At 41.5% G+C, this 108,273-nt stretch overlaps 6 protein-coding genes across 7 annotated transcripts; 4 read left to right on the top strand and 2 right to left on the bottom strand.

Moving 5' to 3' along the window:
• The first annotated feature begins 9,079 nt into the window (after positions 1-9,079).
• On the top strand, positions 9,080-9,746 carry LOC119659644. Its single transcript, XM_038067846.1, has 2 exons — positions 9,080-9,211; positions 9,270-9,746. Exons 1-2 carry the CDS (start codon positions 9,107-9,109, stop codon positions 9,549-9,551), a joined length of 387 nt encoding a protein of 128 aa, XP_037923774.1. The 5' UTR covers positions 9,080-9,106; the 3' UTR covers positions 9,552-9,746.
• Positions 9,747-17,016: 7,270 nt separating this feature from the next.
• On the top strand, positions 17,017-17,896 carry LOC119659870. Of its 2 annotated transcripts, none has more exons than XM_038068187.1 (2): positions 17,017-17,076; positions 17,141-17,891. In XM_038068187.1, the coding sequence occupies exons 1-2, from the start codon at positions 17,029-17,031 to the stop codon at positions 17,543-17,545; spliced, it is 453 nt and encodes a 150-aa protein (XP_037924115.1). In that variant the 5' UTR covers positions 17,017-17,028; the 3' UTR covers positions 17,546-17,891. The 2 variants fall into 2 exon arrangements, with proteins under 2 accessions (XP_037924115.1, XP_037924114.1); XM_038068186.1 differs by having other exon boundaries at positions 17,033-17,088; positions 17,141-17,896.
• Positions 17,897-23,062: 5,166 nt separating this feature from the next.
• On the bottom strand, positions 23,063-33,820 carry LOC119659122 (4'-phosphopantetheine phosphatase). Its single transcript, XM_038067047.1, has 5 exons — positions 33,261-33,820; positions 32,964-33,169; positions 24,448-24,590; positions 23,790-24,072; positions 23,063-23,557 (listed from the first exon to the last, which is right to left on the bottom strand). The coding sequence occupies exons 1-5, from the start codon at positions 33,641-33,643 to the stop codon at positions 23,364-23,366; spliced, it is 1,209 nt and encodes a 402-aa protein (XP_037922975.1). The 5' UTR covers positions 33,644-33,820; the 3' UTR covers positions 23,063-23,363.
• A 54-nt stretch (positions 33,821-33,874) lies between these two features.
• LOC119659123 (ubiquitin-like protein 4A) lies at positions 33,875-34,691 on the top strand. Its single transcript, XM_038067048.1, has 2 exons — positions 33,875-34,031; positions 34,095-34,691. The coding sequence occupies exons 1-2, from the start codon at positions 33,984-33,986 to the stop codon at positions 34,449-34,451; spliced, it is 405 nt and encodes a 134-aa protein (XP_037922976.1). The 5' UTR covers positions 33,875-33,983; the 3' UTR covers positions 34,452-34,691.
• A 6,366-nt stretch (positions 34,692-41,057) lies between these two features.
• Positions 41,058-56,842, bottom strand: LOC119659784 (importin-13). The gene is made up of 11 exons (XM_038068050.1): positions 56,687-56,842; positions 56,254-56,421; positions 56,043-56,192; positions 55,800-55,978; positions 49,484-50,162; positions 48,825-49,424; positions 48,552-48,764; positions 48,357-48,494; positions 48,205-48,297; positions 41,954-42,417; positions 41,058-41,892 (listed from the first exon to the last, which is right to left on the bottom strand). Exons 1-11 carry the CDS (start codon positions 56,840-56,842, stop codon positions 41,811-41,813), a joined length of 2,922 nt encoding a protein of 973 aa, XP_037923978.1. The 3' UTR covers positions 41,058-41,810.
• A 573-nt stretch (positions 56,843-57,415) lies between these two features.
• Positions 57,416-80,123, top strand: LOC119659036 (structure-specific endonuclease subunit SLX4). The gene is made up of 9 exons (XM_038066931.1): positions 57,416-57,584; positions 70,705-70,832; positions 70,888-71,534; positions 71,632-72,264; positions 72,327-72,563; positions 72,624-72,668; positions 77,465-79,029; positions 79,095-79,247; positions 79,328-80,123. Exons 2-9 carry the CDS (start codon positions 70,783-70,785, stop codon positions 79,430-79,432), a joined length of 3,435 nt encoding a protein of 1,144 aa, XP_037922859.1. The 5' UTR covers positions 57,416-57,584; positions 70,705-70,782; the 3' UTR covers positions 79,433-80,123.
• Positions 80,124-108,273: the final 28,150 nt, after the last annotated feature.

Below are 108,273 nucleotides of genomic sequence, written 5' to 3'. Positions count from 1 at the left end.
TAAGTATTTCCCTGCCCAAGTTCATTTGTTAATTCCTGTGTATATTTTTCCACCCTCAACCTGTCTCAACTGTGCCAGGAATTCTTCAATAGATTATCAAATATCCTAACTGTAGTTTTCCCATATCCTTTTTTCATTGCTTTTAATAATTTTATTCTCCCTATGCTTACTTGGCCTAAGGTTCCCAGCCTTCCGCGGTCATTCGATAACTCCTTCCAGCCTTCCCTTCCTTATGCATTCTTATGATCACTTCTGTTGCTCTTCAATTCAACTTTCTGCTTTTCCTTATGTCACACTTATGCCCATCATCCTGCTCTTGAATTCAATGTGAAAATCGTATTTCCTACGTGGTGTGTAAAACTCTTAAGTTGAACTTTCGGAAGCCTAAGCCTATTTCTAAGGTGTAATTCATTCCTGGTGACTATCAACTCTTAATCCCTTTTATACCATTCTATCTAACCTGCTTCCTAGTTACATTACTTCTTCCCCCAGACCCTGTGTCTCATTTCCGCATCCACAACATCCATAATTCCACCCTATCTTCGCTCACTTTCATTAAATTTGCAGGGTTCTCTGCCGGCTCGCCTTAATTATCGTGTGACTTATTTTGTAAGTACTTTACATCGGTGTATAGCCCCTCTCGTGCTTCTTTCTCTCTCCTACTGAATACAGCTTGCCTCGCATCTTTTGTAGTGTTTCTTAGTCCGTGGAAAGACGCGTTCATTATATCTATACAAAAAAGTTTTAATTATACCCTCACCGAGAATTATCGTTCTATGCCCCTCCTCTCCTCCTTTTCCAAATTCCTTAAGAAATATGACAACGCCGGGTTGACTACTCACTTAGACTACTACTACCAAGAGCAACATGACTTTATGAAACATCGGTCCTCTGCTACTAACCTACTGGACCAACTTCGTGGGAAAATATCTAAATTCACGGTAGGAAACGCACGTCATCTACACCAAGTTTTCTAAGGCTCTTAACTCTGTTAATCAATCATTTAGTTTTGTCTAAATCCGCTTCTCTTAACATTCCCCTGTCGTCCAATACATGACTCGTCTCCAACCTACCTAACCGCTAATGCAGTTTTTCTTTTGACGGCTACATACCCTGTTTCTCCCGCTACTACCTCTGACGTACCGCGAGGTTCTATTCTAGGTAAACTACTATTCTATTTCTTCATCATGAGACGTTAAGCTCTTTTTATTTGTAGCTTCTTCTATAGATTTTTGGTTCTTTTAGTCGAACTTAGATCGCTGGTGCTCCATAAGTAAGTTGACACTAGACGTTGACAAATGCCATTCGAGATGCTACTCTCTCTATGTCATTCTACTCTACTAATCTCTTAGCGGCCACTCTGTCATATAAGAACTAAATCCAAGACCTCAGTGTAACTTCGATGATAAACTCCGTTTCGATAGACACTGGCTGAATGGCAGCAATAGCCCTTCCCGAATGTCTTGCCTGTCTGGTCATATTGCGCACCTCCTTTGACTTCCTACTCAACTTTCCTTAACACTTTTCAACTCCCTTTTTTGAAGTGTTTTTGAGTAATCTGTCCTCTTCCCGCAACTCTGATTATTTTGCCCTAGAAAAATTTTTGATTTGTCTTCCAACGTGTGGACTATTCTACCCGGAACAATCTATTAACCTGCCCTACTTAATATTACGTAAAACCTTCCTTAATATGCGGACTGTTCCACTTCTGTTGACAACACTACCTGCACGGCTTCCTGTAGCGCGCGTAAGGTCTTCATGGAGCTTGAATGCCATAACCCCTATCACAACCTAGTCCGCTAGTTTCTTATTCACACTTCAGTTTTAAGTTAGGGTTTAAACAGGCTAACGTTTTTTCATTCTTCTTTTCCTGGAGATAAAATTTAACTGCATCATCTCTATTTATTATCCTTAAATAAAAAGATGATCTATCTACTACCCCTGCGGCTTGCGTGTGATTTTTAGATAAGTTTTATAGGAAATGTGTCCGGATAGCTGAGTGGTTAGAGCGCAAGGCCGTCGGCGTCGTACGGAAGGTCGCGGTTCAAGTCTCACTGGTGGGAGTGGAATTTTTATCGTGATTTGACGTCGGATACCAGTCGACTCAGCTGTGAATGAGCACCTGAGTCAAATCAGGGTAATAATCTCGGGCACGCGTAATGCTGACCACATTGCCTCCTAGTGTACCGTTACGGTCTTGAATTAAGTGCTCTAACACACTTCAAGGCCCTGATCCAACATGGATTGTTGCGCCAACGATTATTATTATTATTTATAGGAAATAAGTGTTTGATATAATGCCTTAATTATTCTTGATGTTCACTTTCTTCCATTTTCTACCGAGTTTTTCTCGCTGAAATCGGAGTCCGCTATCAAGCACTTGAAAGTATGTAGCATGAAATTGGAGAGTCTGTGTAAAATTGACCTTATAGGAGAGGTTGGATCTTTATATATACATAGTTGACATAAACCTCTATATGGAGCACGTCAACTACACTTCGGTCCACCGCTGTGGATTCATGGCAATGTGTTTTAATTCTCCCTATGACTTTTGGGGGAGCCTGCATTCTTCCTCCATTCTGGGGTAGTTTCATTGCATGACATATCCCGCAATGGAATTGTCGTCCTTTTTCAATGTGTGATTTTTCCATTATCAATTCCGCATTCTGATCAATATATAATAATTCAACCATGCATAACCACCCAACAGGCACTGTATTTACCTAATTCGGCTTCATGTTATTGGAAGAATGTGGGTACCTGTGGAATTGTGTAGGATTGGGTTATGTTGCTCCATTCCGCGGCTTGTGTGCTTGTTGCCTTATCAAAGTTTATTTATGCGAAAAGTTTCATTCTAATCACATGGCTAGGAGGATAACTCACCAGAAACACCTATTTGAGCTCTTTAGGACGAAGCTATCCAATATGACATCAGAGGTCGTTTCGTCCTCTTCACTAAGCCCTCTCAATTCTACCAACACCTTTATGTTCCGCTACCCATTTCAACGTTATCCTGTTTTTAGCAGCCAGGATTTTGATATTTTATTGACATTCCCATACCAGATTTGGGTGGGATTGCTTTTAATGCCGCCTGTCTAACAGCAAAAATACGTATGCTCGCACTTCTCCCATGGCATATTCCTAATAAACAAGTTCATCGCATACACCTCTGCCTGAAAAGAGCGTTATATTGACCTAGGAATTGGAATATGGATCCCAGTCCCGTCTTCTGACTTAAATCCATTTGTGCAGCATAGCATATAATTACTCACACAGTGGTTCCAGTCCTCCCAAATTATCGTGGCCTCGACCTTGCAATCAAAGCAGCATTTGGGTGACTCAGTACCTATCTCCAGCGTTATTACGTTATTCTGCTACGCCCGTATACAACAGACGTCCACATGTCATTCAATTGAAGCCTGACCCTGCAAGCTCACTCTCCTTTTAGCACGAGGTTCAAATGCATCAGCATCTTCATGGTACCGATAATGCAGAGGCTGGCCGGTTTTTGGAGCAAGTGCATTTTTTTGAAAAATTCCCTCTGCTCCACTATCATACTAGTGTGCCATAGGTAATCATAGGCTCCACCACTTCTTCTTTTTCTTTAGCCTTTGTCCCGTTCACAAGCCGGGTCGGCTCGAATCATAGACTTCATCACGACTTACTATATCCAATATACCACGTGTAGTCTCAATTCGCATGTCTTATCTATACTATTTTTCGTGCCGAAAAGTGCCCGTTTGCCTTTATTAATTATATATTTGAGATGTTTGTACCCATTTACCTTCGAATCCTAAATATTTTGTCTCGTTTGATAGTTAAAGCCGTTCACCAAAGACTAACCGCTGTGGAGGTGGTAAAACTTCCCCTCTGGGAACAATCTCTACATATGATATCGCACAGAGTGTCGCCAACAGATGTGCTCGAGCTAACCTTCCTGGCAGTAACAATTGTAGAAGTCTATATATCGTGCCTTCTGGTGGTTAAAACCATTGGTCCAAAGGAGATGTTACCGAAGGCGTCTGCTATATTTATCACGACTACGTTAGCAGTCTCTTTCTTTTTTGTTGCGAACTCAGTTTTTAATACGAACTGATGTAGTGCTGTCTCAAAAGATCTTACCAATTAATGAGTATACTGATTTAGATGTAGACGGAGGATATCAGCCTTTCCCTCATGTTTTTCTCAAGTAGTTTTTCCAGTGTTTCAACAAGAAAGCCGCTTTCCTAGCAAGGCCACCCTTACCTGCCTCCAAGCTATAGTATGTGCGAGTATATGCAAAAGAATAGAGTAGACTCCATTTGAACCAAGTTATATACATAAATCAAATGAATTTATTGCCCATTTCACCTTTTTCAATGTCACGATTGGGTTTGCCGGTTTCCTGTCATCTTTACAACAGGATCTCGCCAATCCTTTTTATTTCAGAACCTGAAAAGTTGGTACCTAGAAGAATTTCTAGGGTTTCTTTTCTTTTTTTATTTCTGCTTGGTCCGGTCTCTTTATTAGCCCATTGGGGAGTCCTCTGGATCAGGATCTCTTCCGCGAATTTCTGGACCGCTTTGTTATACAGGGTAGATGGCAGGTTGTATTCCTCCTACCGCCATGTCCTTTTTACCTTATTGAGTAATATGACTTCCCTAAGTTGCTCGAGGATCATGAGGAAGTCGGCTGGGATGTCATCACTAAGGAAGAAATCGATGAATATGCTGGACACCTCTATCTGGCGCTAGGAAATGTGTGTCTGATGAAAAAAAATGTGTGTTGAGGTGTGTTTTGACATACCTTCTAGCCTTAGATGCTTGGCATTACTATGCAAATTTTTGATTATCTTGCAATGGCTTTGTGCTTGCCAAGCTACACGTACGTATTTCCGGTTGATCTATTTGCTCGTCAATCTCGCAGTAAAGTAGTGCTCCGATGTCGCAGGAAACTACTTTGTTCCAGCCGATGTTTATTGGGTTTAATCGCAGGATATGCCGTAATTCACTGTTAAGGTTGCTTGCATTGACCATAATGAGCCTATCGAGGGCAGTGATGTCGTCCGGCTGCCATTTATACGCCCTCGACAAAGACAATGTCGATATATACCTGCTGCCTGAGCGTTGTAATTGTTCTGTTGAACTTATCTAAAGCCACCTCGATGTCGTATGCAGTTTTGACCTTGCGTTTCCCATCTTAAACAGTGTTTTTCGTTTGTAGCGCTTCCATTTGTGTTATCTGGTTTGTAATACACCTTTTCTAAATTATCGGTTTTACTGAGCGAGGGCTCATCAAGTAGATCTCATCGTAGCGTATGGGAAGAGATATAGAGAGGGTATTTTATTTTCAGATTTGGTGAATGACCATTTGCTAATTTTACTGACACCTAGGAAAGGCTAGTGAGCATGCCTTGCTCTTGACCTTGGAGCCGATTTCTGACAGGATTCTGACGTCAAGGGTCCGGTTAAGATTAACGAACATCACAATTGTACAGTGTTATGTATCAACATAGACTTCCAATATAGTGGAGAAGGATCCTTTCTACGAGCATTTACACGTAGTTCATTGGAGACTTCCTAAAGGCTCTGACAACCCTTTGCTCGGACATGTGATGGGAAGCATGGTCTTGGCGACCGTAACGATAATGTTGGGAGGTTTCTGAATTTTTACAATTCCCACCGCCTCGTCATTAGTGGCACATTATTCGAACACAGAGCTTACCATAAGGTCAATTGAATTTCAACTTACCGACACTGTACAAGCAATCAGATCGACCATTTTGCCATCAGAAGTAGATTTAGAAGTTTTCTCCTTTATAGGTGTAACAAGAGAGGTGCTGACATCTCCCACGAATCTGATGGTCGCTTGCGTTCGCTTGCACTTTGCATCCGCCACTTCTTGCAGTGTTGGAAGGCTGCAACTTCCCAAATTCAATATCGACAACTTATATGATCCAGCTGTTGCTCGACAGTAGGTGAACTATTTTCCAGATCGGACAGCAAATACGCTGAGTAACCAACCTGAGAATAATGATGAGCCTTGGACCGCTATCAAAAATGCTTTTTTCTCGAGTGCTACGCAGATGGTCGATCGTGTTCCGAAGGGGTGTCAGGTCTGGCTAACTGCGGAATCGTGGAAGCAGATCAATGAACAGAAGGCTCTATTGGCCGTTGCGAGTGATAGTGGGCGTGATGCGTTCGAACTCCGATTCCAAGAGAAATCCTGAGAAGTTCAACTTAGTGTGTGCCGTAACAAGAGGGAATTTGTTTTTCCGCTGGTCAAGGGAAACGGAATGATTTCAGAAGTGTACATCGCACCACGAAAGAACTTGCATGTTGTCGTAAATCTGTCGATGGTCATGTGAAGGATGTTAATGGTTGATTTCTCTCTCACAATGAGGAGCAACTGAAGAGGTGGAAAGAACACTTCACCACGGTTTTTAGCCGTATCACATCCTTTGGGGTTCCCCCTCTTGTGGATGAAATGAATAGTCACCGTAACACCCGGATACGGACTATTGCTCCAAGCAACAGAGAAATCATTTCAGCCATCAATGGTTTTAAATGGAGTAGAAACACTTGCTCCCCGCGGAATTATTTATCGCTGCATCTGCACTTACTGCAGATCAGCTGCTTCCACTCGTACGGAATTCTTGGGAATCGAGACCTTTCCCAGAGAGTGAAAGAACGGGATGATCGTTAAGAACAGATCTTCGCTTCACTTACCCTCAATCGATTTTTAGAAAGTTTTCAATAGTGTGAAAGGAGAGTGCACCTGGCATGCTCTTTGCAGAAAAGGCATTTCGGAGAAACTAACAGCTGTTATCAGAGCGACATATGCTGACGCACAATGCTACGTGCTGCACCCAGGTAAAATCTCAGCGGATTTTGATATTCAAAGCGGAATCCGCCAGGCTTACATCTTGTCTTCGATTTAATTTCATTTTGTTATCGATGACGTTCTGCATGCTATTTTGCTGGGAGGAAGTGGAGGAGTTCAATAGAAGATGACGTCTTCCCTCAAACACCTCGATTACACTGATGATATATGTTTGTTCTCTCGCCGGGTCATGGACCTTGGTCAAGGCTCTGTATTTGGAAAGAGAAGCAAGTTGACTTGAACTGCAAATAAACACCACCAATACCAAGGTTCTCAGTCTGACGGGTCATCGCACTCTTCCTATCTGCATTAATGGGCAGAGTGTCGGAGGCATCGATCAATTTGTATATCTAGGAAGCGTGGTTTCTGCCCACGGTGACACCGAACTGTGTGCCGCCCAACGCATCCGCTTTTACTACCTTGTCTAAAATATGGGAATGCAGTTATCATCAGTTATCAGCAAGATTATGCTGATGCTAGTATCCTTTTTGTGTTGCTATATGCGCTATATTGCGAAGTTATGCAGTGGAATCCCCCTTCCCAAGATGATGGACGGATAGATCGCCCAAGGGAAGTTGACACAGAACAATAGAGAAGAAATGTTTTAAACATCCCAACAGCTACTGGTAAACTTGAGCCCAAGAAGAGATTCAACCCTCCACACCTTAGATATAATAGCATTTTGCACCAGCTTGTTTTGTTCAGCGCGCAATTTTTCTCATGGACACTTTTACAGCACTACGGCCTCCTAGAAGGACTTGCACTTCCCTGTAGGTTTCCCCTGGTGTGCTAATCGATTATGTGTGTTACCTCCAGGATGTTTTTACTCTTCGGTCGTTTGATGGCTGTTTCAGAATCGTCGATCAGTGGCGTCTTAGATTAAACCCTTTCCCTTTTTACTTGGTTCGGAATTTCTTTGCCAGTTTCAATGTTCGGCGAGGGATGGGGTCACTTACGGGTTGGGTGAATAGGAACGTATTTCTTTTCATCGGTCATCCGATTGAGCTTTTCCTCGTTTTGCGGCTGCTTTATTTCCTTCATTGCCCAAAGATTCACTTGGTTTGCCCTCCCATCCATTTCACCATGTTGCTGCTCTTTAGTGTGTCCACTCCTTAGTGGAGTACAGCGATGAGACTGTCCTTCAGTTTCATTATCATCACACTTGATGCTGTGCAAGTGATAAGCTCACAGCAACGAGACAAACGCAGGTATCCATGACGATTAGGATTCGCACTCATAGCGTAAAAATTGAGAGGCTGAAGCTCTACGCCCTCAACCTTCGTTAGTTGTTTTTGTTTCTTCTTCTGTAGGATGGCCCACTTGTGGTAAGTAATAAACGGGCCAGAATAGTTGTTGTAGAGGTTCGTCCCATTTATCCTTGGTGCCTGTTGCCTATCGACATCCTTGTTGATGTGTTGCATAACGCTGTTTGAATGAGTTTTTTTCAATGTCCCCCTGAATTTGGGGTACCTCGTTGTTTCTCAGGGGATAGTCCCTATTAAGCACCACACGATTTTTTTCATTCATTCAGAAGGTGGCTCGGGTGTTTCAAGGATTGGATCAAACATGGGGGATTATTTTGAAGAGGATAATATGTATTCTTATGAACAATCTTGTATTGATTGAGATCTCTTCAAAGTATTTTCGTGAGACTCATTTGGAGATCACGGAGATCCTTGACAGAAGGGACTCTGCGTTTCCTGAATGCAACTGATTCGCTTCGCCACATAATAATGTCTCTAGATATCCTGGAAAACATTTCCAATGCCCATTGACTTCCTTGTTATACCACAGCACTCCTGAATGTATTTAGAGAACCATCTGCTCGCTAAATTTGCTACATCTACCGTAAAACAAATGTTTTCTCCAAAATCAAATGCTGAAATCTTTTATCTTTACACCCCATGTACAAACATGGAAAAGGAGGTACAGTTACCTATGTTAAATTTAATTAATTTGGTATCTGATTATATTCTAATGATTCTCAATGACTCTAGCTCGTTGTTAAGATCGGAGGACATATGAAATTCCCATAATTTTTCATACAGAAGAACAGTATTAATCTGATTCAATCTTTTTATAACCACAATTAATTTTTATCGTTCACATCTATTCGAAAATTGCTCGTGAAGGGAATATTTAATAGCGATAATTATAATCTTTTTTGCGACAAGTAACTTGTGAAAGACAATAGATAAATCGATCTCGTCAAATGTGATTCTAGTATAAATAGCACTGGATAACTATGGAATATTCAGATAGTACTGACATTTTCAATTCAGAGAACATTTGTACAATGGAAGCTAGACGGCTCTGGATCTTTTTAGTATTCTGTGGAGTTATCTTTGCAGTATTTTAGCAGTTATATACTTTTATTGAGCCTTATAACAATTTGATTAATTTTCCAGGACCATGTTTTGGCTCAAACACACGAGCCTCCTAAAAGTGCAGGTGAAAATCAATCAGCATTCAAACAAATTATTGTGAAACGCGCTGCAATTAAAGAAAATGGAGCAGCACCAGTGGTTCCAGGAGACGATTATTTGCAATCCCAAATCTCAAATCAGAAGTTATCATTTTCTGGTTTATTGCATCGTGCCGCTAGATCACCCCAAGGTCCGCCTGATGGACCCCCAAAATCACCACCCGCTCAATTAAATGAACGGAATGGACCACCATTACAACCTTAAAAGCATCACAACTTTCACCACAATGCAGCCGTACTGACTATTGAGTCATATTTGGTCGGCGCTTTCTCTACTTGCTACTTCTGGCCTTTTATTGCTTGCTTCTATTCAATGTTATCTACTAGATGTTAGGTTTATAATATAAACTTGTTCTGGGTTGCACTTCATATTCTTTCAAATAAACGTTACCGAAATAAATTTAATAGTCTTCATCATCATCAACGGCGCAACAGTCGGTATCAGGTCTAGGCCTGCCTTAGTAAGGAACTGCAGACACCCCGGCCGCCGGGGTACACCAATTCGATATCCCTAAAAGCTGTCTGGCGTCCTCACCTACGCCATTGCTCAATTCCAGGCACGGTCTGCCTCTTCTTCTTTTTCTACTATAGATATTTTCCTTATAGACTTTCCGGGCTGGATCATCCTCATCCATACGGATTGAGTGACCCGCCCACCGTAATCTATTGAGCCGAATTTTATCCACAACCTGACGGTCATGGTATCGCTTATAGATTTCGTCGTTATTTAGGCTCCGGAATCGTCCATCCTTATGTAGGGAGCCAAAAATTCTTCGGAGGATTCTTCTCTCGAACGCCGTCAAGAGTTCGTACTTTTTTTGCTAAGAACCCAGGTTTCCGAGCAATACATAAGGACTGGCAAGATTATAGTCTTGTGCAGTAAAAGCTTTGACCCTATAGTAAGACGTTTCGTGCGAAACAGTTTTTGTAAGTTGAAATAGGTTCTGTCCGCAGCCAACAACTGTGCGCGGATTTCATCGTCATAGCTGTTATCGGTTGTCTCGACCCTAGATAGGAGAAATTTTCAACGGTCTCAAAGTTGTAGTCTCCTATCTTTATTGTTTTCCTTTGACCAGTGGGATCCAATGATGTTGGTTCTTTGGTTTTTGGCGCTGATGTTGCCACCTTGTACTTCGTCTTGCCTTCATTAACGTGCAGCCCGAGATCTCGCGCCGTTTACTCGATCTGGATGAAGGTAGACTGTACATCTCGGGTTGTTCTTCCCATAACGTCAATATCGTGGGTGGACTTAAAAAGGATGGTGCCTCCCATATTTACATCTGCATCGCGAATCACTTTCTTTAGGGTATCAGATGGAAAAGGACCCATGATATGGCATCCCCTTGTCTTAGACCGTTGTTGATATTTAATGGTCTCGACAGTGATCCTGCTGCTTCTATCTGGTCTCGCACATGGTCAGGGTCAGCCTAGTTATTCTTATCAATTTCGTTGGGATACCGAAATCTCCCATGGTTCTGCACAGTTTTACCCTGGCTATGCTCTCATTGGCCGCTTTAAATTCGATGAAAAGATGGTGCAACTGGTGGCCATATTCCAACAGTTTTTCCATCATCATGCGGCACAGAGAAAATCTGATCTGCTGCTGATTTGCCTGGAGTTGAAGCCTCTTTGATATGGGCCAATGATTTTCTGGGCGTATGGGGCTATCAGACCTAGCAAGATAGTGGAGAATATCTTATGGATGGTACTCAGCAACGTGATACCTCTATAATTGCTGCACTGCGTGATATCCTCCTTTTTATATATGGGATAGATAATGCCCCGTTGTCAGTCGTCAGACATTGATTCGCTATCCTACACCTTGAGCATAAGTTGATGAACCGCTTAGTGTAATTGGTCGCCAATATTTTTGGCGAGTAAAGAAATTCATCAAAATACTTAACCCATCGTTGCAATATACCCATTCTGTCGGAGAACAGATTTCTTTCTTTGTCTTGGCTGGATGAGCATCGTGGTATATAAGGTTTAATCCTGCTGACTCGTTGGTAAAACTTGTGCGCCTGGTGCAGTTGCTCTCTGTAATTTTAGAATTCACAGACCTGTTGGTTCTCCCAGGCTTCTTTTGTCCGTCTGTGAAGTTGCTTCTCCGCTCGAAGGAGTTCATGATAGGTCTCTACGCGTACCCCTGTTCTTTAAGAACGCAACATTATTCGGTATGAAGCATTCATCCGTTCTTTTGCTAGCTTAATGTCATCGTCGAACCAGCCGTTCCGACTTCTCTTGCGGCTAGGGCCAAGTATGTTTGTGGTCGTATCAATGATAACGTTTTTCAGGTGGTTGTGAAGATCATTTGTTGATGCTTTATCTCCAGGACATCTGTTAACTGTGGATATTGCGGCATCCATTTCCTCCTTATAGGTATTACGGAGAGGTGTGCTGTGAATGGCTTCAGTATTCACTCTCACCTGATTGTCAGAAGGGATTATAGGTGGTGTTGTAATTCGAGCCCGAAGCACTATGCCAACGAGATAGTGATCCGAGTCTATATTGGCCCCTCTATATGTTCTGACATTCATCAAGGCTGAGAGGTGGCGGCGTTCAATCAGCACGTGGTCAATTTGGTTGAAAGTGATCCCGTCATATATTTCTGGACCACTTTCCGCCCGAACCAGGTACTTCCAACAACCATTTCTTGTGATACTGTTAACTGAATAATGCGCAGCTCGTTATCATTGGTATCCCTATGTAAGCTATGGGAAGCGACCGACCGCCTGAATACGGACTCCATCCCTTCTTGACTGTTGAAATCTCCAAGTATGATATCATACTTGGGAGGGGCTCCGAGGATCCGTTCAATTGCCTCGTAGAAGGTATCCTTCTCCGACTCTGCAGTCACCTCTGCAGGGGCGTCAACTTTTATGAGGCTTATATTTCTAAATTTGCCTCGTAAACGCAGAGTACATAACCTTCTGCGTATATTTTGAAAGCCGATAACAGCAGGTTGCATTTTTTGGCTGACTAAGAAACCTACTCCGAGCACATGGATGGCCGCTATAATATATGGTGTAGTGGCTCTTCTCCAGGAAACCGGCCCCTTTATAGCACATCTCTTGCAACGCTATTACATCAACATTATATTGGACATAAGTATTGTAAATTATACTTTTCGTTTGCTTAAGATGATCGGTTAGTCCTAAATCCCAATGGTCCTTTTCCATAAGTTCATATTGACATTATGACGGTTTTATAGTCGGTGTTCCTTTGGAGATTAAAGGAGGCGCATCTGTCTATTGTGAATATTTCCGCCTGGAATATGTTAGTGTGCTTACCCATTGGCTCCAAGTACATTTTCCTTGGACTCCCCTGCAGCCACTCATTCCGCTGTGAGAGATTCGTCAGTGTACCAGGTAATCAGTTGCTGGTTTAAGCCGTATATCACAGCTACGCTCTCCTAGTTTGCCTTGTCAATGTGTTTCAAACTTCTTATCGAAGTGAAATTTCGTTGTCATGTTATCCCTTGGTATCAATAATTTGGGTTTCCACCTAGAGAGCATACGAAAGAGGTTTCACTCCAGGCAAATCAGCAACCGGTCATATTTTCTCTCTGCGATATGCCCTGAAAAAACTGTTGGAATATGAACATCAATTGCACCATCTTTTCATCGACTTTAAAGCCGCCTATGATAGCGTAGCCAGGATAAAATTGTACACAGCCATGAACGAATTCGGTATCCCGACCAAATTGATAAGAATGACTAGGCAGATCCTGACCAATTTTCGGGGCCAGATAAAAGCGGCAGGATCATTCTGGAGACTATCTAACATCAACAATGGTCTAAGACAAGGGGATGCCCTATCATGCGTCCTCTTTAACTTGGTCCCGGAAAAAGTGATCCGCGATGCAGGTGTTAATGCAACAGGCACCATCTTCTTCAAATCCATCCAACTACTGGCCTAGACTGACGATATTGACATTATGGGAAGAATAACCCGAGATGTACAGTCTATCTTCATCCGGATCGAGCAGGCACCGCAAGATCTTGGGCTGCACATTAATGGGTGGTGGCAACGTCAGCGCCAAAAACCAAAGAACCAACAACATCGAATCGCATTTGTCAAATGAAAGCAATAAAGATAGGAGACTACAACTTTGAAACCGTTGAAAATTTCTCCTATCTAGGATCGAAAACCACAAAAGATAATTCAGCTTACGAAAACTGTTTCCCCGAAACGTCTCACTATAGGGTCAAAGCTCTTACTATACAAAACTATGATTTTTCCAATCCTTAGGTAGTCCTCGGAGACGTGGGTCCTTACCAAGAAAAATTGTGAACTCTTGGCCACGTTCGAGAAAAGAATCTTCCGAAGAATTGTTGGCCCCCTACATGATGAAATTTATGAACGATACCACGATCGATTGGTTGTGAATAAAATCTGGGTGGGTCACCTAATCCGTACGCATGAAGATGATCCCACCCGGAAAGTCTATAAGGGCAATATCTATGGCAGAAAAAGAAGACTTAACAGACCTCGCCTCAGATGGAAAGATGCGGCAGGTGAGGACACCAGAATAGCTTTTAGAGATATCGAATTTGTGGACCTGGTGTATTGCGCCGTTGATAATGATGATGAATGTTATCAACTGCGAGTAGCAAAAATATTGGACAGATAATATTTTTTCCCAGTTATAATCATGAAATGATTATTCACAAAACACTCAAAAAAGAGGTATTCATCGTCTCGTTTGTAGGCTAATAACTTGTGAACTTCCATGTTTCTTTTCACTATTGATTCGTTACTTTTCTGCAACTACGTAAAAGGATTAGGATTGAGTAAAACTATTCAAAGGAAAAGTTTCCAGTTTAACTATAGATTTTATTTAAGGATTAAAGACACGTGTTTCGGACACAACATGTATCCCTCCCAAATGCTGGTTTTGTAGATTAGGGTTGGTTTTTGGCGTAGGTGTTCACTTTTCGATCGGTAATGATAACTCCAGATTATTTCCTCTGCCTAGTGCTAGTGCGATTCTGAAGAGCACTTCGGCCCTTTTTACTATACTATACTATCATACATACTATGTATAGTCTCCTAAAAGCTAACCTAACGACAATCACAAAAGCGCCCTCATAATACCGGAATCGGTTTCAGACAGGATATTGACAGCGGAGTGCCGACTTAGAATGAATTGCAGTGTAATGCTACTCACTAATGGAAATTTTCAAAATGGAGGAAAAGGAGACTCCTGGGGTCCTGGGGAAGCACCATAAAGGTAATATCATAATAGTGATTCGAGGGAGTATTACTGCCTTGTCATTGGTAGATTAGTACATAGTTCAAGGACACGGCCTGCGACAAGATCAGTTGGGCTTCAAGTGACCAGCGCAGTAGATTCAACTGATGCCTTCTGAGTATCCGTAATAAGAGAGGTTGCCTTAGCGTGGTTGTTCAATTCGGACTAGTGGGTGTTGGGATTGACATCCGTGATGTTTAGTTTTCTCAACACTCTAGATCTTGTCACATTTACTTTACCCCAGTTTGCATTATTATCAGCAAATTAAAAAAGTTATGTTCGACTGAGTTCCCTATGTGTCAAGATGTTTGTCGACAATAGATTCTCATTAGCAAACTTCTGAACTAGTCAAGGCTTCCGGCAGTAAACACTCATAGGTTCGAGTAGCGCATCCAGAGTGTCCGAGTAGTTTTCTACGAATAAAGCTGGTAAATTCGAGTAGCCGAGTTGCTGTATTGGGGAGGGAAGGTGATTTATGAATGGCATGAGCCCTTTGTCTTCTTTGATGAAGGAATGTATTGAGTGCAAGGGTAGCGACCTGTGTACCTTCCCTGTCGAAAAGACCGTTATCACATTAGATAGGAATTGCGGATTTATGGGATGAAGGTTCGACCCGAGGAGGTTTTCCTCGCTCATCTTAATCTCCTGACACTCGGAAGCTACCGGGTTAATGTGTGGTAGACCCCTCTCAAGGAAATTTACCGTTAATCCGGCAAGGAAGCTAACGGTGCGTAGTGCTCAGCAGATTTCGCAAAGGATCTGGTTGGATATGTACTTCGTGCCATTGTTGTTTTTGAATACGCTGATACAGTGTCGAGGGGCCTGCCTTTCTTTTAGTCGTAGCCTTTTCATTTGATAAAAAGACGTGCGATCCAGAAGATGAAACCGAAAGTGATTAGAATTCGAATTAACTTTTTATAACAGAAAATCTTGACTTTTGGTGTTCAATAAGTTTGCATTTATAATGACGCCAAGGGAACTGACTTAGTTGATTATTGAAATAAGAGACCTATGGATTCTTGTGAGTTGGGGGCTAGTTTCCACTTGGTAAAAAACCGGTAGGGTTCGTCTAAACATGAACGCCGCGTAGTATATTCTTTATGGTAGTATAAACGATGAAGTCATCTACATATTGAAGGATTGGGTTTGCTGAGGCAACTTGTGTTGGAATATCTGCGGTAAAAAGTGTTTGTCATTGTGTAGTTTCCTGTCCGCTTATCAAAGAAAATAGTTTGTTACTCACAACTGTTCCCTTTATTGTCTTGAAAAAAAAAACGATCACTGAAGGTAAAATAATGTTCTATTAGGCATATTGATGCTAGTTTCATTAATAGTCTGGCTTTTTCACTAGTTGTGTCCTGTGAGATTAGCTATTCTTCCAAATTCGAAATACCTTCCTTACTAGGGAATAATAGTATTAAATGATGTATTATTTCATCCAGGTCAAGTTTCTCAGTCAGTTCCATTGAAGCATCCACTTGATGATGAAACGGACCATTTGAGGAGAAAACTTTCTGTAATCTACGGATCTCTCTTTTTGGTCTAAACAGCCAAGTTTTTTACAAAATGGACAACTGACGGTTTCGCGATATGTTTCTTATACATACTAGCTAACTTCTTTATTTGCACGTTTACCCATTTTGCAATGTTATAAGTAAGTGAATTTTTGGTTAGCATCGAACACGCGAAAGTGACAGATTTTTACTTTGTAAGGTTCCCAGGGTTCGGAGTAATAGGGCGACAACTTTATTGCTGGCTATGCCATGCAATGGCAGTTACTATCCAAGAATGGCCGACCAATGGGTCGCCCCAGACGCATGTGGCTGAAGACAGTAGAGGAGGAGTAAAGATTTATCGGGAAAACCTGCAGGGAGCTGAATTCGATGGGCCGACAACTATACGGCGGAAGTGTGGGTATGCGTTATACCCTCTTTATTATAGAGGATAATGACATATGGTTGTCATTAACTTACAAAAGGGAGAATAAAATGTACAATGCTACAAGAAAGGAATAGAAGAAGGACCGCTATGTGCACTTTTCACGAAACATAGAAATATAAACATCACCTTACTGTTCATTTTCTTGAATTTCTCATCTCAATTTTCATTTTATGCCATCCTTGTTTTACTTCTTTTAACACTAACCATGTTTAAGCCATGACATCCGCATAATGATTCGAAAATAATGGTACTATTTCCTAGATTTTTTTACTCGTATTTACAATATTAATTAGATTTAACCGTACTGTAAATACAATTAATTTTTATCATTTGTATCTATTGGTGAATCGCGAGAAGCACGTGATGTTTTTATCAAATAATATTGTGCAAAAAACACTATTGCAGCTTTGCCATTTCGCTTAGGGTTCTAATATAAATTAAGTCAATAAAAATCCCATGAGCAGTATCTATCATTACAGCATTTACGATGGTAGCCATGCGGATCCTTTTAATATTATGTGGGGTTCTCTCTGCAGTATGTTGCAAAGTATATACATTAGGTAATTTCATTAAGTTTAATAACAGGCTTCGTTTTGCAGAGCTACGTTACGGCTCGTCACCAAAATGTACCACATCAGAAGCTTTCTCTTAGAGCATCAACCGGAGAACAATCAACATTGAGCCACCTAATTATGAAACGAGCTGCAATTCATGCAGTAGATAGGTCACCAGAGAAGTTTTCGGGAATTCGACGTTTCCAAGGCTCGACAAAATACTTTCAATCTTCTGCTCTCTTGCGTCGTGTTGCTAGATCACCTCAAGCTGCAGATGATGGCAATGAACCTCAAGACTCTTCAACTGGTGGACCATGTCAACCACCAGATGATATTGCTAAGTTGCGGTTCGATCGCGTGCGGCATAACCATTCTCATTCTCACTGGAGGCATAACGAACGTCAAAACCAACCACAGAATGCAACGGATGCACCAAGTGAAGCAAATTGATTATAAAATCAATACCTTCCCTTTATATACTTTTTAATTGTTGTTTAAATATTTTCATTAATTTTTTTGAAAGGCTACAGTTCTCTGTGTTTGTAGATGCACCTCACATCTCTTTAAATACACAATGGCAAAATGGATAGTACATTCTGCGAAGAACTACCTATGTAGAAATGACTTTTTTGGAAAACTGTTTACCCCGGTTTTCAAGCTTATTTTTCATGGCTATTGATCTTTTTTTACAAATTCAGTGTTCGTTCATTTTTCTTGAAAGTAATTTATTGGTGATGCCGTGATACTGAAATCTGGCAATTTTACAATAACCTTGATACCACGTAATGTTACGGGGAGTTTTTAAAAAAATAAATGGTAACGGTTTTTCTCAGGCGAACTGAACTCCGTCAAAGATGATTCCTAGCTCAATTGAGAAGAAAATAGGGAACAGGCCTGTTAGGCAGAGTTACGATCGCCGTGAGCACGAACAAGCGTGACGCGTGTCTCCGTTAACATGGTAAAGTACGAATTGTTCAACGTCGCGTTTGCCCTGGCAAAAGAAATTCCACCATTGCAGTGATCGGTAAAGCAGAAGATGCCGCTCATACGAGCAAGTCTGTTAGCAGATACCGCATCACGAAAGATCCTGTGATGGACCCTGACGGTAAGCTTCTTCCACGATGATGAGTAGATGAGAAGCGCTCCACTTCAATTCGGAACCATTTAACGTCCGGTGAAGTCCTTCTTTTTGTGAATATGGTAAGCCACCGTAGCATGCAGATGCGGACCGCTCCTGCAAACAGAAGCGAAATTATCTTTAAGATCAACGCACTCAAGCAAAGTAAAGGCCCTGCCCTTGACGGTTTCCCTATAGAGCTTTACTTCACTCATTCGTAAATGCTGCAAATCTAAGAACCTTCTCAATGAGTCGAAGGATATAATTGTTAAGATTCCGAAAAACGCCCTTCTGCTGGGTGTCACAAAAATAATAGTTCAAACCATCTTGGAACCCATTAAAGAACACTTCGAGAGCTCAGTCGGTATAGAGCAGAGTGGTTTCCAGTTTAGATCCTCAAATACCGACTGCAGATGCGATGCGAAACATTTTGGAACACGATACGAAATTTAGATCTCCCATCCATCTGAAACCCTCCGTAGAAACTAATATTGGCAGACGTAAGATAAAATCTCTGAGGAGTTTGAAGTCCTAAGCGAAATTTGCTAAAGTTATATGTTGCCATTGTTACTTTTTCTTCTCGTTATCCTTGGCTGAAGGACGTGGAGGGGCTTAATGGGCTCATCATCTTTCCTCAAACACCTGGGTTATGCTGATGAAATCTCTTACTGGATCATATATAGGAAGCGCTGTTTCTGGAGAAGATGACATTGAATTAAATCTAGTTTGGTGCATTAACTGCGCTGAATCTGCCTTCATTGTTTTGTCCGAACATCAAATTAGGAATTTCAAATATCTTTCTGCGCTGCTACTCGGAGGCTTCAAATTTTCAGCATTTCATATCTGCGTCATGTTATCATATTACTCTGACCAGAGTCAATGATAACTGAAGAGTTTCGTCAGGACATGGTTCAGATACCAGTGGAAGTGTATAGGTCACACATTGAGAAAGGGCGACAGCTTTATGGCAGGTTATGATCTGAGAATGACCGGCCAGATGGTCACCTGAAATAAGAGAGGGAGGTTGTTTGTCAGAATATCGCCATGCAGGGCTTCTGGTTAGTAGGCAGCACATGAAATAAGTTGTGTTCGACCTTCTTCTTTTTCTTTAGCCTTCGTCTACTTGCGCTCGACTCAATCCGCAAAATATTTTTTTATACTCGGTATACCAGTTCCAAACGAACATAACCATTATACCTTTATACTTTCCCAGTTCCCCCATTTTATAATGAAATTGATAGATTCAATGTCCTACTAACTAATGTGTGGTCACACCGTAAATTCCCTTAAAGGCCGGGTACTAAAGTATTGAATACTCTGGTGGGTTACCATCAGCGACACTCATTGGAGCGCAATTCTTGCTTCCTCCATTACAAAAATATTGTTGATAAACACCACCTTTCCGACCGAAATTGTGGACCATGTATAGAGAAAATCAAAATAATTATTGAAACTAACCCCTTCGAGAGTTTTCTTAGAAATCTTTCGGCAACCACTTTGGAGGGTCATACGATGGATATCAGTGATCTGGAGCTGGAGAGCGGAGTGGCTATCTTGGTGGGTGTATCGGGGTTCACGCCGCCGTTGTAGAACAACGCCCAAACATTTTAGCCTGTCGAGCCGAAGTGAATTGTTCGTAGTGTCTTTTAGCTATCGAGCAGAGCTGATTAAACCCTAACTGTGGCTATTGAGGATCTACATAGGAAAATCGGAGGACTATGGGAATAAGTTGGGATAAGGAGACCATGTCTCAAAGGAGATAAACCTTAACAGGTACTTAAACTTTAACTTAGACTGGCTAGGGATTTTGGGGATGTTTGCAGTCATTTAAAAGTATCAAAAATTTTTGGACCCATCATAAAATTCAGAACATATTTATTTTACAGACCGCATCATAAAAATTCAGAAGCCACCAGAGAGTTACTTTACAGTAAAATGATGCTGAAATAAACGTGAATACAGATTATTATATATATGGTTGCCATTCATCCCTTGGTGAGGTGTAGAGCGCCAACTACACCTAAACGCCAGCTTTCCCCCCAATGAATTACCGAGACGCACGTATTTGTGTATTTGTACTCCATTATTCTGCGCCAAGTGCTTTTGGGGGGACTCGCCCATCGGCCATCTTGAGAGGGTGGGTTGCATTGCAAGGCGTAGCCAACAATGCAAATGTCGCCCTTCTTAATGTGTGACCTATCCGCTGCTACTTCCGCCTTCCGATCACATCGCCTACGTGTCTCAGACCCGTGCGATGACAAAGTTCTTCGCTTGAAATGGTATCAGGTCAGCATACTCCGATGTTACGTCGCAAACAATCGTTCACAAGGGCTTTAAGTGACAGTGGGGGCCATGTGCTACTCCGATATAGCAACACAGAAAGAACAATAACGCAGAACAGTGATATTTGTGTTGAGATAATTGCATTTCCACATTTTAGATCAGGCCGCGAAAGCGGGTCTAACGCTGTTAATGTGTCGGACGCAACAACCAGTTCGGTACCTCCGTGGGAAACCACGCTTTCTAGATATAAAATTGATCAACGGTTTCGGTGCTCTGCCCATTAATGCAGATAGGGAGAGTGCAATGACCCGTCAGGCTGAGAACGTTGGTTTTGTTACTGTTTATTTTTAGTTCAACTCTACTTGCTGTTCTTTCCAAATCCAGTGCCATTTGGCCAAGTTCCATGATCATGTGGTAGAGCAAACAGATATCACCAATGTAGTCGAGATGTTTGAGGAAGTCCATTGAACTTTTCCACATCCTCCAGACAAGGCAGCATGAAGAACATTACCGATAACAAGAACAAATAATACCGGTGACAAGACGCAACCCTAGAGGACTCCGCCTTGGAGCTCATAATTTTCTGACATTTTACCTCAGCGTAGCCACTGATATCTTGCGCCATCATATGTCGCTCTGATAGTAGCTATTAGTTTCTCCGGAGTGTCCCTTCTGTATAGAGCACGCCAGATACACTCTCTATTCTCAAGACCGAAAGCTTTCTCGAAATCAATAAAGAACAGGTGAAGTGGAGATTTGAATCCCACGCACTGTTCCAAAATGATTCGTACGGTGCCGATATTGTCAATGGAGGAAGATTCGGAGCGGAAACCAGACTGTTCTCTGTTGATCAAACTTTCGATATGTTCTTCTTTGATGCATTCCAGGATTATTTTAGCTATTACCTTTGCAACGACAGGGAGCACGTATCCAATTGTCACACTCAAAACGAGTGCTCTTCTTTGGAATCTTAACAATTGTCTCCTTCTTCCAGTCTCTGGGAAAGGTCTCGGATTCTATACGAGTGGAAGCAGCAGATCAGCATAAACTGTAGGTGCGGCGATAAATGACTCTGCGGAGAAACGGTCCAGCTCTACCCCGTTTGAATGCATTGAAGGCTGAAATGATTTCTCTTCCACTAGGAGGAACAGTCCATTTCCGCATGTTAAGGTAACTAGCCATTTCATTTACAAAAGACATGGATGGATGGATTAGGAATCGACCGTTAACATAATTCACAGGACCATCGAAAGATTTGTGATCATATGCAAGTTCTTTCGTGATGTGTTACATTTCTGAAATAATTGCGCTATGCGGCATCTTCCGTTTCCCTGACAAGCCTAATGACAAATTCCCTTTTACCAGGACGCACACTAAGTCGAACTTCCCGGGATTCTCACCGATTCTTTCCGAGAAATGGCGGACGCAACACACAAGCAATGTTAAGCGACCATCAGATGGTGATTCTTTTCGTGGCCGATGTCAGCGCCTCGCCTGTTATGTACAGCCAGGAGACCACTCCTAAACTTACTGCTGATCGCGAATTGGTCGATCTGATTGCTCGTACGATGTCGGTCAGTCGAAACCCACCTGACCTTATGTACCATCAATGACGCGGCGGTGGAAGTCGCAGAACTCGACGAACCTCCTAACATTACCATACAGTCTCCAAGACCGTATTTCCCCCCATCACATATCCGAGCAAGCTGTTGTTAGATCCCACCTTGGCATTCAGGTCACCCATCACGATGGCAATGTTACTTTTAGCAAGTTTCCCATGAACTGCGTTTAATTGCTCGTAGAAACCATCCTTCTCCACTACACCGAAAGTTTCTGTCGATGCATAGCACTGTACAATTGCGATGTACCTTAATATGGACCAGAATCTCTCACGGCAAATGAGCGCGCCATCCAGTAGCCATCAGAAACTATCCAACACTGAATTCGCGTTTGCTACCACTTGGCTTTCTTTTTCTTTGTGTTTGTCCCGTTCACAAACGGCTCGTCGTAATCGGTTGCGCCACTTCATTTTATCGAAGGCCTGATCTGGATGTAGTCTCAAGGCCTCTAAATCACGATCCAACATATTAAGCCACCGTTATTTCGGTCAGCCTTGTGGTCGCTTACCATCCACTTCAATGTTCACACCAATCTTGACAAGTGATTTTTCATTAGCGCGCATTACATGACCATACCATCGAACATACTTCTCGCGCATTTTTTTCCCGATCGGTGCAACCCCATATCGATCGCGGATATCCTTATTTCAGATGTGATCAAGGCATGTCACGCTACTAGTCCAACGTAACATCTTCGTCTCCATTTCAGCAAGACCCCGTTCGTTTGGGTCGAAGAGAATTCAGAACTATAGAGGGCGGACGACATTGCTGGAAGAGGTGTGCGCCGAGAGGGACTTCTTCAGTTCGTCTCTGTCTATACATTAATGGGTTGCAAGCTGGGGCTAAAATCTCATTCTCTGTTTTTTGTTTCGCTTTTCAAATATCTTTTTTCTCTTCCATATCCACAATATAAACAAAGATCATTCAACACAAAGTGAGTAACCAATATATGGTTGATAAAATTCTAATAGTATATTCTCCAATCAAATTACATGGGTTCGGGTGGGGTAGTAGTAATCTAGGTACAAGTAAATCAATTCAAAAAAAAGTAAAAACATACTTGGATTCACAACACTTCACCTAAAATCATTTTCATGATCATTTGTCTGTTTTCAATTAAAATTACTATCATACATGTTAGACATTCGTCAACAGTGCCAACTCTTTGTTCCTCTTTGTCTCTTTATAGCAATAACAAAAGTGAGAATTTCAGTCAAATGAAATTATATTTATAATATAAACTCAACAATCATATACTTTCATATTTACAAATGACTGAAAACAACTCGCCACCTAAATGTTCAGCGAGCCATTTGTTTTTAACTACAGCTAACTTAAATGTTTCACAACTGAACTTTGCATACAAATTCGTATGCAGAGCGCGGCCCATTCCTTCAATCACGATCAAGTCAGTCTCATTGGTTTTCATTGCCATGCAGAGCTCTAAATGTTAGATAAAATGGAAAATAATATAAATTTCAAAAGAAGGGAGAGTAAGAAATAAATTAGCTATAATCAAGAGTCATTTGATTCGTAGTTCCCAAATTTATCTAGAACGTGAGCTACACTCCAAATACCTAAAGCCACGGCCAGTCGTGCTTTCAGCTGATGGAAATTAGAGCTATCAATTGACTCTTATTATATGTACAAACTATTACAAATAATCACAAATTACCTGGCGATAAAGTTCGCAAATCTAAACACGGCGTTGATTGGCCAGTGGCGTATACTAATAATTGATTATTATTGCGAGCATTTTGTAAAATATTACATTGACATCGGTCCAGAATCTGCTCCAGTTCTTTGGATGTAACATCATTCAATGATGGTTCCGTATTGGCACACAGTAAAACTTTGGTACGTCGAATCAACAGTTCACGGACAAATGGCAAGACTCCGAGTACTATGTCGATGCCGCTGTTGTCTACGAATATTACAGCACATTTATGTGGTGGACCCTGCATTTTTTGATACATTTGTTTAGAATCAAAATTTAGCGTATTTAAATTAAGTGTAATTATATTTTGATCCATATCTACTACAGCAACAGATTTACATTGCTGAGTCTTGTGTTTCCTGCTTTCTAACTCTCTTGGTTGGTAGCCATTCAAATTATAATTACACACCATTCAGCAGAACTATCTATTATTATCATCGATGCTGCTATAGACACTTAAAGCTTAATTGCAGAATAAAAGAGCAACAATACAATATAACTGGAATGTGACAATTGACAGCCTGTGTTTTAGGCTTATTAAATAGTATTCCTATCCTATTGATGTGGTTTCTGTGATTGTTTTTGAAATTAATAAGAAATATTTACCTCAACTTACCTTCAGCCGTTCTATCCATTCATCCAATTGGTCAACCAACCATGGTCGCGGTTGTATTTGTTTAAGAGCATCCTTTAATCCAAAGGACTTATCATTTTTTAGAATTTCAGTTATGGCTTGTGCGCCATAATCGAACATATTTCCTAAATAATAAACAATTATTTGAGTGATATGCTTCATAAACTGATAAATATTGTTACGTATGTCACTATCGATATACTTTGATAATAGGGAAAACCATTTGTCATGTTTTCATCGATATTGTAATGAAAACTAATCCGATATATCATATATGAAGGACTTGTATCGAAAATACTAATACTTAGTAATATTGCTAGTAGTGTGTCTATGAAAAGATAAGGCCGTCTGACGAATTGTTTTGGTGACGACTGATAAAAATTGAAGGTATGCATAGCAGAAAAATAATAATAATAATTTGTCATTAGGGCAGAGATAACCCTCCAGACGTTGCTTTTCGTCCGCACTAGGGAGCAGCGTGCCCGAAAAAGTGCCTACAGGTGTCATTAGTCCCAAATACCCGACAACGGTAAGAATCATATTGAGCGAAACACCGCTGTTTGATGCCTTGGCTAGCCTAGCCACTGCAGCAATTAAAAAGGTATTACATTGCTGAGTATTATCTCTTAGATATTCTCCATTATTTTGCTAGGCCGGATAGTGCCATACGCCTAAAACTTCATCAGCCCATATCAAAAAGGCTTCATTTCAGGCGAATCAGCAAGAGATCAGATTTTATTTATATTTAGATCTTTAATCTGACTTGGAAACAGTGATCAGTGATACTGATGTAAACGCAAGAGCACTATCCTCTTCACCTGGTACGACTGCCCTATGCTATCAATATTGACATCATGGGAAAAACAATCCGAAATGTAGTCTGTCTTCATCCAGATTGAATAGACGGCGTGAGATCTTGAGCTGCACATTAATTAAGGCAGGACGAAATATATGGTGGCAACGTCAGCACCAAAAACCAAAGAAGCAGCAGCATCAAATGGGACTAGGAGACTAGACCCCTAAGACTCTTGATAATTTCTGCCTTATAAGGTCAGTCATCACGATCCATAACACAACAACAAAGCCAACAAAGCCTATTTCAGTCTTCTCCATAGGATCAAAGTTCTTACTGTACAAGACAATGATCTTGCCAGTCCTCATGTATTCCTCGGAGACTTGGGTTTTTAGCAAGAAAAATTGCGAACTCTTGACCGCGTTCAAGAGAAGAATCCTTCGAAGAACTTTTGGCCCACTGCATGATAACGGCGAAATTTATGAGCGATACCACGACCGTGTGATTTTGGATAAAATCCGGCTCAATAAATTACGGTGGGCAGCTCACCTAATCCATATGGAAAGTCTATAAAGACAATATCTTTGGTAGAAAAAGCAGACATGGCAAACTCTGCCTCAGATTGAGCGATGGCATAGGCCAGGACACCAGACAGTTTTTGAGAGATATCAAATTGGTGGCGCAAAACCAGAATGTCTGACCGGATACCGATTGTTGCGCCGGTGATGATGTTTGTTGGGAAAGCTGGAACTGTGAATACAAGAGAGGTATAGCATTTTTTTCATCAAATATAGGTATGAAATGAAAGGTCTTGACACTACTTTCCGAAGCCGAACTTAGTTATGGTATTAGTTGTATAGCAGGGGAATGCGAGAGCTAGATATTGATCGCTTATCTACACATTCTGAAAAATAATGACGGAACTGCCCCTATATGGCATATGATATCTGTCAGTTTTTGAACTTGGTTATTCTCATTCTCAACCGCTGAATATTCTTAATTTTATGCTCTTTGATTATGTCACTATCAGTATTTGCAGGTCACTGTGCAGATTCTCATTTCGGATATACTAGGAATCGCAAGTGACAAGCGTAGTGTTAGCCTGATATGACCTGATCTCATGTTTCACAAACACCAGAACAAAGAGAGACGGTACGTCAAACGGAAGCTTCGTGCGACCATTGCTGTGCATTTGAATTCGCTGGAGAAGAGTCTGAATTGAATAATCTCAGGTGAAATTACTATTATTGCACTTCGTGGGAATACATGAGAATCACGACATTTGCTATCAAACGTTCGTAAAAATAACCGATGTTTTCAAATGGCTTCATTTCGAACAAACATTGCCGAAAGGTAATTTCTGCTCGAGAGAGTAAACGTTTGCCGTATGTCGCCTGTTCACCCTTTTGTGGAGTGTAGGGCATTCACAGATTCCCTGTGTTGACATTGTTTTTCCTTAAATTTTTAGTGAAGCTGTGCTTCAGTTTCCCTATCATCACTCTTAATGCCGCGCAACAACTGAGCCTTCCGAATACCCTTTTTTTAAGGTTTTGTGTCTGTCTGTCTATCACAAGGACTTTTCTCAGAAGCCGTCTTTTGAAGATCATAAATTTGTAATTCTGACTTCGCTTTCAACTTTACAGATCCAAGACCAAATCCGCCATCAAATAGCATCATTGCAACCTCTTGAAGATGAATGGCATAATTTCATCCAAATTTATTTCAGGGGCAATATGCAGGACCAGGTTGATCGACACCAAACAATGAACAGGGCAATGAGAAGAACAATTCTTCAATATGTGCAGCAACTACTTTATGAACATCATGTATTCGTTCATTTATTCATTGATTTTGAATCGGTACGGAGTTGCCGGGTCCTAGTTATGAATAATTAAGAACATTTTGAAATATTGCTGATATTATCAAATCGCGGTAATCCAAGTAACCTGAGGAAAACCGTACATATCCTTCACGCTCGAGAATGACGCATGTCGAATGCTAAGCAAACTCAGTAACAAATAGAAAAATAGAATTGCATAAACAAAATTTAGTAGCAATTATGGGAATATTGAATTTGAAGTGGGAACAGGCTCCGATTGTGAATCACTTGTTATCAGTGCCTTGCGCTAGACGCAGCAAAGTACACAGCAACCTACCCACACAGGCGAGATTCGCTTTTCCCCCCAATATTGTGGAAATATAATACCTATCTCGACTTGTCATACTTCTACATGATTATCCGTCCTCACACCTTGGCGATCCTACTTCACAACAGTATGCTACAAAGGTAGTTTGCTTAGAAAAAGAATGCACAATTCTCCTCTCTTTTTTTCGACAATCTAAACTGAAATTAAGCCGATGTTACTTGCGCGCCCAATTGAATGAGTGTTTCGAATCTCACAAAAAATTCTATTTGGGAAAAAGGTTCAAGCTGGACCAATGCTTTTAACTACTTGAGAGATGCTTCTACATTAAAATCTATTAGAAATGTATACAAGGTACAAGGCGAAGGACTTACCGACTGCCGAAGACTTTCCGAAAACGACTTATGGACTCTGCAATGTTGTGCAAATATATCAAAGATTCATCCACTCTGTGCTACCAAATCTCCATTTCTTTTTCGTTTATTTGAATGATATTTTGATAGCATCTTTCTCTGAGTTCGCGCATTTAGATCACCACGATTGCATTTTTCAACGTCTCCTTGGGCTGGTCTAGTACTCAACGTTAAGAAATGCAAATTCTTACAATCGCAGGTGAGAGTCCTCGGCCGCCTGATTGACCCTGAAGGCATCCTATCTGATCCAGTCAAGGTGCAAGCGATTTCGACCATACCCCTTCCGAAAACAGTTCAGGATTTGAGAATGTTCTTCGGAATGTTAAACTTCTATCGTCGTCTCTTCTCCAATGACACCCACCATCAACTGATATTTAAAGCCTGCTAGGCCAAAGACCAAAGTATTCCTCATGATTGCGTAGTTCCCAAAGACTGTCCAGGTGTATGCGATCACCAAGCAACATCTGGTAAAAGCATTCCTTCAGCAACATACACCCCTAACATCGCCGTAGGTGCTGCTCTTCACCAAAAGGTGACAAATCTGGCAGCCGTTAAACTTCTTTTCAAAGCAACGGAAGTATACACTTACTATTGTGAGCTATTAACCGCGTACTCGCAATTAAATACTTCCGATATTCCCTCGAAGGCAGACCATTCACAGTGTTCACGGACCATAAGCCACTCAGTTTTGCTTTGAAACAAAAGCCCGATGAAGCGTCCCTCGACAAATTCGGCACTTGAGCTTCATCAGCTAGTTCACTTCAAATAACATAGTTGCTTACGCTTTATCAAGAGATTAATATCTTCGGCTCAACGTCCAGTATATACTGCGAGAACTCAGACAAGGGTCCAAGACCATATACCACCGCCAAATTCCGTAAGAAAATATTTCGCGCCGGGCAATGAATCCTTTAGTCACCGCAAAGTATTTCTGGCCATCCATGAACAAGGGCGCTAGTTCTTGGGCCAGACAATGCATTACATTCCAGAAGTGCAAGACTATGAAACATGTGAGGAAAGAGATAGGCGTTTCCACACAATCTGTATCGATTTAATTGGCCTTTTGAGAGAGTCGCAATCATCGATAGGCTAACACGGTAGCCTGAGGCGACACCTCTGAAAGACTTTTCTGCACAATCTTATGCTGAGACCCTCTGTCGAGAATAGATTTCAGGCTTTGATGTACTGGTAATCACTGACCAGGGAATTCAGTTCGAATCCTCTCCCTTCTCGAAGTAAGGCATACTTCTGGGCTTCAAACGGCACCGGAGAACCATGTGACACTGGCAGTCTAATGAAATGTTAGTAAGATGGCACCGACGCTGAAAGCTGTTATAATGACATAGGGCACTGAAAGCCGTTATAATTTCCCAAGACGATCCTTCTTGATCACAAGTACTTCCACTTTTCCTACTTGGTGTCCAGACAATCAATCACGGAGAAAACCCCCTTTTGGTTTCAGCTGAGCATGGAGTGTTGCGGCAGAGAGGGCAACTAGCGCATTGAACGCAAGCTAGTGTGATCGAGTTTTTCATGACTTCAAAAAACACTTTTTGCTGCAAAAATCATTTTTCGGAGTCAAAAAAAATCAGTCGGAACGAACCATTGATGTTCGACTTTCGAATTAACACCACCTCTCTAACTCCGTTGAGGAATTGGGGCGGTCACACTCCTTAAAAAAGTCATGGCACTCCAAAAGGGTATTTTGATATCGAAACAGTAGGATTATATGTTGAACCACTCTTCCGATGGGAGCAAGAAAAACATGGACGGAGAAACGGGAGATGCTTTTTCTTCAAACCCATCTAAAAAATATAGTGAATAGTTCTCCTTAAAAAGGAGGATGGTACTTTAATGTTTACATGGTAAAGTTTGGTTCGCCAACCCCACCCCGAAGAAGGAAGAAAAGGAGGTTTCCGGCACAATTCTTCAAACGTGCTAAAGAGGGAGAATCTTCCTCTTCTGCATACCCTCTTCTTCCACTTTGTGGTCGGCAAATTAACATAACAGCAAAGGGAAAAGCGAGAATCGCACCTACAAATAATATAAAACTTATAAACCTGCTAAGATGCGGGCCTGGTTGGACCATTGTCGGAACAGCACCAGCGAATCTGTGAGGTTCAATAAAATTCTATCCAAGGAACATAGGAGCCCACCCTTTCTTAAGAAGTCGGCAGACTCCTGGACGGAATCTCCTGCTGAAGTCTTATAGCTGCTGGTTCAGACGCACCTTCCCCCAGCAAGGAGAACTGTGAGTTAGAGCCGTGTTTGGAGGGTTCTCAGCCGCACCAGCCGTGCGAGACTACCAAATTGGTAATTACCGAGAATAAGATCGTATTTTAATGGTTTCTCCGCATATAGATATCCGAGCCCAGATGCCATAATCCCCGTCATGCTAATGAAGCAGCAGAAAAAAGTTGTGCTATGGCTAGACGATATTTACCGCAGCTGTATCTCTTTGGGATACGAACCATAGTCTTAGAGACGCGCACGAGTGGTTTTCATACCGAAAGCGGGCAGGCGCGGCCATGATTCCGCGAAGAACTTTCAACAATTCCGCCTCACCTCTTTCGTATTGAAGACCCTAGAGCACATCCTGGACATCCACTTAAGGATGATTATGGAGAGAACGCCTTTCTCCAAGTCCCAGCATGTTTACCTCAAAGACAAATCCACAGAAACCGCTCTCCATGAAGTAATTGGCACGGTTGAGCGGTCACTGCAGTACAAGCAGTATACTCTAGCTGCCTTCCTGAATATAGAGGGAGCATTCAACAACGTTAGTACCAACGTCATCAAGGAAGCCCTGACCAGTATTGGATTGAGAGGGTCTCTTACGCATTAGATAATATCTATACTAAGAACCAGGATAATCTAGTCGGATCTGAGAGGTAGCCATTTGATCAGAGCTGTAAAAAAAGGCGCCACCTTTCCGATGCTCTGGTTAATAGTGATGACTTATATGGTGGGAGATTGAGATTGCCATCTGCAAATGACATATAATCATCTACTTCTTTTACTCAATCAAGATCAATTGAAAATTCCATTTTGCCCCTAGATATATTTAATAATTTTATGATTGATAAGCTAAATAATGATATAGACATCAAATTTGGAACAATATGATACCATGGAAGGGCGGTGGGAAAGGTGTGACTCTGGGCCGCAAGATGCGCACTCGACATAAACCTAACGAAAACGAAACTGATGCTATTCACCACCAAGGCAGGGGTATCCGAATTTCACCTCCCTCGGCTGAATGAACAAAGATTGGGTTTTTTCTCTAATGTAAAGTATCTGGGTGTAACTTGGATCCGAAAACCAAATTGGAGATTGAATACAGAACTGGGGGTTAAGAAAGCCTTATATACCTGCAGGAGAACCTTTGCAGAGAAATGGGGTCTTCGGCTGAAGATGATTCTCTGGATTTACACAGCTGTAATGCGTCCCATCCGTTAGTATGGCTGTGTTGTATGGTGGCTGCTTTAAGCCATGGACTATGCCACATACAAGCTGAACTGCAGGAGAAACTTTGCTGTGGACTTTCCAACCAAGGCAGACTGGAATACCCCCAGCGTGTTACAAGGCTATGAGATAGTTTTCTTCACTGACGGATCGAAGATGGTCTGTGAAGTCGGTGCGGGAGTTTCCTTGAATACATAAAGTGTATCTGGGTTGCCTTCCAAGTTTCGCCAGTGTGTTCCAAGTGGAAGTACTAGACACTGGAAGCCTGTCAATGGCTGGTGCATGATCGGAGCCCTAAGTGTAACATAGCCATTTTGACGGACACCTATAACAAAACCCGATTGCGAGAGCCGCTGCAGATACATACAAGATTACGGTGGTCTTCACGGGGCACTGACTTCCGCCAGGCCCGGCATACCCTACAATTCGCATTGCCGAAGTTGCGGAGAGCAGGGAGAAACCCTCAAGTACTTCTTTTGCGATTGCCCGGCTCTAGCTAGAGTCAACCTACGGGCACTAGGTAAACCATTCTTTGGGCATCTCAAAGAAATCTCTAGCTGCAGGCTGGGAGAGCTGCTTTCCTTCGTAAATGCAACGAGGTGGGTCTGAAGATGTGAGCCCGCTGGACTCTGCCGCCTTGCTCTCGTAACAGCAGTTGTTGTCTTATGAGTTTGCGACATCTAAACAGCGCACCACAGCACTAATGGAGCTCCTTGGAGCCTGTAAACCATCTTTATTTTTCATTCTGGAGCTATCGGTAGTTCTACCATTTACTTCTTGTAGTTGCATCAGTTTATAAGGGTTAAATGTTGGAAAAAAGGGAAAAATTTTTCACAACACAAAGATATTGGCTAAACTTTAGAAGTGATTCAGATCAACATAAAATATTCTCGGGAAGCCCCGTAAATGAAGGGAAATTCCGACCGGTTAAACCAATTGAATAAGAATAAATTGGAATCGATGAAATGTTTTTTTCTATCGAAATCTACGATTCTGAATAAACTTTCGTATTTAGATGTGTTGATGTATAAGATTTTGAATATGGTACACTAACATGGAAGAGAAAATAAAGAGGAATATCGGAAGGACCATATTTTTTCGGCAACTCTTCAATCCGTTGCTCTTCGTAAATCAGAAGCAATTCGACCTTCAAGGTGAATTACTCAACAAAGCCAGACATTTGCCCTAATTGAATTTATTTGTAATTCTCAACGTTGTTGATCAATATTTTCTCCATAACTCGCACAGCCAAAGGTAATTCCTAGAACAAATTAATGAACAAACATTTCAGTTCATTCTCACACAAGTTAAGCAAACAACTTTGTTAATATCACGATTTAAGCGAGATAAAAGTTTTCCATAAACGCTGACCTCGGATTTACCATCAAGCACTATTCATTTTACTTTCTCGGCCATTCCCCGTCTGATGACGCGGTCAATTTCATACGAAAAGACGTTTCCATTTCAAAACTTATTCAAACGCGTTGTTATCTATGAAATTTATCTGAACCATGTTAAATAACGACTCAGCAATTATCATATCACCGACGATCTACGGTGGCACTAAATCTTCACACAACTATGTAGAACGACGACAAACGGTAAACACTTTCTTATCATTTGTAAACATAAATATCACTCGCTCTCGAGTGTCCATGCAAATTGGCACTCTATCAAAATTACCTGCTAACAACCCCTTGACCAATTCCACCCACTTTGCTTCGTGTTCGAGTGCATCAAGCTCCTCGAGACGCGTCTGGAAAACCGCAATCGATGCGTGATTCTCTTGGACTTTCTGATCTAGCCAAGGGTCCGCGAAGCCATAATGCCTCAGCAGAAAGTCATTCAGTTCCAGCATTCTGCGTATCGTCATCTTCTCCCCATTAGGACTGCAATATATCAATTGATGACTTAGAAACCAACTCAAAGTTCACTCGTCGACGTGATTCAAAATGAATTTCAAACGATTTCATTTAATACCTGCCTGATGTCTCGCGCAACAAATTCAATTTATTTATGTAGGCTTGCTTGAACTCCTTCGCGCGGTCAGCGGCGGTCGGGTCATTTTCCTGACTTGCAATCGCCTGTTGAGCGAATTTGTCCACCAATCGCACAAAGCACTTGTGCCAATAATCCCTGGCCTCGGGATTCTTGGCCAGGTCTAGTGTGTCAGGATTGTAACCGTTCGGATTCTCAAGCAGCGGACAAATCGTTTTCTCGCACATAGTTCGCACTTTTCTCTGGACAGTGTCTATTTTAGATTCCTTTTCGCGTTCATTCAAACCAACTCCTTTCCCCAGACTTCTAAATGGTATTCGAATGTATTTTGAATATTTTGAAGTGCATTGGAGAGTCTTGAACATGCGAGGTGATGTGTTTCTAGTGGAACCGAGTGGCAGACACCTTGAACTTTCTTTGGAAGAGGACTGTCGCAACGATTTGCTAACAATTTAATTATGAATGCAGCAACAGTCGCAAGTACACCAACCACCCACAAAACACGTAAATTTTTGACTGAACCTGACAGCGAGCGGTATGGATCTGCAATAGTTGACGTTCCGGAATCAATCCAGGGCTGGCACAATTCGTCAATTGTGAATGGATTGTTGCCCGAGTCAGGAACGTCAACAAACGTCAACTGAAACTTCAAAACCAAAGACATATTGGACGTAAACAGGGTCTATTTTCTACAACATATTAAGCATGAATATCACGGTGAAAGTTCTGAAAGGAGAAGAATGCACTGTTCAGGTATACTCCACACATAATTCCTCAAAGTCCTGGTTCTACTTCACGTCTATCCCGCACGTGTAGGTTACTGAATCATCGACGATTTTAGATCTGAAAAAGCAAGTCGAAGAGCGCCTTCACATTCCTGTTGCTTATCAGAAAATTCTTATGCTGGGACGTGCTTTGCTCGATGAGAATACGATCGCTTCGTATACAAACATCAAGGACGGCACAAAGCTGACATTAGTTGTGAAAAAGCCGGACCCTCTGAAAGACGTGATCTTCCGGTGTTTCCGCAAATATCACAACGAACAGCAGTCACAGGCACTAACGGACGAATTTATCAAAGATTTCGAGAAAAAGATGAAACAACTCAGTCTGGACGATATAGAGAGAATAGCAGGTGGTTTTATGAATCAGCCGCTGCAAATGAGCGATTAGCGTTCGTAGTAGACTGTGGCGGGAGTGAGGAGCCTTTACTACGCGTATATTAATGTCCTTTACTTAATTTGCTTGTATGAATGACTATTTTGATATTAGCGAATGTATAACATGCAAAATGTAATTATTGGTGAACATATTGTAATATTATTTTAGAAAAGATTGCGATTACGACAAAAACTAAGCTTACAGTTGAAGTTTGAAAATAAAAGGGTGGTGCACTACGGGTAACCCAATTCATATTGTTTCTTATTCTTTGGCCGTACTTCCAATTGGTAGAGTGGTCAAGCGTCTGACTAGGTTGGAATCATAACACGAGGTTTCTTTCCTTTTCTACTTCGAGGATGTGCCATCTGTGTTGTCCATATACCTTTCCCACTTGTTTGGTCGGGTGTACAACTGTAGCTTGGTCATCTTTCATCTCTAAGCGGTGTGTGTGAACGCGCTTTTCTTGTCTCCTCTGCCTTTCGCAGTTTGCTCTGGACAATTGCGGTTACGGAAATGATCGCATTCCAGTCCTCCTGATATACTAGCATTCTCTGCATCGAATTTTCTGGTACAAGCGCGTCTCCTCTCAGTCCTTCCTTTCTTCCACAAATCTTGTACGGCGAAAGAATACGTGCCCTGGCTCCTCTGGCACTCCATCCCAGTTTGGACAATCGAGTGACGTATCCAGTTTAAACCTGTATATGTACTAGCGATACCCTCCGTGCCCCATGAGAAACAGGCCAATATGGTCGCTATCCACCGTTTGGTGTGGTATAGCGCGTCAACCACACCTACACGGCATCGTTCGCCGTTGCCCGAAATGCCCTTCAGCTCCCCCAACGACTTCTCGAGACGCTCTCACTCTTCCTCTACTGTTCTGCACCAAGTGCCCTTGGGACGACGCATTCGCCTGCCATATTGGGAGAGTGGATTCCACTGTATGGCGTAGCCAGCAATGGAATTGTCGCTGTCGCCCCTCCTTAAAAAGTGACCTACCCACTGCTTCTTCCTTCTTCCGGTCACAGTGCAGCGACCAAGTTCTTCGTTTGAGGTAGTGTCAGGCCAGCGCACGCCGATGGCACGAGGCAGACAATTATTGACGAAAGGTTGGTGCTTTTGAGTAACAGTGAAGTTCTCTTTCTATATGCTATTCCTATATAGCAACACAGAAAGAACACTAGCACGAAACAGTCTCAGCTTGAGCTTGGTGTTGAGATTAATGTATTTTCATATATTAAACAAAGCGCTATTAATGCGTCACAATGTTCAGTTCTGTGTCACCGTGGGAAGAAATCACACTTTCTAAATATATAAATTGATCGCGTCGATTCAATGCGGATAGGAAGAACAGACTCAGAACCTTGATTTTGTTGATGTTTATTTTCTATTCAACTCTACTTGCTTCTCTTCCCAAATACGGAACCATTTGGCAAAGGACCATCACAATGTGAGAGAGCAAATAGACGTCATTAGCGTAGTCGAGGTGTTTGAAAAAAAATGCCATCGTCCATTGAATTCCCCCGCGTCCTCTGGACAAGGCAGCATGAAATACGAAGAAATAATATCGGTGACAGGATGCAACCCTGGCGGACCTTGGTGCAGCACGTGCCATATTGCGCCATCATATGTCGCTCTGATAATAGTTATCAGTTTCTCCGGAATGCCCCTTATGCGTGGAGCAATCCAGATACACTTCCTGTTCACGCTTCGAAAGGTTTCAATCGATGAAGAGCAAGGGCAGATCTAAACTCCGGGCACTGTTCCCTAGGGTGTTGATGTGGTCAATGAAGGAGGATCCGGAGCGGAAACCAGATTGCTCTCTGTCAACCAAGCTTTCAAGATGTTCTTTGATGCGTTCCAGAATTATTTTAGCTATTATCTTTGCGACGGAAGGGAGCACTGAGATACCTCTCTAATGGTTACACTCAAAACGAGTCCCCTTCTTTGGATCTTGACCATCATCCTCTTATTCCACTCTGCGAAAAGTTTCGCATTCACAAGATTTCCGTATTAGTGAAAGTAACAAATCTGCAAATGTATCGATGAATAACTCTACGGGAGGACCATCAGCCTAGTAGCATTACTCCGTTTGATTGCATTGATGGTTGAAACGATTTCTCTTCTACTTGAGGAACAGACCGTATCCGTATATTACAATGACTAGTCATTTCATCCACAAGAGGAGCAACTTCATCGAATGTGATACGATTAAGAACCGTGGTGAAGTGTTCTTCCCCCCTCTTCAGTTGTTCATCATCGTGGATGAGAAGTCGACCATCGAAAGATTTGCGGTCACATGGAAGCTCTTTCGTGTTGCGGTATTCATTCCTGAAATAATTGCCACCTGCGCCATTTTCTGTTTCCCTGACTAGCGCAATAGCAAATTCTGTTTTGTCATGGCACACTACGCTGAACTTCTTGGTATCGGAGTTTAAGTGCGTCACGCCCGCCATCATTCGCCGCGGTCAATAAAGTTTTGAACCCATTTCGTTCTGATCCGGATCCACGATTCCGCGGTCAATCAGATCTTATGCCAGAACTCGGGACGCGTCGGACGACTTACGTAGCTCCCGAGAAAAGAATAGATGGGTACTCAGTGCATCCATGCATGCATGCATCCATGCATGCAAAATAGCTCACCCACTGTCAAGCGACAGCTGGATCATACAAGCGGTCGATATTGAACATACTTCGCATAGCCCCAGAATGTCCAACAACCGCTGGTATTCCCTTCAACTTAACCGTTGGGACCCTCAATATCGTCATCGAGAAGCGTGCGCACATTCCAGAAACTAATAATTGTCCGTTTTCGATAACCAAAAGTTTTCGGCTTGAGAGCAATCCCTACTCAAGGCATTGTTAACGTTTCGGTAGCAGCAAAGTTTAAAAATTTGTAAGTCGCTAGTCGACAAATTTCTATCGCTTTTAGTCGCCTTTCACGACAAGCGATAGATAGGCATCAAAATTCAAAATATCAATCAAATCAAGAGCACGTTGTTTGTTCCTACACACTGTTCAGAGGCCTCGATCAGCCGGTAGCACAGCCGTACCATTCGCAAAACTTAGGCGAGTATTATCAAAATTTTCAGTTCATATAGTAGGAAGTCGATCAACGTACTTCGCCTTCAGTTCGTAGTAATTTCTGCATTAGGATGGCGTAGATGCACTTAACTAAAGTGTTTTCGACACCATACTTTCTGGCGTTAAGAACCCCGTCAATGCAATACCCGCTAGTCTTTAATCAGCTCTATTATTTTTTAGGTAAATATTGTTAGGTCGATTACTTCATTTCTTCTCGGCCCGACGAATGCATACCTCAAATAACTTCTCTCCTCTTCGAATGCACTTGCAACTTCCCCAACAAATATGTTGAGCATCCGCATCACAACCTATAAATTGTTCAAAACCGGTCGACTCCGCATACGCTACCAGATCCTTTAGTTCATGCGTCAGTAGAGGATACAAAAATTCGTAGGGTAACTATGATTCCTTTCCTCTATTATTAGCTTGGTATTGTGAGATAGCCCCAGCTAGGTTCTGGGCATAGATTTGTTCCAACAAGGTCAGCCAACTGAAGACAAACGACAAATGCTGCCATCACCAGCATGGAGGAAACGGGAATCATCGGATTAAGAATCATAAGTCGTCTGGAACCGATGCATTTGCAGCCAAGCTCCTTAAATATGAAGGCAACAAATCATACTAAGACGTTTATTAACTTATGACCAAGATTTCGGACAGCGAGTCATTAGGCAATCCCTAATGAGTGGCAACGAGGCGATATTTCTCCCATACAAAAAAGGGGAATATCACGCAGGTCAACAATTATAGAGGTGATGTAATAACATATGCCAATGAGTACCATATATGAGATATTCTCCGCTACCCTGTTAGTCCGAATATGCCCAGGACATCATCCGCCCATTCCAAAAAGGTTTCACTCCAGGCAAATCAACAACATATTTTCTCTCTGCGGAATATGGGCATACGTTGCACCATCTTTTCAATTTTCGGCTTTAAGGCCAGCTACGATTGCATAGCCAGGGCCTTATGCCTTAAGAGATTTCGGCGTACCGACCAAATTAATAAGACTATCCCTAACCCATCTGCGCGATTTGAGGTGTTCGTTGATACGTCGATTATAAAAAACACCAGTTGTGTAACGTCACTTCATCCAGGTTGCGTTAATGCGTGAAACAATTTCATAACACAGTGCTCCATTGGCTATAGCGTTGACCCGAGATTTTTAAATCGCCCAGACTGTGTCTGTTTCATGGGGATCGGTCGTTGAAAATTCTAATTCATTCAGATTCAATCTGAGACCGTGTTGCATGAGGCGATCATTCCGTTTTCGGACAAATTGCTCGAGATTATTTATGCTATTAGACGCTAGGAAAACATAATCTTCATAAACTAGCGTATAGGGTGCTGGACGTTGGATGTCCCGTGTGACATTTTCCGTAACAAGAAGAAAGGGGAGTGGTGAGAGGGCGCTTCCTTGATGATCACCAACAGAGACACGAAGGGGTTTTGATACACCCGCCACACATCAAATTTTACTTTTCGGATCATGGTAGAGCAGTGGACCCAGTGGACGAGTTCGGTTGTTGGGAGTGAATGAAGCGTATTTCAGTTCACAAAAAACAGTTCCGCTTGACATGTCCCACCATAGGGCCAAAGGTTTTACTATACAAACCAATACAGTACAGTCGTGTTCAAAAGAAAAGCAACCAATACAGCGGTCACGTGATCCACGCCGGAAAGTTTGCAAGGGCAATATTTTTGGTAGGAAAAGAAGACATTGGTTGATTTCGGCGCAAAAACGGGTTATCTGGAGTTCCTTACTAAAGCTTCTGGATACCAGTTGTAGCAACATTGATGATGATTATGATGTGGTATTGGGCTTGAAGTGCAACTTCATGTTTTTTTAGATATTCATCAGTCTGCACTTTCGGATTCTGATGGCAATTAGAGTCGCCTGCGCTTGTGCTTCTGGTGATTATGTTGCTTGTATTGCCATCCTTGATTAAGATAATTTTATCTCACGTACTTACATAATTTCGCTAATTCGGAAATGTTCATTACAACACTGCGCTGGAAAGGGTTTCCCATCTTTTCTTCAACAAAACTACGGTTGCCGACTGACTAGCTCTGCTGGAAGATTGTCTGCCGAAAGCAGCGACTCCTTCTGGTGTTTCGACGTAAACGTGAGTGACCTTTCCATATATGGTCTTTTCATGTTTTATCGCACAGGTTACCTTCGGTTGTCCATATCTCGTTGATTGCCAAAGCATTCGTTAACGGTTACCACGAGGAGGTGAAAGCAGGATTAGGAGCTATCGATGGTGATACATTTTCTAAATTTTGAGCAAAAGCTTATAGGAGATAAATGGGGTGGGAACGATTAACAAACCATGCGCATGAATATATGCGACAAATCTGAAGTATAGAGACTGAATCTGAAGTGATAAGACTGACTAGGCTGACCCTGACCAACGTGCGAGGCCAGATAAAAGCAGCAGGATCACTCTCAAGGCCATTCGACATCAACAACGATCTACGACAAGGGGATGCCCTATCATGGGTTCTCTTTAACGTGGCCCTCGAGAAAGTGATCCGTGGTGGTGAGATAAATGTAAGAGGTACGATCCTCTTTAACTCCACCCAACTACTAGCCTACGCTGACGATATCGACATCATGGGAAGAACCACCCGAGACGTACAAACTGCCTTCATCCAGATCGAGCAGGCGGCGCGAGATCTTGGGCTTCACATCAATGAAGGCAAGACAAAATATATGATGGCAACGTCAGCACCGAACACCAACCAACCAACATCATCAAGCCGCACTGGTCAAACAGGAAGAATAAGGATAGGAGAATACAACTTTGAGACCGTTGATAATTTCTCCTATCTAGGGTCAAAAATCACAACCGATAATTTCAATAGAGACTATTTCAGCTTACAAAAACTGTTCCGCTCGAAGCGTCTCACCATAGGGTCAAAGCTCTGACTGTACAAGACAATGATCTTGCCAGTCCTGATGTATTCCTCGGGGACTGGGGTTCTTAGCAAGAAGAATTGCGAACTCTTGGCTGCGTTCGAGAGAAGAATCCTCTGAAGAATTTTTGGCCCCCTACATGAGGATGGACAATTCCGTAGCTTACATAACGTCGAAATCTATGAGCGATACCATGACCGTCCGGTTGTGGATAAAATCCGGCTCAATAGGTTATGATGGGCGGGTCACTTAATCCGTATGGATGAGGATGATCCCACCCTGAAAGTCTATAAGGGCAATATCTATGGTAGAAAAAGAAGACGAGGCAGACCCTGCCTAAGATGGAGCGATGGGGTAGGTCAGGACGCCAGACAGCTTTTAAGGATATCGAATTGGTGGACCTCGGCGCAAAACCGGGATGTCTGGAGTTCCTTCTTAAGGGAGGCCTAGACCGGATACCGGTTGTTGCGCCGTTGATGATGATGATGATAGAGAGTTATCCAGTTACGAGGAGACACAGTGAAATCTGAAATTAATTAGCGATTTTGCGGGGAAATGTGATTACCAAAAGTCGATGAATTCTGTTCCTCCTAGAATATGAATGCAGACTAAAAATATTCCAATTTTCCATGTCAATTATATTTGTACGAATTTAAAGCGTTAATACATTATTTTAGGTGTATATAACTTATGTCTCACTCGTTCACTTTCTTCCTCAAATTGATAAATTAAATTTTCGAAAAAATGTAAATTATGTCTCTTGGATCCTTTAGGTGAGCAATGAAATTCAAATTCACATCGCGAGAACATATGTCAAAAGACATACGCGGGTTTCCTTATTTACATATTTCTAAAGGCAAAATATTTATGGGTATATAATACTCTGCTGCATTCGTTGAGAGATTTATTGTTATTTTTCAAAGTCTGTCGGTATTAGAACCATTTTAAAAAAATGTCTTAGCTCTCTTGCGTCTACCATAAATTACCCTTAAAGTTTCGTTTAGGATGAAGGGAATTTCTACTCATAATCGTAAAGTCAATTTATTGAATGCATCATGCAGGAAGTATGATCAATGAGTTATCTCTCAACGCACAGATGTCCAGCAGAGTATCGCATGTTGTATTGGAGGAAATACAAAAGACGACCTTCGCATAAAAATGGATTACAATAAACCTACCTACTGTCTGGGAATCCTATGTTTAGAAAATAAGTTTCTTTTCTAATCTAATTCGTGTAAATCAACAAAATAAAATGCCTTTTATCACATTGTTGGGTTTGAACTAAAATTGCTATCAGAGATAATCGTAAAACAATCACTAAAAACACGCAAAAACATCGTAAACTTGTAGTTCGTTTTTTGGCAACTTGTTTAGAGCTTTTCGCTTAATCCTCGAGATTTCGTAGCAAATTCGCTAATATAATTCTGTATCAAACGCTTGTTCACTCTTTCTCTGCAAATAGAATTTGAATTTGTTATGAAAATGTAGCAAAAATAATGCAATTTCAATTCACCTCACTATCTGTGACATGAACTTCATTTTATCATCGTTTTCAATTACAGGCGTGGGGAAGTTGTACGTTCCAAGCATTTTCATCCACACAACAAGCTCGGCTGGATATTTCTTATTTGCCGCCAGGAATATATCCGCGAATTTATCAACATGAGGGCGCGGCGTATGACATCCTATGCATAAAATTGCTGTTCGAATTATATCTTCACCTTTGTCGAGAACGGTCTGCATCATGATGGGATATTGTCTTGATTGCGTAATAAAGTGCGAGATGAATTGAATTCCGTATCGGATAGCTCCCGTTTCAGGTAAGGTGATCGCCCGAAGTGCATATGAAATTAAACGATTCAAGTCCACTGTGCCATTTGAAATGGCTTCGGGGACTTTCTTTACTATATGGAAGTTGACATTATAAAACATTTCTACGACATCAGAGATATTCGAAAAATTCGTTTCCAAGGTTTGCTGAAATAAGAATTCGTTGATGATGAATTAAGTGTAGAAATAAAACATTTTAAGGGGGAAACCACACTAGAACTTGCAATGTCTTAAGAATCACGTAGAAAAATTTGTAACCTATTCGTATCGAATTGCGCGAACCCTTTCAATGCTTCATGCGAGTGCAATTTGCCGGAGTTAGTGTCCTGCGTTAGAGCATCTGTTCCGTCCCTGTCCCTCTTGGGGACTTCTTTAGCTGTTCTTCCATTTAGAAGTGCGGTCGACTCATCTCAATCCATTGTACCAATTTGCTCGGTCATAGGCCTAATCTAGATGGAGTCGAGATGCTCTCAAATCTCCATCAAGCCATAGTTTCGGTCGCCATTTTAGTTGTTTCCTATCAGCTTCGACGTTCAGACTAATCTTAGCAAATAAACCCTTATCAGCGCCAATTCCAAACCACATCATCGTTAGCGCCTCTTTCACCAACCTCATATCGATCATGTTTGCCTTATTTCCGGTGTGATTATGGCGTGTTACCCTACCGTTCCAACGTAGCATCATGGTCCCCATATCCGCGAAGCGTCATTCATTGCATTTAATAGCCAGTCACCACTCAGAACCACAGAGGGCGACAGAACGGACGACATTGCGCAAATTTTGTATTTTAGACGTTCGTTGTTCTGCGATCACAGAGAACCCCAGTTAACTTTTTTTTTCTTTGCGTTCCATTTATTTTTCCTTCCTTCCATTTCCTTTCTATTCATTACCTTTCTAATGTCTCACGGTATGAGAGTAGTTGTTCTCAATATTTTAGACGGCACTACTTGAAGAATGCCAATGTTGGATGTGCGAACTCTCGGTGGTTGACCGATGAACTTATCGGACAGTTCCTCCTGAACCCGAACTGGTGAGTACACGTAGTTTTATTTATTGGCAGCGGGGGGAGCAAGCTTATCGGTCTACAGATGGATCTTTATCTTCTTTCGAGACCATCGTTTGTTTTTTTGTAACCATTTCCAGCATTTAGGAAAGTATCCCAGGCGAAAGACGTCATTAAATATGTGTGTGAGTTGAATGATGACATATCTTGGCGAAAAATAGACAACTTGTGGTTTCGTCCGGATATGGGCAGTTCAACGGACGTGAAAAACGTCTAGACTGAGGATAGTGTGACTGAAGTGGTTATAAGGTTTTATTTGCCCTCTTATATACATTCATAAACATGAGTATGAATTATTTTCAGGACAAAAAGTACTAAGTCTAGTTAGGCCTAAGCCGGCTAAAGCAGAAATAATTTGTTTGTTTAGGGGTAAAAGTGTGGTAGCGTCTCATGAATTGAAAAATCGGGTCGGGTGATAAGCCAAAACAGAGGATTCCGTGGACCGGAAACCGTGGGAAAAGGTCTTTCCCCTAATTAGTCCGGTCCGCCATTAAGCATGCTTAAGACTCTCTCAATCCATGAACAAAAAGTTTAGTTTTGCTTCGGCTGGCTTAGGCTTGAATTTACTGAGCGCTTTTTGTCCTCAATATAATTCATACTCACTTGTGTTTATGAATGTATAGAATGGGGCATTTAAAACCTTGTAATCACTTCGGTCACGCGGTTGAAATAGCGATTTTTGAAAAATTAGGTGTTAGCCAAAACAGATCGATCTGTGGACCCCAACTAGTCCAGTTCGCCATCAATTGGATGGCAAACTTTTTGACTTGACTTCTTGAATTCCTAAACAAATATTTGGATCTTTGCAATTCTTGGGTTTTTTGTCCGCAATAAGGACGAAACCAGGATATTTTTTTGGATCGATGTGATTTTGCGAGAATTAACGCGTTCACAACTTTCAAGCGATTCGATAGGGCTGTGCCTTAGGGAAGGGAAAATGGTAATTCTTTCGCTAGCTGTGGGTTTGGGCAATAACTGAACCCTTTTCGTCATCACACTTCGCCCAGTTCCGTCCTACAATTGAATTTCTGACTCGCGCAGGTTTGGTCTATTGAATTTCTTCACCAATCTGATTCGTAGTTGGAAAAAGTGTCGAAATTTCAAGGATGCATATTAGACCTCTAGTGGAAAAACAAGACGTGGCAGGTTTCAGATGGAGCGATATCTTAGACCAGGCCGCCAAACAGTTTTTAGATATATCAAAATGGTAGATTTCGGCGGGATTTCTGGTGTTCCATACTAAGGCAGGTTGTTGCGAAGATGATGATTATATGGTTGCCATAGTCTCCTATGCCTGACGTAATGACCATCGTCTCCTGGCAATACACTTCAACTTTTTCCAGGATCTTTTGAGAAGTTAGCACTGCTCTTCCACTGTTCTATGCCACGTAGTTTTAAGGTGCCCTAGACTCAGTCATTCTGGGATAATCTCTCACAGTGGAGTTCTTTAATGTGTGACCATCCTGAGCTTTTCTTTAATATACATGTCCCTGGATGGTACGGCCAGGCAAAAAGTCACTTAAATCATCCGATGGATGGCGGGAGTACGCGATACTACTATGCCCAGCAGGCGACTGGTCCCCAGTATGCAACCCATCTACTGGTGGATGAAATCGCAAGTTTGCGAACCACATGTTTCCATGCAACGAGGCTTTACCAGAGGTTTTGACGGAGAGAAATCATTGTGTCCAACCGTCGACGGTAAAGTCTGGTGTCAGTTCCGTGTATGCAATGCAGTGCATTGGTGTGCCCCCACGTGGTTGTGAGCACATGGCTACACGCAGGTGGCCTGGCACAGCTGTTTATGGCTTGTCATATGAGATGAGGAAACACATACAAAAAAGAACCATCTGAGCGCCATCGACACACAAATACATTAACAACATGGGCCTCGCGCTAGTTCGCCACCTCATCCCTATCCCGAAGGTACACAATGACTTTCCTTGCTTCTTTGCCACTATATAAAATCTTCTTGGAAGTGCTTCAAACAATTGTGCGGCTATATTGATATAATCCCTTTTGGCAGGGCCTAAGGGGTGGTAATGAAAAGGGCGCGAAGATCGCCTCCGATAACCTGCTCGCGTCTGAAAGCGATTGTTGTCACTTTGTTTCGCCACCACGAAAACAACGAAAGGCAAACGATGGTCCAGCTAAACAAGTGCGTAATGCCTCTATTAACTGTGGAAGAGGTCCAGGAATTATGTAGTAGGATCGGCGACAACAAGGTACCAAGTTTGGATCACATCCCCAAAAGAGCATTGAAGCTGGCAGTAAAGACTAGGCATGACTTTTCGCTAACACCCTCTAGACATACCTAAAAGAAAGGGAATATTCCCTGCCCAGTAGAAAAAGCAAAACTTAGAGTTGTTTCCCAAATCCAATAAGCTGATCTGTCTGTTGGATACAATGGGGAAGATAATGGAGAGAGTCATCTACAACACTGCTAAAAGTAGAAATGGCGCGCCCACTCTACGATTGTCGGCTTTGCAGAAGACCTAGCTGTAGCTGTTATAGAAAAGGCCCCAGAGGATGTGGAAGTCTATGCGACGGAAACAATGAGAGTGAAAAAGTCCTGACTCGAAAAAGCCAGCTTGACCTTAGTGAATGGGAAAACAAAAGCAGAAGTCCTAATAACGAACCGGAAAATGAAGAATACAGTGAGAAAGAGAAAGTCGTTGGACATACTGTCGTATCGTGTCGGTTATGAAATATCTGGCGGTGATGATTGATACAAACTGAGCTTTAGGAAACACCTAGAGTATGCATGTCAAAGGACAGCCGGTGCCATCACTACACTTGCAAAAAGTTGGCGAATATTAGAGGGCCGTAACCCTGTCGGGGGTTGCTTCTAGCCGGTTCGATCCTTTCTGCGTCACCTGCATGGGCGGGGGCCCTTGCAAACTGTAAGAGATGGAAGCAGGTGAATTCTGTATATCGGCAGATGTCTTTGAGAGTTTGCAGCACTTTTAGAACTACATCAGATGAGGTAATGATGGCGGGCATAATCCCAGTCGACATTTGGGCGTAAGAAATGAGTGTGCTGTACTATGCAGAAAATATATAGGGGCACATAAAATGCAGGAATACGGCAAGGTCAGAGTCGAATGACCTCTGACAACGCAGATGGGATGAGTCGAGGTCGATGGATGCATCGACTGATTCCCAACATTAGGGTGTGGCTTGAGCAGAAACATAGAGAGACTAACTATTATATTACCCAGTTCTTAATGGGGCACGGTAGTTGCTACAGGCAGTATTGACATCGCGGGTTTGATAATTCATCGAATTGTCCTAGATGCGGAGTGATACTGGAGGATTCAGAGAATGCGATGTTTCACTAGACAAGGTTCACGATAGAGAGACGGAATTTGAACTAAGCGACGGGAAGAATCGTGAGTCCAGAGAATATAGTTGCGGAGATGCTAGCGCCGAAGTAGAACTGACTTATGGTTTCCTCCGCAATCGTAAAAATACAGCAGGAGTTGCTGAAGGAGTAGAAGTACGAGTTCCTCAAGGCAAGCTCATTCTGCGGAGCAATACTTAAATGATGGTGCCACGGGGTTGGGGTCGGAAAAATCGGAAATGGTTTTTAGTATAACCCAATTAAACACGCTCCCGCTCTAACTTTGAATTTACGAGGCGGAGCTGGAGCGGACGAGTTGTTTTAATATTTTCCACCTCATTGCACGAATAAAATGAAATCGACTGTCACTTCCGCTTTCTGATCAACACATCTACTGGTATCTGGCCTGTACGATTACCAAGCTCTTGATTAGTTATTATCTTAGGCCAGAATACCCCGATGACATGGAACGTACATGTATTGATAAAAGCTTGGGAGTAACAGTGGTGGTCACTTTCCATTTAAAGAAAATACCGACGTAGTTGTAATTGTGGACAAAATAGCCAAGGCGAATTTCACGTTATAAATGCGTCCAGCCACATTAAGTTCGATAGCCAAATGCCCTCCAGTTGCCGCACTGGGTGGCCTCTTTCCGGAATGCTAAGAATCGTCCCCTACTTCCATTCACTGGCAAAGATCTTAGATTGCCAGCATTTACAAGTAATTGAAAGTAACAACGGAAGGGCGACGACGTTACTCTGCTTCTTTTTTGGGAGCAGTCTGTATCCGCTGGTTTTGGTAATTCATTCATAGAAGGTGGAATTTCACCGGATGTTGAATGATTCACAATAGTGTTTAAGTGTTTCTTCCAGCTTCTCAGTTATTCTTCAAGTCCTTCACGGGACCATTTGAAGGCTTGCGATCACTTCCAACAATTTCTTTCGTGATGGGGTTTGCCGTGGCGAAATCCTTTCTACTTGTAGAAGTCTGTAAACCATATTGTTGTTGCGGTCACCAAGATCATCTTTAATATTGGAATTAAGATCACCCATTACAATCACAATCTCTCTCCTATATCGGAAATCTCCGTTGGTATGTAGCACTGCACAATTGTGATGCTCCTTAAACTGAACAGGAATCGTATAGTCAAGTTTCTATCACAAACTAGCTTAAAGATCAAGAGAGTGCAGCTTGCGGTTATCAGTAACAGCCCGACACCGGAACTGCGTCACGCACCACTCGCCTTCCATAGTATAAAGGCACAATATCGCGAGATGGGAGAGGAGTGTTCTCCAAAGTCCCACCATCGCACTTCGCTTAGGCCATGCCGCTACGAAACGACACCTCTGTCAAAACTTTGGGGAGCCACCATTTCATTTTGAATTGGTCAATATTTCTATGATAAATATCTTTTTACCGAGTTTCGATAGTTTCTCAGAAAAAAACCTAAAGTTTGGTCCATTTTTCAGCCTCTACAGTGGTTTACCCTCTTAAAATTTACAATTGAAAAATCTTAGTATTATCTTACCTCAAAAAGTCTGAACGTGTGGGAAATTACTTCAACTAGAAATTGTTGCATTAATCCTTTGCAATCTTCATCTTTGTAGAACATCAGAATACACTGAATAAAGGATAAACAAATCGTGAAAAATACAATCCAGGATATAAAATTTCACTTACAGTTTTTGATACTGCCAACAGCGGAGCGGAACAAATGTTCTGCATAATTGAAATTATCAACACACAAAGATCTTGCAGCATCGGCTTGAAATCTGTCATTAAATTCGTAATTGCGTGTTTCAGTGCATTACACGAAGCCTAGAAGGGATAATATTAGTGAGAAGACTGTAGACATTGATTCCATTCACTTTATACCTCGACAACTTGCGTTTCCTGAATCCACAACTCAGTGATTTGCTTAAAAATTGGCATAGTATTTTGCATTACAATCAAGATTGGCTGAACTCCGCCATTTGAATACGATTCATTCAATACAGAACCATCTTCAGTGTTCGTGTTCAGGGAGGAGAAAAGTGTGGATATCATATTCAAACGATAGAGGGTTCTTATTTTAGCGGGCTCCGTTTTCTGTGAAAATAAATAGTTTTGAAAGTATATTATAGGCAGAATACAGAGACAAGAACTTACTGCACCGGCTTGCGCGATCATTTGCAGCTCTTCAAAGCAAGGTGACACCATTGCATCTAGACAAGAAGTGATTTTTGCAGGCGGCAACATACTCATTAATCTTCCTATACTGAACATCAACCGAACAGACTCCGAGTTTTTCAGCCGGCCCCCTAGCAAAACTGCCTGGCAAGCTTCTAATAGTGGTTCAGCGTACGGTTTCAACTGTATTTGGCAATCGCGACATAGTTCTTTCAACCCCAATGTTGCCTGTGAGGCCATCGATGAATTTAGTCCTTTAACCAGTAATTGTATTGCAGACGGTATGTATTCGGGATTATCCTTAAACCATAAACAATAAGCACCAACAGTTTCTAGAGCTGTTCCTAGCAGCTTTTCGTTGAGTTTTTCGTATGGGATATTATTAAGGACCTCCATCATTTTTGGAATCTGTTCCGTTTCCATGCTAAATGTACGTTCGGCTACTGCAAGGAAGGCAAGTATGCAAGCTTCTAATTTAGTCCAGGACGACGGATCGGATTGGACTTCTACTATAGCCTCATTAAGGGCGCTTGAGAATATTACGAAGATGTGGTTTTTAAGTACGTCGTAACAGTACAGCTGAAATCATGAATATAAATATATGAACCTCTACAGATAATTTACGTCGTGATTCTTACCAATGTATCTGCAATATCTTGACGGTAACATCTGAATGTCTCCAAGTCGTCGGCATTCCACTTATCTAGAGACGCCTCGTCGGGCTGCTGTGCTTTCCGAATCAATATTCGAGTCAGGTGGGCGTATAATGGTTGAATAATTTTCAAGCATTTATTTTTTTCCTCGTTATTTGCAAGAGAGAAGACTTCGTCCTGCAGCAAATACCAAAATGCCATGGCTAAGTTGCTGCATGATTCTTCCACTGGATAAATGCCCGGCTTGTTTGTGCATTGAAGAATTTCATTCACAAGTCTCGAATACAATTCTCCGTGTTGAGACTCCTCAGCGCAGACTCCGGCCATTAGCAAGCGTGAATGCCGTTCAATGGATGATATAAATAATGTATAAATATTAACTGCGATGTCCTCGTTTGGATTGTTTTCTCTCCACTCCGATTTGGTTATATCTGTTAGAGAATCTAAGCACATTTTGATAAGCGTGAAAGCGTTGTTTGGATAAAGGTGGGACTCAGGCTGCTTCATAATATTCGCTAGAGTTTTGAGACTTGCTTCGGCTAAATCGTTTTCGTCCGCAGATAAACAACCGTCGTCATGAGCATTCGGCCAGTAGACTTTGTTAACTGATTTGAGCAGACAATCGGTTAGTTTGTGACACTTGTCGATTTGATAACCGCCGTTTCTGAAAAGTAATGATTAGATGTACTCGTAAGTGTACTAGACTGCACTTGTGGCTACAAACATAAGAGTTAGTCAAATCAACCTGCAGCATGCCAAAGCTTCTTCCTATCTACTGGCGGCAAAGCTGGCAAAGTTGCAGGACTGTCCTTATATATTTCTGGTTCAAGAGCCATGGGTTCGTTTTAACAGAATCTGTGGTATTGGATCAGTCAAGGGGACCAGGATCTTCTTCGATGAAAGATCCTCGAAACCGAGGGCCTACGTTCTGATGTCAAAATTGTTAGAAACAACCATGCTGAGACAATTCTGTTCCCAGGACCTTATTGCGGTCAACTTACAATACCAGGTTAATAGTAAGAGGAGAAACGTTATAGTTGCCTCTGCCTACTTACCCTATGATTCTTTGTGCCCTCCGTCGGCGGAAGAACTAACTTCATACCGAAAGCTGGGAAAGATGACTATTCTAATCCAAAAAACTTCAGAGCTATCAGCTTGACTTCATTCTTACTGAAAGGTTTTGAGAGACTGGTGTAGCGTACCATTCGTGGAAACGCAGTTAGGTCGTACCCACTTAGTGAAAACCAACATGCATACCAGCGTAGAAAGTCCTGTGAGTCTGCTCTTCATTCTGTGGTTACAAAGATAGAGGATGCAACTTTGAATGGTGAGTACGCGATGGGGGTGTTCGTGGACATTGAAGGGGCTTTTGACTGTGCACCTTTTGAAAAACTTTGTGATGCTGCCAGAGAGCATAGTGTTAATGATGCTTTAATTAAGTGGATCCATGCTATGCTGACGCAGAGATTGGTGTGTGCTGAGGTGGGTGTCGATCGCTATCTCACTGCAGAAGCAACGAAGGGCTGCCCCCAAGCGGGTGTGCTTTCGCCACTTCTGTGGAGTATGCTGATCGACTCACTACTATGCGAACTGCAAAATTTGCCAATACACGCTCAAGGTTATGCTGATGACGTGGCTGTGCTTGCTGTTGATTGGGATCTTGGAACGGTGTGTAGGAATATACAACGTGCCATTGATTTGATAAACAGTTGGTGCCTCAAACATGGTCTTTCAGTTAATCCAAATAAAACCACAATCCAAATAAAACCACACAAAAAGGAGAAAACTGAATGGACTTTACCTCCCTGAGATAAGGGGTACTACCCTTCAACTCCGAAGAAGTGAAATATCTGGGAGTTACTCTAGATAAATAACTTCTTTGGAACAAATATGTAGAGGTAAAGATGAAACAAGCTCTCACGTGCAGACGGACCTTTGCGTCGACATGGAGACTCAGGCCTCATGTGATCATGTGGACGTACGTTGCCATCATTAGGCCGATGTTCGTATATGCATCCGTAGTGTGGTAGTATAAGATGAGACAAAAGGTTTTCACCGTAAACTAGCCGCACTGCAAAGAACAGTTTGTCTGGATATCACTGGTGCCATGAGCACAACATCCGACGCAGCTCTGAATGCACTACTCAATTTGCAGCCCCTGGATATAGTTATTCAAAGCATTGCAATGAGAGCAGCTCATAGACTAATTCGATTAAATCGATGGGGAAACAATAGTTGTGGGGGGCACAGAGCATTGGAAGGGTTACTGGGAGAACAAAATCCAGTTCTTACAATGCCTTCCGATTCTCGTGCCCCATACATCTGTTTGGTAGAAGATATGAAGTTACCCTGAAGCGTAGAAAGAACTTGGAAGTCCCATAGGAATGCGTGGCGGGATATACGGAATTCTTCTACACCGATGGCTCAAAAACAAAAGAGGGTTCTGAAGCCGGAGTCTACCTCTCGAATAAAAACGAGAAGTGGGCTTTTCCTTTGGGACAATATGCAATGGTTTTTCAAGCCGAAGTTTATGCGATGGGCGGCAAACTGGGTCATTGACGAGCAGTTGAAGGGCAGGCGCATCGCAATCTGCAGTGATAGCCAAGCTGCATTGAGGGCGTTGAGGAGTCCTTTGATCACTTCGAAAATCGTTCAGGAATGCAGAAACCGTTTGAACGCTATCTATAGATTCAATACGGCGGAACAATTCTGGGTACCTGGTCATTGTAGCGTAGAGGGAAATGAAATCTCGGATGCTTTAGCGAAAGAGGGGTCAATCTCCCCTATGCCGGGACCGGGAACCAGCAATTGGAGTATCAGTAGCATTGGCTAAGCCTGTTTTCAAAAACTGGGAACAAGCTTCCCACAATGACAGGTGCTGCTCGACAAACCAAATTTTTCCTGCCAGAACCGAACATGCGTATCGCAAAGTTTGTCCTGTCGAAAAGCAGGAGGTTTTGCAGGAGTATTGTTGGCATTCTGACAGGCCATAATTCACTAGCTGGGCATATGTTCAGAATAGGAATTACTCAAGATGATACGTGTTCCTCCTGTAATGAGGAAGCGGAATCCACGGAGCATTTCCTATGTGAATGCCCCGCCCATCAGGCATCAGATTTTTGGTGCTGATGTTCTCCAGTTGCGACGGGTAGCATCACATCCACTAACGGAAATCCTGCGATACGTTAACTAATCCGGAATATTCCGTTAGACGGGGGTGGCGAGTACAATGGGCCAACATGGCCTAAGTGCTCAGAAGCTGTAGCTTCTCCCCCACCACACACACATATGTCTAGTTTATAGATAATAAGAAATCATTGTTCGCCTTAATTTTATGAATTAAAAAGTGAGAATATCTTTGGTGTTAACAACATATACGAAGAGGGGGTTTTTACATTGAATCGGAGAACCTAAGATTCAGTACACGACAGAGAAAGGAATGAGTCCGGGGCCAATGTCGGAAAAGGTGTGATGCCTCCTATTATCCCTCTCGTCAGGCCTTAAACTGGTGTGCAGAATTTTGCTGTGATTTCGTCTAAGCGAACATTGGGTGCAGTAGTGCTTCTCAGTTGTGCTAATGTTAAGATGCGAAGATGGCTGACGATTTTGTACCAAGGCAAAGGCAACTCGTCATCGCTGCCTGCTCTAAATTTTTGATCACTTGAGTTTTAAGCTAGATAAGATGGGTGCGTGTACTAGAAAAAGTGGGCGCAAGTTAATGACCATTTACTAAATTCTAGCTTCATCGAACTATTGGTCGATGGACACCTATATGACACTGCGCTGCCTATTTGAGAAGATGGGCTGAGTCCTTAGCAATTCGATCCCTGATAAATCATTTTAAAAAAATTAACGTGTTTTATACTTAGTGAATCCAGTCAACCTGTTGGAGAGTGCTGTCCTCATGTACTCGAGGAGGGCGCTAAGACAGGGCGCTCAGATATATAGATAATGTCATGTATTGCAGATAATCTGAAAAACGGCAGCTTGGTTTTGAGGCCTCTCACATTTTGATAGTAAAGGGAGAACAGCATTTACAGGGAGCCAGTAAGTGACCCTTTACCGGAAGCTCGATGATCCGATGTCCCAGAAGAAGCAGCTCTTGAAGAGGTACTGCTTAACGCAGCAGAAGATGTATGTTTAGTCGTAAACCCTCAGATATAATGCTTTGACGCACGACGCTTTGGGATGTTATAGAGGGTGGGTGCGCACTTTGGGTGCAAGTTCCATGGGGACCATTTTGCTCAGCGTATGTTGAGAGCCGGAACTGGTGATCTGGTAATTGATTCGTCGTGGCCGGACAAAACGGAACAAACGACAGGTGGAAGATTTCCATTCGACACTATATTGAATAATGATTCAACGAAAGCGGATCTAGCGCTGCAAATGGTTTGAGCGACATCCAGTTCGGTGTCACCGTCGGCGGAAATCACGCTTCCTAGTATACAAGCTGATCGACACCTTCCATGCTGTCCATTAATGCAGATAGGGAGAGTGCGATAGCCCGTCAGATTAAGAACTTTGGTTTTGTTGACGGTTACCTTCAGTCCAACTCTGCTTGTCTCTCTTTTCAAATGCAGAGCGATTTGGCCAGGGTCCATGACCCGGTGGGAGAGCCAACCGATTTCATCAGCGTAGTCGAAGTGTGTGAGAGAGGAAGTCATCGTTCATTGAATTCCTCCTGGTCCTCCGAAGAAGGTAACATGGAGTTCGTCACCGATAGCAAGAAGAAATAATTTCGGTGGCAGGATGTGACCCTGGCGGGCTTCGCTTTGGACCTCAAAACCTCCGAGATTTTACCTGGGTGCAGCAGTTGACATTCTGCGCCTTCATATGCCACTCCGACAATAGCTATTAGTTCCTTAAAAATGCCCCTCCTGCCTAGAGCACTCCAGATACACTGTTCACGTTATCGAAACTTTTTCGAAATCGATGAAGAGCACTGTTCCAAGATGATCCATAGGGGGGTTGATGTGGTCAATCCAGGAGAATCGGGAGTGGAAACCCGCCTGCTATCTGCCGATGAAGCTTTCGAGATGTTTTTTGATGCATTCCAAGATTATTTTGGCAGGATTATCTTTGGGACGGCAGGAGGCACGGAGATACCTCTCCAATTGGCACATTCAAAACGGATCCCTTCTTTTAGATCTTGATGATCATCTCCTTCTTCTACTTTTTCGGATTCCCAACGTTTCCGTACGAGCGGAAGTAGCAAATCAACAGTAACTGCAGGTGCAGCGATGAATATTTTTGAGAGGAGACCGTCAAGCCCAGCGGTTTTACTCTCGGGATTTCGCTCGGTATCGGAGTTCGAGTGCGTCACGCCCGCTATCGCTCGCAGCGGTCAATAGTCTTCGACCCCTTCCGTTCAGCGATCCACTTCCGCGATTTCGCAGTCAGCCAGACCTTATGACGTCCCTTCGGCACGTTGCCAACAACTCGTGTAGCACCCTAGAAAAGGGCATTTTTGATGGCAGCTTAATGCTCACCGATGTTTTCAGGTGGGTTATTCAGTATATCGTCTGCCCGATCATCAAGATAGCTCTCCCACTATTGAGCGACAGTTAGATCATACAAGGGGTCGAAGTTTAACTTAGGGGCAGCTTCCCAATCCAGTCTGTCAGAACCCGGCTCCCAAGTCAAGAGAGGACGCCTTAAGTTAGTCGTCAGAAATCCGTCAACCAGTAGAGAAACACATTGCCATTCATCATCTTATTTCGCTTAGGCCCAGAATGTCCAACTTTTACTTTTGAAATTCCCGCTCAAGTTGGAGAAAGCGAGCATTCTGAGCACCCACGTCTTAACACTATAATGAGGAAACCTACAAAGCCTATTCACACTATCGAAACCTTTTTCCGAAATAGATGAAGACCAGGTGCAGCGAAGATCTAAACTCCGTGTACTCTTCCAAAATGATCTAGAGTGCTGATGTGGCCAATACAGGTGGATCCCGAGGGGAAACCACCCCGCTCTTTGTCGATCAAGCTTTCCAAATCTTCCTTGTGCATTCCAGGACTATTTTTGCGACGTCAAGGAGCACACAGATATTCCTCCAATTGTCACAATCAAAATGGGTGAACTTCTTTGGAATCTTAACGATCATCCCCTTCTTCTCGAGGAAAAATTTCGCTTTCAAAAGCTAAAGACCGTAGCCGGGAAGGCAGTCTCTATCCGAGGCGTTGTTGGTGTTTCGTAGGTAATAAAGCTTCTAAAGTTTGAATGTATTCTTAAGCCCCAGTCCACAGGGCGTTCTCATACAAAGTCTTGCATAAAATTCTTTAAAACGATTTTTCGTACTCACTTTATCCAAATGTCGGCACATTTAACGGCTTTTATCACATTCGTGATGTCCTCATCACGCCATTCTCGCTCAACTTGCGCTTCCAAGTATCCCTCGATAACCTTCATCACAATCGGGGCCTTCTTATTAATTTCTCCGCGCAGTGTCACTCGCCTTACGGAAGTGTAGATTGCATTCGCCTAAAAAATGAGGTTTCAGTTTCAGAACGTGAATGTTTGCCTTCAATAAATCAGTTTAGTTTACCTCTTCAGGGATCCCGGACAAGACCTCAAGCATAATCCATAGCTGCGTCTCGGGCGTTACATTCGGGATCTGCTGTGACTGGAACGTGTTGAGAACATCCTCAATCGCAGTTGGCCAGTCCTTGAGCATATGCACGATAAATGCACTGAGCTGGGGGAAATAAATTGTTTTGTATGATCCACTCATGGGGAACAAAGCAGAGCCAACTTACCGCGATGCAAAGTCGATTCAGGACGATCTTAGGCCCCCCAGCGAACATTATAATGTGCTCCAGCAGCTTCTGCTTCAACTCGTCCCGGTTCTCCGGCGGAACCTCATGCCAGAATTTCATTAACTTCGAGTGCAGCGTGATGGCTCCGAAGAATTGGACTTCCTGACTCTGCAACGAGAAATATTTCAGAAATAACGCCATCGATCATCTGTTATCAGCTGAAATAGCTTTTCTGTGTTTATAAATAGCAAAGTGAATAAGGCACTCAGTTGAGGAAGTCAAGACCAGGGGACGGACCGCCTGCGTTACAGAAAGCGAATCACTGGGGCGGTCTGCTCCCAACCGCAACAAACCATAGTCCGATGGTTGAATACCAACAAGCTAAGAACCTGGGCAAGGCCTCGGAAGGTTATGATGACTCAAAGCTCCATACCTTTCCCAACTGCATCAAATCCCACGAAAACGACCATGCCTGTGTACTGCTCTGAGCCTTCGTCAGCCAGTCGTGGGCGACTGCTTGTTGATTCGATGTCGATCGATAAAAGAGGACCACAGCCTCCTCGAGAGCCTTGATGTCTATCGGTTCCATATTTCACTTTTCCCCCTGTCTAGCTACTTTTGCGAGTTTTAATCACTTCCTCCGCTTAAATAATTCGTGTGCTGGCCTTCAGAATGGGATGAAATTCATTGCCCTCCAATAAGAACTAGGATTTTGACTAGGCCACCGATAAAAATTTACTTGAAAACGCAAAGAAAATCAACCACCACAAGCCAGGTACAGACAACCCGCTAACTGTCAAACGCACCGACAAAAGAGTTTGACGTTTGACAACTGATTGGAATCTCACGGAATTGCCATTCGGGTTTATGTCAAGAAGACTGCACACGTTTTCTATCGCGTTTGTAAATCAGCCAATATTCGGTACTAATTGGATAAAGTTTATACTTTCTCGAAAACTAATATGTGGTTTGATAAGAAATAACTTAAAAAAAATTCTCGGTTATTCGATGAAAAAATTAAATGACAATTCAAACTCATAATAACGTGGCTAATCTTATCTGTCACCCTATCTTGCTCAATTGTGAATGCACAATCAAAACCATATGGTCCCAGTCAGCTTGTTCATTTCTGCTCAGTCTTGGCGCGAACGTTGAAGTTTTTGTTCTGGTTCTTTGTGCGGATTAGTGCGGTGCGTTCAGTTTTAATTCGGAGTTAAATTCAACGCGAATTACATTTTTGCTATAAAATTAAAGTGAAGTGAATGTTGTGCAAATTTCTTTTGGATTCTGCTAACATCAAAGTCGATTTGCATCAAGTTGTGACCGGCAAGGTGAGTGGCTGCGAATTTCTTTACGTTTTTGGCTTTTTCGAATAAAATCAATCAGAAGTCGTTTGTGATGTGGAAAAGGATATTCATGAAGCAGAAATTGTAAATGAGAAACATTCGGAGCATTTTATTTCAATAGTTCACTAAAAGTTAAATCGGAATCATAACCTCACATTTTTGTAAACAAAATCTTGTTTGTCCATGCATAATTTGGTTACAATTCGGTGGTTAATTGTTCTTAATCTACACAAATTTTATATCATATGCGACAATGCTTAAAAGGAATTTGCCTTTGTTTGGATAATTATGATAGTTTGTCTTCATAGTCGTTTTAAAGCCTCGTGTTTGCTAATGGTGGCAGGAACCGCTTACTTTGCGGATCTACAGTGCGTACTATGCCTACATATTGTTATCATTGTTCCGCTAAGTGAGGTATGGTTGATGCAACTAAGTCCACGCGTCGTTGTTGGCTTTTGGAAATGTGTTTTAGATTATTCCCGGACTTCTAGAGAGCCAGATCTCCAATCCTACTATCCTCCACTGCCTGTTTCTAGGGTCCATTGCTCGAACAAAACATGTGTAGCCGATCCATTTCTACTTTTGTTTTCTAATCAATGCGTGCGCGATTATCTGATCTGGATGCCCATGGAGTTCTAGGCTCCGGATGTCGGGCCAAAATATCCTGATAACATGGTACAGAAATGAGTTAAGCTTGCACCTTTCGGAGAAGGGTGAGGTCACTTCCTATGTGTTGTTTTGTGAACGTTGACGTGGATTATCCCAAACTTGATACTGGTGCTGTCAAAACAACGAGGGTGAATCTAGTGCTATCGATGCGTCGAGTAACATTGAGTCTGGTGTCATAATCAAGAGAAACAGCACCACAAAAATGAATTGATTCGACGCCTCCGTTATTCTACACAAAATGTAGCCAAGAAGATTGGAACGGTTTGTCAGACTAAGATTGACTGACTCCACTTCATATATACATGGTTGCGATTTACCCCTTGGTGGGGTACAGTGCGTCAACCACACCTATTCGCCATCGTTCACGGTTTCCCGAAATGCTCGTCAGCTCGCACTGCTCATCTACTGTTTAGCGCCTAGTGCCCATAGGGCGACTCACTCGTCGGTCATCTTGGGAGAGTGGATTCCACTGAATGGTGTAGTCTGCAATTCAATTGTCGCCCCTCCTTAATGTGTGACCTATCTACTGCTACTTCCGGTCAGGCAGGCCTGTGCGTCGACGAAGTTCTCCGTTTGAGATAATGTCAGGCCAGCACACTTGAAGGTTAACTCGATTTTAATTTCCATGCGCTATTCCCATATAGCAACACAGAAAGAATAATAGCACCAAACAATGTAAATTTGATCTCAGTGTTGAGATAACTGCATATCCAAATTTTAGACAGGGCAACGAAAGCGGATCTAGCACTGTTAATGCGTTGGGTAACATCCAGTTCGGTACCACCGTCGGCAAAAATCCTGCCTCCTAGATAAACAAATTCATTGACGCCTTCGATCATCATTATCATTAACTGCGCAACAACCGGTATTGGTCTAGGCCTGCCTTAGTAAGAAACTCCAGACAAGCCGGTTTTGCGCCGAGCTCCACCAACTCGCTATCCCCAAAATCTATCTCGCGTCTTTACCTACGCCATCGCTCCATCTGGGGCAGGGTCAACCTCGTATTCTGTTTCTACCATAGATATTGCCCTTATAGACTTTCCGGGCGGGATCATCCTCATCCAAACATGACCTGTCCACCACAACCCTTTGAGCCGGATTTTATCAACAACCATACGGTCGTTGTGTCGCTCATAGATTTCGTCGTTATGTAGGCTACGGAATCGTCCATCCTCATGTAGGGGGCCACAAATCCTTCGGAGGATTCTTTTTTCAAACCCAACGAAGAGTTTAAAATCCAAGTCTCCGAGGAATACATAAGGACTGATAAGATCATAGTCTTGTACATTAAGAGCTTTGACGTTATGGTGAGACCTTTCGAGTGAAACAGTTCTTGTAACCGTGCGCGGATTTCATAACGGTTGAGATTTTCAAGTCTAGATAGGAGAAATTTTTTACGGTCTCAAAGTTGTAGCCTCCAATCTTTATTGCTTTCGTTTGACCAGTACGATTTGATGTTGTTGGTTCTTTGTTCTTGGGCGCTGACGCTGCCACCATGTACATCGTTTTGCCTTCATTGATGTGAAGCCTAACATCTAATGCCGCCTGCTCGATCTGGATGAAGGCAGTTTGTAAGTCTCAGGTCGTTCTTCCCATGATGCCAATATTGTCAGCATAGGCCAATAGTTAGGTGGATTACTCAGCAGCATCGGGGATCAGTTTTTCCAAGGCCAGCTTAAAGAGGATGCATGATAGGACATACCCTTGTCTTAGACCGTTGTTGATGTTGAAAGGTCTCGAGAGTGATCCTGCTGCTTTTATCTAGCCTCGCACATTGGTCAGGGTCAGCCTAGTCAGTCTTATCAATTTCGTTGGGATACCGAATTTCCTCACGGCCGGGTACAGTTTTACCTTGGCTATGCTGTCATAGGCGGTTTTAAAGTCAAGGAAAAGATGGTGCAACTGATGGCCATATTCCAACAGTTTTTCCATCGCTTGTCGCAGACACTGCAGAGAGAAAATCTGATCTATTACTGATTTGCCTGGAGTGAAGCCTCTTTGATATGGGCCAATGATATCTTGAACGTATGGGGCTAGCAAGATAGCTGACAGTATCTTATAAGTGGTACTCAGCAATGTGATGCCTCCATAATTGCTGCACTGCGTGATATTCCCCTTTCTATGGTATGGGACAGATAATGCCCCGTTGTCAGTCGTCAGGCATTGATTCGCTCACCCAAACTTTGAGCATCAGTTGATGAACCGCTTGGTGTAATTGATCGCCTCCATATTTAAAGAATTCGGCTGTAATTTCATTGGTTCCTGGCGACTTATGATTTTTAAGCCGATGAATTGCACGGACTTTTTCCATGCTTCGTGGTGGCATTTGTGATATTTTGTCGGAAATCAGATTTCCTTCTTCGTCTCGGCAAGATGAGCATAGAGGTGTATAAGGCTTCATTCTGCAATTTTCGAGTTCACAGATCTGTTGTTTCTCCCAGGCTTATTTTTTCCGTCTGTGAAATCGCTTCTCCGCTCGACGGAATTCGTGATAATTTTCTACGCGTGCCCGCGTTCTTTGCAAATGCAACATTACTCGGTAACAACATACTCCTGTTCCGTTGTTAGCTTATATTCATCGTCGAATTAGTCGTTCCGACTTTTCCTGTGGTTGGGGCCAAGTATGTTTTTGGCCGTATCAATGATAACGCTTTTCAGGTGGCTGTGAAGATCATTTGTTGATGGTTCATCTTCAGGACATCTATTAGCTGCGGTTACTGTTGCATCCATTTCGCCCTTATAGTTGTTACGGAGGGCTGTGTTGTGAATGAGTCCAGTATTCACTCGCACCTGATTGTCAGAGGGGATTTTAGGTGGTGTTGTAATTCGAGCCGGGAGCACTATGCCAACGAGGTAGCGATCCAAGTGTATATTGCCCCCCTCCCCCCCTTACGTTCTGACATTCAGCAAGGTTGAGAGGTGGCGGCGTTCAATCATCACGTCGTCAATTAGGTTGGAAGTGGGCCCGTCTGGAGAGGCCCACGTGTGTTTGTGGACCGCTTTCCGCGCAAACCAAGTACTTCCAACAAACCATTTCGTGCGATAGTGCGAACTGAATAAGGGGCAGTCCGTTATCGTTGGTATTCTTATGTAAGCTATGCGAGCCGACGTATCGCCTGAATACGGGGTTCGTCCCTACTTGACTGTTGAAATCTCTAAGTATGATTTTGATATCATACTTGGGACGTGTTTCGGGATTCCGCTTGACTGTCTCGTAGAAGGTATCCTTCTCCGACTCTGCAGTCTCCTCTGTAGGGGCGTGAACGTTAATGAGGCTTATATTTCTAAACTTGTCTCGTAAACGCAGAGTGCATAGCCGTTCGCTTATATTTCAAAGCCGATAACAGCACGTTTGATTTTTTCGCTGAATAAGAAACCTAGTCTTCGAATAGTTCAATGATTAGAGCACTGGGTTGTCATACGGAAGGCCGCGGTTCAAATCTCGCTGGTGGCAGTGGGATTTGTATCGTGACTTGACGTCGGATACCAGTCGACTCAGTTGTGAATGAGTACCTGAGTCAAATCAGGGTAATAATCTCGGTCGAGTGCAATGCTGAGAACATTGCCTCCTACAGTGTACTATAGTGTACCGTTACGGTCTTGAATGAAGTGCTCTAATACACTTCAAGGCCCTGATCCAATATGGATTGTTGCGCTAACGATTATTATTATTATTCAGAAACCTACTCCGAGCACATGGTTTACTTGATGGCCGCTATAATATATGGTGTAGCGGCTGTTCTCTAGGAAAACGGTCTCTCTCCATCGCATCTCTTGCAACGCCGTTACATCAATATATATATTGGGACAGGGTATCGGCTAGCTGCTCAGCAGCATTCGGTCTGTATAGGGAACTCACGTTCCATGACAAATTGCGCAAATCGTTAAACCGTTGTCGTTGCCGGATTCGTCGTTGTAAAATCCATTCTGTCCGAGGTTCCTGTTGTGGCTTCAAAACATCGGTTTTCCATGTATGGTGATCAGCCCTACCTAACCCCCTACCTGGAGGACCAGTTGGTACATTTTGTCCCGTTTTTAGGCGCGCGAGATTCGCCTTCCTCCTTCTCTGTCTGTAGTTTTTCATAAAGAAACAACTCCCGGCGATCACCACGTGGAGTTGGAGATAAGGTTTGGTAGTGGAGCTGTTGGTGTTGCAAGGTTTTATGCTCCATCGTGGGTACCAATCCACGTTTCGCCCTGGGACCTGTACTACCCTTTGACCACCGATCACTAATTAATACTTTGATTAATGAGGAGAAATTGTTTCCCATGTTCAGATTAATTCGTTTTTCATGAGGTACTTTTCCGATGTAGTAGCTCTCGTATGTATCGAATGTCCTGCTGTTGTTAATCTCCTTGATTACCTACCTGTGATGCCATGATAGTTTGCGACGCTGTTCCACAATGTGTTTTACTATTTTTGAGTTTATGTGATGGTTTTTGGTATTCTTACCGCATTTGCTCTTGGAGTTTTGTAACTCGGATGTAGAATAATCTCTTCGTTTGCCCTATGTTCCTACATTTTTTTTTACGCGGCAGTCCCTTATTTCGGGATGTCTTGATGAAACGGTCATGATATTGCTCATAGATTTCTCCGTTGTGTAAGCTACGAAATTCTTAAGAGGCTTCTCCTTTTGCTAAGAACCTGTCTTTGGAAAACACATGAAGACCGGTAAGTTCATTGTAGTTCCTTTGGCTGCCAACATTCATCGTAATATTCTAGACGTATGGTTTAAATAATGCATTACAAACTAAAACTGAAACTAAATTAGTTGTAAGCTGCAAAATTAATTAACTAACGCACAACACTGATGGATGAGATCATAGCTTGGATCGAAATCTGGTAGTTAACTTATCAGAAATCGACACCCAGGGTACGAGATGTACCTTACGGCAGTGTATAGTAGCATTAGGATTGTCAGGATAGTTTCAAGAGGGACAGGGGTATTTTCCAGAATACTGTTAGTTTTACTACGCTTAGGCCTATATATTCAGCAGATTTCGCTGAAATTTTCTCGATGCATTCGAACATTCAAAGAAGATGCGCAAATTCCTAACCAATCACTGTCCTCCGAAAGCCAAAGATTTCAGCCTTAAAGTGCGTCCCTATCTGTGGTATTGGCGATGTTTAGTGAAAAAGTTGCTTGTCCAACCAAATATCCATTATCCGATTACATTTATATATCGCCTGAAAACGCAAGTCAGAGGCAATATCTTCACCACGATCCTATAAACCGGAACCATTCCGTTAGTTTAGTATGGCGGCGATATATTATATATTCACCTGGTTTTTTTTACAAAACCTTTCATTTTGAGTCAAATTCAAAAGATTGTTGTTGGAAAGAGGAAGCACTTAGAACTGTTATCCAATACAAGAAAATACAAACTTATTCCAAAACGGCTAATATCTCTTTTTTCTTAGCACTACATCCAGTTTTGGCCATTTGCTTTCTTCAAAATTTTTTTGCTTTATATTTCATATCAATCACAAAATTCGTGGTATCACGATAATTTTTTTTGTTTACTTAATAACTAAACACTAAACTCATAAATGTTTAATTAGTATTTCGTTGCACCTTCTTTTGCCTTAATTACGGCTCTAATCCTCGCTGGCATAGATGAAATAAGATTCTGTAGAATCTGCAGGTCAACTTCATCATTCCACGTCCTCAAGAGGATTAAATCAAGCTCATGTTGGCTTTTCGGCTTCTGTTCAGCTACCTATTTCTTCATTAGTGGCCACAAGTTTTCTATGGGGTTTAAATCCGAAGTGTTCCTGGGCCAAGTCCTCTGCTTTACTGAGTTTTCGGTCAGAAAGTTGCGCACTTCCAAAGCAAAAGAGGCCAAATAATTGGAAAACCTTCAATGTTTCTTATTATTATTACCTACAATGTGGAACCTGTGACAAGATGCAGAGTCGTCTTAGAAGACTTAAATACTGATATTGTGGCGCGGCAGGATTCGCAGCATTCGAAATTTATTTCGAATGTTGCGAGCGAATAGATGGCGCGGATCTATCCACTTTGCGTGGCACACCAAGGGAGTGGAAGATCGCAGTAATTATGTTTTTCAGACCTGTCACTGAATTTAATTAGTAAGTTGAAAATTGCTAAAGAATATGGAAGTCCTTTTTGAAAATAGAATTTGAGTTGAGTTTACTGTATAGAATTCGCGTTGAGTTTGCTGTATAAAATTCGCATTGAGTTCGCTTAAATATTTCAATAAAAATAATAAGTAATCATAATTACTTAATTGGATTACTTAATTGGTGACCCCGGAACTCGCACCAACAGCATCAACAACTAGGATCCCGAATTCCCAGAACCTGCAAAATTGAAAAACTCAAGCACATCATCATCCCCATCAACAAATCGCAGTCTGCGCAAGCACAATCGCCCAGCAGGCAGCCGCAACAACCGATTGGAGATAAATAAGAGTTCCGCAGCCGCAGCCGCCATCGCTGCCGCAGCCACTTTCGCCGCCGCACTCAACTCCATCATCGCCGACATTGGTGAAGTTCTATTAACGACAAAAATTCGTCCGAACAACACGGCAGAAATAGAACTTCCAAGGACTGAGAAATCCTTCCAAAACATCAGTAGACCCTACGGCATACCACCCACAATCCAATGGGATGTTGGAACGTTGGCACCGGACGCTGAAAGCCGCCATTATGGCACGCGACGACCCGTCCTGGACGCAAGTCTTGCCTCTCGTCCTACTCGGCCTTCGTACAACCCGCCGAGAGGAATTTGCTGCCAGCCCTGCGGAGCTGGTTTACGGGGAGAACCCAAGACTCCCAAGCGATCCGGTCTTCGACAAGAGATCGGGTCTCACGGAGTCGGGGTTGGTGCGTCTGCTGAGGGACAATCTCCGGCGCATCAAGGCGACACCACCCACTCGACACTCGTCCATACCTGCTTGTTCGCCCAAGGAACTGGACACATGCACGCATGTGCTGATCAGGACGGATGCCGTCCGGAAGCCGCTGCAGCCTCCATTTGAGGGCCCGTACCGCGTTCTCGAGCGGGGAGAACATTTCTTCCAGCTCGAGATCGGTGGTCACAAAAAGGCGGTCTCTTTGTCCAGGCTGAAACCCGCGTGCGCCCCGAAGCAACGTCGTGTCCGCTTTGTGGATTAACGGCGAACGAAGTTCGGGGATCAGTCGCTGAAACCCCCTAGGTTTCATCTGGGGGCGGAGTGATGTGGCGCGGCAGGATTCGAAGCATTCGAAATTTATTTCGAATGTTGCGAGCGAATAGATGGCGCGGATCTATCCACTTTGCGTGGCACACCAAGGGAGTGGAAGATCGCAGTAATTATGTTTTTCAGACCTGTCACTGAATTTAATTAGTAAGTTGAAAATTGCTAAAGAATATGGAAGTCCTTTTTGAAAATAGAATTTGAGTTGAGTTTACTGTATAGAATTCGCGTTGAGTTTGCTGTATAAAATTCGCATTGAGTTCGCTTAAATATTTCAATAAAAATAATAAGTAATCATAATTACTTAATTGGATTACTTAAATATTGCTCTTCAATTCAAGGTATCAGATGCTTCTCCAAGATTCGTTTATAGGCTGCACCATTGACTCTTCCATAAACTAATGAAAGTCCTTTCACACCATAAAACGAAAAGCAGCCCCAGATCATCCTGCTCACCGGCTGGCGTACTGTGATCTGAACACGCTTCCCACTCTATCGTTCACTTGATCTTCTTCATACGTGGCGGGTCCCATCCGACCCAAAAATATTAAATTGGGATTATTGCAGTTTGTCACTGTTCCAGGGTCCGATTTTCGTGGTCCTTTGCCCATAAATAGCGTTGCTTCTGCATTCTTCCATTTAAAAAACTCTTCTTTGCAGGACGTCGGTCATGAAATCCGCCCTTAATGAGCTCCCGACGAATCGTTAATGCATCAATTCCTGTTCCATTGGCATCGTTAAGAAATTTTTTGAAAGAATTGTTAATTTCCACCTCACTGGGAAGTCACAATCTCAGTAGCGTAAAGGAGCAATGGATTAATAGCGGATAATATTAAAAAGGTCGGAATAATGTGACTTGCTCTTCCCGATTTTTCAAACGAGTTTGCGAATGTCTTTGGCACTGGATCCAGAATTAACGAGGCGTTGTTTGTTATTGAAACCTGAGCTCCTTTTGTCCTAGGGATGGTGGGGTATAGCGCGTGAACCACACCTACGCGCCATCGTTTGCGGTTACCTGAAATGCGTTTCAGCTCCTACGATTTTCTGAGACGCCTCCACTTCTTCTCTACTGTTCAATACCAAGTGCCCATGGGGCGATCCACCTGTCGACTATCTTGGGATAGTGGTTTCCACAGCTTGGTATAGCTAACAACGCAATTGTCGTCTCTCATTAATGTGTGACCTATCCATTGCCAAGTCCGCTTCCCAATTACAGTGCGTACGAGTGCCAAGCCTGTGCGCCGACCAATTTCTTTGTTTCATTGCATCAGGCCAGCATATTCCTATGATATAACGCAGACAGATATTGATGGAGGCTTCGAGATTTTGAGTAATAGCTGGGGCCAGTTTCCATTTGCTAGTCCTATATAGCAACACAGAAAGCACCCTAGCACAGAACAGTTTCAACTTAAGGTTGAGATAACTGCATTTTCAGATTTTAGACAAGGCAACGAAAATTAGCGTTGCTAATGCATTGGGCAAAATTCAATTCGGTGCCACTATCGGCAGAGACCACAATTCCTAGATATATAAATTGATGCACTCCTTCGATGCTCTCCCCATTATTGCATATAGGATGAGTGCGATAACCCGTCAGACCGAGAAACTTGGTTTTCTTGGTACTTACTTTCAGTCCAATTCTGCTTGCGAACGTCACCGATAACAAGAAAAAATAATATCGATGATAAGATGCAATTCTGCAGGACTCCACTTTGCACCTTAAAATCCTTCAAGATTTTACTTCGGTGCAGCACGTAACATTTTGCACCATCATATGTCGCTCTGATAATAGCTATTAGTATTCCTGGATTGCCGTTCGTGTTTAGAGCATTCCAGGTGCTAAAAAGTCTAAATCCCCCACTGTTCCAAAATGATGCGTACGGTGTTGACGTGGTCAATGCAGGAGGATCCGGAGCAGAAATCAACCTGTTTTTGTCGATCAAACTTTCGAGATTTTCTTATTGCATTCCAGGATTATTTTATTTAGTTCTCCTGCTATCTAGGGACCGTTGGATCATACAAACGGTTGATTTTCAACTTGGATGATCGCAGGTTCCTAAGTGAGAAATGATTAACGCAGCTCGCAAGCGAACGTAAGTGACTATCAGATGGTGATCCCATTCGAGGCCGATGTTGCGCTCATCCCGACGACAAGCCCTAAATCTACTGGTGATTGCGAAGTGGTCGACCAATGAGGAGGCGGTGGAAGTTGTGGAAATCCATGAACCTCCCACCATTGCCGTTACGGTCGCTAAGACCGTGCTTCCATATCACATGTCCGGACAAGGTATTGTCAGATCTCACCTTCGGCATTTAGATCACCCATTACAATTTCACTTTTAGGAAGCTTCGTCTGAACTATGTGTAATTGCTCGTAGAAAGCATTCTTCTCTACTATGTCGGAAGCCCCGGTTGGTGTGTAGCTTTGTACAGTTGTGATGTCTGTCAAAATCTCGCTTTCAGGTAAAGAAAGCGCATTGCGGTAGTCAGAACCAACCCGACAACGGATCCGCATCTGTTACCACTTGACTTTCCAGAGGACTACTCTTCATCCCCATCTACCACATCTTACTTTGCTTAGGCCCAAAATGTCCAGCTTATATCGTTGGAATTCCCGGTAGAGTTGGACAAAGCGAGCATTCTAAGCACCCTCGCTACCTTTGACGAGGAGCGTGTGAACATTTCAGAAACCAATTATAGTCTGTTTTCGATAGCCAAACGTCTTCGGTGTGAGGCCAGTCTCAATCCGATGTGTTGTTAATGTTTCAGTAGCAACAGTAGATTGCGAACCCACAAATTTCTATCCCTTTTAGTCGCCTCATACAATAAGCAGGGAAGACTTTGAGTGTATTCTTAAACTTCAACTCACAAAGCAGTGTGCCTTCCTGTTTCTTCAAATTAGTTCGAACCACACCTCGACTTTATCGTCGTCATCATCATCATTGAAAATCCAAAAACATTGATTTTCAATGACGAGATGTCAAACTTTCTCGTTGTATTCTGGAGCCTTCGTATGAATGTTCAGAAAAGCAGTGCCAATGTTGAAAGTTTATGTGCATCCCACACGAGGGCCAGGGCAAGACGCATAGAGCTAAAATATGCCACAGAATGTGTCACAGAAAGTAGCAAAGAGACGAACTAAATTCTTGAAATTCTCTATCGTTTGGGGTCTCTTTCATCTCAATTTTGTAGAGTGGTTTCCCATTCAATGAAACAGCAGGGCAGCGTTTCCTCATGAAATTTGCAGTTAAGATGATTTCTGCCTAAAACGAAGGTGGACTGGAAAAGTAGATATTGAGCCATTTCAACTTAAGTACGGTTTTTTTGTTCAGTTACTTCGTTGTGCTCTGGATTGTTGGGATCGTCAGTCGACGCTTGATGTCAGAACTTTAGTAAGTGGTCAAATTGACTGTTGTTCGTTCTTCTGTCGTAGAAATCGAACTTCAATCCAATGCTACGGAAATGGTTAAAACTGGCAGGCAAACTATAGATCAATAATATCGACAGTAGGTTGTCTTTTATCGGCACTTTCGTATCACAATGGTTGCGAACGTCATCGACCTGGCTCATACGTTGGAGTCCTATTTATTTCAGGTTTCCTTGAAGGGCCTTTTGATTGGAACAGACTTTCGAACTTTTGCCAAAATTTTCTATTGACGTTGCCCATTCTTTCCATCTAATTAATATGTCCGACATAGTTTTGCTATCTCTAAGTTCCCTTTTTGTAATGGCCTCTGCGTTTGTATTATTGTCGCCTGGTTCAGGTTTCACTTTAACACCACCATATGGCTCCACGTTCCACCATTTTTTATAAGTAATGTACTTAGGTGTTTGTTTTCCACGTATTCAAATTTACTTGTTAAGCGATGCGAGTTATCGTTTACCCCGACACTTTGTTACTGCAAAAGGCCGTTAGTGTGTTAGGGGCTTTGTACGGGGGAATATTTTGAGTAAATTCTTAAACCTCATTTGACAGGAGCAAGGAGACTCATGATTTCAGTGTGGTAAACATGCAATGGATTAATAGAGAATACTATTAAGAAAACCTCATCAAATCGCTGAGACGCCTGCGTGTTACACGTAATGATTATAGCAGGTTGCCCCTGATTTTTTCAAACGAATTTCTTTGGCGCTCGATGCAGAATCAACGAGACACTATTGCCCTATTCGACTTAAAAAGCCCCGAGCATTATTTTAAATTCTTGGCGGAGCGAAACTCGCTCTCGATTTCTATACAATCGTTTGGTGCGATATATATTTTTTCGAAACTCAGGGGACATCGTCTCCTTTTGTTACTCGTTGATGCATTTCTATTATAAAATTTCACTTCAGTTCCATATCCATGATGTTATTTGAAAATGAAAAGAAAGAAAATCAATTAAAAGTTCGTACGACTTTCTTCCATTCGTCGATCTCAAAGAACGCTAGTTGTGGAATGCCACTTCATACAGGTTGCGCTGATCATCGTTATCATCATCAATGGCGCAACAACAGGTATTCGGTCTAGGCCTGCCTTAATAAGGAACTCCAGACACCTCGGTTTTGCGCCGAGGTCCACCAATTCGATATCCCTAAAATCTGTCTGGCGTCCTGACCTACGCTATTACTCCATCTTAGGCAGGACTTGCCTCGTCTTCTTATTCTATCATAGATATTGCCTTATGGACTTTCCGGGCGGGATCATCCTCATCCCACTGCAACCTGTTGAACCGGATTCTATCTGCAACCTGACGATCATGGTTTCGCTCATAGTTTTCGTCGTTATGTAGGCTACGGGATCGTTCATCCTCATGTAGGGGGCCAAAAATTCTTCGAAGGATTTTTCTCTGGAACGCGGCCAATAGGTTTCCGAGGAATACATAAGGACTGGCAAGATCATAGTCTACAGTAAAAGCTTTGATCCAACGGTGAAACGTTTCGAGCGAAACAGTTTTTGTAAGCTGAAATAGGCTCTGTTGGCAGTCAACGCCCGTGCGCGGATTTCATCGTCGTAGCTGCTATCGGTTGTGATTTTCGACTCTAGATAAGAAAACGGGTTGCGCTGGTGAATAAAACAATTTTATAACGCAGTTCACCATTGGCTGTTAGCCTTGATTCGAGATATTTAAATCGCTCAGTTCTGATCGTCAGTTCACTTTTACTTAGTTTCCGTTAATCTAGTCAATATCGAGCCTCAAATTGAGGACGGTTCGGATTATCAATAAATTGTGAAAACAAATGGTTTTCTTTTCAGTCTGCATCGTGATATTGTGGGAAACAAATTCTGAAAGCTATAAAGCCATTACGCTTAGCATGGTAGGCTGTCGGCATTATGAACGGAAAACCAAAATTTTCGAAACTTCGTCTTCCTGCTTCCAAGAGGTTTGTTGACTTAAATATTGATAATGAGGTAGAATTCATCACGAATCTTCTACAGAAATAAAAACGGTTCTACGTCACAAATATCACAATTTTTCTCAAATTCGCATCAAATCGAAAGTTCTACATTTAATGATGATTCCAAAGACTGTTCTGACCTAGACCCAAATTCAAATAGCTCCGTGGATCGAGGTGATCACAAATTTATATCGATGCCTGATCCTGATCCAGCTGATTCTCCATCCGATTCGCACGTAAAGCCATCGTTCTCATCATTTGAGGCTCTCAACCCTGCAAAGTTACGACGCTTAGATCATGATAAGTCTGGAAATCGCAATACAATCAAAGAATTTTTCACAAGTCAGGCAAACGAAAGTGATTTTGAGAGTACCCAAAAAGTGGTTAAGAAGGCAACTACTTTGAAGTCAACAAAACAACGAACTAGATCAAATACTTCGAAAAAGCAACCAAAGATCAAGAATGCCCTCTTTAAGAGGGAACAAATGTTGTCGAGCTTTATTGTTGAACAAAGCAAAGCAGAGGATGTTGATCCAAATGAAATGCAAATGGCACTAGCTTTGTCTAGATCCGAAGTTGAAACTTGTAGAATAGAAAATGAGGATAGCAACGGAAGTTCGAATAGTGCAGAGGTGATTCGAGAAAAGCTCCAGGAGTTCGGATATCGAGTAGCGCAATCGAATAAAGGTAGGTACATCGATGCATTGTTTTAAAAATTGATTGAAAGATAACAATCGTGGTTTATTATAAATTAGGAAATATTTACCTATTTGTTTTTGTCCAGGTAAATCATTTTTCGTAGCGCCCAAAGCCCGTGGGAAATGGGCAAACAAGTTTACGTCGTTGACTTTACGAGATCCTGAACATCAGCAAAGGAAGGTTAACGAGAAAGTAGAACGTTTCCTTAATTCTCAATACACAACAATTGGTAGCGGCGAAAATACATCCAAAGGGCAGTTTGCAATTTCTAGTAGTTTATTATCTGATATGAAATCAGACAAAGTGGCAATATCCCTCTATCATGGGGATTATGAACATAGCGAGATAACAAAGTTCTATGTATCCAATATCTGTGAACCAAGTGGGAATAAAATCGGCAATTTGTTGAAGAATTTTCGAGCTATTCCCGGTCGAGATCTTTCACCAAGAAAGAAAGATTTAGCCGGAAAAAGTGGGACTGAAGTTGTAAATCAAGCCAAAAACCAGTCGGGTTGTGAAGAGAACAAAAATTGTGATATTTCCGAAAAATTGGATGAGTCTCCAATTGAATCAAATAGCGAAAGCAATCGTGAAAACAACAACCAAAACATAGAGCTGGATCCGCCCCTAGTCGAGCCGAATAGAAATTGTGGTCGCGAAAAGAGCGATCAAAACTTTTTCCGGGAAGCATCACCCGATCTCTTCCTAGATGAAGAAGGTTAGCATTGTGTTTCTGAAACGATTTATCTGTTGTCTATTGATTCAATTTTATTTTGTTAGATGAGGTTTGTGTGGAATCAACATCTGTGGAACAATCAACAGATCCCAAGGAAGTGTGTTATAAGGAAGCAGTTGTCGAGAAGCAGGATAGCAAAAATTCAAATTCTGTGCCTAGTGCGGATGAGAGAATTCAACCAACTGTAACTGAAAGCAATCAGTGTCCGGAAATCGTATCTCTTTCGAGTGAGAGTAATAGCAATGATATCATGACCTGTGAGAAATTTTCAAGTGACGAAGGTAATGTTTAGTGGAGTACATCCGCTATTACTATAAAAACCTAATAGAATTCCAATTTAGTGAGGACTGTTGATCGGTCAGGCATTTGGAACCAGGATTTAAATTGTGAGTAAATTTATAATTAAAATGTTTGGTAATTGTTTTGTTATACCGAGGGAATAGTCTCTAGTTTTTTAGTTTTTGATGGTGTAGCTAATATTTGTGGCATTATAGCAAGTTGTTAATTTCATGCCGAAGGCCTCTTATGCCACCTTAGTTTTTTGCAAATGTCATTTCGAGGGGGCACTAAGAATTTTGTTAATTTTTAATCATGTTGGATTTTATGCTAACAAAATCAATTTTTGGATCACCTTTTCCCACTCAGTGTTTCGTATGGAAAATGTGGTCAAAGATCCAAACGATCTAGTTTGCCGTTTATAGCAGCTTTTCCATCACAGAAAATGTAATTCATTGGATTGCTTTCAAAGGTTGAACTGATGTTTATAAATTTGTATAGGTTAAAACAAAGTTACTTCAGATTCAAAACTTAACAGTAAACATAAATAATATACATAGTACTCGTTTTTTCAAAATACATACAGATATATCTACCTTTTTCTTCCTTGCCTTGAGTTCGTCACTTTGTTGTAGGCAGTTGGTAGCTCATGTGTAGAATCCATTCAAAAAACTTATTCCAAACTGTGCAGAGTTGGTTAACCGAAAAGAGGTTGCTTCTCCGCATATAAAGCATCTAATGGCAGTTGTTGCAGCCAAAACATTGGCAACAATACCATCCAACAAAATAAAGTTCATCATCGTTCTTAGTAATCTACTTTGCTCAATGCTCACTAGGCTTGCATTTTCTTTTTGGAATATGAATTTTTTGGGTCGGCAATAACTTACAATTCCCAATATACTCGAATCGAATCGAATCTGCGCAAGCGGAAATTTCATCAACAACATTTTAAGCTAGGAGAGCAGTTTTTATGCAAATCGTTCACGGCAGACCTCAAAAATATATACTTCCTTTCGGACAGTTCTAAGTCAATGTATAAAGCTGCTGCGTGGTGATCACCAGCTGCAGATTTTGCAGCCTGTTTCCAGTTATTGGGGGAATTAGCCAATCTTAGGATGTTGTGAAATTGTGCATCTATCAACTTTATTTTTTCTTTTATGGGGTAAGTTTCTGCAATCGTATGAATTTTTCGTGTGGGGTAGTAGAATGGCTTATCGCAAATTGTTTCGAACCTTCTGTTTGGTACTGTCTGTAACTTAACATATAATATAATGGGTTGTATGACCATATTAAATATTAGCTTTTATGCAATTTGATTCTTTTGTGCAGATGTCGTCTGCACATTTTTCTAGTGAAAAACATATTCATAGTAGTTTTAATTATGTTGATTTTAATGTTTCAACTACAAAAATATTGGTATAATTTCTCTACATGGTTTTTAAGCACTATTTTTAACATCATCACCTATAGAGTAAAAGCAAGTATCGTCAACAAATACCGCCAGTTGGCACTGAGCATCTGCTAGGATGTCCGCTGTGTAGATATTAAATAGAAAGGGATTCAAACGAAATCCTTAGGGAACTCTAGATACTATTATTCTAGAAGTAGAGTTATATCTACCTATTTTAAATGCAAAGGTGCGAACGGCCAAAAAGGACTTTATTTTTTTTCTGAGTTGCAACAATCTCGGCAGAGGACGGATTTGATCTAATACTAGTACTAAATGCGAAGCAATTTGGCTCGGGCGTTTCTACTTACTTAAAAGACAAAGGAGCGCTGGTGGTAGTGGTCGGTGGTAGGTCAGTGAGAGAATCCGTTGAGAACTCTCCACAACATCGAGTACGTATGCAGAATGGTGTACTTCTGCATGGTTTGAACCAGCCTGTGTAAGATTTCCAGGACATCAAGGGAAGCCGTGAGGGATTAAGGTACAATACCTGCAGCTGGTAATATTATGAGAACTACAATCACTTTCTCGAGACGCCAAATTTCTCCGATTGCACGAGTCAGTGGCTCACAGTTCACCTTCTGCCTTACGTATTTCCGTTCAATGCTGCTATTATGCGGGCTAGCAACATCAATAATATACGCGGAACAACCCGTCTTGTCAGCTAACAGCACGTCAGGCTTGTTGGGTGGTATATGCCGATCAGTTAAAACTTGTCGGTTCCAATAAATGCTGTTAGCAGCCCTATCAAATACTGCTTGGGTCTCATACCGGTAAACCGGACATGTTCCCGTGATCAAGGTTTTGAGGAATCCCCTTACATACAGCATTATGCCTGTTTGTGTATTGCACCGGTACCATTGCAATGCAGCCGGATATGGGATGGTCCAACGTCTCTAACGCCGAACCGATTCGACACTTGTCTAATCCAAATTCCAACCAAATATCACGGCTATTCTTCCTGTACTGTTTGGACGCTCTGTTGGGATTCGTTGAGTAATCTGAAAAACTCCGCTGGTTCCTCGCGTAAATTGTATTCCGGACATGTCTGGAGTGACTGTAGCCATACCTTCGTAATCGACTGAATATCATATTCAGAAAGTTTTTGTCTTGGTGTGTCCAGAATTTCAACTTTTCATTGAGGATGGCATAGTTCCTATAAACCCTCTATACTGATTTGAACTAGTCTAGCAATGTCCCGCCGACGTTCCAGACAAATTTTCGATGGTGGATCTCTTCGGTCACTCAAACCAATAACGCGTGATCGAATCTTCTAACCATGGAATCTGACAGCTGCAACACAATATACAAGTGATTGTAGTTGCAGCAGCGACATATCGGGACGCAACCGAGATGCAATCTCATTATTGATTTGAAATAGATTTCGCGGAGTTGGTCTGTGCAAAGGATCTATTTTCGAGAATTCTATACACACTCTTTGGAATTCGTCCCGAACCTCAGCGAAGACTTCGGCTGGACGATGGAGAAGAGTGCTTCGGCGAGTACTGAAATTGTTGCCCGCAGTGCGATGTGGTGTTGTTGGAACGACAACCTCTGCCCCTATCGACTCTTGGTCACCAGTTTCCGCGATGACATCAAGTCGAAGAAGTTCCCAGAAGATAGCCGGGATTGTATCGCTTGCACTAATAAAAAGTGGTCACTGTGAATATAGTGCGCATTCACCCGCCCAATCATCTCTCTCTCCAACGAGGTACTGAGGTAAGTCAGATCAGCAAGCGAATCTAATCCTCTGCCTCGGAACGCATTCAATATTGGCTAGTACAACATCAAGCTCCGCGACGGTTTCAAGTAGGATTTGGATTTTTGTTGAAATCGCCAGCAATAATCTTAGGTCTTTGGTCTCTAGCGTATAACACCAATGTCTAACACTTCTCCACATTGATTTTTGATTTCTGCCTTACAATGCCTATTGAATGAAGTGGGAATGCTATTGTTTCTTGCATGTTTTATCTTCCACATGCCCATATTTCCAGATGCGCCTTTCATCTATGAAGCACTACCATAATTTCGATAAGGTTCGCCACGTCTACATTTGACTTTCGAATCATTTACGAGAGTAGGTCTTGAGATACCGGGCAATGGTTGAAGTTGATATGTATCAATCTCATTTGGTCCTACGATTCACCTCCCTCCTATGTGCCGGACACCTGCCACCACTCCACACTCTTTTTTTCTCATGCAACATGCATTATAGATTTCCAGTATAATCTTTGAAGAAATGTCTCTTTTCTCCACACTTCTTATGTCTTTTCGAATTATCGTGTTGACTAGTGCATGCTTTTGCAAAGTGACCGAAATCAAGGCTTCTGAAGCATCTCTTGAGATATGTTGACTCCTTGAGCCGGCACATGACAGCCAAGTTTCCCACTACTAAGGCAATGAGGTCGCTGAATATCGACGACTTAGAGCACGCTTGATCATCCCTAAGAACGGCCGATACTGGAGTTCCGAAGCACTGCACCGTAAAAAACTTCCTTTCTCATCTTCAATATTTGCTTTGGCCCATTGCCAATTTTTATCCACGGGTGCGCGTTCGGGCTTATCTACTCGAGCTGCATATGCACGTTCATTTTCTGATGCGTAAATGCACATGCCCATAATGCATCCGCCGAACTTTCCCTTATCCACACGAAGGGGCGTGCCTGATGGGAGTATCGGCGTATTGTTTCTTTCGAACATCGCTGAATGCACTATACCCTTCCAGTTCCAAATGCAAACCGTAGTCTTTTGGGTAGAAATTGTCCTTAACTCTCAGGTTTGATGTTTTTCTGGAACCATCCACTCATGTTGACGTTTCTCATCCCCCATCTTGATTGGATATAAGAAACACTGCTAGTTTCCACCTATCGGCAGGCAAAACGTGGTGTGGCAATTTGAAGGTAGCGTTTCTTTGTTGACCTCGTGAGGCACCTACCGCTCCAAATTTTTCTACAAATCCCATCGAATGAAGATGTTTGAGCACTGTTAGACGACCAAGGCTAATTTTGTCGGCCAATTTGCGACCGTCTTTCCAAAATGCTTTGAGACGATCTTCGTAATTTTAAAGGTCGCCCGGCACGAATTTTGGGAACTTATGACGCCTTCTTCCTATTGTAAAAATGTATCGAGCAACTGCAGTAGCTTTAGGACTTCGATGAAAGACTAAAAACAACATATGTCGATGCCCTTGAATGATCTACTACTCTAAAATACTCTAAAAAATATTTATTAGAAAAACATTACCAGTTTTGTATTGCAGAAAAATCTCTCTCGGATGACTAAAATCATTTTGCGATACAATTCTTTTAATAATAAATTCTTTTAAAATAAATGAAAAGACAAAACCCATATTGAACAATTCAATATTATGTCTGCTTCACAAAGAACTATTCCCTTAGGTAGATGTAACAAAAACTTCACATTTACAAAACTGGTTTGATCAATGAAATAAAATTACAGATACCCTACAAAACCTTAGAGAAGTGGAAAACGGCAACAAGGTTAACATATCACAAGATGATTTCATTGACTTAACGCAAGTAAATATTGATCCAGACAAACACACAGAATTGTCTGATCAAGAGGGACAGCTACAAGTAAGTGTTAGCTTACAACAACACCAAGATGATACCGAAGATAATGCATCGTGCGATTCAGACAAAATTATCGAAGCAAGCCAGGAGAACTTTATCGATCTCACGCAAGGTGATATTGACCCAGACATGATATCAGCGTCTGATTGCGAAGAACCATTGCCGCATTCTTCACAAAAAAGCATAACTTTCAATGACGAGGAAAACCTTTCCCAAAACAGCACGTCTAGTATAATTGTTTTATCAGATGATGAAGTGAATTATTCGATAAAAGTAGCCAAAGGGTTCGATGTAAGTGCAAATACTACAGACACTTCTGAAGGCACAAATATTACAATGAATGAAATAGATGAATCCAGTGCATCTAGTAAACGCCATTCAACTGATGCATGTGATATTTATAGTGTTTTTTCTGATATGAGATATGAAAGTCTTAATGGGCAGCTCGGAAATAATGAGGATAATAATGAAAGTGTCCAAAAGTGCAATAACCTATCAACAAATTTTTGTGATGACAATTCAGATGCTTTGAACTATTCTTTAGCACATGAAATAATGTCTCATTCGTTCCAAGAAGAATTTGAGAAGTTAAATCCAGTCGCTGCGGATGGCGAACAGGAAGTACAGCTCCCTCGTGTAACAACTGAAGAAATAGTATGTTTGGATCTAACCGAGCCAACCCCTCCAGACCAAGATACTATCACACCACATTGCAGCAGATATGATGGAAACGCAAGCGTTAATTCGTCTAGAAACTTTGGCAAAACGCATTCGGACTCGTTTCTTCTCCCTAAAAACAAAACCCCTTCTGCATTGAAACGGTTTTCAAGTAGTAAAAAGTTTGACGAATTCATAAATAATGACTGCTACAATGATGACAATTATTTTGATGAAGATGAGTTCGATAGGTTAGTGAATGCAGAACAACAATACGCTAAAAGAGCACATCAACCAAAAGATTTAAACACACTTTTAACTGGTGCTATGAAAAGTCCTAATGATTCCTTCGAAGAAATCACCATTGATGATAAGATATACCTGGTTAAAACGCAAAACATGAAGCCTAAACCAGACTATCAAAGAATGGACTCACCAACAAGATTGAAGGAGTTGTACAAATTTGGTTTGAAACCGTTGAAGAGGAAGCAAGCTATTGTTATGTTGGAATATATTTACAATCAGACGCATCCTTATCTTGTCGAGGATAATGAAGATGATGAGATCGAAATTAATGTCCATGGTTCCGATGAGGAAGATTCAAATAAGCATGATGTTGATGATTTTGAAGGATTAGGAACACAAGTTGCCTTAGAAAAGTTGAATAAATATAATTTAAAAGACTGTAATGGGGCATGCTTAGTTGCTGAAGATGGGCTCCGACCAGAAACTGATAACGAGGAGTACATCTTTCAAACAAATGTCAGATCAAAGGTAAGGAATATTTTTATGTATATGAATTATATATAAATTTAACATTGTTTTATTCAAAATACCAGATTTGTACAGCCCTTCTACCGTTTCACATTGCATGGTTCAATTTAGTAAAGTCAAGTCAAAAACTACGCGAAGCTATTTTATATTACGAACCCATTGATTTACAAGAAATTTATATATTTTTTAAAAGTATAGGATATCGTTACGATCCAAAGGTATTCGTATTCTGATTATATTAACCAAACGAGTTTAAAGTTTTCTAGACGTTAATTTGCTTTTTCTGGACCACTTTCAGGATTTAAAACGATTTTTTGATGGTCGCAGTATTATTTTTCAATACGATCTCAAAAAGGAAGTTGCAAATCGACATATTCGAAAACCACGCAGGAAAAATCGGTAAAATCTTTCATTATTGTTTGGTTCTGGGATTATTTTTATGGTTATTATCGGAGAAACCTTGTTTTATATATAAGATATTTTAAAGGATAGATAGATAAGGTTTGAAAAATATTATGCAGTCGAAATGGGACAAAATTTAAATAGGTGCGATCCTGCGGACTGTTAGAAAGAGATGATGATTTTAGTTGCTAATCTAAATATTCAGATATGGTTGGTTAATTTCAAATGTATACAAAGTTTTTACTAGTTAATTAGGATTTCGCTTATACACAAGGCGCAGTGCAACAATTAAATTCAATTCAACTCTCTTTAATTGATCATAGAATTCAGAACTTTACACAGAAGTGCGCAAACTTTGAACTAAATATTTTTTAAAAGCTGTATGGATCGTGTAAGAAAAGTTACTATAAGCCATTTTGAATATCTAAATTTTTTACCGTGTGTCGAATAACAATAGCTGGTGAATATTAGATTTATGAATTTGGGTCGATGATCGGCACGATATCTGATATATCGGTCCAAGGTTGCGTATTTGGTTTTTAAGTTGCGGCGAACACCATGTCTATAAAGTTTATAAACCACGAATCTAGCTTAATTAATCTACTCAAAGTGCCGGAATAAATATAACCCTCAACATGCTTAGCCTAGCTTAATCGACCCAGCCAAATGGGTAACAGTTTGGTGCATCCAATTAACAAAATATTTGTAGGAGCAATTTGGAAAAATTTATTTGTAATTCAAACACGTACTATACTTAAATGTTAATATATGGCTGTGGTTTCGAAGCCAGCTACTGGTCAAGATTGGATCGAGATCAAATCTCTGCTAAAACGGCATCTCCCATTCTTTCCAAAACACAATGCTCGGCATGGCTAGGACAGTATTTTTATCAGTCCTGGAATGTGCCGTAGAACTTGGAACCTGGGTGTAATTGCTGCTCTAGAAGGGAAACTAATTTTGTATCCAGTGAAGGATGTTGGGTCAATCTTGGAGCTTGTTGTAGCACTCAAAAAGCATCAGAATTTCGCTGATATTTAATTGGGCCTTTCGTTGTTTTTTCCATTGACCTTTATTTACTGAATTTTGTCGTGTGACCCAACGTCACGGTTGTCAAGTGGTGTTACTTCAGAGAAGCGTTGAATCGAAAACAAATATAAGGGCGCATAGCACGGAAGCTGTAGTCCGCTCTCCCAGAGGAGCTATACAGCTGTACCTGTGGCCTGCACAGAAAGTAGAGACGGAGAGCTCGTAAGTCAGATCAGAGGTACAGCCTTTTTCTGCATTTACAGAAGAGCTCGAAAGCTGTACTTCTGTCCTACACCTAGGATCAGTAAATCAATTTATTTGCTCTGAAGCCCAAGTTTTTCTGTATTTCAGATGACTCTCAGAGAAGTTAACATGTTGTTTTACCCGCGATGCATGATCTTCGGAACTTTTTTTTTTTATTTGTCTCAATTCTTTCGGATACTTCCTGTCAAATAGTATGTAAGTCATAACGGTCGGCTATAGATCGTTTGTCGTCAAGGTATTTATTATAGAACAAGAGAAAATTGAGAAATTTGTGATATTTGATTAGTATTTTATTAGGATTAGTATAATTTAGTTGATATTTAATTTGTTGACGGTATGTCGTACCATTTTGTGGTGGGAAGCGGAAGTTGAGTCGTTTGAATTCCAGTGATGATAGTGCATGATACTAGCACTGATACTTCGGCTGCTGTTCCATGGTGAATGATCGATTTCCACGCTATCGTTTCGTCGTGCTCCTCGTTATGAAGGAAGTGTTTAGTGTTGAAAACGTCGTTAGGTTAAGCTTATGTTAATGTGTGGTTCCTTGGGCTTGAAATAAATGCTGAATATGGAACCTTTTTCCTCTTGGTCCGAAATTAGTACGAATTGTGGGGTGTGTAGAGAGCATGATGGAGGTAGCTGAATGATGCCAGAATCTTTTAGGCTGTATTCGTGGCGAACTCCGCGACACAACGTGAATATAGTCATTGGCCGGGGTTTAGAAAGTTCCAGGAACTCTTATTATGAAGAGCGATCCACACTGTAGAGTTGAGCGTGAATATTTTGGAAACGCAGCTTTTGCCGGCCATTGAACTAGCGACGGTGTGGTCTCTCAGTTTTATCCGATTATTTTCCAAGTTTCTTTGGGGACTATACAATGGCAAGTTTCGATCCCTCCTCCATTCAACTCTTCGAAATTCACAAGAATTGAATTGGTTGCTTATATAGAGGGCTTTGCATGTCGTCAAAATTTGGAACTGGAAATTAAAGGGAACCGATGTTGAGGCTTCCCTGAAGAGGGTCTTCATTTTAGCAAAGCTCAACTGATTTGTGGTATGAACTTTACTTCCAATCCCTCAATATTGGTCAAAAGTAAATTCTCACGTTTACGGTTTTGAATTGAAATTCCTAGCAACTGTTTCAGAACCTAGAGTTAGTCCCAATATTTATCAGACCCCGAGGAATTCAAGAAGACAGAAAATACTCTTCTGAATATTATTAACAATGGGTCACCGATTGCTGTCTTACGTGAATAGAGAAAAAATGAACTCAAACGAGGAATTGAACAAAAAAATAAGCCCTGTAAGTTGAGGCTTAAGAAGACACTTGAAAGTCTTCCCTGCTTGTCGTAAAAAACCGCTAAAAGGGATAAAAATTTGTTGGCTAGTAACCTGGAAAACCCTTCGATCCCCTGAAGGCTCGCTTTCTCAAACTTGCGAGAATTCCAACGATATAAGCTAGACAACCTGTGTCTAAGCGAAATAAGATGATGGGACTCTGGAAAGTATTCCTCTCCCTCTTGCTGGAATGTGTTTTAATACTCATGAAAGCCAGACTTGAACCCGGTGGAGGGTTATTTTTGACCGCAAGGCGCGCTCTTCACCTAGGAGCCGATTTCTGACAGACTTCTGATTGCCAGATTCGGTTCAGGTTAAGGACCAACCCAACTGTGCAATCCTATGCACAAACGGAGACGATATAGCGAAGACGAATGCTTTCTACGAGCAATTACATGTAGTTCAGGAGAGGCTTTCCAAAGGTAAAATTGTGATCGTGATGGGTAATCTCAATGCCAATGTAGGCTGTAGCAATACTCTGCTTGGATATGTGATGGGAAAACACAGTCTTGGCGACCGTAACGATAATGGTGGGAGGTTTGAAGATTTTTGTAGTTTCCATCGCTTGTTATAGGTGGCACAATGTAGGTTTACAGAGGTCAGTTGAGTTTGAACTAATCGACATCGTACTAGCAATCAGATTGAGCACTTTGCAATTAGCAGTAGATTTACGTGTTGTCTCCTGGATGAGCCTAACTAGAGGGTCCCTGACATCGGCCTTGAAAGGGATACCATCTGATGGTTTCTTTCGTGGGTTTGCTAACGTGCTAACCCGCCTGAGCATATCAATGAGCATTGGAAAGTTATCAAAAATTATCTTTTCCCGGGGTTGCAAATGATTCTATGGTCGGGAAAAGGGCGCTTACGGACAACTCCTCGCTCATGATGATGAGTGGCTGAAGACGTGTAAAGAACACGTCATCACGGTCTTTAAACGTGCCACATTCGGTAAAGTTCTTGTTCAGTAAGTCTTGTAAATGAAATGGCTGATCACCATAACATGGAGATCAAAATGAGTAAAGCCGCTCGGCTCGACGGTCGCTGCTGCTCTCACTCGTAGGGAAATATTGGGGATTTCAGACTTTTCTCAGAGAGTAAAACAAGTGGATGATTGCTAGGATTCCGCAGAAGGGCACCCGTTTTGAGTATTTTCGTGGTTTCTGCCCGTGTAATGATAATAGCTGAAATAATCCCGGAATGCATTGAAGAACGTCCTGAAAGTTCAATCCACAGAAAGTAGCCTGGTTTCCGATCCGGATCCTCCCACATTGACCACATTACTACCCTACGGATCATTTTGGAACAGTGCGCGGAATTTAGATCTTCGCTTCGCTTGCTCTTCATCTATGTTGAAACAGTCTGTTTAGGTTACCTACTGCCGCCGATATTATTTCTTCATGTTATTTGTGACGTCTTTCATGTTGCCATGTTCGGAGGACGTGGAGGAAGTCAAGTCAAACACCTCGACTACGTTAATGATATCTGTTTGCTCTCTCTCAGCGTTTCATGGGCATGGAAATGGCTCTTGATTTGGAAAGAGGTAAGTAGAATTGGACTGAAGATAAACACCAACAAAACCAAGGTCCTGAGTCTGGGCAAAGCGTCGAAGGCGTCGATCAATTTTTATATGTAGGAAGTGTGGTTTCTGCCGAGGGTGGCACCAATCTGGATGTCATCCGAATATTTCTTGACATTTGCCAATCCAGTCCCATGTCAGCCCGTCAGCTGTTTCTACGGCCATTGAATGTAGCGGTAGAGGCCAATTCGCAATGGCGCTCATATGCGCACGTCCGATGTGTCGCCACAAGTGCATCTCTTACTGTTTCTAGCAGATCCAGGTAGCTGCAAGCATCATAACCTTGTACATGCTGGTCGCCTTATACGTCCTAAATATTGAGGTTCAGTTTCCCGACTTGATTACATAGCTTCTCAATTGACGATGTAATAACGTCATTGTATTCTTTTAATTGTTGATCGGTTGTTCCTGATGGCCCCGCCGACTCCTTATCGGCTTTGTCTTGGATAGTCAAATGAGGGCAATCCCTAGACGTATGTGGGCCCGCGCATTTGATACATCTGGGATTGTAGTCGCAATTTGAGGAAACATGATCAAATTGTTGGCAGTTAAAGAACTGTGTCACATCCCCTTTCCTGGGTTTCTCCCAGCTGATCCGCTGGTGAAGTAGGGATTTTAGTTTAGAGACTATGTTGGCATCTGCCTTGGAATTGAGAGTGTGGCGAAAGAAGCTTAAATTGGTAACGTTGGCCCGTGACTATGGGGTGAAGAACCTTGCGACGCGAATCGGTGTAACCTGTGCCAATTCTTTGATTTCCGTTCCCACGCCGTCAGAAGTGTATTCGTGAGAGGAAATTCCTCTGAGAATTAAGACTTTGATTAATTGGAAGAGTCTTTTGTGAGTATTAGGATAATTGAGCCGGACTTAAAGCCTGTCGATCGGCAGATTAAAAATCTTATATTTAACGTTTTTGTCGATATTCTTAATAACTAGGTCCAGTGCTCTAGCAGTCAATCCATACAGAAATATCGGCGGGAGAAACTGAATTTTACTACTTACCTTAATTATCGGCGGGCTTGCCGAATCTGCTAATGCCTGACCCCGTTTGAGTTTGTACTTGGACTTCACTTCTTGATTGCCCTGCTTATCCACTGAGTGTAGGGAGTTGTCAAAATTCTTAAATTCACTTTTCCTAATAATAAAATCTATCAATTTTCTCAAGATTTTATTGTTTCGAAATTTTACAACAACAATGCGATATCTTATCTTTTTCAAGCGTAAACTGGGCTCAGAAGGGTTTTTAACTAAACCTGTTTTCACACATACATATTGACAAAACACGTATTTTAGAAGATCTTCGTCAAGATCTTGGTTGTGTAGGATTGCAAGCTATAGTGACAAGTTAGTATGTTTACTAATTGTGTGTTACCAGCTCGTCCTACACGTTTAGCTAAACCTCATTCACAACTTTTGCATTTGTATGATTGCATCCGACTGGGCAATGATAATCAATGAGTCGGCTTGGAGCTTGTATTGTTTTGGAGCTGGTGCATTTCACCTTTGCTCCCTTTTTCTGGGTTAGATGTTTTCCTATCTAACTGTTGTTTTCTGGCGTTGTCTATTCTGTTTTTTTTTCCTGTATTTTATGTCTGTAGTTTTAGTATGTCTAGCGTTGAGTTGCTGTGATTGTCAATTTGTTCGTACAGTTTCAGTGCTTTATCTCTAATGAAGATGTCTACTGACTCAATTTTTAGGTCCCTGTGTATGTCCTCATTTCTCACATATACCATGGATAGTTAAATATTTGTCTTAGGGCTTTATTTTGAGCTATTTGGAGTTGGTTTTTGTAGGTTCTTTTTGTTTGTGCAAAGACAGAGCTAGCGTAGAGAAGTGTGGGCCTGATTAATTGTTTGTAAATAAGTATTCTATTTTTAAAATTTAGATGTTTGTTTTTTGTCAAAGGATAAATTGTGTTTAGAATTAGGTTGCATTTCATCCTTTTTTCTTGGATGTGATGCATGTCAATTTTTTGTCAAAGGTTAGCCCTAAGTATTTATCTGTGTCTTTCCATGGTATTGTGCGTCCCTTTATGAGAATGGAATCAGGTGTTTGGTGCTTTTTCTTGTTATGAAGATCGCTTGTGTTTTTTCGGGGTTAATTTTTATTTTCCACCTCCGGAAATATTTTAGAAGCGAGTTTGTGGCCATTTGAAGTTTGTCCGTAATCAGTTTACTGTCTTTGGACGTTTGAAAAATGCAGGTGTCGTCTGCGAAAAGTGACAGCCTGGTGTTTAGAAGCGAGAATGAAGGGATGTCTGCAATGTATGCAGTGTAAAGGAGTGGAGAGAGGGGTGATCCCTGAGGAACTCCTGCTTCGATAGGACGCACACTGGAGTGATGTTTCTCTATTTTGACCGAGAAACATCTGTTTTTTAGATAGGACTTCACTAAATTTGTAATTTGGGACGGAACATGAAATTTGCTCAGCTTATATATAAGCTCAGAATGAGGCACTTTGTCAAAAGCTTTATTGATGTCGAACATGATCATGTCTGTTGATTGCCTTCGGTTTAAACCTGAACGGATATAGTCTACCACTCTTGCGAGTTGAAGCTCGCAGGAGTGGTTTTCCCTAAATCCGTATTGGACTTCCGGAATAATATTTTTCTCCTCTAGAAAGTCTTTCAATCGCGTTTGGATGATCTTTTCCGCGATTTTGGCAATGGTTGGCAGCAGGCTGATTGGTCTCCAGTTTTGAGGAAACTTGGGATCTTTTCCAGGTTTTGGAATAACAATAATTATTGCTTTCTTCCAATCCTTCGGATAGTATTCCATTCTGAACATAGCGTTGAAAATAGTGGAGATGGACTCCACAATGTTTTCAGTTTTATCAGTTTCAAGATGGAATTCCTGACTTGTGAGAGGATCAATCTCTGAAGTTGATTGTGGTTCCTCATTTTCTCCCTCTTCCCCCGAATCTTCATCTGAAAAAATGTTTTCAGTGAATTGGTCCTGGAGTGAATTGGCGAATGCCTCCGCCTTTCCTTCTTTAAAGTGCTCCAACTCATTCTGCCCATGGATTGTAGGAATTCTCTGCTTTGTGCCTTTCCTGAAATATTTTGTCAAGCGCCAGAAGTTGTTGTCCCCAGGCTCCAGTGATTCCAGGAAGTTTCCCCATTTTTGGTTTCTAAACTCATCAATTTTCTCCTAGATGATGTTTGTTAGCCTGTTCGCGTTTCGGATGAGGTTAGGGTCTCCCGTGTTCCTTCCTCTTTTCCGGACACGATTTCTTCTCCTGATCAATTCGACTAATCTGTTGGGCAGTTGGTAGAAGTGGTTTTTTGAGATCGGGATTTCTATAGTATTGTTATCTTTCGCTATATTTATTTGATCAATTAATGTTTGGATTTCGTTGTCAATTTGTGACTTTGTTGTTAATTTTGAGGGAGAGGGATAATTCATCAGGGAATTTTTGAAGGAGTTCCAGTTTGTATTTTTAATAGTTTTGGGAGGATCAACTAATAAAAAATTGTTAAGTGTAAACAATACTGGTTTGTGATCTGAGGATAACTCTTCTAGACATCCAGTGGAAATACTAATTTCCAGGTTTTTTTGATAATCCTATGTCTAGTACCGACCAAGTACTGAAGTTTGAGAAGTAGGTTGGTTCTTGAGGAGCGTGAAGCGTAATTTGATCAGAAATAATAAATTTGTGTATTTCTACACCCGATTTATTATTTCTTCTAGAACCCCAGGATCTGTGGTGAGAGTTGAGATCTCCAGCTAGAAATGTGACTGGAGCTTGCTCCAAAAGTTTCTTAAGGTCAGGGGAAATGGCATTTGAGTTGGGTGGCCTGTAGACCGAAATCACGTTCATATTTAATGAGCCATTTTTTACCGCAATCATTGTTGCTTCTGTCTCATTAAGGGGGGGGGGGGGGGGGGGGGGGGGGAGTGACTAAATTAAAATAAAATTCGATTTGAGTCCGTTTGGGAAGGATCGTATGACCATTTTATTTAAATTCCAAATTTAGACTAAAAACTACTTACAATATTTCTTACAAAGTAACCTATCTTGTAAACATTATCCTATCTTTATCATGTGTCGCGCACATGTCCATATTGCATTTTACAATGCGCAGGTCAAAGTGTCTTCATTAATGAACACACATTTCTTACGAAATAGGGTACAAGCAATATAAATAACATTATGCTTGTACCATTTTTATTATCAGGCCCGTTCACACATGTTACAAAACAAGATGCGTTCTTCGAACAAGGTCCTGTTATTATCTTAAGATAAGAATATGTCTACAACTATGGTACAGGCAATATAAAATACATTATGCCTGCACCCAATAATATTTATTCTATATGTATACCCTAAATATTCATATTGTGCTATTACTACTAAATGGTGGTGTGTGATATTCTTGCTAATCAAGATTGCGGTTCCCCCTCCGCGCCCTGTGAGCCTGTCGTTTCTATAGGTCTCATAATTGGGAATTCTTAGCCGATCTCCTGGTTTTAGGAAGGTCTCTTGAATTAGTATAATATCCACTTTATAGTCAATTAGGAATTGATTAAATTCCCCGATTTTATTCTTTATCGAGTTGGCGTTCCAACTTAGGATTTTAATGTTGTCCCTTTCCATTGTTGGGCCTAGAGGTCGGTCGAGAGATTTGCTTCTTGAACATGTTCTCAAACATTTGAGACATCATGTTTTCAAACATGGACTGAAATTGCGTTTGCATTTCAGTCATTATGTTCTCCATTTTAATGGGTGGAGATTTTGCTGAAGGCTGAGTGGGTGGAGGTGTGGGGATCGTTTGGGTTTTCGCAACTTGAGCGAAAGATTTTTTTAGATTTTTAGGGTTTTGTGAACAACCTCCATAGTTAGCCGGATGTTCCCGTCCACAGTTGGAGCATTTCGCTTTTTCTTCTGGCTTTTTGGGACATTGGGAGAAGTGGTGATTACCTTCGCATTTCACACATTTAGGGTGTGCGAAGCAATTGTTGGACGCGTGTCCGAATTGCTGGCAGTTATGACACTGCGCTTTATTAGTTTTCGGTTTCTGGCTCTCAATTTTGACCAGAAGATGGCATACTGCCTTCAAATTATATATCTCGGTTTCCGTTTTTGGAACCTGTACCTTCAAAAGGTTTGAGAATCCATTTCTGGATTTCAAGAAGAAGCACTCTATCGGGTGAAATCCTTGGTCTTCCAAGTCTTCCTTGATATAACTGGGGTCAATTCCTCGGAGGCCTTCTATTATGATGTTCAGATTCTTTTCTTCCGGAAGAAGAAAAGTATGGAATTGGATATCTCTATCCTTAAAAAATTTTGTCATTCTCCGGTGGTCAGCGGGTTCTTCTGGCGTGATTCTGATTCCTAAATGAATCCTTCTCGCCTTTGAAAATTTTTATTTTCATTTTTTTTAATTCCCTTTCCACTTGGGGCCAGATCTCGGGTTGCCTCAAAATTACTGGGACTGTACCGTCCTTTTTTTTTCTCAGCGTTGGGGACTAATTTAGAATTAACAGGGAGAGTATTTACCTGTACCTTTGTTGTTGGTTTGGGGGGCGGTGGCAGCTGCACTACTGGTTTCGGAGTTGGTAACGGCGGAAAGTCGTCAGTCTTTTCGTCTAGTACTTCCACTTCGTCTCCGTCCATTGAAGACTCCTCTTCGGATTGGCTGTCCGCCAGCGGCTCTTCTTCAGCCGGTGAATCGTTGCCGTCTCCCCTAGTTGACGGGCTCTCCAGTCGAATCCTCTTATTATATTCAGTTTTCACTGGCTTCTCTTTCTCTTCCAAACTCTTGTTAAGATTGTCTATCAGCGCCGAGAGTTTTTCATTTAGAGCTCTCGCTGCGCGTAGCTCTGACATTACTTCTATTAGCGTTTGTTCCAACTTAGCAATCTTGATCTGGTCGGGAGTCATCTGCTCGTACTCCATTTTCTTTACTGTTTTTCACTAACACCTTTGTAAAAAACCTCACTATTTTTGTTTAGTCTGTAGATCATGCCGCTACTGCGGGAGAGGGTTTCTTGGCCTCTTGTATTTTGGCTGTATTTGGCTATCCGCCTCCTTTAGCACACTTCTTATTAAACTTTTTTAACACTTTTCACTATTCACCAATTATCGCATTACTTCACTTGATTATTCGCGACGTTTACTCTTTCGCTGTCGGCACTCGACTCCTTCAATGAGTCGGAAGCACTTAAATTCTCATTATATATTTTGATTACGAAATAAGTGAGATATGTAGAGGACCTTTTTTGTCTCAGTTTCGCTTGTAGATTTTAAACACACATTTCATCTTTTAACAAATTTGCGGCCTTAGTTCAATCCCAGAAAATTCTACGGTATTTGTTGTGGAATTGCTTGATCTCCTTGAAATAATCGTGCTTTAAACAGCTCTGTTCCTGATACTTATTACTAGTCAGAAGTTGGAGATTGCCAACCTCGGAATCTGCCTACAATTGACGTACCCGGTATAGTCTCTTCTTGTAATAAGTCAGATTTATTTTTCTTCCTTCGCTATCCTTTTTGAAGTATTAGGTGTTGTATCTCTTCTCCAATGGTCATTTAGGCTGCAGCTAGTTCTTCCATGATGTCGAATCAAAAGACAAAATGTTTCCGATGAATGAGTGATGATCTGAATGACTATGATATATTGATTTTCCGTGATATAACAATCACGGGTCACAAAATATTGAAAACTCTTTTCATCCCAATAATTTGTTGTTTTTTAATTACTAAGGCTCTTGTTGCTTTTAGTTTCGTGGAAGTGCCATTTGATGCAATAATTGTCGCGATGTGAACTATCGGCAAAGATTGGAAACCAAACAATTGCAACCAAAGTGTCATTCGTGAAACCAGGAATCGGTACCAGCTTGAAAATGTCGAAATCCTCTGATGTAATTAATGGAAAATGATGAAGTAATTGACAATCCAACTTTGTGTCGACATCAGTTTGTAGATTGAAGCTGTATCGGTGGGGTCCACAGGAATTTGGAGTGATGATTGCAGTGTGCTGTTAATGTCACGAAGCTCCTGTGTCGATTGATCTGTAGTTAAAAGTCTTGGGTTATTTAGTTGATGATATGGGTTGATTATCGTCTCCGCAAGTGCAGGTTGAATTTGACTAATTATCCGCAAAGTAAGCATAACTTAGATTGTTATAAGTTGAACGTTATTAATTGCATCCGTTGCTATGCCGTTTCTTAGTTGAATCAAGTCAGAATCAACTTCCTGGAACTCTGTCTGTATTGCAGCGTCATTTCGTTACATTAAGTTCGTCATAGCGTTCGGCGATGTAGAGCTAGGAGTTTCGGTTCTTCTCAACTCCTGGCAACTTTGGCGAAGGAGAGGACGTCTAGCTGGAATAAGGCAGAAGGGCAGACTGAGTGTGGGAGCAGTGGAGATTCTGTATGGGCGGAGTGCGGAACACTTAGCTCTCTCTTTACGTTGGATTGATTTTAACCTACGGTGACATTTGGAGAAATTGGCTGGGTGACCCAGTTGGCCACAGTTAACAGTCGCACCGACTCCTTATCAGCGTTGGCTTGGACAGCCGAACGAGGACAATCTCTACAGGCGTGTGGCCTCGCCGATTCGACACATCTGGAGGTGTAGCCGCAATTTAGAAAAACATATCCAAATTGTTGGCGGTTAAAGCACTGAATTACATCTCCTCTCAACCTATTGATAAACCCCATAGCCAATTCTAGATAGGATCCCGACCCTTGATAATGCTTTTAATACAATGGGACCAAGACTAAATGCATGCATCTAATATGGTCTTGGCTGCATTGAATTTCAAGTGTATTCAGTTTTTTCCCTAAAGTGATAAAATCATCCGTAATATTGATATTTGTATTCCAATTCAAAACCTATAAATCACTCTGTACATTTACTTCCTCTAATCGTGTCTATAACGCAGGCTCACATTCATAGCTGCTAGCGCTTGGAACTAATAGAGTGAGTAAAGCAAATAATGTTATAGGAATAATTCCATCATTTAATCTATTAACTGATTCTTTTCAATCTTCATCTCTAATAATCCCTACTAACTTTGATACTGGTCTTATTTCAAGCTTATCGCCAACTTTGACTTCAACTACTCGCACTGTATCTTGTCGGAGAATATTTTAGTCACTTTCGTTAAAGGCTAGTAAGCTGCTGGAGTGTTTTTTGTTTTAAGATTATCACATCTCCAGGTGCAAAGTTGGGAACTCTTTTAACCCACTTTTGCATCTGGGTAAGACATTCCTCCTTCGATTTATTCGAAAATTGCTGCTGTATCCACTGTACATAAGCCCACCTTTTGGATAAAGGAACAGGTTTTTCTGTTAAGTTGGGTTCTGTAGGAAACATTAACTCACTAAGGAAATGGGCAGTAGTCAAGACTAAGAAATTTTCTACATCGTCATTGGTTAATGAAGTTGTTTGCTATTCAGAATAACTTCTATTCCTCACATTATTGTCAATCTCATCAGATGTACGGCTAATTCCCAAACAAGTGTCAACTTACAGGAGACCATACAAATCTCGAAAAATCAAAGATGCCCGAAGAGGTACCTAAACACGTAGGCGTAACTCTTATTCACAACTCAGTGAAACACGAAACTGAAATAATAAAATACATGATTACCACACACACTTCCAAGGATCAAAAAAATGTCACTAATGAGTTGGTGGCAATAGAAAACACAAGTGCATCTATACCTTGGACGCTAATTTCTAATCTAGGTTACAATGTTGATTCACACACTTAAATTGAGTAAGCGCAGGTTACAAGTTATTAACGCAATATGACTCAGTTCCAATATGTTTATTGCTTATTCATAGATAGGTCGATCCCCCTAAACTGCAATACAAGTAGTTGTCGCTAAATGACATTTAAAAGGCTTCGGTTAGTTCAAAATATTATTTCCGAATTATCTTCAAAACAACATGAAAACAGTCGTAACTGTAAAAGCCTTAATATTTACATTATGAGCAGGTTTAAATATGTCGAAAGGCGCATGGTTTTCATTTCAAGGAATGAGAAACAAACGTCTGCCTTTGAACAAAGAAAATTCACTTCTTGAGCAGCACTTTTTTTTACGATTTCTGAAAAACAAAGATTTTTCGATAGTTTTTAGCTGATGTTGAAGTTCTTCTAGATCATGACTTGATCGTGACATTCATTATGTTGGTATTAGAGATGCGAGAAACATCGTCTTAGTAGGTAATATGATGTCACATCACTTTTTGAAAAAAGTGATATTACCATGTAATATCACATTTCATTACAAAAAAAAAAGATGACATTACACTTTATTATTTATCGCTAAAGTAATATGCACTTTGTATTGTTTTGCTCTGCATTGTGTACAAGGAACGGCCATTAATTAAGAATATCGTAAGCGTGAGCCTTTAGTTGTTGACAAGTAAAAAATAAGTAATCACTTGTTGCCGTTGTTTATTATGGCTTAGTCAAGCATATGCTCTTATTATATACAAGACAGGTATATAAACCCGTTTAATATATGTCAATGGATTATGCATTATTATCTAGGCTTCTGGTTGAAATTAATAATTGCGAAAACAATTTAGAGAAGAAAAATTCTCTCACAGGGCATTAATGTTGCTATTATATTAAGCTGCTTGAGCATGTGTGCATATAAATGAGTATTTAGCCACTTTTGAGGATCTGTTCGCGCCTGTGGTCCAATCCAGAAGGTCTAACCTTTTACAACGAAGCCATAAGACAATTTAACTTTACAATAACACGAATTGACCCACTTTAGATGAACAATAAATCGCACGAGAGAAGCGTTTTTTCCTGATCTCACTGGCCTTAGTCCCCAGGGTAACTTCCCGAAGTCCCTTTTTTTTGGTCGAGTTATTAACGACAGGTTTCTCAGAATTGGGAGCTCTCGACGATCCACTTTTGGTTTCTATTCTTTAAGTCTATTTTCAGTAATGTCTGCTGAATGCGTTTTAGTTTTGTCTTCCATTGATAGATCAAAAACAAATAAAAACGAAGATGTCTTTGAATCAGTGGCTTAACATAATATTTGTATATCACGGAAAAATAGAAAATTATTTTGTTCAGTTATACATATTTGATGGATATATTTCTAATTTAATACTTGTATGTTACACAGTAAGATAAATCGGATCAGCACAATATTCGTAACGGAAGTTTTGTAAGTAACGGCACTTTCTCACCGCTAATTCTCCACTCCCGTGGCGAGTTCTAAAATGATTGAGTGGAGAGTTCCGCAACATTCGAAATAAATTTCAAATGCTGCGGATCCCGCCGCGCCACACACTCATCCCTTCCCTTCCAGGAGACATTATTATGAATCGATTCTTCAGGAACTGGTCCAAATCGTCTAGCATTATGGCTAACTTCAAATTTCTTAGGGATATATCGAATTTCCTGCGGGTTAGGACATCCATTTTCCGAGTTAGTAAAAAATGGATAAATGGAACGCCTTCTTCGCAGTTGAATCCGGCCTTTTTTAGGTTTGGCACTATTGACTTCATCGTGTCCAGCGCTTTCCCGATGGTACCAGGATCCTCTTGCGCTATCTGATGAAGGTCTATGAGAGCCTGAATCTTCTTTTCAATCAATGCTCGGCAATTACTGTAGCGCCGATGCAAGAGTTTCTAAGCTTTCTCATGGTTTCCCCATACATCCCTAAGTTATCCACAACTCGCTTAGCGTCACCCCTCAGTTTACTCTGCAACATCATCAGCCGTTCCGCCCTGCCGACCTCAGATCCGTCGTAGACACAGTTGAAGATGCTTCGGAATGCCTCGAACTGACTTAGGTCTCCGCTAAACAGAGGAATATCTGGTACTGCAGAGCTGGAGCGAGGTCGAAATCCATGATTGCAACCTTCAGTCCGATTTGACCCTGACTATAACTACTTCCAAATTGCTACTTTGGTAAGTAGCACGCCCATTTCGATGGTAGCCACTTTCCTACCTTAACCGGGTATCTTTAGGAGCTTGTATTCTTTTCCAAGTTGCACCGATGTTTATCCCTTCATAATCCACATTGGCTTAATGTTGCCTCACCGGTGAAAGCAGACTCGGTACGAATTCAACGCGGGAGTTATGATTTTGCTTTTCGCAAAATACCAAAAAATATATTTTATAGTTGGGCAACCGACCCAACTGAATGAAATACTTTGTTTAAGGATTAGTACACTTTATTATTAATGAACTCTTATATCTAATAAATATTACTTCGTAACTTTATGCAAATAAAGACAACCTAAACGATTGAACCACTAAACTGAACTGAACTCAACTGAAGAACTACCTGAAGACAACTTGTGCCTGTCATTGCTTCTTATATACTTTTGTATCAAGATCTCTGATCTGTTTCTTATCTGTTTATTCCCACGATCGACAGGGTTTTAATTAAATTGTGCTGATGCAAATATTGATATGCAACGGATATGATTTGCTCGCAGTTTATGAATATTGTTCCAGTTTGATGATGTTTATGAAATATGAATTTTAATAATGAATCTACATTGTTGCAATTTGGAGATAATTCTATTCTTGGAACAAAGGAGTTATGTTGGTATCTTTGTCGGGGTGAAGGGTGGATGGAGTGTGTAGATCACATGCAACTCGGGTGACAACATCTACTTCCCTCTCCTCCTCCTTTGATCTTGACGTGCACGATTTCCTTTCTACTGTACTCTCTTCCCCGAGATTCCTCTTTTCTACGATGATACCTTCATGGACCCTGGAAACCAGTACCTTCACTTTCGCATAAGCGCCTATTATCACAGAGATCTTGTTCTCTCCGAAATTTACTAAATCTTGAGGTGAATTTTGTCTGAGGAAATGATGGAAATCCTGATATGATTAGTCGATTTCCTTTCACCCCTCGCAGCCTCGAATCCATCTCGTGTCCTCTTTCCTCGGGCTCTCAATTTTCCTTATCTTTTCTTGTTGGGCGTCTATAATCTTTTGGAACTTCATTCGGAAAAAAATCTAATCTTAGAACTTAGACTCTATCTACGCTAATAGGCTGAATTTTGACCCTACCGACAAACAGGAGCGTAGGTTCTCTAACAAATGCAACCAGCACAAAGTTTAAAGGAAGAATAAATTCGAAATTGCCAAACACAGCGAACATCCGCAAAATTACTAGCACGAGATACGACAAATTTTTGCTCGCTTTTCTTCACGAGCAATAACGTAGATAAATTTATGCCCTCGAAAGATTTTAGTTTGCACTCCTGCTCAAGCTGTACAAGCTGCATGTGTTCAATAGATTCTGTTTTGTACTCCTAGTTGGCATAAATTTGCCGTACAAAAATACGCACATTCACAACGTAGGTAGAACTCAAGAACACAATTTCACAGGTATATCGAAATGCACAAAAGATGTTAATGTAGAAGCATAACTTCACAAAAAACAACATAAAAAAAAACAAGCTCCGTATGCGGCGATGACTACTCTTGGGTTCGCTCTGCTAGAACGTCGAGCATGTATCCCAAGACTCCGTTTTTCTTCTTCTCGCCTCTGCTGACTGCTTCTAACTGGAGGCTGTAAACAAATGGATCCGTTTACCTGTTCACTATCTCCACATTCCAACTGATTAATAACAGACAAATTCACTTAAAAAGTCTAAATGATTAATTATTTTCACTATCTATTCTTACATCCACTTTCCCTATCTAACGTATCTTACTATTTTCATGTCTCAGGCATCGCTCGCTAATTTTTTATGCATTCTGGAACCCGGAACGCGCTGACGGAACTCCATTATTGGTTGAAAATATCCGGAACACACCTCGCTTTATTTGTAAACGATCGCGAAACACATGTCGTTTTATTTTTAAACGATCATGCTTGCAAATATGCGAAACACCTGGCGTTTTATTTTACTAGCATGAGCCATCAAATGACCGATTAGTGTTAGTTGGTACTAATTGCATATTTGCATCTTTTGTAATTCGACATTTGTTGAAGGGTTCCATTTATTATTCTTATCTTCATTGGACTGAATAAGTTTATCCCATGAGGAGGTTTAACTGGGTAAAATGGGATAAGATGTCTCTTGATGGCGCAAGTCATATAAAAGTCGATACCTCTCTCGTATACGTACGTACACTATTGTCTCTCCGCGATAAAAACACGTTGTCAATTAGATAGAAAACTACAGTATTTTGCATTCACTACTAAGTTCTTAAATATAAAGTACACAATTATATCGCAGCCACTGTTCACTTTTTAAGTCTTGCCTTGTCTTGAGAAAATCACAAAAGTGTATAGTCACAAAAGAATTTTAAAGCACGAAAGCTTACACGAAAGTATTATATGTTGAACCACAAAGCCATCCGGTATGTCGAAAAATTAGAATGAAATCACCCTTGAAATAATTACATTTTATTATTGAATTCTAAAATCAACCAATTCTAAAATCAGACAAACAAAGAGTGAATAGTGAAACTCTGTTTTCTTATTATTATTTCTACCATTGGAGAGAACTAATATAAATTACAGATAGAGTATACATATGCACCATAAACACGGATTGCATTTTAGATAAGAAACGTAAAGTGCAATAGATAAAACCCTCATAACTTTTGTGCAGCACATATCATAAAAGACGAACACTGTGTTGATCTCGGTTGCCTTGCTTAACCCTACATTTGGTCTAGCACCAGCAACATACACACATCAATCAGCAGCCGAAGGATAACATTACGGATCAATTTTACTTAAAGCAAAGAATCTGCATCCACATATTCACTTGCACCCGAAATAATTTCTCTAGTTGAAAGCGGGGCCAAAATCAACACAAAGGCCTAAAGTCAGCCCAAAGCACCCAAGAAAATAAGTAACCAAAACAAATATAGATTCACAAGCGATGCTCGGCGTCACTTGTGCTACGAAGAACGGTGATGCTTCCTAATTTGGCATTACTTTCAGAGAAGAAGTATACCATCATTATTTTTGTAATGAGATGATGATAGGCGAGGCAGTAATGCAAGGTTATGCGGTGATGTTTTGATTGCGCTCATTGGTGGTAATATGATATTACACTTTAAGGTAATATCACTTTTGTAATATTACATACATCATCTACCCATCTCTAATTGGTATACTATTCGGTCAAACCCAGTGACCACCTTGTGATATTATGAGTGGAACGATGAGGCAACTATTTGTGTTTCCTCTCTCTTTGGCTAACTGTGTCAAACATCGCGCTGCTAAGAATGGAGCTGCTCCGGTGGCATACGTCACCTTATTTCACTGATTCACCTTGGGCGGTTGTGTTGTATTTTCTCGCAATTTTGTGCTTGAACTTTGTGGTCGAAGTACACAATGATGTGGGATAAAGTAATGCGGTTATTTGATTTCCTTAATGTTCTCTCATGAATGCTATGTACTGATCTTTTAATAGACGTGTTCCTTTTAAACGTTGCTCCAAAGTAAGTATTAGTTTGACTACAAATCTGCCATCATTTTCACGAAACGTGTGTTGGATAAAATGAGCTTCGCCCTGCAATTTATTTTCTTCGATCGAAATATCAAAATCAGATATTTCGTCAGAGACCCATAATTTAGCGATGACGTCTTCCAGCTCCTTTATTGTACAGATGCCACAGATTAAATTTTTAAGTTGAGGGTCGTTGAGCCTTCTCGCCATTATCAATCCCAGCGTTGAAATTTGGAACTCCGGCAGACCATCAGATAATCTTATTTAGAAGATCGAAAAAGATTTCTGTGCTCAAGCAATCAATTCGCCTAGGTTTATTTAAATTGGGATCTGCTTTTTTGATATCTTTTGTAATGCTCCAGCTATTAGACTACAAATATTGTTTTGGCTGATTTGAAACAATTTTTAGAATGACGTGTGCTTCCAGTTCAGTGGTGAAGTTATCAGCCATTGATTGAAACTTGATTGTAGTGCGCTGTAAAATGTCAGTTTTGTTGGTGCTTACTCCCTCGGCGCATATAAACCTTGGTCTAGAGTTGCCGTCCAGTCTTTTAGCTAGTTTGTAAGTAATGAAATTCATCTGGAAGCCTGCACTACCCATTCTCGGCTATTAAGTTGGTCTGCGCGATGCCCAATAAGATGTAATTTGAATCTTTATTGGTGTTGTTCGCCAAGAGATTTGCACGAGTTGACTGAATATCCTCCTTGGCTTCATTGAATTGTGATTGACCACTTGGAGTGGACTGGCTTTAATGCGTATTTGATGCCGTATCCAAATTATTATGCACATTATTGTGTCTTTCTTTGGGCATCTCTCGCAATACCCTGATTTACAAGTTCCTCTTTGTTTGGGAGTAAGTTGGTCTCCGTGGATGTTCGATGATCGTCTCATTCTTCCTCCTCTGAGTCATCATCTGAAAAGAAGTTTTCAGTGAATTGACAAATGCCTTTGCTTTGTCCTCTTTGTAGTAATCTCAACCGTGTCCGTGGATTGTTGGAATACAATGCAATCATGCTGGCTTCTGTTCCTGTAAGGGGAAGGTTTCTGTTGACTAGGATTTCGGGTTTCCCCTCCGTATCCTGTGAGCCTGTCATTTCTGTGTATTTCATAGTTAGGTATTCTGAGGCGATTTCCCGGTTTCAAGAAGGTTTGAGTTCGCCTGTTTCTTCTTTTGTGCTGTAAGTGCGCGAGTTAAATTATCGCAAAAAAATATAATTAAACTTCCCGAGTATTAAAAAACCGTTTTAAGTTTTGAAGCTTTATTTCTAAACGACTGTTGGGTCGAAGTATAGCAAAAATCCTTAGGATAATTGCTTAAGGCTCTTAGGCCACAATAAAGATTACCGATCCTTGGGACGGGTAATGAAACTATCAAAAACCACAGATTGATTATGACTAGCCTGGTTTATTAATTTCTTTCTGATTTATATACAAAATTATTGCCTAGTTTAAAATGCTTTATCGACAAATTATAATTCTTCATGAAAGCTAAATTGCATATTCAGCAAAAATTCTTAGGTGTAATTCGGTCGCCTTGACCGTGATGAACTTCCGTCAGCGTTTTCTTCCCTATATTATTGCAGGCACAGTTGATATGGGTCGATTACCTGGTTAGCACGTTTTGTGGTGCAAGGTGAAGGTCGCTGACTTGAGTATGGGCATTGTGCGGGTGTCGTGTGTCTATCATAAACATTTTGCTGTGGAGCAAGAAATGTTTGATGATCTGTTTCTTGGGCAATTGTTGCTGGATTTTGCTAGTACTCGGTAAGAATTGTTGCAATAGATATTAATTGTTTACATTTTGCATTTCATGCAGTTTATTTCTTGTTGTGGATTAATTCTTTGATTTCTGCAGCGAAAACTGTTCGATGATCTGTTTCTCGAACATACCGCCCACCAAGAACCTCTGGGTTCTTAGATACTTGTTTCATTGTTGGCTGCTGGTGTGGGATCGTACCCATTTGGTTCTTGGGTTTGAAATGATTGCTACGTCTTACAGAATGACTGGATGTTCTTTCTTATGAGTATTAGGATAAAGATACTGGTTAAACCAACGACGATAATTAGGTTTATTGGAAAATTGAATGCGTGGGAATGCAATTCCTTCCATGCCATGTTCTTGCTTAACTCCTGGTTCTTATATGGTTCTTGCACTATCGTGGAGAATGACCCTGTTGCTTCAAGGAGAGTTGATCCATTGAGTATCGGCACTGTTTCGATTGCCACTGATGAGTTGATGTTGGCCGCAAAAGGCTTAAAATATACCTTCAGATTTGCTGATAAGTCTCTTTGTTCGGAAAGAAGGATTATCTCTTTCGTTGTTAGGGAACAATCTGAAGTCAATTGGATGATCCCTTCCTCCTTGAGGACGATTTCGCTTCTTCGTCCGTTACACAGAGCGTACGCAACCGTCGGTGACGGTGTTGCATATATCCAGGTGTTCGGGGTGTACAATTTTTTCAAAATTATAGAGTGCATTTGAAAGTGTTGCGTGGAACAATTTTTTCCTTCGTAGCTATTGTACACTTGAGTGATGAGGCAATTCGGATGCATTTGTATATTGTAAAGTGCCCGTAATTGAATCATATAACTTGTCGTATTTAATGCGAAACTATTGTCAAGTTCTTCCCGGCTGATTTCGAAGTACAATTGCTCGTCATAATTTAGTCCGAGGATACCTTCATGAATTTCAGGTATAACAAACAGATTGTTGTTGAGTCGTTGTGGAATTGCAGATGCTTGTATAAGATCATAGTGATGTACGTCGAATATTGGCAAATATCCTTGTATCGTGATTTTTTGCTGGTCGTAACTGGTCTGGGTTGCTGCGTTGGGTTGATGATGAATCTGTAGCGATGGTGGTAGCAGCCTCATAGTGTGGTTCAATGTTGTAACTACTTCAGTTATGTGCGAACATTCCCAAATGGACGCTTGGTTTGATACAATTCGCCACAAGCAATCGTATTTAGCCAGTGTTTCATTCAAAAAATTCAAAGCCTGTTGGTATGTGTTCAGGAAATGAACATGGATTTTATTCTTGTCGACCGCAACATACCATTTTTTGAACTCATTGATTCGCTGTATGCACTCATTTAGATATATGTTGAAATGCTGAAGTTGGGTGGTGATTCGGTTATTAGTGTCATTTAACATTTGAGTTGCTTTTAGCATGACCTTTTCTTGATGTTCTACTGTGTTCAATAGGTTGACTTGGTTCGACGAGAGATCATCTATCTCCTGATACACTTGATCGTTCACTCCAAAGACAGCGGTGAGTATTTTTCCCAGTATACCTCTCCTTTGTCGTGATCTCAGAAACTGAATTGATCTTGCTCGATGCTGAATATTATCATTCATGGTCACTAAATGCTGGTTAAGTCTCTCGCAGCTTATATCATAACTCATCTGTTTACTATATTCACACAACCTCGTCATGTTTTGAATTACGTCATGAATTCTTATGTTGTCTGTGTGAATTTCACTCCAAGGTACATGGATATTAAATTGGAATGTTCCCCTATTTATGACCGCATTTCCTAACTCTTCTAGGTAGAAACCTCCACTCGATTTTTTCACGCTCACGATAGCCGTTACGTGGGATACGCAGAGTGATATTATATTTATCGCTTATCGCTTATTTATCGCTCGAGAACGGTCTTAAGACTAACTTAATCATAATTACAAAATTGTATTACACCGTAGCGCAAAAATGCAAGGTTGCATAAAATTGTTTCTCGAGATTCCAGAATTAAGAATTCGAAATTTATTCCCATGATCTAAATTTGCAAGTTAAGCAAAGACCAATCTGCTCTAGTGAAATTGGACTCCCTAGACGTTGCTGGGACGGACGTCGTTCATATTTTGTGTGGAATGTGGGGTTTCGGATAACATAACTCGCGTTCCGTGCACGTGAGCGCCTTTAAAGAAATGCTTCGGTGCTATATACGGTGAAATAAATCTGACGACTGACCCGAGTGTATTCTTCTGAAGCACAAGCTGCATCTCCAATTATAGATAATTTCACGACATTTTTTTTTAATATGATTTCCGTCATATGTCCGCCGCGGCTACAAGTCCCATGGCACATTCGATTAGTTTTTTACTACTTTTCCAATGAATTTGGTCAAGGGGAGGCCAGTTAACAGGACCACCTCTGGAAACAAAGTTGTCACCAAATTGATTTTGCAATAAATCGTTTGTTAACCGCGCTGTATGGCCGGTTGCTCTGCCTTGTTGGAAGCAAATGTCGACGATGTTTAGCTGATTAATTTTTGGAAATAACAATACACTCACCATGGCTTCGGCTAGTTTCAAATGAGCAAACGTGCGTCGCAAACGACGGTCATTTGACTTCAATTCTTGCACGAGCTGTATTTTATAGGCACGTGACCCAAGATTCTTACTTAAAATTTTCAGCGTAGGCTAACAAGTTGAGAACGGCGGCAAATCGACATTTAGGCGTCTTCTTTAACACTTCGCGCTACAACAGCAACATTTTGTTTGGTACGCACGTTTCATTGTCTTGTTGATGGTTTTGAATTGAGAAGAGTAAAGTTAGTGCGAAAACTATCGATAACTGCACGATTTGCTTGCTCACTTGACCGTAAACTGAACAAAGTGCTCTATAAACTTCGCGAACAGACTTAGTTTTTTCAAAGTAAATTTCCACAATTTGGAAGCGTTATTCTGGCGTTAAACGATTCATGATGACTTGCCAAATCTTATTCAACAGAAATGTCAATACAGTTTAACATTCTCAGCTATGAAACCATAGTTTTCGATCTCGAAAGTTCTCATGCAACTAAGAAAACATCCATTGCTTCAACGTAGTCACTATCATGTTTTTAGGAAAAACCTTTCCTAACCAAACGCGCTTTGTAGCGTTCAGTACTGTCAATGCCATGGGGGATTTTTACTAATTTCCATGTACCATTGCTCATGAGCGACTGCATTTCACCATATCCATAGTTGATTTCCAGTCCTCATTGAAAATGAGCGGTTCGTCCATTGTTGCCATATGTCCAACAAATATTCGTCGAAAATCTCAATAGTTTTAGATTCTCGAGTTGGACGGGGAATAGCCATCGATGTTAAAATGGTCGTGGCTGTAGCGTCGTATTTTGGCTACTCGACGGCCAAGTAAACCACTACACATTCAATGAATATTTAGCTATAATAATGATAATAATAACAATATTAATTTGACTTTTTTATCTAACACGCAAAAGTGCTGTCCGAACACGCCGGTGGTCGAGACAGGAGAGACCGGCTTATTTCCATGCGATCTTTTCCTGTCCCAACCAACGGCACTTTCTCACCGCTAGTCCTCCACTCCCGTGGCGAGTTCTAAAACGAGTGGAGAGTTCCGCGCTATCTACTTGTCCACATTCGCAATATTCGAAATAAATTTCGAATGCTGCGGATACTGCCGCGCCACAGTATCACTGTCAAGTCAGTTGTTTTCTTTTATCCTTCTTCGCCTTCGTCTTTGGACCCTGGAAACTGCTTGGATGAAGTCTGCTTCTGGCACGTCTTTCTCTTTCCGCTTTTTCTCCAGTTCGCTTTACAACGGGCTATCTGCGATGCGTTTGGTCTTAGCAATGTTCTCAGCGGGAAGTGCGGCTGCTTTCCTTTCGGACCAGTAGCTCCTCCAGTTCCATTAGCCCGTTTTTGAACCCTTTGCTGACGTTTCTCTGGATAAACGTTGACGACTGCATACGCTTCACCACTGCGGCACATTTCCTGAAGAGCCTTTCCTCTTCGGCTCTAGCTAGCTACTTGATCATGATTACCGATTTTGATTGAGGTTTTTTCCGAAAGAGGGATCAATGATATGAATTGTGATGCGCATGGGATTGTCTGCATAGATCTTAAAAAAATTGGACCAGGTGAGAAGGGAAAGTACACCTAGTACGTACTACTTCCTCTATCTCACCAAAGGCTCGAAAAAAAAAATATCACAGACAAAAAACCTTCAATTAAAATTAATTAATTAACCTTCAATTAATTAAAATATATCTAAGAAGTTTCCGTTAAAATTTAAGCTCCATCCGTTCTGTTGTTTTCGAGAAATCGTGCACACCGACTTCGAAAAGATAGTTTTGAGAAAAACGTGTTTAACGTTTTAAAAGCACCTTACACACAGTAATATTTTTTTTTTCAACTTACATCGAGTTATCTATTCAAGGGCCGTATAATAAACCGTCCGCACCTTTGGCAGCTTCTAATAATTTGAGTTGATGTTGTCTTCGGACCATTCTTCCATCTCGTGTGCTCTCATAAACTAAAATTTTCTCTTGCATTTTTCATTTTTTCGCAGAAGCACTAAAACGACTTTCATCCGTTTCAGCTATTTTTGGATTAAAAACGTTTTTACGCTACTTTTATCTCGATTTTTGAAATTTTGAGGATTTTCTCAATTCTCTGCTGCACTTCATTTTCACAAAAGATCACTCGAAAAAGTATAAACGAGTTCACAAGTTTATTTTTGGTTTGACTGTTTAGACTGACTACTATTCTTCAGTTTGGGAACAGAAAAAAATAAATTTACCTCGCAGGTATAAAAAGAACTCTACTGCACTATCTTTTTATGTATTTTCCAGCATTTTACTTTACGCTTTGATACGTCTTTACAAATGTCCATCTAACTTCGAGAATATTCTTCGAAAGCATAAATTTTTTTGTGTGTACACTTAAATATATGTACATTACAAAAATTGAAAAAAAAAATCAATTTCTTGAAAATTCTAACTAGATATAACCCCTTAAAGAATTCACTGAGCCACAGTGTTGGGTCCCAACTGTTCTCTTTCCAGAGCTCAGATGCGATGTCGTCAGGTTCTGTGGCTTTCCCCGATTTCATTCGTTTTATTGCTTCCTCGACTTTAGTTGGAAGTTCAGATGGAACTGCTCCAAATGTCGACAATGATTGTGGAAGTGGAGGATGAGCAAATTCTTCAGTTGAAATCGGCTCGAAGTATTCTCGTCATCTATCAGTCGCGGTTCGACGGTTAGTAAGCAAAATACTGTTCTTGTCATTAACGCAACAGAAGTGTTCGACTTCCTGGGTGCGTTCGTTTCGCCTTTTGGCAAGTCGAAACAGATCTCTCTCGCCATCCCGACTGCCCAGATTATTGTAAAGATTTTTGTAACGGTCCGCTCGGGTGACATCGATCGCTTTTTTTGCTTCCCGATTGGCATTCTTATAAATTTGCCAATTGGCGAGCGTTTTATCATCGCGAAACTTGTGGTAGTGGTGTTTCTTTTCACGGACATTCATTTCAACATCTTCATTCCAAAGCCAAGTATCTCGGCTGATGTACCGCTTATCCGGCTTGGTGACCCCGAGGGTTGCAGAGGCCGTTTTGTGATTCGTGTCTCATTTGGTTCCACGATTCTTCCACATTCGTAATGGTTGGTAATCGCTTAAGTGAGATAATTTCTTCTTTCTTCTCACGAAATCGCCGCCATTTAATGCGCGGCGAGCCAGTGCGTTCCTCACGCTGTTTTATCGGTGGCTTAATTCGCAGGATGGCAATAAATGGCCGATGTTGAGGTGTGATGGTCTCGTAGGTAACGGCTTTGCAATCAATAACGGTGATCTTATGAGACTATATTAGTCGATTTGCGTTTTACTTTTCCTACTATAAAATGTAGGAAGATGAGACAATCGTTTGATGAACTATGTATTCATAAGTACATGGGTGTCCGCAAAATCGATTATACGCTCGCCACCCTCATTGCGCGAGTTAAGTTTGGTGATTCAAACTTTAACAAAATAAAAATTGTTTAAAGTGCCTTCTGCGGTACTATTAAGAACACTTGATTGTTTTAATTTAATAAACTTCACTGTATTAAGGTTAATCGCGTATTACAAATAGTCGCGGAGTTAAAGAACTAGAGTTAATACTGAAACTAGCTCTAACTTAACTCAGGCTAGATCAAAACTAATACTGAGTCTGAATTGGAAATTAGAACCTCGACTGTACTACTACTGATCTACAATTTATACGATTTGGAACATGCAAAATGCTGATATTGCATATATGATATTCGGTACTTTGTTTATTCTATAAGCATTTCTATTTTGAATAAAAGATAAGGTAGATGCGTTACTTTGAAAGATGGATGAGTCATTCTTTATTCTGCTCGATATTATTTATATTTGATTGAAGGACGTTTACGTGATTGGGTGAGAATTCGATATATCATTTACATTATTGGTAGGGGGTTATTATATAGTAGATTCTTTGATGTAGGGTATTATCTGATTGTCCGGGAATGCTTTGTTAATAGAGGTTGAATGAAGGTTATTAGGTTCCGGTGTGCTTGTGGACATGGGTGTATGTGAAGTAGATATATGTGCAGGTGTATATGTAACTCGCGCTCCAAACCCCTTTCCTCCATTGCCCCTGTTACCGTCTGCCTTTTCACCCACATGACCATTGAGGTTGCCGGCAATGATGATATAGTCGTGAGCAGGCATATGACAAGTCTTTTCATCGAGAAGTTGCCAGAAGGCGTCTTTCTCGGCATCAGGTCGACCTGTCTGTGGTGCGTACGTGGTGAAGAAGTGAATATTGCGATAAGCTGATATAATGGCTTCATCAGCGGATCATCAAACCGTTCGACTTCTTTAATGGCATCACAAAAACCCTCTGAGGTGGCAATACCAACACCGTATTGAGTGTGTGGGCTACCAAAATAGAGAAGTTTAAAGCCATTTTTACTACGTTTGCGTTGAATGTTGCAGCTTTTGGCGCCAGACCATCGGGTTCCTTGCAGAGCGTAGATATCAATGCGCCTTTTCCGAAGGGCTCTTGCGAATTCCTTGGTCTTGTGCTAATAGTCGTTGGAATCTTTGACTGCAATTATACTTTGGAATTATATTCTGAAGATAATTTTTAAATTAAATTTATTTAATAGCGAAATAGACAACGATCAAATTTAAATTTATTTAATAGCGAAATAGACAACGATCAAATTTAAATTTATTTAATATCGAAATAGACAACGATCAGTTCGCCGCCGCGGTTGGGAACAGAAGAGACCGACTTATTTCCATGCGGTCCTTACTGTCCCAACCAACGGCATTTTTCCGCTGCTAATTCTCCACTCCCCTGGTGCGTTCAGAAAATGAGTGAGTGGAGAGTTCCGCGCCATCTACCCGTCCGCATCCGCAACATTCGAAATAAATTTCGAATGCTGCAGATCCTGCCGCGCCACATCACTCCGCCCCCAGACGAAACCTAGGGGGTTTCGGCGACGGATCCCCGAACTTCGTTCGCCGTTAATCCACAAAGCGGACACGACGCTGCCTCGGGGCGCACACGGGTTTCAGCCTGGACAAAGAGACCGCCTTTTTGCGTCCACCGATCTCGAGCTGGAAGAAATGTTCTCCCCTCTCGAGAACGCGGTACGGGCCCTCATATGGAGGCTGCAGCGGCTTCCGGACGGCATCCGTCCTGATCAGCACGTGCGTGCATGTGTCCAGTTCCTTGGGCGAACAAGCAGGTATGGACGAGTGTCGAGTGGGTGGTGGCGCTTTGATGCGTCGGAGATTGTCCCTCAGCAGACGCACCAACCCCGACTCCGTGAGACCCGATCTCTTGTCGAAGACCGGATCGCTTGGGAGTCTTGGGTTCTCCCCGTATACCAGCTCCGCGGGGCTGGCAGCAAATTCCTCTCGGCGGGTTGTACGAAGGCCGAGTAGGACGAGAGGCAAGACTTGAGCCCAGGACGGGTCGTCGCGTACCATGATGGCGGCTTTCAGCGTCCGGTGCCAACGTTCCAGCATCCCATTGGATTGCGGATGGTATGCCGTAGTCCGCTGGCGTTTAAAACCCAGGAGTTTGCCTAACTCCGAGAAAAGGGTGGATTCAAATTGCATTCCCTGGTCAGTGATGACCACTGCAGGGACGCCGAAGCGTGGTATCCACTCTCGGCAGACGGCTTCGACACAAGATTGCGCCGTGATGTCTTTCAGAGGTATTGCCTCAGGCCACCGCGTGAACCTGTCGATGATTGTGAGGCAATACTTGTAACCGTGCGAGTCTCGCAAAGGCCCTATTATGTCGAGGTGTATCGTGTGGAAACGCTTGGTAGTGCGGGGGAATGAGCCCACTTCTTTCCTTACATGCCTGGAGACTTTACACTTTTGGCATGCGATGCACTCTCTGGCCCAGGAATTGATATCCTTGTTCATGGAGGGCCAGAAGTATTTTCCG

Source organism: Hermetia illucens, chromosome 6, assembly GCF_905115235.1.
Source record: "Hermetia illucens chromosome 6, iHerIll2.2.curated.20191125, whole genome shotgun sequence".
Taxonomy (NCBI): Eukaryota; Metazoa; Arthropoda; class Insecta; order Diptera; family Stratiomyidae; genus Hermetia; species Hermetia illucens.
This window is presented reverse-complemented; position numbering and strand designations above follow the sequence as displayed.

Coding starts and splice junctions, on each gene's coding strand:
- LOC119659036 (XM_038066931.1), top strand. CDS start 70,783: ATGAACGGAAAACCAAAATTTTCGAAACTTCGTCTTCCTGCTTCCAAG. Junction 70,833..70,887: donor CGTCTTCCTGCTTCCAAGAG/GTTTGTTGACTT, acceptor AATCTTCTACAG/AAATAAAAACGGTTCTACGT. Junction 72,564..72,623: donor GAAATTTTCAAGTGACGAAG/GTAATGTTTAGT, acceptor ATTCCAATTTAG/TGAGGACTGTTGATCGGTCA.
- LOC119659122 (XM_038067047.1), bottom strand. CDS start 33,643: ATGTTCAAGACTCTCCAATGCACTTCAAAATATTCAAAATACATTCGA. Junction 33,170..33,260: donor TTGCGCGAGACATCAGGCAG/GTATTAAATGAA, acceptor GATATATTGCAG/TCCTAATGGGGAGAAGATGA. Junction 23,558..23,789: donor TTTGCGAACTTTATCGCCAG/GTAATTTGTGAT, acceptor TCTAACATTTAG/AGCTCTGCATGGCAATGAAA.
- LOC119659123 (XM_038067048.1), top strand. CDS start 33,984: ATGAATATCACGGTGAAAGTTCTGAAAGGAGAAGAATGCACTGTTCAG. Junction 34,032..34,094: donor GAGAAGAATGCACTGTTCAG/GTATACTCCACA, acceptor CCGCACGTGTAG/GTTACTGAATCATCGACGAT.
- LOC119659784 (XM_038068050.1), bottom strand. CDS start 56,842: ATGGAACCGATAGACATCAAGGCTCTCGAGGAGGCTGTGGTCCTCTTT. Junction 48,765..48,824: donor TGATCGCGCAAGCCGGTGCA/GTAAGTTCTTGT, acceptor TTATTTTCACAG/AAAACGGAGCCCGCTAAAAT. Junction 48,298..48,356: donor TGTTGGCAGTATCAAAAACT/GTAAGTGAAATT, acceptor TCCTTTATTCAG/TGTATTCTGATGTTCTACAA.
- LOC119659870 (XM_038068186.1), top strand. CDS start 17,038: ATGCGGATCCTTTTAATATTATGTGGGGTTCTCTCTGCAGTATGTTGC. Junction 17,089..17,140: donor TCTCTGCAGTATGTTGCAAA/GTATATACATTA, acceptor TTCGTTTTGCAG/AGCTACGTTACGGCTCGTCA.
- LOC119659644 (XM_038067846.1), top strand. CDS start 9,107: ATGGAATATTCAGATAGTACTGACATTTTCAATTCAGAGAACATTTGT. Junction 9,212..9,269: donor TCTGTGGAGTTATCTTTGCA/GTATTTTAGCAG, acceptor TTAATTTTCCAG/GACCATGTTTTGGCTCAAAC.